The sequence below is a fragment of the Lepidochelys olivacea genome (genome assembly GCF_965140295.1).
Source record: "Lepidochelys olivacea isolate rLepOli2 genome assembly, chromosome: 3".
Classification (NCBI taxonomy): domain Eukaryota; kingdom Metazoa; phylum Chordata; order Testudines; family Cheloniidae; genus Lepidochelys; species Lepidochelys olivacea.
Window position 1 is genome coordinate 3,128,515 of NC_140413.1, and position 132,394 is coordinate 3,260,908.

Genomic DNA, 132,394 nt, shown 5'->3' on the forward strand with positions numbered 1-132,394 from the left:
GTTAAGGCTCCTACTCCTTCTTGGGATTTCAACCTGGAATTTAGTTACCTCATGGGACCTCTGTTTGAACCTATTGCAACTTGCTCCTTTCTTCACTTATCTATGAAGATGGTCTTTCTAGTAGCTATCACGTCAGCCCACAGGGTTGGGGAGACTGGGGCCTGGGTGGCCGACCAGCCCCACATTTGAGGTATTTTTCAAGGATAAAGTCTTGTTCTGGCTGCACCCTAAATTCTTACCTCAAGAAATTCTTACCTGTCGGATTTTTCTCTTAACCATCTATTCATCGACCAGTGTTTTCCTCTACACCAGATACGTCTCAGTGTGAGACCTCCTTCCCTACATTAGCTGTGAGATGGGCAGTGGCTTTTCATTGAGCTAAAACAGCCAAGCAAGTTTGGAGATCACCTAGACCACCTCCCTCGCAGAGAGATCTGAGGGGGCCACACCCAGACTTTCGAGGTGTGGCCCCCTCAGATCTCTCTGAGCTGGTGCTGTACCTTGCCCAGGAGAATCGTGCACTCTGCCAGATCACAGGCAACGGCCACAGCTTTCCTCGGGTACGTTGCAGTGTCCAAGACGTGCGGAGCCGCTCCGTGGGCCGCATGCTCGTTCTAAACGCTGCGCCTCGCTCTGGGCCGTCTCAGCTGGTGCGGAGCCGGGTGCTGCTGTAGTCTCTTCAGTCTTGGACTCCTTTCCAAAGCTACCTCTTCCCTGGAGGGGGGAGACTGTCTGGGGGCAGAGCACCCCCAGGGGCGCTACTCGGAGAAAAAGCGTTACTCGCCTTGTGCAGAACCGGGGTTCATCGAGACGTGGCCGCCTCTGGTTGCTCCATGACCCGGCTTCGCACTGTTCTTTGCTGGCCGTTTGGATGGAGAAGCAACCGAGGGTGGTTCGCCCGAGTGGGCCTGTCTCCCCTCGGTGCGCGGGCCCAACGGACACTGAAGCCCTCCGATCGAGGGCTCGAGAGGCACCTGCTCCCCGGCAGTGGAGCGCCCTCAGGGACGCGCATCTCGAAGCACGGCCGTCGCTACACGTGGTGAGGTCAGGCTCCTAGCTCTGCGTTTAGGCACCTCGGTCACACGGGCTGGCCTTTCGGGCAGGCTGAGAGCCTGCTGCTCCCGCTGACTTCAGGGGCAGCCATCATTGCTCAGGGCCTCCGAAAACCAGGCCCTGCCTTTAAAGGTCTAAATCTGGAATGTGGCAGCGTTCGGCCCCCGGGTTTCACAATGCTGCCTTCACTGTTCTCCTCCCTCCGCAGTCGGCATGCGGTTGTGCCCAGAGCCCGGACCTGAACCCTCCCCACCTTCACTTGCGGAGCTGCAGAACCTGGATTTAATGCTATTTCTTGAATTCCATGAGAGCACCTTTGGAAGTCGGCCAGTGGTGACCTCTGGTGCTGCACTGCTACGCCGTCTGCTAGGATGGCCGCAGCCATATCGAGTACCTTCTGCTCATGAGTCAAAACACGAGGGGTCTAACTGCCACCCACAGCACTGCAAACTGCACCATGTGTCTGGGCTCTGCGCTTGGATGGCTTCACCCGCAAGAGAGATCAGAGCAGCCGCATTTCACAGGCAAGCCTGCTGGAAACATGCAAAGCAGGACAGAAAGTAGCTTGTCCATGCACAGGTGTATGGGCCTGCCGTTGTCCCACCTTGGGCCGTGATCTTCTCCGTGCTCCCAGAGTTGGGTCTGGGCAATGTTTTGAGACCTTCCAGGAAAACCTGGGTGCTGCAGGACGTGATGATGGATCTTTTCCTTCCCAGTCAGTAGTGAACCAACACCCCTAGGAGGCGCTGTGCCTCTTTTGCATGAGATGTCAAACCAAGATTCTTCCATTCGTCCACCTCTGGTCATTGCATCCTGCATTACAGTTGCATCCTGCCTTTCTGATTCTTCTCACTTCCTGCCTAGCCATGGCACCTGGAGCTGCTGGGTACCACTGCACAGCCTGGCCAGTGTTCTGGGGACCTGCTGGCTGGAAGACACCGAGCAGGGCCAAGCTTTTGTCCGTCTTTATTTGTTCTCAGGAGCTTGGACATGGGGCAAAACCAGGAGTAACGGTAGCGTCCCAGAGCCCATTACCAACGGCTGCCAGGGCCTGGCTCAGCATGTCCCTAGCTTGGAAGGGTGAGTCACAGACCGGTGCCAAGATGCCATCCTCCCCTGAGCTTATGGGCAGCACCAGGCCTCCGTCTGTCACACAGAATGTGTCGTTCTCTGGGGAAAAGCTAATCTCTTCCTCGGCCTTAGAAGCCGTGAGGGAAGTGTCCATTATGGTCCGGAAATCCAATCTGGCTCTAATGGAGGGGGAGGGGTATGCCACAGACGGCTGAGCTCCTCTGGGCTGCCAGCCAAGGGGAAATACACCCGGGGAACCAGGGTTTCGGGGATGGCGGAGAGCTACTCAGCCAGCTGCCTTGCAGGATTGCAGTGAGAGCCAAGTCCCTGTCTTTATCCTTATCTCTGTGCTTGCTCCTGGGCAGGATCATAGAATCATAGGGCTGGAAGGGACCTCGAGAGGTCAGCTATTCCAGTCTCCTGCCTCCTTGGAGAGGGGTGAGCGACTCATTGATCAATTACTTTTTATTTCTTAAAATCAGTCCAATAAAACCATTCACAAATCTCCCCATGGACTCCAACACCCTGTAGCGTTCAGGGCCTGTGGGGTGGGATTTCCACATAGCATCAGGACTCAGACATCTGTCCGTCTGCAAACTCCCCTACGCTTGGCCATCCCACAGAGTGGCTGAAACAGCCCAGTCTGTGTCTTAGAACAGGCATTCAAGGAAAGCTGGGGATTGAACCAGGGACCTCCAGAGCTGGAAGCATGAGCTGCCATAGCTTGGGCTCCAGATGAGAGGCTCCTCACCTGCTCGCTGTAGCAATTCCAAACCTCTGTGGATGGGCCCAGAAAGAGACCTGTAACATACACTCACCGGCGGGGGGAGGGTGACAGGTGCAGCGTCAGAGCCCCTGCATGCAGCTGGTTCTCTGCAGCTGATGTTGCCAATAATTCTCCTCTATGTGCCGCGGTACAGAGGACATCAAGTTCTGCCCTGCTTACATCAGAAAAATCCACTGATGTTTGTGCCACATTAGCCAGAGCAAAGTTTGTCCCAGTCATACAGCTATGAAGCCTCCCAAGAACCCTGGGAGGCATTCTCCCCATCTGACCCTGCAGACAAGCACTGTAACTTGATCAGGGCCCCAGCACGAGCCAGACTGGGGTGGAATTGGCGTTCTGGAGTTCTTGCCTCACTCGGGCCACTTGTAATCCTGCTGCCAGGTGGTGTGAGCAGCCCAAGGGGCTGGGTTCGATGTCTAGGGGTTCCTTTAACATTACAATACAGAACTGGCTCGAGCCCCATCCTATAACCCCGGGCCCCTCTGAGGGGCAATACTCTCCCCTAGCCAGCTCTGCATCTGGGACTACCAATAGAAAATAGTTAACAACAGGGAAAGAGGACCCAGCCTTGATTTGGGTGAAAACCGCAGCAATGATTGCAAAGCACGTAACCATAAATCAACTCCCGCTCCACAGAAGGGTGGGCAGTGTCCCTTGACTCAGTTTCCCACCTTGTGGTGTGAAATTCTGACAGAGGAATGTCCTTTTAACACACCATTCCCCTTTTCTTCTGCTGCATCCCTCTCACAGCTGGCTGTGTGAAATCAGCAAAGGCCCAGAAGCCACGGGTGCCTTCATGTGGGTTCACCTCCCACCGAGGGGCAGGGGTAGAGCAAGGCTTCTGCTGCTACCCACTGTCTTTGTGGCCATTGCTGCCACGGATGCAATGCAATGCCCTGAGCGTCTGCCACTTAGCCCAGTTCTTTGTGCGTTCAGCACTTGGTAATGTCACCGAGAAGCAAGGAACCTCACTGCTACTGGGCGTTGTCTTCCACTGCAATGCTGTCCCCACAGATAAATGTTGATCAATGCAAAGTGATGCACATTGGAAACACAATCCCAACTAGACACCGAAAATGATGGGGTCTGAATTAACTGTTACCACTCAAGAAAGAGATTTTGGAGTCATTGTGGACAGTTCTCTGAAAACATCCACTCAAGGTGCAGTGGCAGTCAAAAAAGCAAACACAGTGTTGGGAATCATTAGGAAAGGGATAGTTAATAAGACAGAAAATACCATGTTGCCTCTATATAAATCCCTGGTATGCCCACATCTTGAATACAGAGTGCAGATGTGGTCGCACCATGTCAAAAAAGAGATATTGGAATTGGAAAAGGTTCAGATAAGGACAACAAAAATGATTAGGGGTATGGAACGGATTCCATATGAGGAGAGATTAGTAAGACTGGGACTTTACAGCTTGGAAAAGAGACGACTAAGGGGGGTTATGATAGAGGTCTATAAAATCATGACTGTTGTGGAGAAAGTAACTAAGGAAGTGTTATTTACTCCTTCTCATAACACAAGAACTAGGGTCACCCAATAAAATTAATAGGCAGTAGGTTTAAAACAAACAAAAGGAAGTATTTCTTCACTCAATCTGTGGAACTCCTTGCCAGAGGATGTTGTGAAGACCAAAACTATAACAGGGTTGAAAAAAGAACTAGATAAATTTATTGAGGACAGGTCCATCTATGGCTATTAGCCAGGATGGGCAGGGATGGTGTCCCTAGCCTCTGTTTGCCAGAAGCTGGGAATGGGCGACAGGGGATGGATCACTTGATGATTCCCTGTTCTGTTCATTCCTTCTGGGGCACCTGGCACTGGCCACTGTCGGAAGATGGGATACTGGGTTAGATGGACCCTTGGTCTGTCCTAGTATGGCCGTTCTTACACCACCATTAATGACGGCTTCTTGGAGCAGCTGGTCCTGGAACCCACAAGAGGAGAGGCAATTCTTGATTTGGTCCTAAGTGGAGCACAGGATCTAGTCCAAGAAGTGAATATGGCTGAACTGCTCAGTAACAGAAACCATAATATAATTACATTTAACATCCCTGCAGGGGGGGGGAATACTAAAGAGACCCATCACAGTAGCATTTAACTTCAAAAAGGGGAACTACACGAAAAGGAGGCGGCTAGTTAAATGGAAATGAAAAGGAACAGTCACAGAATGAAACGCCTGCAAGCTGCATGGACACTTTTTAAAAACAGTAGGATGTTTTTAAACCAGGCATAGTGACAGAGGATGTGGAAAAAGCTGAAGTACTCAATGCTTTTTTTGCTTCGGTCTTCACAGACTAGGCCAGCTCCGAGACTGCTGCACTGGGCAGCACAGTGTGGGGAGGAGGTGACCAGCCCTCAGTGGTGAAAGAACATGTTAAGGACTATTTAGAAAAGCTGGACATGCACAAGTCCATGGGCCCAGATCTAATGTGTCCAAGGGTGCTGAGGGAATTGGCGGATGTGACTGCAGAGTCATTGGCTATTATCTTTGAAAATTTGTGGCGATCGGGGGAAGTCCCGGGTGATTTGAAAAAGGCAAATATTGCACTCATATTTTAAAAAGGGAAGAAAGAACCCAGGGAACTACAGATCAGTCAGCCTCACTCCAGTCCCTGGCAAAATCATGGAGCAGGTCCTCAAGGAATCGATTTTGGAGGAGAGGAAGGTGATCAGGAACAGTCAGCATGGATTCACCCAGGGCAAGTCATGCCTGACCAACCTGATTGCCTTCTAGGATGAGATAACTGGCTCTGTGGATATGGGGAAAGCAGTGGATGTGATATAACTTGACTTTAGCAAAGCTTTTGATACGGTCTCCGGCAGTATTCTTGCCAGCAAGTTAAGGAAGTATGGGCTGGATGAATGCACTATAAGGTGGATAGAAAGCTGGCCAGATTGTCAGGCTCAACGGGTAGTGATCAACATCTCGATGTCTAGCTGGCAGCTGGTATCAAGCGGAGTGCCCCAGGGGTCGTGCCCCAGGGGTCGGTCCTGGGGCTGGTTTTGTTCAACATCTTTATTAAAGATCCGGATGATGGGATAGATTGCACCCTCAGCAAGTTCACAGATGACACTAAGCTGCAGGGAGAGGTAGATATGCTGGAGGGTAGGGGTAGGGTCCAGAGTGACCTAGACAAATTGGAGGATTGGGATAAAAGAAATCTGATGAGGTTCAACAAGGACAAGTGCAGAGTCCTGCACTTAGGACGGAAGAATCCCATGCATGGCTACAGACTAGGGACCGAATGGCTTGGCAGCAGTTCTGCAGAAAAGGACCTGGGGGTTACAGTGGACGAGAAGCTGGATATGAGTCAGCAGTGTGCCCTTGTTGCCAAGAAGGCCAATGCCCTATTGGCCTGTATAAGTAGGAGCATTGCCAGCAGATTGAGGGACGTGATCGTCCCCCTCTATTGAGCACTGGTGAGGCCTCATCTGGAGTATTGAGTCCAGTTTTGGGTCCCCCACTACAGAAAGGATGTGGACAAATTGGAAAGAGTCCAGCGAAGGGCAACGAAAATTATCAGGGTCTGGGGCACATGATTTATGAGGAGAGGCTGAGGGAACTGGGGATGTTTAGTCTTCAGAAGAGAAGAATGAGGGGGGATTTGATAGCTGCTTTCAACTACCTGAAAGGGAGTTCCAAAGAGGATGGATCTAGACTGTTCTCAGTGGTAGCTGATGACAGAACAAAAGGAGTAATGGTCTCAAGTTGCAGTGGGGGAGGTCTAGGTTGGATATTAGGAAACACTATTTCACTAGGAGGGTGGTGAAGCACTGGAATGGGTTACCTAGGGAGGGGGTGGAATCTCCCTCCTTCGAAGTTTTTAAGGCCCGGCTTCACAAAGCCCTGGCTGGGATGATTTAGTTGGCGATCTGTCCTGCTTTGAGCAGGGGGTGGGACTAGGTGACCTCCTGAGGTCTCTTCCAACCCTGATCTTCTATGCTTCTTTGATGACCAAAAAAATGCCATCGCAGCTAAAGAGAATAAAAGAGGCAGTTCGAGATAAAAAGGCATCTTTTAAAAATTGAAACTCAAATCCTGCCAGGGACACAGAAAGGATAAACTCCGGCAAGCCTCGTGTAAAAGTATAACTAAGGAGGCCAAAAAAGAATTTGAAGCGCACGTAGCAAAAGACAGAAAAACTAACAGCGATTTTTTACAGTACATCAGAAGCAGGAAGCGGCCAGACAACCCGGGGGGCCACTGGATGATGGAGGCGCTAAAGGGGCACCCAGGGAGCCATTGTGGAGAACGCGCTGTGCCTCCGTCCCTGGTTGCCAGGCCAGTGGCAGAGGCTGCTCTGGCTCCTGCACCAAGCCAGGGAGTGTGCCCTGGGCTGGCGGGAGCCCCCGACCCCCTCTCTTCCCCCGGCTAGGGCTCAGTCCCGCGGGCCCGCGCGTCCCCGGTTTGTGACCCCTCAGCCAGCAGGGGCTGGGGTGGGTGTCCCGGTCCGGGTACCAGGCTGGGCTGGCCCAGAGGGCAGAGCTGAGCCTGCAGCAGAGCAAGGAGAGGATTGGAGAGTGCCCAGGCGTGGGGGGGGGGACAGGGGCTGGGTTGGGGGGGAGAATCCCCAGACGGGGTGGACCGGGGTGGGTTGGGAAGAGGAGATGGGCAGGGCTGGGGGCTGTGGGGGGGGCGGGTGAGTCCTTGGGCGGGGGCTGGAGGGGCGCGGGGGGGGAATACTCTCGGGGGGGGGGACAGGGGCTGTGTTGGGGGGAGAATCCCCAGACGGGGTGGACAGGGTTGGGTTGGGAAGAGGAGATGAGCAGGGCTGGGGGCTGTAGGGGGGGGCGGGTGAGTCCTTGGGCGGGGGCTGGAGGGGTCCGAGGGGGATACCCTCGGGGGGGGACAGGGGCTGTGTTGGGGGGGAGAATCCCCAGACGGGGTGGACAGGGTTGGGTTGGGAAGAGGAGATGGGCAGGGCTGGGGGCTGTACGGGGGGCGGGGGAGTCCTTGGGCGGGGACTGGAGGCTGGAGGGGTGCGGGGGGGCAATACTCTCGGGGGGGGACAGGGGCTGTGTTGGGGGGAGAATCCCCAGATGGGGTGGACAGGGGTGGGTTGGGAAGAGGAGATGGGCAGGGCTGGGGGCTGTGGGAGGGGCGGGGGAGTCCTTGGGCGGAGGCTGGAGGGGTGCGGGGGGGGGAATACTCTCGGGGGGGGACAGGGGCTGTGTTGGGGGGAGAATCCCCAGACGGGGTGGACAGGGGTGGGTTGGGAACAGGAGATGGGCAGGGCTGGGGGCTGTGGGGGGGGCGGGGGAGTCCTTGGGTGGGGACTGGAGGCTGGAGGGGTGCGGGGGGGCAATACTCTCAGGGGGGGACAGGGGCTGTGTTGGGGGGAGAATCCCCAGATGGGGTGGACAGGGGTGGGTTGGGAAGAGGAGATGGGCAGGGCTGGGGGCTGTAGGGGGGGGCGGGGGAGTCCTTGGGCGGGGGCTGGAGGGGTGCGGGGGGGGGAATACTCTCGGGGGGGGGACAGGGGCTGTGTTGTGGGGAGAATCCCCAGACGGGGTGGACAGGGGTGGGTTGGGAAGAGGAGATGGGCAGGGCTGGGGGCCGTAGGGGGGGGCGGGGAGTCCTTGGGCGGGGACTGGAGGGGTCCGAGGGGGATACCCTCGGGGGGGACAGGGGCTGTGTTGGGGGGAGAATCCCCAGATGTGGTGGACAGGGGTGGCTTGGGAAGAGGAGATGGGCAGGGCTGGGGGCTGTAGGGGGGGCGGGGGAGTCCTTGGGCGGGGACTGGAGGCTGGAGGGGTGCGGGGGGGAATACTCTCGGGGGGGGACAGGGGCTGTGTTGGGGGGAGAATCCCCAGACGGGGTGGACAGGGGTGGGTTGGGAAGAGGAGATGGGCAGGGCTGGGGGCTGTAGGGGGGGGCGGGGGAGTCCTTGGGCGGGGACTGGAGGCTGGAGGGGTGCGGGGGGGAATACTCTCGGGGGGGGACAGGGGCTGTGTTGGGGGGAGAATCCCCAGACGGGGTGGACAGGGGTGGGTTGGGAAGAGGAGATGGGCAGGGCTGGGGGCTGTAGGGGGGGCGGGGGAGTCCTTGGGCGGGGACTGGAGGCTGGAGGGGTGCGGGGGGGGAATACTCTCGGGGGGGGGCCAGGGGCTGTGTTGGGGGGAGAATCCCCAGACGGGGTGGACAGGGGTGGGTTGGGAAGAGGAGATGGGCAGGGCTGGGGGCTGTAGGGGGGGGCGGGGGAGTCCTTGGGCGGGGACTGGAGGCTGGAGGGGTGCGGGGGGGGAATACTCTCGGGGGGGGGCCAGGGGCTGTGTTGGGGGGAGAATCCCCAGACGGGGTGGACAGGGGTGGGTTGGGAAGAGGAGATGGGCAGGGCTGGGGGCTGTGGGGGGGCGGGGGCAGGGGAGTCCTTGGGCGGGGGCTGGAGAGGCGCGGGGGGGGCAGGGGAGTCCTCGGGCTGGGGGCGGAGCCCGGGGGGGATGGGGGGCGGGCCGGGGGGCGGGCCGCTCCCGCTGGGGTTGCAGCCGGAGCCCGGACCCCGCGCGGTGAGGGCGGGAGCCGCGGCCCCGGAGCCCCCCCCCCCCGCCGCCCTGGTGCTGATGCTGCGCCCGGCCGGGCTGCTGCCGCCGGCGCCCAGCCCGGCCGCCCCCCGGGGCCCCCGCGCCTGAGCCCGGCCAGGGGCGATGCGGCTGCCGGAGAGCGATGGAGAAACTGGCCGCCGGGCTCGCCCAGGTCAGCTGGAGCTCGGGGGCGCTGCCCCTGGATGTGATCGTCAGCAAGTGCCGCCTGCCCACGCTGGTGCGCCTGGGGCCAGGTGAGGGGCGGGCCGGGGCCCGGGGGCCGGATCGGGGCCAGGCGAGGGGCGGGCCGGGGCCCGGGGGCCGGATCGGGGCCAGGCGAGGGGCGGGCCGGGGCTCGGGGGCCGGATCGGGGCCAGGCGAGGGGCGGGCCGGGGCTCGGGGGCCGGATCGGGGCCAGGTGAGGGGCGGGCCGGGGCTCGGGGGCCGGATCGGGGCCAGGCGAGGGGCGGGCCGGGGCCCGGGGGCCGGATCGGGGCCAGCGTCGCGGCAAAGTTTCTAGGAGATTTCACTGGGGAAATTTACAAAGAAGAAGAACTCCCCCCGCCCCCTGCCATCTTCTCCCACCCCCCAGCCCTCTCTCCTGACCCCGACCCCCCTGACCGTCCCCGCCCCGCTCCATGGGAAGCGCTGGGGGTCGTTGCTGCGCCCCCCGCCCGGCTCCTGGGGGCCGGGGTGGGGGGCAGCCCGGGCGGGGGCCGTGGCTGGCTGCCCGGCGGGGGTGCTGCGGGCGGGCCGGGAGAAGCGGGCTGTGCCAGCAGCAGGCGCTGCCCTGAATGCTAATGGCAGCGGCCGGTCCTGCCCGTGTGAATGGGGCCGGGGCTCTGCCCGGGGAAGCGAAAGACTCTGGCCCCGGAGCGCAGACACCTCGCCCCCCAGCTTCCCGGGGCCCCGGAGCAGCCGGGCATGGCCGGCCCCAGTCCTGCCTGCAGGGCTCCCCCAGAGCAGCTCGGAGCTCAGAGCACCAGAGGGTGCTCTCCTGGGGGGAGGGGACATCTGGAAACGGGGGGCTCTGGGAACTCCCCTTGTCTGGGCGGAGGGGAGTCCCCATCCCGCCCCCAGCAATGCAGGACCTACAGGGTTATTATTTACTTGCATTGCCCCAGCCACTAGGAGCCCTAGCCCTGGACAGGGCTGGCTGGGTCCCTCGGCTGGCTTGTCCCATGTTCCTCCGCCAAAGAGCCCAAACCCATCCTGTGGCCGCAGCTTTGTAGGCTGTGTGAGTTGCCAGGGTGGCTGCGGGGCTCTGGCGTGGGTGTGTGCCCCCGGCCACGCGTGTGTCCCCGTGTGTTCTGCATGTGTGTCCGTGTACAGAACTAGCCCCAGGACGGTGCAGCTCGGAGGAGCTCGGCTCAGACTGGCTCGTGTAGAGACCTTCGAGAAATGTACGGAGCAGATAAAGTTTCATACAAGGCAGCATCGCTGACAATAATGGGCAGGAGTTTTCCAAGCCCCTTTCTTTGCCAGCCCGGGGAGGGGCTGCTGAGGGGCAGAGCGGGCGGTGGGGCTGTTGGGTTTCTCCTCTGTAGAGCACTTGGCTGCCAGGTTTTCTTTTTCCTTGTGACTGACTTGCCTCTAAAGCCAGCTCCGGATAATGGCTTATGTCCCTTTTGTCTGAGAACCTCGGGAGAGCCTAGGGGGCGGGCACAGATGCCAGTCAGTAATAAACAATCCCCACCAGTCTATGGGGCAGAGGAGGGACGGCCAGCCGGCTCTGAGGGATTGGAGCTAGGAGAATGGAGAAGGAAATAAGCCAAGGGGATTTCAGGCTGGAGCACAGGAATGATCTCCTATGGAACGGAGTGTCCAGCGACATGGTGCAAGCCCCCTCGCTCCATCACTTAAAGCTTAATTGAGCTGAGCCCTGGAGAAGAGACTCATAGGAGCAATGTGACCTGCTTGAGCGGGAGCGGGATGGGCTGGATGGTCCAGTGGGGCTTTTCCAGCTCCTAAATTCTCAGTGTTAGCCCCCGACTCCCACTCCCAGGGGACGTCACTTGGCTGGAGCAATGGAAGTTGGAGACAGGTGAATCCAGCATGTCCCTGCTGAGCTTTGAGGCTTGTCTAGGGTTTTCTTCCCTGTGCTCTGGCCCAGGCCCCACCCCCACTGGTCCTAGTTTCACGGCTATACATGTTTTCATCCCAGAGCTCAAGTCTGCATGAGATTTAGTTACAGTGAAAGTCCCTGGGCTGGGATGTTCCTCACTAGGCCCAGTGGCTGTCTGGGATCACAGCTGTGCCGCTGAGCTCTGGGGAATTGTCCTGTCTGGCATAGCATGCTTGAGTGGGAGTTGAGGCAGCTTGCCCTCTTCTCTAGTCCACATAAGGGGAATCCAGTCCCCCGAGGCTTACCAGAACCATGGCTGAACTTAGGCAAACTTTCAGCTGAGCCTCCCCCTCAAAGAGCCGGGATTATAGTGCCCATGTCTCTCGCTGATGAGTTAGACGCCGGGTACCAGAACTCTGTTGTTTGGCTGGAATTTTATTAACTGCCAAATTCAAACTCAGCTGGACAAAAGCCTGGAGTTCTTACATGTGACATGTGCTCCTCTGAAAGTGACCCGGCAACGGTGCTGTGGGGCTGCACGCTTCGTGTCAGACGCGCTCGGGTTACAAGTAAGAAGCTGTGGGTGTTTCTTCCTGGCGCCAGGCCTACAAACCCCACCTGGAATCTGAGACAAGAGCAGGGCTTGTTCCTTCCCGTTTGTAAGTGCCTGTAATAAAGGTTCTGCAAGCAGAGCTGTAGAATCCTAGAAGTGTGGGACTGGAAGGGACCTCGAGAGGTCGTCTAGTCCAGCCCCCGTGCTGAGGCAGGGCCAAGTAAACCTAGACCAGCCCAGACAGGCGTCTGTCCAACCTGTTCTTAAACACCTCCAGTGACGGGGATCCCACAACCTCCCTGGGAAGAGGATGCCAGGGCTTAGCTAACTTTATACTTAGAAAGTTTTTTCTGCTATCTAACGAAAATCTCCCTTGCTTCAGATTAAGCTCATTTCTTCTTGTCCTTCCTTCAGTGGACATGGAGAACAATTGATTGTCATCCTTTTTATATCAGGGGGTAGCCGTGTTAGTCTGTATCCACAAAAACAACGTGGAGTCCAGTGGCACCTTAAAGACTAACAGATTTATTTGGGCATAAGCTTTCATGGATAAAAAAACACTTCGTCAGATGCTTTTTATGACAGCCCTTAACATATCTGAAGACTTATCAGGATCCCCCTTAGACTTCCTTTCTCAGCACTACACATGCCCCATTTTTTAAACCTTTCCTCAGGGGGCAGGTTTTCTAGAGCTTTTGTTAGTTTTGTTTCTCTTCTCCGGACTCGCTCCAATTTGTCCACATCTTTCCTAATGTGCAGGGCCCAGAACTGGACATAGGGCTCCAGCTGAGGCCTCCCCAGTGCTGAGTAGAGCAGGACAAATTATCTCCCGTGTCTTACATACGCCACTCCTGATAATACACCCCAGAATGCTATTAGGCTTTATTGCAACTGCATCACATTGCTGGCTCATATTCAATTTGTGATCCACTGTAATCCCCAGATCCTGTTCAGCGGTGTTACTGCCTAGCCAGTTGTTCCCCATTTTGTTTTGATTTTTCCTTCCTAAGTGTAGTACTTTGCATTTGTCTTTATTGAATTTCATCAGGTTGATTTCAGACCAATGGTCCAGTTTGTCGAGGTCATTTCGAATTCTAACCCTGTCCTCCAGAGTGCTTGCATCCCCTCCCAACTTGGCGTCATCTGCAAATTTGATGTGTGTGCTCTGCACTCCATTGTCCAGTCATTAATGAAAATATTGACCAGTGCTGAGCCCAGGACTGACCCCTGTGGAACCCCACTAGATACGATCTCCCAGGTGGACAGGGAACCAAGTGCCCAGGGGCCCGGGCAATTTAAAAGGGCCCGGGGGTCCCCAGCTGCTGCTGCCAGCAGTGCAGTGGGGTTACGGCAGGCTTCTTGTCCGCCCGCGCTCCGCGCCACTCCTGGAAGCGGCTGGCACGTCCTGCGGCCAATGGGAGCTGCAGGGGCAGTGTCTGCAGCCAGCGGCGTGTGGAGACCCTTTGGGCCCCCCGCCTGGGAGCCGCTGCCGGAGGGGTGAGCCAGTCGCTTTCAGGAGCCGCACGAGGTAAGCACCTACCCCCGATCCCCTCCTGCACCCCAAACCCCTGCCCCAGATCTAGAGCCTGCTCCCAAACTCCCTCCCAGAGCCCGACCCCTTACCCCCCGCCCCAGCCTGGGGAAAGTGAGTGAGAGTGAGCAACGGAGGGAAGGGGGATGGCATGAGCAGGGGGCGGGGCCTCAGAGAAGGGGCAGGGGCGTGGTTTCAGGGAAGGGGCAGGGCAATAAGCGAGGCAAGGGTCTTTGGATTTGTGCGATTAGACAGTTGGCACCCTACCGAGCGGGCATGTGGAAGCCCTGGCTGTGCCGGAAGAGCGCGCCCAGCACCGCCCAAATGTCAGCATCTGTGCACGGGGGCCCATTGACTGTTCTGCCCTGGGGCCCAGAATTTCTGTCAACGGGCCTGGAACCAGTGATAACTACTCTTTGAGTCCGGTCAACCAGTTGTGCACCCACCTTACAGTAATATCATCTAGCCCACGTTTCCCTAGTTTGCTCATGAGAATGTCATGTGGGACAGTGTGAAAAGCCTCACTAAAATCAAGATCTATCACATCTACTGCTTCCCCCAGCCACTAGGCCAGTAACCCTGTCAAAGAAGGAAATTAGGTTGATTTGGCATGATTTGTACTTGGCAAATCCATGATGGATGTTCCTTATCACCCAGTTATCGTCCAGGTGCTTACAAACGGATTGTTTAAAATTTGTTCCAGTATCTTTCCAGGTATAGGAGTTAGGCTGCCTGGTCTGTAATTCCCCAGATCCTCTTTGTTCCTGTTTTTAAAGACAGGTCCTGTGTTTGCCCTTCTCCAGTTCTCTGGGACCTCACCCGTCCTTCAGCAGTTCTCAAAGATAATTGCAAATGGTTCCGGGATTGCTTCAGCTACTTTCTTTAGTACCCTGGGATGAATTTCATCAGGCCCTGCTGACTTGAATCCATTGACTGTATCTACATCTCCTTTAACCTGATCTTTCCCTAGTTTAGCTTCCTTCCTTCCCCTCTCACAAATCTTGGGAGACAGGCCAGTCCTTGCCTACAGACAGCCCCCAACCTGAAGCAAATACTCACCAACAACCACATACCACACAACAGAACCACTAACCCAGGAACCTATCCTTGCAACAAAGCCCGTTGCCAACTGTGCCCACAGATCTATTCAGGGGACACCATCAAAGGGCCTAATAACATCAGCCACACTATCAGAGGCTCGTTCACCTGCACATCCACCAATGTGATATATGCCATCATGTGCCAGCAATGCCCCTCTGCTATGTACATTGGTCAAACTGGACAGTCTCTACGTAAAAGAATAAATGGACACAAATCAGATGTCAAGAATTATAACATTCATAAACCAGTCGGAGAACATTTCAATCTCTCTGGTCACGCAATCACAGACATGAAAGTCACTATCTTAAAACAAAAAAACTTCAAATCCAGACTCCAGCGAGAAACTGCTGAATTGGAATTCATTTGCAAATTGGATACTATTAATTTAGGCTTAAATAGAGACTGGGAGTGGCTAAGTCATTATGCAAGGTAGCCTATTTCCCCTTGTTTTTTCCTACCCCCCCCCCCCCCCCCGGGACGTTCTGGTTAAACTTGGATTTATGCTGGAAATGGCCCACCTTGATTATCATACACATTGTAAGGAGAGTGGTCACTTTGGATGAGCTATTACCAGCAGGAGAGTGAGTTTGTGTGTGTGGTTTTTGGGGAAAAAAAAAAAGTGTGGGGGGGTGAGAAAACCTGGATTTGTGCTGGAAATGGCCCACCTTGATTATCATACACATTGTAAAGAGAGTGGTCACTTTGGATGGGCTATTAGCAGGAGAGTGAGTTTGTGTGTGGGGGGGTGGAGGGTGAGAAAACCTGGATTTGTGCTGGAAATGGCCCAACTTGATGATCACTTTAGATAAGCTATTACCAGCAGGAGAGTGGGGTGGGAGGAGGTATTGTTTCATGGTCTCTGTGTATATAATGTCTTCTGCAGTTTCCACGATATGCATCTGATGAAGTGAGCTGTAGCTCATGAAAGCTTATGCTCAAATAAATTGGTTAGTCTCTAAGGTGCCACAAGTCCTCCTCTTCCTTCCCCTTGTCATTAATATTAATTGTGTTGAATATTTGGTCACCATCAACCTTTGAGTGAAGACTAAAGGCATGAAACACCTCGGCCTTCTTGATGTTAGGACCCAGCCTACACTTAACATTTACACTGACATCGCTCCATTGCTGAGGGGTATGTCCTCAGGGACCTGCTTTGCCCCCATTGGCCTCCTGCTCCTTCACACGCTGTGGAACGGGCTAGCCTGCCTCTTTAAGGGCCAGGAGCTCTGGGGCTTGCCAGCTCTGTTTGCTCAGCCCCACCTGGGCCATAATTAGCTTTCTCTCAGCGGGAGAGGCGGAAGCCCCCGAAAAGTGTGCGGGGAGTGCCACGGGTGCCCATGCCCGCACCATGCTGTGCTGCACTGTCCCTCGAGACCCCGCCCCTGCACCGCCCTTTTCCCCAAGACCCCGCCCCACCTCTTCCCACCAAGCCCCTCCCCACTCGTTCCCCTCCTCCCCTCCCTCCATCACTCGCCCTTACGGCCGGCCGGTAAAAAGTGGGAGGGTAAAGCCCCCCCGTTCCAGCGCCCCTGTCTCCCAGCCTAAGGGGGCTGGACTAACTGGGGTCCGGTGGCAGCCTGAAAACTGGGGCCTCCCAAACCGGCTGTGAAGACTCAGGCCATGCGTATGCTACGGGTGTGCCGAGGCTCCGCTGCTCTGGCACCGTTGTGTGGAAGTTTCCGACCGCGCCGGCAGGCTGTTTCCATCCCTGTAAGTAACCCAGCAGCTAAGAGGCAGTAGCTTGATCGGCAGAAGTGTTCGTCCACTGACCGAGCCCTGTCTACCCTGGGGGTGAGGGCGGCATCGCGGGGTGCGGGTTTCATACCCCTGAGCCCTGCAGCCACATCGATCTCCACTGGCAGAGTGGCCCAGGCCTCGGTGTGGGAGGGGCCCGGCGCAGAGCAAGCGGGGCTGGCAGAAGGCGGGCACGCCCAGGAAGTCAGCTGGGAGTCAGCGCTCTGCCCCCAAGTGGGGAGAGTTAAAGGGTGCCCGGGAGGCGGGCTAAAGAGGAGCCCAAGGGGGCAAACAAACTCTTGGTTTGTTTGGACTTCTGTTATCCTGGAAAGGGTTAAATGTTAGTTATTGACTTGGCTGGGGGGGGCTAAGTGCTGGCACAGACTCCACCCTGTGTGGGGAAGCCTGGGGGGGGGAGGGGTCTCCCACCTCAGAGGAGGAAGTTGAGGCAGGGAGGGCCTGCAGCACCATGACAGGGCAGCCCTGTCCCCTTCCCTCTCGACTCCCTGGGCAGCCTGGCTGTCTCTGGAGGGTTTCCACAGGCGCGGCTGACTGGAACTCACTCCAAATGCTGGCCCGCAATCGGGCACGGAGGGGCAAGGCCAGAGTTCCCTTTTTTGGGATCCTTTGGGGGCACTCGGCACTGGGACGGGCTGGGCCCAAAGGGCCTGCTCCGTAGTTCACTGGAAAGCCCCCCATTGAGGCCAGTCAGCTTTTGATCAGGCCCCACGAGGGGGAAGGTAGGTGGGTTTTACAGGGTTCTTGTCCCCAGCACCATTAACCTTTAGATGTAAACCCCGCTGGGGTCATACCCAAGTAACTCGTACGCGGGTGACGGTATTGCCCTCTAGTGGCTGCAGCCCGCAGGCAGGACAAAGGCTGTACCACGGTAGAGCGAGGGGCGTGCGCTCTTTGCAGTAGACCGGGGTGGCCAACCTGCGGCTCCGGAGCCCCATGCGGCTCTTCAGACGTTAACAGGCGGCTCCTTGTCCAGGCACCGACTCCGGGGCTGGAGCGACAGGTGCCAACTTCCCAGTGTGCCGGGGGGTGCTCACGGCTGAACCCCCGGCTCTGCCCCAGGCCCTGCCCCCACTCCACCCCTTCCCGGCCCTCCCCTGAGCCGGCCGTGCCCTCGCTCCTCCCCCCTCCCCCCCAGAGCCTCCTGCACGCTGCAAAACAGCTGATTAGTTGGTGCAGGGAGGGAGGGGGAGGCGTTGATCAGCGGGGCTGCCGGTGGGCGGGAGGCGCTGGGGGCTGGGGGGGAGGAGCGGATGTGGGGGGGCTGCTGATGTATTACTGGGGCTCTTTGGCAAAGTACATTGGTAAATTCTGGCTCCTTCTCAGGCCCAGGTTGGCCACCCCTGCATAGAAGGATGGGGTTGTATCCCTCCCCTTTCCAGGCTGGCTGTCGGCCACTCACAGGAATTCCTGCGGGCCCCAGGTGCTCAGGGATGAGCTAATTATGGAGGCTCTGCCTGTGTTACAAACTGTCATGTTACCAGTTTATTGCTGGATCGATTTCCACTTCCTCTTGGAAGGCGGGGGCTGGGGCTGCTGCGGTCCAGCTTCTCGGAGCAGCACCAGGGAGGGGAGGTGGCCTGAAGTGTCCCGGCTCCGGAGCTGGGAGCCTGCCTACGGAAAGGCTTCGCACCCAGGAACAGATCAATATCCTTAGATGTACTGAGGAGGCAGCTTTGGGGGATTTGCTTTAAAATCTAGGACTATCTGTAAGGCAGTCCTGGACTAGGAGCAGTGCTGCTTGGGGTCCTGGGTGAACCAGTCTGGACCGAGTAACTCAGCTTCATCCCACTACACCTGCCCCTTTCCCACCTGTGTAGCACCCGAAGTATCCCCCTCGCTCCGGGGTGCTGCACCCTCCAAATACGTGCAGGCTCCTAGCAGGCCACTAAGGTCTCTTCCCCCAATTAGCCATTCTCCCTCCCCAGGACGCAGCCCCTCCAGCCCTGGCTCTTTCCTGTAGCTCTTCCTGGTCTCCCTCAACTTCTCAGGAGCTGTCTGCTTGCAAGGCACCTAGAACGTGAGCCTCGACGTCCCCGTCGCCCCCGGGCTGCGTGTCCTTGAGCGGGCCGGGCCGTGTGAGCCCCGGCACCCACCGCGCACAGCCAGCCAGAGCACACAGTTGCGATGGCTTTCCGTGTGCGATCTCTCTCCCGGCAGCAGCAGCAGCCACACAAAGGGGCTGTCTTTGCGGCCCAGGCCCGCTTGCCAGCAGCTGCCAGAAGGGGCCGGTTGGATTTCAAGTCCTTGGACCTTTGCAGCTTTTCCCTAGTAACTGTTGCTGAGGTTCGCAGAACAACATTCGGGGAGGGCTCCCTGCCGGCCGGCCGCCCCTGGCACAGGCTGCTTGGAGAGCCGCGGCCCTGGCATCCCAGACGCTGGTCCCGACGGGCGCTTTGGGAGGCCATGGACCAGACAGCCAAGGGCTCAGAGCAGAGCAGCGGATGGGAAGGTGGGGAGAAAAGGGGGGTGGGTGGAGCCCTGGGTGAACGACGCTGAGTTCTGCCCCTTTGTTCCCAAATGAGTTGCCTGCTGAGGTTTTAAACCAGACCAGCGTCAGTGCGGGAAAAGGTGACGTGGGGACGAGTCTCCCAGCGTCGATCGCCTCCGGTGTGTCACTCGTGACCGGGGGAAAGACGGATTCCTGACCCCGAGTGTGTCCCAGCCACTCCCCAGAGAGCACAACTCGGGTGTTGGTGCAGTTGGTATATTGAGAGCAGGAAGACAGCAGGCTGGACGGACACACAGACGCTTGAGATGCCTTAGTCCTTCGGGAGAGGAAGACTTGTTAGGTCCCATCTAGTCCATCTGCCCCAGGGTCGGGGCAGGGGGATTTTTTGCTTACTGTTAAGGTGCCCCCTCATTCCAGCAGTGGCAGGATGGTCCCAACATCCCTGGTGGGGGGAGGCATGGGCTGTGTTTTCCCAGACGGGGGGCAGCGGGAGGGCAGGCTCATTCCCAGATGTCTTTGTTAGTAACTGGGTCTCTTCCAGTCAGGGTTACCTGAGCTGCTCCAGAAGTGCAGTGATTAGGGTCTGCACTGAGGACACCAGAGACCTGCTTCAAGTCCCTTCTCTGGCACAGGCTTCCTGTAGGACCTTGGTCACGTCACTTACTCTCCCTGGGCTTCCATTCAGTATCTGCACCACCCTGCTTCACAGGGTGGGAGATAAATATGGTAACGATTGGGAGGTCCTGAGGGGACGGGGCCCAGCTAAGGACCTTGGAGAGGATGGAGAGAAAACTTAGCTCAGCTTTGGGCCCAGTGAATGGGGGTGGCCCTGACAACATTGTATCATGATAGCGGCATTATCTGCACCAACTGCGAGCTGCACAGCGGAGCCTGCATGCTTTTCAAGAGGTGCCGCTGACGTCCCCGGCTTCACCTCGCACTTGCTGTGTGTGTTTGTTTGTGCATACATACAAAGCCGCAGGGACACATTTTCTCAGGCCTGCTTGATTTCTCACCCCTTTTCCGAGCCCCTGCTTCAGGCTGTGGGCTCTTCCACCCAACTGGGCTTGAGATCTGGGTCGCGTCAGCCCTGGGGCTGGACAAACCTGACTCCGCAGAAAATGCCGGCAGTGCGAGTGAGAGTGCAGTCTCCTCTCGGCGTAGATACAGAACCAATGCCCCAGTGTGGGGCGAGGGGGCGCTGTGCTGCAATGGGGGGGATGGCTCAGTAGGGGGCGCTCTCCCCCCGGTGTCGGTGCTGAGCCCCATGCCCCAGTGCGGAGTGAGGGGGCGCTGTGCTGCAATGGGGGGGATGGCTCAGTAGGGGGCGCTCTCCCCCCGGTGTCGGTGCTGAGCCCCATGCCCCAGTGCGGGGCGAGGGGGCGCTGTGCTGCAATGGGGGGGATGGCTCAGTAGGGGGCGCTCTCCCCCCGGTGTCGGTGCTGAGCCGCATGCCCCAGTGCGGGGCGAGGGGGCGCTGTGCTGCAATGGGGGGGATGGCTCAGTAGGGGGCGCTCTCCCCCCGGTGTCGGTGCTGAGCCCCATGCCCCAGTGCGGAGCGAGGGGGCGCTGTGCTGCAATGGGGGGGATGGCTCAGTAGGGGGCGCTCTCCCCCCGGTGTCGGTGCTGAGCCCCATGCCCCAGTGCGGAGCGAGGGGGCGCTGTGCTGCAATGGGGGGGATGGCTCAGTAGGGGGCGCTGTCCCCCCGGTGTCGGTGCTGAGCCCCATGCCCCAGTGCGGGGCGAGGGGGCGCTGTGCTGCAATGGGCGGGGGTGGCTCAGTAGGGGGCGCTGTCCCCCCGGTGTCGGTGCTGAGCCCCATGCCCCAGTGCGGAGCGAGGGGGCGCTGTGCTGCAATGGGGGGGATGGCTCAGTAGGGGGCGCTCTCCCCCCGGTGTCGGTGCTGAGCCCCATGCCCCAGTGCGGCGCGAGGGGGCTCCGCAGGGGGGCGCTCTCCCCAGTACCCAAGCACGGCACACGGGGGCGCTGTGCGGCTGCAGCTGCTCTAACCGAACCAAGCCCGTGACTCCGAGTCGCGCCGTGGGCCGCGCCGTGGGAGTCGGCGGCTCTGCCCCCCTGGCCCCAGCTCTGCTTTCCCGGCGGAGCTGTGGAAGCGCTCGGCGGCGGGGTTTGGTATCAATAAAGTTGTCGCTCCAGCTGGGCTATTTAATCTGAACAAAGAGGCGTTGCCAGGGCAACTTGCCACTCTTGGCAGCGGAGACCTGCTCATCCGCCGAGATTGGCGGGGGGAATATTCCCCGAAACGGCCTCGCCGAAGGGGCAGCTCCAGGCAGGTCTGCGGGAAGGGAGGACTCGCTCTCCCTGCTCCGGCATCCCCTAATAGCCCCAGTTCACCTGCGATCGATGGACGGAGAGAGAGGCCCGCGAGCCACGCGCCCGCACCGGTCCCCGGGTGCAACACACGGCCCACGCCGCAGCCGCAATCAGGAGTTACAGGGGTCTGAGCTGAGTGGGAAATTCGTCTGGGCAAAAATGGCTTTTGGGCTGGGTGTTTGAGATCCCGTCTGCCTCCCCTGTTCAGTGTCGGGGAATCATATTTCTCCCTCCCCGGGGAGTGAGTATTTGGGACCAGCCCTGGGGTTTTCACCATCCCGCCTGCCCCCCTTTTAAAGGTGGCGTTGGGCTTCTCCTGGCAGCTGACGGAACGATTGCGTTGAAATCACCAGTTCACGCACAACGTTCTGGTTTGAAGAGCAGTGTAAAGGGGACCCCCCATCCCCATCCCCAGGCCCAGCAGCTGGTGACCCAGGGGGCTGCTCGCTTTGCAGTCACCAGGCTGCTCATGCTGTCGTCCATGTGGAAGAGTTTGCAGCCTCCGGCCAGGCTGGTGAAAGTGACAAACTGTAAATGAAAGTGACAATTTTCATAAAAGAGCCGGTGACCAAACAACAATTTAGCTCAAATGAGAAGCAGTAATGCGGCAGAGATCCTGGAAGGCCCAGGCCAGAGAACAGTGCTCAGGCGCAGAGAGGTGTAGGGGAGGGGATCAGGCTGGCCGGGGTGCTCGGGGCTGGCTGCGTAGGAGGCGCAGGGTGCTGGGGGCAGATGATGGGGGGGGGATCAGGCTGGCCGGGGTGCTCGGGGCTGGCTGCGTAGGAGGGTGCAGGGTGCGGGGGCAGGTGATGGGGGGGGATCAGGCTGGCCGGGGTGCTCGGGGCTGGCTGCGTAGGAGGCGCAGGGTGCTGGGGGCAGATGATGGGGGGGAGGGATCAGGCTGGCCGGGGTGCTCGGGGCTGGCTGCGTAGGAGGCGCAGGGTGCGGGGGGAGGTGCTGGGGGGGAGGGATCAGGCTGGCCGGGGTGCTCGGGGCTGGCTGCGTAGGAGGTGCAGGGTGCGGGGGGAGGTGGGGGGGGGATCAGGCTGGCCGGGGTGCTCAGGGCTGGCTGCGTAGGAGGTGCAGGGTGCTGGGGCAGGTGATGGGGGGGATCAGGCTGGCCGGGGTGCTCAGGGCTGGCTGCGTAGGAGGGTGCAGGGTGCGGGGGGAGGTGATGGGGGGGGATCAGGCTGGCCGGGGTGCTCGGGGCTGGCTGCGTAGGAGGTGCAGGGTGCGGGGGCAGGTGATGGGGGGGGATCAGGCTGGCCGGGGTGCTCAGGGCTGGCTGCGTAGGAGATGCAGGGTGCGGGGGCAGGTGATGGGGGGGGATCAGGCTGGCCGGGGTGCTCAGGGCTGGCTGCGTAGGAGGCGCAGGGTGCTGGGGGAGGTGTAGGGGAGGGGATCAGGCTGGCCGGGGTGCTCGGGGCTGGCTGCGTAGGAGGTGCAGGGTGTCTGGGGGAGGTGAGGGGGGGGGATCAGGCTGGCCGGGGTGCTCGGGGCTGGCTGCGTAGGAGGTGCAGGGTGCGGGGGCAGGTGATGGGGGGGGATCAGGCTGGCCGGGGTGCTCAGGGCTGGCTGCGTAGGAGGTGCAGGGTGCGGGGGGAGGTGGGGGGGGGGATCAGGCTGGCCGGGGTGCTCAGGGCTGGCTGCGTAGGAGGTGCAGGGTGCGGGGGGAGGTGCTGGGGGGGATCAGGCTGGCCGGGGTGCTCAGGGCTGGCTGCGTAGGAGGGTGCAGGGTGCGGGGGGAGGTGATGGGGGGAGGGATCAGGCTGGCCGGGGTGCTCAGGGCTGGCTGCGTAGGAGGGTGCAGGGTGCTGGGGGAGGTGCTGGGGGGGATCAGGCTGGCCGGGGTGCTCAGGGCTGGCTGCGTAGGAGGTGCAGGGTGCTGGGGCAGGTGATGGGGGGGGGGGATCAGGCTGGCCGGGGTGCTCAGGGCTGGCTGCGTAGGAGGTGCAGGGTGCGGGGGCAGGTGATGGGGGGGGGGGATCAGGCTGGCCGGGGTGCTCGGGGCTGGCTGCGTAGGAGATGCAGGGTGCTGGGGCAGGTGATGGGGGGGATCAGGCTGGCCGGGGTGCTCGGGGCTGGCTGCGTAGGAGATGCAGGGTGTGGGGCAGGTGATGGGGGGAGGGATCAGGCTGGCCGGGGTGCTCAGGGCTGGCTGCGTAGGAGGTGCAGGGTGCGGGGGCAGGTGAGGGGGGGGATCAGGCTGGCCGGGGTGCTCGGGGCTGGCTGCGTAGGAGATGCAGGGTGCGGGGGGAGGTGGGGGGGGGGATCAGGCTGGCCGGGGTGCTCGGGGCTGGCTGCGTAGGAGGTGCAGGGTGCTGGGGGAAGTGAGGGGGGGGATCAGGCTGGCCGGGGTGCTCAGGGCTGGCTGCGTAGGAGATGCAGGGTGCGGGGGGAGGTGAGGGGGGGGATCAGGCTGGCCGGGGTGCTCAGGGCTGGCTGCGTAGGAGGTGCAGGGTGCTGGGGGGAGGTGGGGGGGGATCAGGCTGGCCGGGGTGCTCAGGGCTGGCTGCGTAGGAGGTGCAGGGTGCGGGGGCAGGTGATGGGGGGGGATCAGGCTGGCCGGGGTGCTCAGGGCTGGCTGCGTAGGAGATGCAGGGTGCGGGGGCAGGTGATGGGGGGGATCAGGCTGGCCGGGGTGCTCAGGGCTGGCTGCGTAGGAGATGCAGGGTGCGGGGGGAGGTGGGGGGGGATCAGGCTGGCCGGGGTGCTCAGGGCTGGCTGCGTAGGAGGTGCAGGGTGCTGGGGGAGGTGATGGGGGGGGGGATCAGGCTGGCCGGGGTGCTCGGGGCTGGCTGCGTAGGAGGTGCAGGGTGCTGGGGCAGGTGATGGGGGGGATCAGGCTGGCCGGGGTGCTCGGGGCTGGCTGCGTAGGAGATGCAGGGTGCTGGGGGAGGTGCTGGGGGGGAGGGATCAGGCTGGCCGGGGTGCTCAGGGCTGGCTGCGTAGGAGGCGCAGGGTGCGGGGGGAGGTGAGGGGGGGGGATCAGGCTGGCCGGGGTGCTCAGGGCTGGCTGCGTAGGAGGCGCAGGGCGCGGGGCGAGGTGAGGGGGGGGGATCAGGCTGGCCGGGGTGCTCGGGGCTGGCTGCGTAGGAGATGCAGGGTGCGGGGGGAGGTGATGGGGGGAGGGATCAGGCTGGCCGGGGTGCTCAGGGCTGGCTGCGTAGGAGGTGCAGGGTGCGGGGGGAGGTGAGGGGGGGGATCAGGCTGGCCGGGGTGCTCAGGGCTGGCTGCGTAGGAGATGCAGGGTGCTGGGGGGAGGTGGGGGGGGGATCAGGCTGGCCGGGGTGCTCAGGGCTGGCTGCGTAGGAGGTGCAGGGTGCGGGGGGAGGTGAGGGGGGGGATCAGGCTGGCCGGGGTGCTCAGGGCTGGCTGCGTAGGAGGTGCAGGGTGCGGGGGGAGGTGGGGGGGGGGGATCAGGCTGGCCGGGGTGCTCGGGGCTGGCTGCGTAGGAGGGTGCAGGGTGCGGGGGGAGGTGGGGGGGGATCAGGCTGGCCGGGGTGCTCAGGGCTGGCTGCGTAGGAGATGCAGGGTGCGGGGCGAGGTGGGGGGGGGATCAGGCTGGCCGGGGTGCTCGGGGCTGGCTGCGTAGGAGGGTGCAGGGTGCGGGGGGAGGTGAGGGGGGGATCAGGCTGGCCGGGGTGCTCGGGGCTGGCTGCGTAGGAGGGTGCAGGGTGCGGGGGGAGGTGGGGGGGGGATCAGGCTGGCCGGGGTGCTCGGGGCTGGCTGCGTAGGAGATGCAGGGTGCGGGGGGAGGTGATGGGGGGGGATCAGGCTGGCCGGGGTGCTCAGGGCTGGCTGCGTAGGAGGTGCAGGGTGCGGGGGCAGGTGATGCGGGGGGGATCAGGCTGGCCGGGGTGCTCAGGGCTGGCTGCGTAGGAGATGCAGGGTGCTGGGGGAGGTGAGGGGGGGATCAGGCTGGCCGGGGTGCTCGGGGCTGGCTGCGTAGGAGGTGCAGGGTGCTGGGGGAGGTGGGGGGGGGGAATCAGGCTGGCCGGGGTGCTCAGGGCTGGCTGCGTAGGAGGGTGCAGGGTGCGGGGGGAGGTGCTGGGGGGGATCAGGCTGGCCGGGGTGCTCAGGGCTGGCTGCGTAGGAGGGTGCAGGGTGCGGGGGGAGGTGATGGGGGGGGATCAGGCTGGCCGGGGTGCTCGGGGCTGGCTGCGTAGGAGGCGCAGGGCGCGGGGCGAGGTGAGGGGGGGGATCAGGCTGGCCGGGGTGCTCGGGGCTGGCTGCGTAGGAGATGCAGGGTGCGGGGGGAGGTGATGGGGGGAGGGATCAGGCTGGCCGGGGTGCTCAGGGCTGGCTGCGTAGGAGGTGCAGGGTGCGGGGGGAGGTGAGGGGGGGGATCAGGCTGGCCGGGGTGCTCAGGGCTGGCTGCGTAGGAGATGCAGGGTGCTGGGGGGAGGTGGGGGGGGGATCAGGCTGGCCGGGGTGCTCAGGGCTGGCTGCGTAGGAGGTGCAGGGTGCGGGGGGAGGTGAGGGGGGGGATCAGGCTGGCCGGGGTGCTCAGGGCTGGCTGCGTAGGAGGTGCAGGGTGCTGGGGGAGGTGATGGGGGGGGGGATCAGGCTGGCCGGGGTGCTCAGGGCTGGCTGCGTAGGAGGTGCAGGGTGCTGGGGGAGGTGATGGGGGGGATCAGGCTGGCCGGGGTGCTCGGGGCTGGCTGCGTAGGAGGTGCAGGGTGTCTGGGGGAGGTGAGGGGGGGGGGATCAGGCTGGCCGGGGTGCTCGGGGCTGGCTGCGTAGGAGGCGCAGGGTGCTGGGGGAGGTGATGGGGGGGAGGGATCAGGCTGGCCCGGTGCTCGGGGCTGGCTGCGTAGGAGGTGCAGGGTGCTGGGGGAGGTGATGGGGGGAGGGATCAGGCTGGCCGGGGTGCTCGGGGCTGGCTGCGTAGGAGGGTGCAGGGTGCTGGGGGAGGTGAGGGGGGGGGGATCAGGCTGGCCGGGGTGCTCGGGGCTGGCTGCGTAGGAGGTGCAGGGTGCTGGGGGAGGTGATGGGGGGAGGGATCAGGCTGGCCCGGTGCTCAGGGCTCTCTGTCCCCACTGCAGGAGAGTACGTGGAGGGGGTGAGTGACCAGGACGTGCTCCTCATTCACTCCTGCCGCCAGTGGACCACGGTGACGGCTCACAGCCTGGAGGAGGGGCACTACGTCATCGGGCCCAAGATCGACATCCCGCTGCAGTACCCAGGTACCGGGGCCATCGGGGGGAGGGGCTGGGGCCTCTCTCCCAGGCGGTGTCCGAGCTCCGTGGGGCAGCCCAGAAGACAGTGCTCAGCCAGCCCAGCGCCCCTGCTTCTGTGGGGCAAAGGACCCTGCGGTTTCCCAGAGGCGTGCTGGGGCAGTGCCCAGCCACTGGGGGCGGGGGGAGGTGGCACATGGCATCTGGCTGTTGGGCATGGTGGCGTCTCTGGGGGTCGGGATCGTGGCACCATCTCTAGGAGTTCAGCAGGGGCGCGGCGGCATTGCCGGGAGCTAGGGAGGGACATGGCGGTGACTCCAGGGGCTCAGGTGATGTGTCGGCATCAGGGGCTCAGGGACGTGGCAGTGGCTCCGGGGGCTCAGGGACGTGGCGGTGGCTCCGGGGGCTCAGGGACGTCGCGGTGGCTCCGGGGGCTCAGGGACGTGGCAGTGGCTCTGGGGGCTCAGGGACGTGGTGGTGGCTCTGGGGGCTCAGGGATGTCGCGGTGGCTCCGGGGGCTCCGGGACGTGGTGGTGGCTCCGGGGGCTCACGGACGTGGCGGTGGCTCCAGGGGCTCAGGGACGTGGTGGTGGCTCTGGGGGCTCAGGGACATCGCGGTGGCTCCGGGGGCTCCAGGACGTGGTGGTGGCTCTGGGGGCTCAGGGACGTGGCGGTGGCTCCAGGGGCTCAGGGACGTCACGGTGGCTCCAGGGGCTCCGGGACGTGCTGGTGGCTCTGGGGACTCAGGGACGTCATGGTGGCTCCGGGGGCTCCGGGACATGGCGGTGGCTCTGGGGGCTCAGGGGTGTCGCGGTGGCTCCAGGGGCTCCGGGACGTGGTGGTGGCGGCTCCGGGGGCTCCAGGACATGGCGGTGGCTCTGGGGGCTCAGGGACATGGCAGTGGCTCCGGGGGCTCCGGGACAGGATCTGATGGCATCTCGTTCTCACCACTGCTGGAGGATGACCACAGCTATGTTTGCTCTGGGATCCCTTTAACATCCCACGGCCACATTTCTCTGCCCTCATCTCTCTCTCCTGGCTTCCTCCCTTATGGGGCGCAGCTGGGAACGCTCAGGTTTGACCCCAGCTTGGGGCTCCCGGGCGAGGGTCCCAGCTCAACTGGCCCCTCCATGTCCCTGGGAGTTGCGCTCGAGCAGGTGGGCTTTGGTGTAATGCCCTGGGCACAACCTGGCACATCCCTGGCTGCTGGGATGCTCCCGCACCCCCAGAACAACAGACGTTCTGGTACTCTGGGAACAGCGAGACCCTGCCCCCGCTGGCGTGACCTTGCATGCACCGTACGGGCAGGGTGGGCGCTCTTCAAAGTGGGGTCCCCTGCCCCATACTGGACAGAACCGTGTCCACTTTTGTCTTGGTACCGGCCAAGCGGAACGGTCGGGCGCACGTGGACAATTGGCCAGCCCAAGGTGCGGCATGACAGAGATGGGGCGGGACCAAGCTAGAGGGGAGCAAGGACTGCTGGGTTCCTGGAGTGATCTTACCCTGTCTTTGCCTCAGTTTGCCCAGGTGTGAGCTGCAGCTGTGAGCTCGCCTGTGAAACCAGGGCAGGGGATTGGCGTCTCGTGCTGCCCACTCACCCGAGCACAGCCGGAGGCGTTAGAGGAAAACACCCAAGGGTGCAACGTCACCCGCGTTATTCCTTCGAATTCAGCGTGCTCGGGAGAGACCCGGATCGTATGTTTCTCCGCCGAGGCCCTGGTCACCGAGCAGGCCCAGGAAAGCCCATGCATGTAAAGTGAGAGTTTGTGATGCTAACGGTTTCTGCGCCCCACTGCCGCTCCATGCCAGGGCTGGTCGCCCTGCACAGGGGCACGTCCGTGTGGAGCAGCCCAATTCCCTGGGGCAGTGGACTTGCCAGCCGGGGGATCAAGCTGGGAACAAGTCTCTCTGTCTGCATTTGGGGCTCGTGTGAACCATGCGACACCCGGAGCTGGACGCAGGAGCCCAGGTTGGGGGAGGCCGACTGGGGGACCCCCACCCCGCTTGGTTCTTCAGTCTCTTTCTCCCCTTCCATTGTTTCCCTCCTGTGCTGTCCTAGTATTAACCCTGAACGTCCCTTCATCTCCGGGGCAGGCTCCAGGACTAGCTGGACTTGGCTCTCCCGCCTGAGTCCTTCGAGCCGGCTCCCAATTCCAAGCGAGGGGCTGCAGCTCCCTTTCTCCTGCGTGCAGCCTTCCCTGCTTCCGCCGGGGCTGAGTGTGGCCCCTCGGGGAGTGGCAGCACCCCAGGGGCTGAGCCCATCACAAGCCGAGCGGTGGCTGCAGCCCTGGGGGCTTCGCATGGGTCGGTGGAGCCCCGGGACTTCCCGGAGGGGACCTGTGGAGCTCAGAGAGGAACCAGCGGCACCGTGATGGGTGAAGGGGAACCTGGGGGGGAGCCCAGGTGAGTCAGAGGTCAGGGGTCGTACAGGAAAGTCGGCGCCATGCCGGTGCACGGCTCCGCTCCTTGGCCAGATGGTGTGGGGGGGGGGCATGCTTCGGTGCTGAGATCACTGCAGCCGCCGTGGCGAGTGCCCTAATGCCCGCACTAAGTGCATCCCCCTTGGTAATGAGTCCTGCTGATAAATAAATAATGGGACATGGAGGCGGGGGGCGGGGGTGGGGGAGGGGTAATCACCGGTTCCAGCAGGAGACGCGGGGAGGGGAAGCCCGAGAAACGTGTTAACCGGCTTTACTGGGCTCATTCGTGGGACAGCGTCAGCGGCTCCAAACCGGGCCCAGCCGCAGCCCAGGGGCCCGCGGCACCTCCTGGGGGAGCCCCACGGGGCTGGGCTCCTGCACCCTGCAAAGGCTGATGGGATTGTTTGTCTGGTCAGGTTACGTGTTTGTGACGGTCACTAGCTTGGGCCAGGCCGAGTGGGAGTGGGTGACCCCCCCACCCCGACAGAACTAACGCCCCTCAGTCCCGACCTGCAGCCCCCCAGCTAGCTCAACCCTGGGGTCCCCCCAGCTCTGCTGGTGCCCCTCAGTCCCGACCTGCAGCCCCCCAGCTAGCCCAACCCTGGGGTCCACAACAGTTCTGCTGGTGCCCCTCAGTCCCGACCTGCAGCCCCCTGGCTATCCCAGCCCTGGGCTCCCCCCAGCTCTGCCGGTGCCCCTCAGTCCCAACCCAACCTCTCTCCCCACTACCCCAGCCCTGGGCTCCCCCACAGCTCTTCCGGTGCCCCTCAGTCCTAACCCGCAGCCCCTGCTAGCCCAGCCTGGGGTTCCCCGCATCAACTCCCAGCTCAGCTTATGCCCCTCACTGCTGCCTCCTGCTATCCCAATCATGGGCTCCCCCAGGTCTATTTATGCCCCTGATGCACATCCCCCTGCTACTTCCCCAGCCCTCCAGATGTCAGCCGATGCCCCTCCTGACCCACAGCTTCCCCCCTGCTAGTCCAGTCTTGGGCTGTCCCAATAGCCCTCCCCATAACTGGCTGCATCTCTGCCGTTCCAGTCCTGGACATCCCCTCAACTCTGCTGGCACCCCTTATTTCAAATCTGCAGCCTCCCTCATCACTTCAGTACTAGCCAACCGCCTGCACTGGTCCAGTGCTCCCCAGTCTCCTTCGCCACTCCCCGGGCAGCTAAAATCCCGAGACACGTCACTCTCTGCCTTCCCTCAGTGAACGTAATTACTGCGTGCCAGGCTATGGCCCCGCCCGTGTCACCGTACCTGGTGAGCTAACAGCGCTGGCGACGGCCACACCCACTGCAGAACTCGGGGAAGTGGGGCAGCGTCACCGACATTAGAGGACACTGCTCTGAGTCTGGGCCCCTGAGGGAGCCTTGGGGACACATGCTGCCCCCCGGGTGCCCCGACCAGGCACGTGGTCCCTGAGCCGATCTCTCCAGGGCTGAGTAAAAGTCGACAGCAAGCGATGCTCCTGGGGCATGGCTGGGGGCGGGAGAGAGCAGCCATGGGCGGGGCTAGACCCAGATGTGGGAGGAGCCCCCTCACTGTCCCCCTTCACACCTCACCTGAGGCCACTCCTTTGCCAATGAGGTCTACAGAGCATGGCATGATGGGCGGGGCAGGCGGTGAGCCGAGACCACGACGCCGCCGTCCGGCCCGCGTTGTCCCGCCTTGGTCTGTAACAACTTGTCACTTGTCTTCGCTTGCCAGCGCTTTGCGGGTGGCAACCAGCGTTTTGTCCCATGTCTGTGCAGCGCCCAGTCCTCAGCGGGGGCCACTCAGCACAACTCTGCACCCTGGAGGGTGACACTGATTGACCCCAGCTGCCCAGCTGGTCCTAGGGGGCCAAGCTCCAGGGATGGAGCGGGAGGCTCTGGGGCACCACATGTGCTGGGGTGTTGGCGGGGCCTTGGCCCGTAGGTCTGCAATGCTTCTGCCTGCAGGGCAGCGGGCCCGTTACTCTGCGCCTGTGGGTGGGAGTGGGAAAAAGGAAAAAGGCCGCCCCTTGCTCTCTCCCATTCCCTTGCATGGAGCGTGGCTCGGACCTCGGCAGGCGTCCCCCGGTCCAGGCACTTGGAGCCGCTCTCCTTTGGAAGAGATCTGAGTCTCACACACCCCGGGGCGGGGGTGACACCCAGAGGGCAGGCCATGGTGCCGTTACAGAGCCGACCGCTGATCTCCGCCACTCTGGGGTGAAACTGGAGAGTCCAGGGAGCTCCTGGGTTTATGCCAAACGCAGCAATAGCAGGATCCAGGCTCCAGGGATGCCAGCTCAGCCCCATCAGATGCTGCACGTCTCCGGGAAGCTACGTTACCGAGCCGCACGTGCCGCACAAGAGCAGGGCTGAGGGTTTCAGTCCAGACGCTCTCTCTGCACTGCAATCTTCCCCGAGGCAGCACGCACCGTGGGTGGGACTCTAGGGTGGGTTCCGTTCCACGCCTTGCCGGGAACTCACCGGCTGATGCTGGGCAGGGGTCTGCTCCCCTGTGTGCGAGGTGGGGCCCGGCGAGTCGTGTGCTCTGTAACTGCTGAGAACTCGGGACCCCCAGACTCTTGGATGAACCGTTGCCCTGTGTCACAGGGTCTCCAGGCGATGCTCTGGAACTGCTCCCTACGAAGCCAGTCAGGACTCTGGGAGTGGATGGGTCATTACACAAAGTAAAACTATTTCCCCATGTTTATAACTCCCCCCCCCGCCCAATCATGTGCCAGCTTCCGCCTTCCTGGGTCTGACCTCGGAGCATTCAGCCTCCTCTGCCCCTCCGTGCGCTTCCCACAGCGAGTCCGCCCAGGCGGGGCCCTGGGGAAGCCAGAGGGTCCTGCCCCCCAACTCCGCAGTTAGACGGGACTCTCAGCCAGCCAGTAAAACAGAGGTTTATTAGACGACAGGAACATGGTCTAAACCTGAGCTTGTAAATGCAGAGAACAGGACCCCTCAGAAGGGTCCATTTTGGGGGCAGTGAGCCAGACAACCACGTCTGCACTTCACTCCTCATCCCCAGCCAGCCCCAAACAAACTCCCTCCAGCCCCTCCTCCTCTGGGCTTTGTCCCTTTCCTGGGCCAGGAGGTCACCAGATTCCTTTGTTCTCCAACCCTTTAGCTCTCACCTTGCAGGGGGGAAGGGCCCAGGCCATCAGTTGCCAGGAAACGGGGTGTTGGCCATTCTCTGTGTCCAGACCCCTGCACACACCTGCCCTCTAGGGCTCTGCAATGATCATACACCCTCACCCCACCCCCTAGATACTTAAGAACTGCCTAGGGGAAACTGAGGCACCCCACACACTATTCAGAGAGAACATTAAGAACAGTCCCACTTCGTCACACCCTGCCGTGATGGTTTCTGAGAACTATCCCCAATGACTCCAAGATCTCTTTCATGAGTGGTAACAACTAATTTAGACCCCATCATTTTATATGTATAGTTGAGATTATGTTTTCCAATGTGCGTTACTTTGCATTTATCAACATTGAATTTCGTCTGCCATTTTGTTGCCCAGTCAGTTTTGTGAGATTTTTTTGTGGCTCTTCACAGTCTGCCTGGGACTTAACTATCTTGGGTAGTTTTGTATCATCTGCAAATTTTGCCACCTCACTGTTTACCCCTTTTTCCAGATCATTTGTGAATATGTGGAATAGGACTGGTCCCAGAACAGACCCCTGGGGGACACCACTATTTACCTCTCTCCATTCTGAAAACTGACCATTTATTCCTACCCTTTGTTTCCTATCTTTGGTTAGTCTCTAAGGTGCCACAAGTACTCCTTTTCTTTTTGCGAATACAGACTAACACGGCTGTTACTCTGAAACCTATCTTTTAACCAGTTACCAATCCATGAGAAGACCTTCTCTCTTACCCCATGACAGCTTACTTAGAATCATAGAATATCAGGGTTGGAAGGGACCTCAGGAGGTCATCTAGTCCCACCCCCTGCTCAAAGCAGGACCAAGCCCCAATTTTTGCCCTGATCCCAAAGGGCCCCCTCAAGGGTTGAACTCACAACCCTGGGTTTAACAGGCCAATGCTCAAACCACTGAGCTATCCCACTTTGCTTTAGAGCCTTTGGTGAGGGACCTTGTCAGAGGTTTTCTGAAAGTCCAAGTACCCTGTATTCACTGGTGACACATGCACGCACCGTCCAGCTGCCACTTCTGTGCACAGCTCAAGGGGCCAAAGCACAAGGGAACAGGATTCTTTGCAGGTGTGAAAAGGACACCCCTTGGTGCACCTGGGACCACTCCCATCCCATTGTGCACATGGGACATGCTCGCCTTCCATCTGCACGCACGAGAGCAGGGGTGGGGGCGTTTGTGCTTCCAGCTACGGCCCGGCCTCCAGCCCCTTCTCACTAACGTCCGTCTTTATTGATCTGATTGATTTGCTCAGTGCCTGGGAAGCACTTCTCACAGCCTCGCAGCGTGGGTCTCATCATTCAAACCCATTGACCGGTGCTCGCTGCTGTCAGCCAACGGGAGCGCAGAAAGAGCCAGCGGTCACAGTGCCCGGCCGAGCTGACAGGCTGCACTTGGGGCCTGGCAGATCAAGGCAAGGGGATTCCAGAGAGACGAGTCCCGGCCTACCCACCCCACAGCAGCCCCAGATGTACCCCCAGGTCAGCCCCAGCAATGCTGCTGAGCCCCGCTGTCAGGATGGAACTTGGGCAGAAAAAAGTATTCCCATTGTCACGGAGTGTGGGGGAGTCTAGGCCCTGCACCCCTCTTCCTGGGATTCACTGAGACTCTCAGCCAGCCAGTAAAACAGAAGGTTTATTGGACAACAGGAACACAGTCCACAACAGAGCTTGTGGGTACACCCAGGACCCCTCAATCACGTCCTTCTGGGGGAGCAGGGAGCTTAGACCCCAGCCCTGGGGTTCCCTGCGTTCCTCTCCCCAGCCCCAAACTGAAACTAAACCTACCCAGCAGGTTCCCTGCTGCAGCCTCCGTCCACATTCCTGGGCAGAGGTGTTACCTCCCCCTCCCCCTCCTGGCTCAGGTGACAGGCTCTCAGGTCTCCCATCCCCAGGGCACATTCCCAGGTCAACACTCCCCCCTCCCTGCTGAGTCACACCCTCACATCCTTCCCCTGCATTTAAACCACGTGGCTTGCAACCAGGAGGAGGCTGATTAGCCAGTGCGAGGAGACCGAACTGTTACCCCTTTTCAGGGTGCGTCGTAGCACAGAGGGGTTTGCCCTCTCCAGCCCCTTCACTGACATGTGGTTCTGGCTCTGTCCCTCGGGAGGCCGGCCAGTCAGTATCATTCCCCCGATTTACAGAAGGAGAAACTGAGGCTGAATTGGAGCCTTGTCCAAGGTCACCCAGCGAGTTGGTGTCAGAGCAGGGATTAGACCTGAGGTGCTTCTGACTGCCCATCCTTTGCCCTTACGAGGGCTCCTCACGTGGGTCAGCAGAAGGGTTTGAACCTGGGACCTTCAGTGCTAAAGGCAGGCCTGTCAACTGCTTGAACTCCAGGGCTGGCTTGGTAGCAGAAGCTTGTCTTCCTGCGTGGTCCAGGTGCTAGAGGAGTAGGTGACGAGGTGCATCAGACCTCGCCGGGCCTTGGAACGTGAACCTCGCCTCTGGAGGGTTCTTCTCTTCAGTCCCTCAGATTCCTTTGGGCTCGTGGTGTTCTCCTCTGTCAGATGTGTAATCTCGACTGCACGTGCTCCTCCAAGTCTGAACGCTCACCCTTTGCTAGTGAACTCAGTCTAGCCAGGTAAAAACCTCACCTGTCCCTCTTCTTCCTTTCAGGACAGAGGAGAAAATCCTGGGGGATCACTGGTCATTTTATAGGCAGATTTGACAGCTCTTTTCTATTGACTTGGGGTTGTGGGCGATACATGAAAGGGGTCTCTTCTCAGAGAAGTTATTGGGGCTTGTAAGGGGGTTGGTGTAACATGGTGTTTGTAGGATTGGGGCAACTTTATAACATTTAGGACAGCTCAGTTTGACCTTTTCTCTTCTCTTCCCCACCCTGTTGTGGGGATTCTTTTCACGGTGGAGCTCCTGGCGTGACACTCTGCTGCAAAGCATGCTGGGAAAGCAACAACAATGAAAACGTTCGCTAATCAAATGCATCCCAGAGGGGCTTGGTTTGTAGGCAAAGGAGAGTAAAGCAGCCGGAGGAGCTCGTCAATAATTCATCATTCCTCAAACGTGCAAATCCAGCGCCTGAGTTTCTGAGCGCTTTCCACCCTTGGCTATGAGGAAAATGCCGGTGTTCCTTCCCATAGGTGGCCGCTCCCACTCCCCAAAAGGCCCCACCCACTTATTTTGACTCCTCCCACCTAGGCGCATCTTGCTGTCGCAGTGAAAGTTCATGGCAGCGCAGAGTGCAACATAGCAAAATAATTTGCAGACGATAAAAAACTTGTCAAGATAGTTAAATCCCAGGCAGACTGCGAAGAGCTACAAAGGGATCTCACTGAACCGGGTCACTGGGCAAAAAAGTGGCAGATGAAATTCAGTGTTGATCAATGCAAAGTAATGCACATTGGAAAACGTAATCCCAACTCTACATATAAAATGATGGGGTCGAAACTAGCTGTTACCACTCAAGAGAGAGATCTTGGAGTCACTGTGCAGAGTTCTCTGAAACTAGGGTGACCATATTTCCCTATGCTGAATACAGGACACCTGGTAAAATTACTCATATGCAAGTGAGTTCAACAGCAACCAATCAGACTAGGCAGGACAAATGTTCAAATTAACATCAAGTTGACTGAGCCCCTGTTAAAAAGAAACCCTGTGTAGTTGGATTCTTTTTATTTACCTTCTTATCTTTAAGGCTTTAGGGTTCACACAGGGAGGGGTGATACCCCTCCTCCCCCCCACACACAGGGAGAGGTGACATACACACACACTCCCATACACCTCTCTTACACTGGGGGTAATCGACTGATCCAACACTCCCTGCCTGGCGCTCTTCACCCTCCATGCCTGACTGGGAACATTGGGAATCATTAAGAAAGCAATAGATAAGACAGCAGAAAATATCATATTGCCTCTAAATAAATCCATAGTACGCCCACAGCTTGAATACTGCGTGCAGATGTGGTCGCCCCTTCTCAAAAAAGAGATATTGGAATTGGAAAAGGTTCAGAAAAGGGCAACAAAAATGATTAGGGCCCTGGAACGGCTTCCGTATAAGGAGAGATTAATAAGACTGGGACATTTCAGCTTGGAAAAGAGACAATTTAGGGAAGATATGATAGAGGTCTATAAAATCATGACTGGTGTGGAGAAAGTGAATAAGAAAGTGTTATTTACCCCTTCTCATAACACAAGAACTAGGGGTCACCCAATTGAATTACTAGGCAGCAGGTTGAAAACAAACAAAAGGAAGTATTTCTTCACACAACACACAGTCAACCTGTGGAACTCCTTGCCAGAGGATGTTGTGAAGGCCAAGACTATAACAGGGGTCAAAAAAGAACTAGATAAATTCATGGAGGGTTGGTCCATCAATGACTATTAGCCAGGCTGGGCAGGGATGGTGTCCCTAGCCTCTGTTTGCCAGAAGCTGGGAATGGGTGACAGGGGGTGGATCACTGGATGATTCCCTGTTCTGTTCATTCCCTCTGGGGCACCTGGCACTGGCCCCTGTCGGAAGACAGGACACTGGGCTACATGGATCTGTGGTCTGACCCAGTCTGGCCGTTCTGATGTTCTTGTGTGTTATGTTCCTGATCGCGCCATGCCCAGAGCAGCCCCTCCTGCGGAGATCTCATTGCTCCCATGGCAGAGCCAGCCCTTGCTTTCCCATTAGTGACGGGGCAGGTGCATGTGACTCCTGGCAATCCGGCGGGGGGCATCCTCGCAAACAGGGCCTGTGGCCTGCGGGTTTTGTTTCGCGGCTTCTGTGTGGGACTGACCCTGGGGGCAGGCTGTGACACATGAACTAGGAGCGGATGGCGCAGCTGTTACCTTGGCCTGGGGCGAGCCGGGTTTGCTCCGGGTTATGGGGTTTCCGATCTGCCCAATGGCGCATCACAGAGCCAGGTGCTCGCCCTAGCTGTGGTGCTGGGGCCAGGCAGGGTCACTCAGCCTTAGCTTAACTGGTCACTGTGAACTATGGGCCTTTTACTCTTGACTTCAGTGGGAGCAGGGCTAGGCCGATGCAGAGTGCCTTTGACCCCCGCTCCTCCCAAGTGATGTCTGCAACCACATTAGCCCCATGCAGCATCTCCCTGGAGATACGGCAGCTCCACGCCCGCAGCATTCACTAGGGCAAGGCGTTGCCCAGGCCCCTGAGTGGGGAGGGGTCAGCGGGTAACGCAAGCTGGGAGGGTCTGTGACTCCCCAGCTCCCCGGCCAGCCGCTCACTCCCGCAGGCCACCTGCCTCACCTGCCTGGGCCCTGTCCCTCTGGGTTGGTGGTGCATGCAGCAGCTGTTGCAGTCCTGGGCAGGGCGGGAGGTGAGGGGCCGCAGCCAGCCCAGAATCTTTGCCGGATCCCCACGGACGCCAGTTGTTTACATTTTGCATTTCACTTCTCCTGGGGCAGTGACGCTGGGCTGGTCAGTTTCACGCCGGGTTTATCCTCCCTGTGACTTGCTGGTACCATGGCCTGATGCTGCTCTTGTGTTTTGGGTCTCCAGGGGGACGGGTTAAGCTCAGATCCCTGCAAACCTTTCTGCCTCTCTGGCTCAGTCGTGTCTCTTAGAGACCAAAGCTGAATCCACATATAGAAAAGTTTTTAATTGCAAGGCAATTTAGCCCTCAACACCCTCCCCCTCTTCCTCCCTTTAATCCTGAGGGAAACCCCCCTTCCTCCGCTGCGCATGGAGGTTGTTTTCTGTGCCCACGAGGGAGGACCCATTTTAAAACAAGGCCTTGCTCTTTGCCAGCTGGCTGGTAATTGGTTCCAGCCAATGGACGGACATTGGCTGTGATTGCATGAGAATCATTAATAACCGGTCTCCCCCCGGCTCTGGTGCTAATGGAGGTGACGGGGCTGGGCCGGGGCCTGCAGCACTTCGGGGGAGGCAGTAGTTTACCCCAAAAAATAGATCCCTGAGGAGTTTGATTACTTTATTTCAGAAAACAGTTTGATGCCTCTAGCAGGCGTGCCTGGTGCTGGGGAGCTGATGCCGTGGGCCGGTGGCCCAGACCCACATGTGCGAGTCAGGACTCCTCTGTGTACCCACATTCACTGAGACCAGCAAACTCATTCCACGTGTGACTAAACCGGGATTTGAACCCAGCCCCCTGGCAGAGAAAGGCTGGGACCGTCAGCCAGACATTAACCTTCCCAGCCCTGGGGATGTTCCAGCTTAGCTGGGCCAGGCTGGGACCTCTGAATCTGTGCAAGGTGGGTGGGCTGCAACTCAGCCAGGGCTTGGAGCTCGTCAGTAACCAGCAGAGCCTGGCAGGAGAGGGTCAGAACCCGGGGGTGGGGATCAGTCTCTCCCCTCGGCCAGTATGGTCCGCACATCCCAGCAGGAGCTCAGCCCCAGCTGTCACCCTCCACCCCGTCCCCACCGTCCATCCCCGGCATGCGAGCCCTGCTCCCCCAGCACAGTTCGTTCCTGACCCTCTACGGGAAACCCAGCACCCGTGTGTTTATGTGCGTTCCCCCTACGGGTGGGGAAGGCCGATCTGTGGATCTCTGGGATCCTGGCCTGGACACCAGAGGGGACCAGACCCAGGTGGTGATGCTGGCTGCTTCCCCTGGGAGATGGATCATGGACTCAGGAGTGGGTGTGAAGATGGGGGCGGGGCGGGCAGGGAGGGAGGCCCCCTTCTGGTGGCTCCAGCCCCCCAGCCGCGATCCCCCCATACGCACGCCGGACGAGGGGCGGTTGCTCTCGCGCGTGGCTGGCAGCGGTGCTGGGTGGCCGGTGGCTGTCGGGCTCAGGGGCAATGCGGTGCCAGAGGGGGCTCTGCCCGTCAGCCACCCCCGGGGCCGGGGCTCTGGGCTCTGTTAGAGGGGGCAGCGTGGGGAGGGAGCGGAGCAGGCCGAGGCAGGGCACAGGGACCCCCCCACGCAGCCCGTCGGGGTGCTGCGCCGGGGGTGGCGGGCTTGGGAACGGAGCCGCATGCAAGCGGTTTCCATGGCAATGGGATGTTGGAAACTGCCAGGGAGGGAAGCCGAGGGTGTCTGGGAGCGGGAGCTAACGCTGCTGCCTTGGCGGGGGAAGGACCCCCCCCGTGTGCCCCCCCCACAGTGTGCCCATTCCTGTCTCTGCCGGGAGCAGACAGCCCCAGGCCTCGCCAAGGTTGCAAACCAAAGAGACCCCTGGGAAGCCCTTCAGGTGCTGGGGGGAGGTGAGGTCTGTCTGTCCGTCCTCCCACTGAACCAGCGTGTTAGGGGCTGGGGCGCAGATCTCGGCTGTCCAGGGTCAGGAAAAAACGGTCTCGACTCGGGGCTGGTTGCCGGGCAGCGAAGGTTCCCAGATGGCACGGCTCGGCCTGCTGCCCGCCTGGGAGCCTCCCCCCTCTGGGCAGTGCATTTCCTGCCAGTCACCCGCTGCTGAGCCATGCAGAGCGAGTGGGTGAGGGAGCCCTGTCGTGGGAGACCGGGAACCAGTTGGCATTTGGCATTTCATCCTGGGAGCGGCAGAAGTTGCGGGGCTTGGGCTGGGCTACGTGACCACACTCTGGAGGGGGCTGGAGGGCGAGGGTGATGGCAGAGGAGATGCTGAAGTGGAGGGAGGGAGTCAGAGAAACCCCAAGCTTTCTGGGCCCAATCCTGAAGGGCACGGATCCCCTTTGTAGCACTTCTGCACTGACCCATAGGGTCAGCCCTCCCTCGTCTTGATCTCCCTCCGGCCTGCACAGACCCCGTCTCTGCCTCCATGGGACCCACCCTACCCCCAGCTGCTTCCCCTCCATCCGTGTCATCACAGTGGGCAGTAGAGAGCCAGGAGCTGCCGTGTGGCCGGGTTGCCTGTTCCCCTGTTGGCTCTCCTCTAGGCTGGGGGGCTGTGGGCATGGGCTCTCCTTGGGTTCACATGAACTCCAGGAGGTCCCAGCCCAGGACACAGAGGTGGGGCAGCCCTAGCAGAGGCCTGGTGCTGGTGTGTGATGCCCAACATTGCCCAAGAATATTCCTCCCTGGGTTAGAGCCCTGCTTCCTCTTTGCTCCCCAGGCGCGACTGAGCTTAACTGGCCCAAGAAGCCACGCGAAGCGAACACTAAGGCTGCAGGGTCTTGGGGAACCCAGATTATCCACCTGTATGTGTTGTCGGCAGCGTTGCTGCAGCCGTGTCAGTCCCAGGATGTGAGCGAGACACGGTGGGTGAGGTGATATCTTTTACTGGACCAACTTCTCCTGGTAGAAGGGACATGCTTTTGACCTCCACAGGGTCTTCTTCAGAGTGTCTGAGCTAAACACAAGGTGGGACAGACTGTTAAGCACAAGTGGTGCACTCGTGCCGCAGGAGACCACTTAAAATGAAGTGGGCAAATGTGGGTTAGCAGGCAGCAGGGTGTGTAAGCAGCCTCGAAACCAGTGTTTCTGCTAAGTCTGTGGTGTTTAGTGTCCAGCAGCTATGAGTTTAAGCTCCCAGGCTCATCTTTGGAAGGTGTTGTGCAGGTGTCCTTTGAGGATGAGCACTGAGAGGTCAGATATGGAGCGATCGCTTTGTGGAAAGTTCGCCCACAGGTGGTGGGGTGTTGTTGTCTTTTGTCATTTTTCTGCATGAGTTCACTTGAAAACGTAATGTTTCTCTGGTTTCACTCAGAGAGTTGTTGTTGGGACATTTGATGCACTGGTTGTGATACACCACGTATTGTGATGGGCATGTGTACGGCCCATGGATCTTGAAAGGTGTGTTACAGGGGATGTTGATCATTGTATCCATGATGATATGTCTGCAGGATTTGCATTTGTTGTTCTGGCAGGGTCTGGTGCTGCTTTGAGTTGGTGGGTCCTGGTCTGTGGGGAGCTTGCTTGGAAGGATGAGTTTGGCGAGGTTGAGGGGTTGTTTGAAGGCCAAAGAAGGGGCTCAGGAAAGATTTCTTTCAGGCTGTAGTCCCCATTGAGTATGGGTTGTAACTGTATGATGATATCCCGTTTGGGTTCTAGTGTGCAGTGGTAGGTGACGACTAGAGGTGTGTAGTTACAGGGGGGTTTATTTCAAAACTGAAGCAAATTCCCTCAACGTATTTGGATGGCCCATTCCATGATCCGATCTACTTCTCTGGTGGAGTGTCCTTGTTTGGAGAAGGCTGTTTTGGTTGCCTTAAGATGTGTAGCCTGGACTTTCTCCTCGGAGCATGTTCTTTGGTATCTGAGTGCCTGGCTGTAGATAGCAGATTCCTTGGTGTGTTTGGGGTGGCTACTGGATCTGTGGAGGTAAGTGTGGTGATCCAGGGGTTTCTTGTATACAGTCATTTGTAGGGGTCCATTGCTGAAGCTGATTGTGGTGCCCAAGCACTTGATGCTGGTGCGGGAGTGTTCTAGGAAGAGTCTGATGGAGGGGTGGTGGTTGCTGAAGTTGTGGTGGAAGCCTGTGAGGGAGTGTGGGTCGTCTGTCCAGAGGATGAAAAGACCATTGATGTATCTCAGGTACATTGTTGGTTTTGTTGTGCATTTTTACAGAACTTCTTCCTCAAGGTGGCCCATGAAGAGGATGGAATATTGAGGAGCCATCCCTGTACCCATGGTTTGGAGAAAGTGTTTGTTGTTAAATGTGACACTTTTGTGGGTGAGGATGAAATGAGTGAGTTTGGCGATGGGTGTGGGATGGATTTCCGAGCTTTGTCCATTGTCTTGCAGATATTTGAGGCAGGCAGCAATGAAGGATGTCGGTGTATAGGGAGGTGATATCCATGGTGGCGAGGAGGTGTTCTGAGGGAGTTTGTTAATGTTTTAGAGTTTCTGGAGGAAGTTGGTTGTGTTCTGGAGGAAGTTGGCTCTCTGTGTGGTGAGTAGTTTGAGGATGGTTTCTCAGAGTCCTGTTCAGTAAGAATGCCATGGCCAGATATGATGGGTCTGCTGGGGTTCCCTTGCGTATGTATCTTGGAGGGTCCCTGGGGTGGCTTCATGGAGGATGAGGTTGTAGTTTTTCTTGGAGTTGTCTGGAGAAGGATTTGACGGTAATTCTAAATTCCTGTGTGAATTGTGATGTGGGGTCTTCTGTGAGTTCTTTATAGCAGGGGGTGTCACAGAGTTCTCTGCTAGCTTCGTTGATGTAGTCATCATGAGTAAGGGCTACGATGGATCCCCCATGTCTCTAACTTGTATGTGTAACACACTGGTAAAGTGAGTGCTGTATCTGCCCTCTAGTGGCTGCTCCACAACAAGGGTAACAGCCCACTACTGCTGCCAGCTGAGGGAGTTACTCTGCTGAGCTTCAATGCTGAGGATAACAGCCTACTACTGCTGCCAGTTAATGGCATTACTGCATCATGTACAGCTGCCAGCTAAGGAAGTTAGTGCCTCGGTACTGAGAGTAACAGCCTACTACTGCTGCCAGAGAAGCAAGCTACTCAGCTGTGCTTTGGTGTGGTATGTGTGTATGTTGCACACACACACACACAAGTATATATGCTGGAAGTTCTTGCACACTTGTCCAATCAGGAAAGGGAAACCATCCTCTGTGGTTTATTTGACCAGTCATGAAGAAGTAACAGGGCTTAATTTTTTGCCATCAGTGCACAAAGAGCTCTGGGCCAAATGAACCCCACAAGAAACCAGCTTATGGAGCCAGTAGGTGCCCAGGGATATTCGCAGAGGGTGAGAGGGGCAAAGGGGCCTATACCAGGCCGAGGTGAAGTCCCACGTCCGCCCAGAGGCCTGGCAAACTCTGGGCCCAGATGAATTCCGATTGGCTCGGAGGGGTTGAGAGCCAGCTGCCGGGCTGGCAGCAGAGGTCATGCTGGAGAGCAGCGGATCCGCTGGGACTGTCAGCTTCCCTCGGCGCTGCTCCGGGTTGTGGTCAGCACGGAGGCATGTGCTGGGCCTGGGGGGCTGCGTCACACGGATCGGTTCTGTCTAGCCAGCCAGGCGGATTGGAAGTGTGCGTGTGGGGAACACGCCATCGTCCCTTACTTAGTGCCGTCACCAGAGCTGCAAGTGCCCCTCTGCTCCGGCACAGGCCCCGGGCTGCCCCTAACTCCTGGATCTCAGCGGCTCTCCTGGAGGACGGGTGTTAACTCATTAGAAAGTGTCTCAGCTAATCAGAGGAACAACTTTAGCACCCCCCCCCGCACCCCCTGATCATGTGGCACTGGGGGGCACGGGGGGGGGCCTGGGAAGCACATGGGCACTGAGGGGTTAAGGGGGCTGGAGCGGTGTCCCATTGCCCCCTGTTGGCAATGGCTGTGTATTACCGTGCCTGCCTGCGGGAGGGGGCTGACCTCAGGTCTGCGCTCAGCGAGCCCCCGGGACGTTGCCCGCTCTGCAGCCTTTGCTGAGCAGGAAGTGCTTGGCCGTGGCCCATTGATCCAGCCAGCCCTCCCTCTGCTCGGGGATTTCCTGCTCTCTCCCCACGCCATGCCGGGGGCGGGGAGGTGGCTTTCCCGTAAGCCAGCTGGCCTCTTCTCTGTCTGCCCCCTTCCCTATGGCCAGGAGGGTCCCTGGGAGGAGAGGGAAAGGGCTGGGCAGGAGTCAATGGGCTTCGCTGGGGTAGGGATATAAATCATGGGCCAAATTTGGGTCAGTGGAGCTACCCGAGGGATGGGTTTGGCCCCATGGCCCTGCCCTGCCCCATAGGCCCTGTTAGCCTGGGACCTTCTGTCACGGAGTGTGGGGGAGTCCAGGCCCTGCACCCCTCTTCCAGGGATTCACTGAGACTCTGAGCCAGCCAGTAAAACAGGAGGTTTATTGGACAACAGGAACACAGTCCACAACAGAGTTTGTGGGTGCACCCAGGACCCCTCAGTCAAGTCCTTCGGGGGAGCAGGGAGCTTAGACCCCAGCCCTGGGGTTCCCTGCGTTCCTCCACCCAGCCCCAAACTGAAAACTAAACCCCCCCAGCAGGCTCCCACCTGCAGCCTCCGTCCACATTCCCGGGTAGAGGTGTCACCTCCCCCTCCCCCTCCTGGCTCAGGTGACAGGCTCTCAGGTCTCCCATCCCCAGGGCACATTCCCAGGTCAACACTCCCCCCTCCCTGCTGTGTCACATCCTCACACCTTCACCCACCTCCCAGCTGTGGGTGTTCACCTGGTGCCTGCTGACGGGGGGCTGGACCGTTCCTCTTCTCCCGTCATCTCTCTGCAGCTCTGGACAAGCTGTGTCGTGTCCTCCCAGCCCAGGGCTGTACCAGCAGGGGGGATCGTGCGAGGGCCGGCCCGGGCCGGCCCGGGAGCGTGCTCCCAAAGGGCACTTCCCCATCAGTGAATGCACCCGCCTTGCATCTTCCCGGCCACCCTCTGCGCCGCTCTTGCAGTGAGCGTGGGTCCTGCAGATCCCGAGGGCACCAGCCGTTGAGCCCTGGTGGGGTGTTGGGCCCCCTCCGAATGACGACACCCTGCTTTACTGGCCTCTGTACCCCTGCAGCCTGAGGAGGGAGGGAGACCTGGGGCGACCCCGTGAATAAAGCCTGGGGCAGGAACCCCCAATATTTGCACTGAGGGAACCCCTCCTGGGAAGGTGGTGGGTGCAGGGGTGCTCAGTGCTGCCTGCTGGTGTTTCTCATGGACGGGGCCCCTTGGCCACCCCCGGGACCCCTCTGGGGCTGGCTTCGCATGGACGCCCTGGGCTTGCATTGTCCGTGTGCAGACATGAGCTCCCCAGGCGGCGATCCGAGCGGCAGGTGATGCTCCCGCGCTGCCTGGTGGCCACTGGGTCAGACCCACGCAGTGGTGGAGCTGGGACCCAGGGAGGGGGCTAGGGCTTGCCGGGCTGCATGGGGCTGGGTCTCTTTCCATTAACTGGGGCTTTGGGCTGGGCTGTTGCAGGGAAGTTTAAGCTGCTGGACCAAGACCGGGACGTGCGCGAACCCGTTCAGTATTTCAACAGCGTGGAGGAGGTGGCCAGCAGCTTCCCGGACCGCGTCTTCGTCATGGAGGCCATCACCTTCAGCGTGAAGGTCAGCGCCATGCCAGTGCTGGGCTCACTGCCCGCCAGCAGGCCCCCGGCGCTGGGCTGGCTGGGAGCAGGTCCCTGGGATCCGCCCAGGGACCAGGCAGCCAGCGGGCTCTGGTCGGGGCCAGGTGCGCAGGAGGCCTGCAGGGAGCAGCGCTGGGATCCTGGCACCGGGGAGCCGCGGCCTTGGCCCGCTCTGCTCAAGGCAGGCGCCTGGTCCGGCGCAGATGACTGGAGAGTCCTGGGCATTTGGTGTCCTGTCCCATGGGACCCAAAACGCTCGTCTGAGCCACAGACATGGCTGGTCCCTTCTTGGGCCCCTGCAGCCCCATTCACCCTCTGGGGCCCGTGTGTTTCCCAGCCCTGTGGCCCCCCTCACGGCCCGCAGTACCAGCCACTTCTCTGGCCCCATTCACCCCCCAGGGCCCAAGTGCTTCCCAGCCTCCATGTCCCCCGGTGCCAGCCACTTCTCTGGCCCCATTCACCCCCCAGGGCCCAAGTGCTTCCCAGCCTCCATGTCCCCCAGTGCCAGCCACCTCGCTGGCCCCACTAACCCTTTGGTGCCCCTGTGCTTCCCAGTTCTCATGCCCCCACTTCCGGCCCTGTTAACCCCGGTGCCCATGTGCCCCCCCGCCAGGTGGTGTCCGGGGAGTTCAGCGAGGACAGCGAGGTCCACAACTTCACGCTGCAGGCGGGCGACGAGCTGACGCTGATGGGCCAGGCCGAGGTCCTGTGTGCCAAGGCGGCGAAGGAGAAGTGGCACCTCCCCACCCTCCTGCGCAAGCTGGGCAAGGGGAGCCCGCTGGGCAGCAAGCCGGCGAAGGGCAAGGTGCCCTGCCTGATCTGCGTGAACCACCGCACCAACGAGAGCCTCAGCCTGCCCTTCCAGTGCAAGGGGTGCTTCAGCACCCGCAGCCCGCTGGAGCTGCAGATGCGGGAGGGCGAGCACACCATCCGCAGCATCATCGAGAAGGTGCGGCTGCCCGTCAACGTGGCGGTGCCCGGCCGGCCCTCGCGCAACCCCTACGACCTGCACGCCATCCGCGAGGGCCACTGCTACAAGCTGCTCAGCATCATCTCCAAGACGGTGGTGCTCTGCTGCATCCTGCGCCAGGAGGCCATGGTGCCCTTCCACTTCCTGCTGCTGAGCGACATGCCCCGCTTCGCCCTGCCCCAGGGGCTGCTCTGGGGCGACCCCCAGCTGGAGAAGCTGCTGCGGGACAGCGCCGCCCTCTGCCAGGAGCGCTTCGACCCCGACGAGTACTCCAAAGCCGTGCGGGAGGCCAAGCCCGACCTGCCGGAGGAGTGCGCCAGCCCCCGGCGCATCCGCCTCTGCCTGCAGGGCTGTGCCCACGAGGAGCTGGCTCCGGCCTTCCAGCGCCTCTCGCTCTGCATCTACAGCGGGGGCTCGGCCCACGCCCCCGAGGACCCCCTGGCGGTGCCGGGCGGGCAGGCCCCGCAGCTGCTCCTGCCCCGCCATGAGCGCTCGGCCCCGTCTGAGCTCCCCGACTCGGAGCGGGAGTACGTGACGCCCGACTGGGCCGAGCCCGAGTTCAGGACTCAGGAGCTGGTGGAGATCCCCTATGAGGAGCTCTGGGCCAACCAGAACCCGGATGACTTCTCGGAGCCCAGCGGCAACCCGCCGGGGCTGGGCAGCGCCAACAAAGGGCAGCGCGACCTCATGTCCTTCGCCGCCTCCTCTCCACTGGGCTCCCCCCACCGCCCCGCCCTGCGCGGGGAGGAGCCCGTGGGCGAGACGCCGCCTCCCGTCCCACCCAAATCCGAAGCGGTAAGCGATCCCTTTGGCTGTCGGAGTTCTGCCACCTCCATGAGCAGATAACGGCCTTCGGCCCCAGTACCTGGGTCTCTGGGCGCCCCCAACACCCCATGGGAAGGGCCCCCTCAGCACCCACACCCACGATCCCTGCACTAGACACAGAACCGGGTTGTGCAGCTCAGCCAGGCTCCCCCAGCAAGGCAGCGGCAGAGCCAGGGAGGGACCCAGGAGCCCTGCCCGGCCTCAGGTGCCCTAGGTTGGGTGAAATTGTCCGTCAGTCTGTGCATCTTCCCTGCACCCAGTCGCTGACTCCAGACACGAGCCTCGGCCTAATGAGCTGTCAGCCAAGCGGACCCGGGGCCAGGCAGCCGCACGTGACTTCTGCCAGCAGGGCGCGCACCCATGGTGATATCCTGCTAGGTCAGAACAGCCCCCGCGCTGGGGAGAAGTGGGGTGGGAGCAATGAGATCCTGTGGATAGGTACAAGGGGGGAGCAGGGGCTCAAAGGCTGTCACAGCAGACGTGTGTTTTAAGGACGGGGGAGAGGGTGAAGGCCTGGCTGGCCTCGTGCCTTGCGTAGGCCAATGTGCCCTCACTTCTGCCAGCCGCGGGTTTGCTCCCTTGGCCTCCAGGCTCAGGGCAGAGCAGCCCAGGGGTGGTGGCTGTGACTCATGGCTGGGAACGCCCTGGCACCGCTAGCTGGTGGCAGGGGCCCGTGCCTGACTCTGGGTTCGTGCTCTCCGCCGAGCCCCGGGGACCTCTGCTCCCGTCCCTGCGAGCTGGGGAGAAGCCAGCTGGGCTGGGCGTGGGGGGGCCCGTGGGGCTGGGCTCCGCACTCAGAGCCCGGGGCTCTAAAGGACTCAATGCCCGGCGGACTGAGCTCTTCTGGGCATCCCGGACACTCAAGCCGGCACAGCTGGGCTGGGAAGTGCTTGGCTCTGGCTCTCTCTCCATCACTGCCTCGGCTGAGCCTGCTCCCGCTCCCAGGCCCTTGGCTGGTGGCTCTTTGGTAGGGGGGGATTCATTGCAGTGATGGTAGCACCCCCAGCCCAGGCCGCTGCTGGCACACACTGCGAATGAACTGAGGCTCTGGGGGGGCTGCGGTGAGATCGGCTTGGCTGCCGGTCCCCAGGGGAGCAGACAGGCTGGGGGAGAGCAGCCACATTTCCCAGGGCCAGCAAGCAGAGGATCGTCTTAGATTGTAATCTCTTTGGGGCAGGGCCTGGGTCTGTACAGCTCCGAGTGCGCTGGGGTCCTGGGCCCGGATTGGGGTAATAAGCCGGTGGGGTTCTAAGGCTATTGCCCAGGTGCTAAGAGATGCTGGAGGAATGACCCCCTCCTGGATTGTCAGCAGGGTTTGAATCCAGGACCTCCATCACCTCCGCCAGTTGGGGGAAAAGAATAAATCCGACAGCTGGTAGCAGTAGTAGGCTGCTATCCTGCAGTGGACCAGCCCCTGGGGGACGCCAGGATACCGCCCCTATTGCCAGTAGGTTACTCTGACATCCCCTGTTTCTATGATTACTGGCCGTGTGCAGGGGCCGAGTGTCACGGAGTCCCTGGGCGATGCTCTGGAACTGCTCCCCATGAAGCCAGGCAGGACTCTGGGGCAGTCGCCTTTCTATGAGCAGCCTGTCTGCAGGACACACAGCTCCCACCTTCCTGGGTCTGACCTCGGAGCATTCAGCATCCTCTGCCCCTCCGTGTGCTTCCCACAGCGAGTCTGCCCAGGCGGGGTCCTGGGGAAGCCAGAGGGTCCTGCCCCCCAACTCCGCAGTCAGACGTGGCTCTCCGCCAGCCAGTAAAACAGGGGTTTATTAGACGACAGGAACATGGTCTAAAACAGAGTTTGCAGGTGCAGAGAACAGGACCCCTCAGCTGGGTCCATTTTGGGGGGCAGTGAGCCAGACAACCACGTCTGCCCTTCACTCCATGTCCCGGCCAGCCCCAAACTGAAACTCCCTCCAGCCCCTCCTCCTCTGGGCTTTGTCCCTTTCCCCGGGCCAGGAGGTCACCTGATTCCTTTGTTCTCCAACCCTTTAGCTCTCACCTTGCAGGGGGGAAGGGCCCAGGCCATCAGTTGCCAGGAAACAGGGTGTCGGCCATTCTCTGTGTCCAGATTCCTGCACACACCTGCCCTCTAGGGCTCTGCAACGACCATACACCCTTACCCCACCCCCTAGAGACTTAAGAACTGCCTAGGGGAAACTGAGGCACCCCCACACTATTCAGAGGAAATATTAAGAACAGTCCTGCTTCGTCACACCGAGGCTGGATGTGTGATTGGCTGGGGCACGGGGGGTGTCTTTGGGGTGAGATGGGAACCCAGAGCCTGGCTCTCTTGTGGCCGTGGGGCCCAGTTTTTCAGTCTTGGGGCAGGATCTGGCCTATCGTGCGTCTCCATCTCCCTGGTCCCAGTGAAGGGAACCCAGGGGCTGCTCCAGCTCAGCCGCACTCCCGGGGGGGCTCCTCGCGCTGGGAAGAACCCGCTCCGCGGACAGGCTCCCGAAGGGAGAGGCAGGGCCCTGCTGTTATGCCGGGGTGTCAGGCGGGCTGAGCCCGTGCCGTCCCCGCACATCCACTGCCCCCGCCCCGCCTGTGGGCGCTTTGCCACAGCTGGGGACGCCGCAGGAAAAGGGCCGTGCCCAGACCTGAGCCGAGAAGCCCAGAGAAAGTTCCTGCCCTCTCCCTCCCTGCGGCCCGTGGGCTGGAAGGATGCAGGAGCAGGACCAGTCCGGAAGGCACCATCACTTCCCAAAGCCCGGCTATCCCCCGGGGGGGTTCCTTCCTGGTGCCGGTATCTTAGCGGTAACAAACCTGGCAGCCTGGCACCAAGAAGCCAAGCAAGGCAGGGCCCTGGGGGACGTTCTACTGTTGCATGGCGGGGGGGCATTCAGGGCAGGGGTCCGAGCACTAACGGGCGCCCAGGGCTCGGGCGGAAGAGTCCATGCTGCTCTCTGCTCTCTCTAGCCCCAGCTCCTCGTGTTTTCCAGGTGAAGGAGGAATGCCGCCTGCTGAACGCCCCCCCCGTCCCGCCCCGGGGCAGCCGGCCCCACGCCACCTCCAGCCCACCCGTCCCCCTGCGCTTCCCAAAGCACCAGCCGGCGCACTCGCCCAGTCCCAGCGTCTCGTACTACTCAGCCGGGCTCCACGACGCGTGAGTGGGGGCTGCGCCGGGGGAGGTAGTCCCCGGGGCGGGGCGGGAGGCGGCGAGGCAGCGCCCAGGGCGGTGACTGTGGCTGGAAGTGGCGGCTTTCTCGAGGCCTGGTCAGCGACGCCCTTGGCCCTTTTCACAGGGGCATCAGAGCCCGTGTCCTGGCCGCATTCCAGCCTGGGTCGCCCCCGCCTACATCTCCCCTCTACTGCCCCAGCTCTGAGCCTCCTGCTGCCGCCTTCCAGCCCAGCGGTGGCTGCGTGTCCGTGACGGGGACGGGAGCACCGCCTGGAATTGGGGAAGGGCTTTGGGAAAGGCGGGTGGGAGGGGGAGGCAGGCCCAAGTAACATACAAGCATGAGATGCTCTTGATCGAGGGGGAGGGGTTACCTTCTCCTATAGCCCCACCCTCACCCCAGGAGGCCCCGCCCATGCGTGGGGAAGCCAATCACATGAAAGCAGGACCATAGACTCCGATAAATGAGGCATCGACTGGACCTCCCAGGTGCCATCCTGTTTCCACCCCGGCGCTCCATCCAGTCCAGCTGTGACCCTCTCTGGGCCTGGGGGGCTCTTATCCCTACCCGGGGAGATGCCCCCACAGCCCCCTAGATCTTGCTGGGCCTGGCCCTTCTCTCAATCCCTGCAGCCTCAGCAACCTGCAACGTCTAGGGGACGTGGGGCTGGCCTTAGCCCTTTCCTGGATCTGTAGCCGAGCTGGAGAGATTCGGCTTACCCAGCCCCCACGGTCAGTCCGTCCATCCAGGCCCCGGGGCAGTTTGCCGGCAACGCTCTGCTGTCTCCCTCGCGCCCTGCCAAGGGGATGGTGGCGGATGCCCCAGCCGTGAGGTAGCCCAGTCGATTTCCACCCAGCCAGGTGGCTAGGACGGGTCGGGACCCGATCCAGGCTGTGGACCCAACGCTCTGGGGGTGCAGATCCGGGCGCTGTGTTAGGCCCGTTGTAGCTGGAGCAGCCCCCGGCTGTGCCCTGCCTGACGCTCTCTCTCTTCCCGGCAGCTCAGGGACGCGGAGCGGGAGCTGCTCGCCCTCCCCGGACTCCTACTCCCTCTATTGCTACCCCTGCACCTGGGGCGACTGCAAGGCCGGGGACTCTGCCGGCCGCCAGCTGCCGGGGACCGTGCCGCCCAGCACCCAGCCCAGCCAGACGTCCTGGTCGGACCCCTGGGCCTACGCCGACACGGGCCCCAGCGTGGCCAGCGGGCGCTCCACGCCCCTCCTGGGGGGCGATGCCCCCATCAAGACCTACCACGGCTGCCCCCGCCTCAAGGCCCCCCACCCCCAGAAACGCTTCGCCCCTTTCGGGGCCCTGAACCCCTTCGCCAACCCCGCCTACTCGCCCAGCCCCTCCTCCTCCCCCGAGTGGCTGGAGGCCCTGGACTGGCAGAAGCCCCCCTCTGCGCCCACACCAGAGACCTTCGACCCCTTCGAGAGCGCCCCCCCCGAGTCGGAGCGCTGCTACAGCCAGCCAGGTGCCTGCCCCGCCCCCCCGCCCCGGCCCCCCAAGAGCCTGGAGGCGGAGGGCCTTGTGATCCGCAGCACGGCACCGCTCCCGCCCACCATCGTGCGCGGGGCCGAGGGGGGCGTCACCCGCGTCTACCTCACGCAGGGCGTCATCGAGGTGCCGCCGGCGTCGGCCCCGCGCAGCGGCCCGGGCGAGAACGCCAGCCACGTGCCCGGCGCGCCCCGGCTGAACGGCGGCGGCTCGGCCTGGCAGCCCCCCGCCGACCTGGCGGCGCTCTCCGTGGAGGAGGTGTCCCGATGCCTGCGCTTCATCGGCCTCTCCGAGGACGCGGTGAGCTTCTTCGCCCGCGAGCGCATCGACGGCAGCATCTTCGTCCAGCTCCCCGAGGAGATCCTCGCCGACGACTTCCGCCTCACCAAGCTGCAGGTCAAGAAGATCATGCAGTTCATCAAGGGCTGGCGACCCAAGATCTAGCGCGAGGCCTGGCTCGTGGCACGTGGACATGGGGCCCGGCTCGTGGCACGTGGACGTGGCACCCGGCTGGTGGGCTCGGCCCGTGGACGTGGGACCCGGCTGGTGGGCTCGGCCCGTGGACTTGGGGCCCTGCTCGTGGGCCTGGGCCGTGGACATGGGGCCCAGCTCGTGAGCCTGGCCCGTGGTCGTGGGGCCTGGCTGGTGGATGCAGTCTGTGGGGTTGGGGTGGGCCCCCACACAATGACCCATTGCCTAGGATGGGCTCTGTGGCTAGACCTAGCTCGTCGGGGTGGGGCCCTGCACAATGACCCAGTCCATGGGGGCCAGGCCCACGTGTACAGATGTGGGGCCTCCAGTGTGCACAGCCCTGCCGAGGGGCCTGGGAGCAGCCCACTGGCACTGGGGCCCCGAGCACCCAGACCTGTCATGGGACAGGGCCCCCAGCTCTGGACCACGAGGAGCTTTGCTTTCAGCTGCAGCTGGCCTGGTTCCCCTGGGGCCTCGTTCCCTTCCACCCCATTGCTTGATCCACACACCCCATTACCCCTATGCTCGGGGGGGGGGTGGATCCCAGGGCCTCCTCCCTCCACCCCACCCTGATATCATGCTGCCATCTTCCCTCTCTGCCCTGAGCCTCCCTCTAGTCAGCATGTGCCATGACAGCCTCCTGGGGGCGCTGCATCCCCTAAATCCCCCCCACCCCCAGATTCAGTGTCACCCCCTGGGTGCCCAGTAGGGCCTTGAGGCAGTGGGTGCTGGGCCTTAGTGGGTGGCTACCCCCCCCCCCGGAGGAGCGGAGTGCGAGTGGGCAGCAGGGCTGGGCAAGGCGTCAGCCTGGAGGGGGGCCCGGGAGCAATGACGGGTCTGGCTGTGGGCACAGAAGGCTGGGTGCAGTGCTGGGAGCTGGCTGGCTGGGGGACTGGGGCACACTGCACCCCAGAAGGGCTAACACAGCCCTAGCCAGGACCTGCCCTGTCTGCGTGCAGGGCTGGGGTTTGGAGTGCTAGGCTGTATATGCCGGCTCACCCCCTCCCGGCCCCGAGCACGGGGCCCAGCCCAGACGCAGCGGCGGGGCCAAGCCTTGCCCTGGACAGCTGAACAGAGACGCATGCCCGAGCCCCAGGCCTGCCTGCATTTAACAGCGGGGCCTCCCTGCTGCCTTAGCAGAGTTCGCTGCAATTCATTTCCTTGTGTGTTTGGTGGGCTGCCTGTCCCCCTTGTCCCCCCCAGGGGCAGGGGCCTGCCTGTGCTCCTGCTTGGCTGCAGGAAGCTCCCTGAGTGGCTGGGTTACTGCCCGTTCATTGCCCCCAAGGACCGGTATGCAGCCCAGCCCCCCCGGGCTCCATGGCAAGGGGCAGGCCGTGCCCGCGGGCAGCACTGCAGGCTGGGCTGGGGCGTTTCAGTCCGAGTTTTTCACTCTGCCCCCTGCCGGCTGGCACCGCAGCCCCGGCCCTTGCTCAGGCAGGAGGAGGGGTGCTTGGCCCTGCAGAGCGCGGCAGCCAAGAGCCATGCCCCAGCTACTGCCCAGGGACCTCAGAGCACGAGGGGCAGGAGAGATTCCCATCTCGGGGGGACGTACAGGACACATGGCAGGGCCCCCGCCCCAGCAGCCGCCTGGCAGCTATCGGGGTGCCCGGAGATACCGCTAGCGCCTTCTGCTCGGGGCAAGCCCTCAGCACGTGGCTGCAAACCAGCGTGGCCTTTTGGACAGCGTCCGAGCCCAGCGCCCGCATCCGAGCCGCGTCTCTAGCCTGCCACCCACCCCAGCATTGAACTAAGAGGACACGGCCCGCCCCGCCCTCAGCCCCGGTGCAGGGCCTGCCGCTTGCTCGTCAGCAGCTGCTGCTGGGCGCTGCCGTTACCTGCCGGGGGGGTTAACTCGCCTGCCACAGGGGCTGGGGTAATTAGCGGCCTGCGGCTGCTCGCCCCCCCGGCCCGCTCAAGGAGCTTGGCTCCGGCTGGCTCAGTTCAGGGGCTCGGACGCTCGCCCCTCGTTGGGGTTAACACCGGCTAGCGCCGCGCTCTCAGCCCCACCGGGCGGGGCCGGGCTTGGGTTTGGTTCTGCTGGTTTAACTTAATCCTTGTGGATTAGTGAAATAAAGATTTTAAAAGGCAGCCCTGGCCCACGGGAACGGCTGTTTGCAGGGGCGGGAGGGCCTGGGAGCTGGGATGGATGAAAGAAGCTGGTTGGGGGGCAGCTGCATGCCCGCTGCCCCCTCCAGAGGAGGGAGGATGGCGCTGCTGCTTCCAGCCTTCACCCAGGGCCAGTAGGGCCTGATCCCTGCCCCACTGCACAGGAGGGGCTGGGGCCGGATCCCCGCGCCCCTCCGCGCGGGCCCTACGCTCGCAGCTGGGGATGCGCCCTTCCAGCAACCCAGCCCTGCTCTTCCTTTTCAGCTCTCGTGAGCTGTGCCCTGTGGAGGCCGAGGCGGGTTCTGCTAGCACAGGTGGGTCAAGGCAGCCACTGGCTGGATGCTACTGGAGTGACTGGTCCCACGCCTCTGGGGTGAGATCTGCACAGCGCGGAGGGGAGCCTATAGCCCCATGGCCTATGGATCTAGGCCAGGGGTTGGCCCCCTTTCTGAAGCGGTGTGCCGAGTCTTCATTTATTCACTCTAATTTAGGGTTTCGCATGCCAGTAATGAGAATCCATGTGACCCATACTGAGCTGCACCCCTCACTGCCCCAGGCTGCAGGCAGAGGGCCATAGCTGGGGGCAGCTGCAGAGGCCCAGACCGGTGGCCGGGACTGGGAACCGGGCTGGTGGCCAGTACCCCAGGCCAGCAGCAGGGCCTCCCGGACCAGTGGCCACGAGCCAGGGCTGGCAGCGGGCTGAGCAGGGCCAGCGGCCAGGACCCCGGCTAGCAGATGGCAAGCAGCCGGTACCCCAAGCCAGCAGCAGAGTCCCCTGGACCAGTGGCCGGGACTGGTAGTGGGTGAGCAGATAGAAGCCCAGACTGGCACCGGAGCCCCCCAGACCGGTGGCCGGGACCTGGCCCAGCAACAGGCTGAACAGGGTCGGTGGCCGGGACCCCAGCTGGCCGGGGGCCAGTATGCCAGGCCAGTAGTGGAGCCCCGTGACCGGTGGCCGCGAGCCGGACAGTGTGAGTGCCTCCGAAAATGAGCTCATGGGCCATAGGTTGCCTAGGCTCCCACATGAGCTGGCTCCAGGCTGGCAGCTGTGAGCAACACAGGCCGCACCCGAGACCTGTTTAACAGGCTGCCTAGGCAGAGCCAAGCCCCTGGCCATGGTGCTGGAACAGCTTGGAGCTGCTGGAACAAGGCAGGCAGCTGGAGAGGAGAGCCCCTGGCCCCTGCATGGGCAGAGCTAGGACATACAGCGGAGTCCCATGGAAATCCAAGAGGGCCGCCCCTGCCTGGGCAAGGGAAACACTGTCTGGAGCTGGGCAGCACCTGCCAGGCCTGGAGCAGGGGCTCGAACTAGGGCAGGTGCCCAGACCTGAACTGAGGAAACTTTTAGAGCAAGAGGAAACATTTTCTTAAAGGGCAGGTAGGAGGCTCCAGGGGACACAAGGAGCAGCAGGGTGAGGGCTGGGTAGCTCCAGGGGGGCTCCCAGCTTCCTGTTTTCACCCCCATAACTGATCAGAGCCAGAGGCACAAGAGTCACCTGCTGGGGGGTGGGGGCGGCCATCCAAACCGCCACCACTGAGGACGGAGGTAGCTGCAGCAGGCAAAGGAAGTCCAAGCACCACATGCTGCTGGGGCTAATCTATTGGGGGGGGGGGGGGTGACTATCAGTGACAGGTGCACAGAGATTTAAAGCCTTTTAGTTTAAATTAGTTCTGCCCATGGCAGCCTTCCTGGCCTTCAGGGGATGGATTTGCAATTACAGGAGCCTCCAGCTGCCACTCTAACCCTAGTGGGTCAGGGCAGCTGGGAGCTGGAGGCTCTGAACTATTGACTGACACCCCCCCATACCCCCCCCCCCATCTCCATTAACACCAGTTTCGCACAGCTCAGCAGAGCGCTGGAGAAAGCAGGTTGCCCCAGACAGGCGGACAAGCTGGAGCAGTCACCGAGTGCTTTATTTCCCTCAACCCCGTGAGGCTCCACCCCTCTGCATGTGAGGGCCTGAGACAGGATTAAGCAGGCAGAGGCCAGAAACAAGAGACCGGTGGTTTATTGTTAAACATTTGCCATGAACCGTGGTGGGGAGCAGCTGTCCTGGGCACGGCCATGGGGCTAATGCCTGCTGGACGGAGGCTCTGGAGGGCATTGGGTTGACTGAACACAAAAACCCTTCTTCCATCTTCAAACAGGAGGTGCAACATCCAACCAGCCAGGGATGGGTGGGAGAGTGCCTGAGAAGCTGCTAAGGCACTTAAAGGGCTACAAACCTCCAGAGTTCACTGCCCCCCAGCCCCGGTGCTTAGAGAGGAACGGACAGAATAGAGCTTTGGCTGGAGCAGGCTCTCCCCAGGCTCTAGCTGCGAGTGCGTCTATGGCTGGAGGCCCGTGGACACGTTCAGTGGTGGAATTTCTTGCTCGGGTCGTTGGCGTGATCCAGAAGCAGCTGGCATGGTGTGAACTGGTTTCCGTAGACGGCCTCATACTTCCGCAGCTTGTCCACCAGCTGCTTGGCTCCAACGGAGTCTGCGTATCTGAAAGGGCCTGCACAGAACACGGGGCTAAGTCAGTAGTGGGGATTGTGCGAGAGGGCACCACTCGAGAGCCTGCAGGAGAGCTGTGCCCAACCCGGGAGACAGGCAAACACACTGGACTCAAGCCTCCTGTCTGTGTGCAGAGGAAACACCCCTGGATTTCAGGCTGAGCTCTGCTGTGTATAGGGGAGCAGGCTCCCCAGGTACAGGCCAGGAGAGAATTCAGGCCTTGCTCTGGCTCAGCACAGCAATCCTGCCCACACAGAGCACAGTGAGGTTGGCTGAGTGGCTGGCAAGGGGCTAGGCAGCAACAGGGGAAGGCAAGCCCCTGCATCCTGCGCTGCCTGGCTGACTAGGCAGTTCCAGGGGTGGTGGTGTGGGCCCCCCCTCAGACGATTATGTGCAATGGTGCCAGCAGAAATGGATGTAAAAGCTGCTGCCACTGTTACTTTTAGGACAATCCCAGCTGTGCTCAGGGGCCTTTTAATGTTTGCAATCAAGGCCAGGGACACTTTGAAGGAGCAAACTGCTGCACACTGGAGCCAACTGTCCAGCTGTGCTCAGCCGTGACACCCAGCTGGAAGGGAAGCAAAGACACCTGCTGCCAGCACTTGACCCCACTGACAGGGAGGGTCTTCGCTGTGTGCAGAGCAGACCTGGACTCTCACGCCCAGCTACATCAGCCACCTCACTGCTGAGCTGCGGGGGCCCCCAAGGCCAGGGGACGTACCCTAGGATTTAACGGGTGGGGTAGTGTTTGAACCGCATGAGCCAGGGGGAATAGCTAGACTGGGCCATAGGCTGTGGGCCAAGCCCAGCTGTGTCTGGAATTCCATATTAACAGCAGCTGCAGGCTCTCCCCCAGACACGCCCTGTGTTTACAGGCGACAGCATGGGACTGCAGAGCTTGGCCCTCGGGGCAGTTTAAGCGATATGACTGAAGTCCCTTGTATCTGCAGCCGTGACCGAGAACCTGAGCTCTGGTTTCGGGAGCCCCCTGCCCAGCCCCAGCCCCAGCCCCAGCATGCTTCGGGAGGTGCAGCGTGATGGTATTCTAGCCAACTATGCTGAGCCGGCGAGCCACGCTGCCCCACGCCCCACTGGACACTCGCCACGCACACGCCGCGTCCATGGCGACTTCTCGGAAGACTAGTTCAGTGCTCAAGCGAGGGGCTTGTAGACCACACGCTCCATGCACAGCTTCGCTCTCAAGAGTGCCGGACTCCGCTCCCCGGAGGGTGAATGCAGACGGGTACCACGTTCAACTCACTCGTGACTCGGGTCCTGGCTACACTCCAGAGTCTTGGCCGGCGTAGCTATGCTGGCAGAGCCCCCTAGTGGAGACCGTGGAGGAGTTCTCTGGCCAGTATAGCTACGCCACCTCCCTGAAGGGCGCTAAGCGGCCAAACACTCTTCCGTGGGCAGCTGCCTCCAGATCAAGCTTTACTGCCAGCCCAGCTTAGTCCCGTTCCCTGCTCCGTCAGGCAGCCTCTTCCGTACGGCCGGGGGAAGCCACTCACCTCCCAGACAGGGCGGGAAGCCCAGGCCAAACACAGCTCCTATGTCTCCTTCCACTGGGTCGCTCAGGATCCCTTCCTGCAGGCACATGGCCGCCTCGTTCACAAACCGCGTCACCAAGCGCAGCTGGATGTCCTCGTCGGAGCAGCTGGAACAGAGCGATGTTGCTCAGACCACAGAGCAGCCACTGGGCAAAGCGGGAGGGGCAGCCTGGGGCCCAGGCCGCGAGAACCAGCCAGGAGCGCCCAGGGGGTGGGGACAGGGCCAGAGGCAGCCACGGCTTGTTGAGTGGCATTAGGACCTGCCCTCTGACTGGAGGAGGCAGCAGGACCAGTCTGATGCTCAGCCTGGGTCCCCAACGATAAGGCAGTGATCTGTCAGGCCCCACACTGGGGCAGCGAAAGGAGACAGGTCAGGCCATACGACGGATCCGATTTCAGAGTGTAGCTGATCCTAGCTGGAGGGCCAGGGGACCATACGGATCCCCCCCTTGACTCGCACCAACAAGCCCTAGGGGGGCTCTCCCCCAAGGTGCAGTACCAGTGTCGACTGTCGCACAAACCCCCCCCCCCCGAGGCAGTTGGCATTCCAAAGGAAGACCCCCAGTGTTCTGTGCTACCAGCAGCCGCCAGTGACCCCCCAGCACCCCAGAGGTGAGGGATGGCCAATTAAACTGGAGATCAGCCAGTCTCAGAGGGACCAGTGCCAGATCCCGGGGCTGCTCTGCTTGGAGGCCCAGCACAGCCCTTGTGACAGTGCCCCCAGAGGGGCTGTCCGCAGCAGGTGACGGAAGACTTGGCAGTGCTGGGAGAGGCTGGGGTGCCCAGAGCCACCCCCCGCTGCCCTCCCCACCCAACCCTTTTGGGTTCAGACACCATCTACTTACACCTCGAGCCTGGAGGGCACCTTGAACTGTGCCAAGATCTCATCCATGCCGGAGTTCACGCTCCTGTTCTTCACGCCTTGTTGGTACACGTAGAAACCCTTTCCTGCCTTGCGGCCTGCCGGGGAGGGGGAATGTCAGTCACTGGCTGAGCTGCCCCTCAACTGCCACTGATCCCCTGGGTTGCATACGGACTGCTAACCTGGTACATGCTTCTCTGCCGGCACAAGCAGCAGGTACCTGTGGGATGAGAGGCTACCCCCAAGCTCAAATGGCACCTGGGAACAGCTTCCCGGTACTGCAGTGAAGGGAGGCGGCCATCTGGCTCTCAGCCCCCTGGAGTCAGGGGAACAGTTCATGTACAGAGGGAAGGGGAAGGCGATAGAGGAGGGGTGGTCAGACAGATCTGCTTGGCCTTGCCAAGAAGCAGCCAGGGCTGCCAGTCTCCACTGGTCTGAGTCTTGGAGATGTTTTGGGGCAGAGGAGAGGTGGGGCGACTGGCTTCCACGGCTCTCCCAACAGCAGATCCTGCCCAGAGTTTGCATCTCATCAATGCTTAAGAGCATGGGCCTGCTGGGGTCAGGAGACGTCCCAAAATTAAGACCAGAGTGACCCAATCGCAGCCCATATCTACAATGCAGCTGTCTTCATCCTTAATACAAAGATGTAGCCCACATGGACTACAGGTCCCAGCATGCAACACTCCTTCGTGGGCTGAGCAGCCTGCAGGGAACAGGCACCCCTGGGGCACGTCTCTGAGGAACAGTGGCCTCTAGTGGCCAGCAATGGCTTTGTCACAGTTGCATCTCGTGCGGCTCTAGGTCGCTCTACCATGTGAGTGGGGTGGCTGGAGCTGCAGCCCCATCTGCCCCTGCCCAGGAGCAGCCGATCAATAACTGGTCTCATCAGGCCAGGGCTTGGAAGGGCTCAAGCGCCATTCAGCAGGGAACGCTGCATCCCAGGGAACAGCTTCTGTGGGCTCGAGCACAAGCGCGAGGCGGTTGCCGGGAGCCCAGCCCAGGGACCAAGAGGGGAGGGGCTGGCACCAGACAGCCCAGCTCAAGCATTCTGGGGCCACTCACCTAAGAAGCCTTTCTCTACCATGCACTTGAACAGCTCGACATTCCCGCCCCCAAAGCGCGGGCCAAAGGCCTTGCCGAGATCCTCTGCCACGTGTGCAGCCACGTCCACGCCCACTTCGTCGATCAGGGTGGCGGCACCCACAGGAAAGCCGAACCCTGTGGAAAGGGCATCCACTTTCTTGGGGTCAGCACCTTCCTGCAGGGACGGAGGGGGGAAGCCCTATGAGCACCCCGGCCTGTGGATATGCAGAGCCCTGCCACACACGGGCCGCAGTGACAGTGCAGGCCTAGACCCTGCTGGTACATCACAGCTGCTGGCCATTGGCTTAAACACCCTGCAAGGGAGCTGGGCAAATGGTGTAAGGAACCAGGAACAGCACAAGCCAAGGAGGTTTGTCAATAGCTGGGGACGGCCAGCCGCAAGGCTGCTCTCAATGGCAGCCAGGCAGAAGATTCCTTTGAGGGGGGCCTCCAGGTGTCACCCAATAGCCCGGGTGGCACAGACTTTACTTTCCTGGATCAATGGAGCACCGAGGAGCCTGTGTCCTGAACTCTGCCCCCATTGTGCTAAGATGTCTGTCCCAGCCCCAAAGAACTTATGGCCCAAGTGTAGGCTCCTAAACCTTCATAAAGACCTTTGCACTTTTGTTCCATCCAGTGATCTCCAGGCTTCACACAGATCGGCAAGCATCCCCCTATTACACCAATGGGGAAACCGAGGCAAAAGATAAACAGCTTGCCAAGGCCATCTATCAAGGCAGTGATAGAGATGAGATTAGAACCTGTTACTCTCCCAACTCAAACCCTTGCTCCATTCAGAAGCCATTTCTGCCACTCCATTCCTCCTGCCTGTGCTAAGGACAATTCTGCCCCCTTGCTGTATAACACTATCCTTCACTAAGCTCTTCCAGCCAATGAGTTCAAAGTGCTTTGCGAGGTCTGCATTAACTCTCAACCCCACCCTGAGCGGCAGCTGTCCCTATCTGATAGGTGGGGAAGCAGCTAAGTGACTTGCTCTTTCACGTGTGAAGTTTAACAGCAGACGACACCACCGGGTCAAGGCTCAGAGGGGCTGCGGGTGGGGAAGTTCCACCACTTCTTTTCCAGGCAAATCCCTGGTTAACGTACTGGGGGGACAGCAGCTTGGGAGTTACCAAACATTCTACACAAGTTCAACTACCGTGTGGCACCACCTGAGCTGCCTGTGGGCTCTAGGACATGGCTGAGCTCTGGGCCAGCCTGACTTTGTAGGGAGAAGCAGGAGAATCTCATCTACTTTAACATTTGGCAGCTTCTCTGCACCCTGGGGCTTTCCGGCAGCACACTCGATTCCAATACACACCTGGAGAACTCTGACCACTTCGGCCAGCATTGGCCCCAGACATCTGGTGGTGTAGAAACCTGGTCCATCCTGGGAGAGGCAAACGGGACAGCAAGGTAGGTTAGCGTCAGAAGCCCTGCAAGACCAAGGACTCCCTGCCTACTTAAACTGCAAGAACTGCTTCCCGAGCTAGATTTCAGAGCCCTAGAATGCAGACACTGCATTGTCCAGGATTTTCAGTGCTCTATAATCAACTCCTAGAATGGTTTGTTTTGGCCTGAGTGGAAGACACAGGAATGTGGGAAGCTCCTCACACATCTGCTTCCTGCTAAGTTCCAGAGACCCCCTGGACCTGGCTGAGTCACGGGCCCAGCTCCACAGCGCTCAACAGGGGTGGAATTCACAGGCCTGGGCCGGGGGCAGGGGTGTGACCTAGCACATTAGCTGCCCCAGCCCCAGCAGGCAGGGGAAGAAGATTAACACTCACTCAGCGAAAAGGTGGAGTGTTCTGCAGAGACTAATGGTCAAGGCAGAGCATTACTTCTAAATGCAGAGAGGTCCCAGCACTGCAGGGAGTCTGAGTAGAGGGCTGGGACTCTGAGCCAAATGGACGTGGGAGTGACAAGGCCCAGGGTTTGACAAATGTATCCAACTCTTGCTAGTCCCAGACTAAGCCTACTACCCAGGTCACACCCTAGGAAAGCCACCCCTGTAATTCAAAGGAACAAGAGCGGTATTTGGATTCGAGGGCACGGTCAGTCATTTAGGAATCCCTCACCAGGTTGCCCGGGTTGGTGCTGGCACACTCCGTCTCTGGCTTCACTGCCCTCTCCCAACAGGTCATGGCACGGTTTCCTCTTCCGTGCAACTCATCCCCATCTCTCTGGCACTGCGCCGGGCTCTACCTCACCCCCTTTAGTCCAGATCTACTCCCACTTTCCTCAGCCTTGCGGCCAGGGACGTTTTTGTCCTAAGAAGCTAGAGCAGGGCCTTGCTGCCCACGGTAACCTCCTGACAGAAGTGAGCCCATCCTGCCTGCAGCTCTTGGGGGGAGGAGCGGCAGCGAGATTTTGACCCAGGCACCGGTCCCTGCTCAGGGTCCCACTTTTGGTAGCAGCCTCCAGAGAGGCATTTGATACATCTGAAGGCCCTAGCCCTCCAAGAGCAGGAAAAATGGAACACTCTTCCCCAACCTACCCAGACTGTCATGGCTGCCGCAAAGGGGGTGGCTGGGAGGGTGTGCGCCCCTCCTGTACTCTAGTTCACCCCACCCTCCACACTTGGGTTCTCCACACTAGTGAACAGCTCCAGTGCATCTCAGACCTGCTGCTTTAATACCAGCCTAGTCCAGTTCCTGAGAGCCTTGACCTTTAGAAGTGGAGAAACTCAAACCTCTCCCGCACCTAGAAGCCCAAAAGACTTTCAACGCTCCTGTTTAACCTCTTGGTTCATCCACCTGCCATCTCGGGCAGTGTCAGTGGTTTCAGGACCTGCCAGGATCTCGAGCAAGAGTACTTTACCTTGACTACAATGATGATCTTCCCTTGCTTGAGGCCGACAGCTACAGCAGAGGCAACTGTGTCCTGGGAGGTCTTGTCCGTGGTGATAATTTCTAGCAGCTGCATCTTGTCCACTGGGGAGAAGTAGTGCATGCCGATCACCTGCCAGGAAGGGCATAAGGGCTTAGCATACAGAAAGCAAGGTACAGACTGGGCTTTTCAGCTCTTTGGACACAGCTCGATGGCTGACAGACACTTTTGGCATCAGGCAGACGCTCAGAGGGGTCTCCTACCTGACAGCAAGCCTGTTAACAGCTCTGAAGGGGGAATCACAAGCAGGTCTGTACTAGGGAACTGAACCAGAAGCCATTGATGGACCTAACCTCTGTACTCTAATCACAGCTCAGCCATTGGGCAAGTTACATGACCTCTCTGCTACCTTCCCCTCTGCAAAGCAAGGCTATGTACATACCTACCTTCTCACTGGGGGAGACAGGTGAGGGGACTAATGTCTGTTCAGTGCTTTGGAAAAAGCACGACAGCAGTGGTTATAAAGAACCACCAGATGTTGAGTGAATTCCCTGTGCTGTAGACACTGTTTTCTGTAGTTGCTACAGTGATGATCTGAATTTAAAATACAAAATCGGTTCCTTTCCAGACGCCAATTAGAGGTAAGTACAACCCTCCCACAGGAACATCGTTTAAGTTTAGATAATTCTGTTCTGAGGCCTATTTGACTAATGCAGTCATGTAATCAAGATGTCACCTTCATGCCCACTGGAAGCTACACTTAGCACCAACATCTGCCTAAGACAGAGGCATCTTATACGAAAGCTGCAGACTGCAACACTAATTACAGTGTGTTAATTAGTGAACTGATTTCCTACTGGTTCTCCATAAAGCATCATTACATGGGCAATTTATCCAGCAAGAGGAAGGGGGCGGAAGCTCATTTGCAAGTTTGAAGGAACAATCTGCATTTCAGATGAGCTGTTACTGTGGTAAGTATAAAGAAAAGGAGTACTTGTGGCACCTTAGAGACTAACCAATTTATTTGAGCATGAGCTTTCGTGAGCTACAGCTCACTTCATCGGATGCATACCGTGGAAACTGCAGAAGACATTATATACGCACAGAGACCATGAAACAATACCTCCTCCCACCCCACTGTCCTGCTGGTAATAGCTTATCTAAAGTGATCATCAAGTTGGGCCATTTCCAGCACAAATCCAGGTTCTCACCCTCCGCCCCCCCCCCCCCACACACACACACAAACTCACTCTCCTGCTGGTAATAGCCCATCCAAAGTGACCACTCTCTTCACAATGTGTATGATAATCAAGGTGGGCCATTTCCTGCACAAATCCAGGTTCTCTCCCCCTCACCCCCCTCCAAAAACCACACACACAAACTCACTCTCCTGCTGGTAATGGCTTATCCAAAGTGACCAGTGGTCACTTTGGATGGGCTATTACCAGCAGGAGAGTGAGTTTGTGTGTGTGGGGGGGGAAGAGGGTGAGAAAACCTGGATTTGTGCTGGAAATGGCCCAACTTGATGATCACTTTAGATAAGCTATTACCAGCAGGACAGTGGGGTGGGAGGAGGTATTGTTTCATGATCTCTGTGTGTATATAAAGTCTGCTGCAGTTTCCACGGTATGCATCCGATGAAGTGAGCTGTAGCTCACGAAAGCTCATGCTCAAATAAATTGGTTAGTCTCTAAGGTGCCACAAGTACTCCTTTTCTTTTTGCAAAAGGAAGTGCTTCTTCATGCAACCCACAGTAAACCTGTGGAACTCATTGCCCAGGATGTTGTGAATGTCAAAAGTGTAACTGAATTCAAAAAAGAACTCGATAAGTTCCTGGAGGATAGGTCCATCAATTAGCCAAGATGGTCAGGGATGCAACCCCATGCTCCAGGTGTCCCTAAGCCTCTGATTGCCAGAAGCTGGGACTGACAACAGGGGATGGATCACTCAATTACCCTGTTCTGTTCATTCCCCCTGAAGCACCTGGCATTGGTCACTGTCAGAAGACAGGATACTGGGCTAGGTGCACCTTTGGTCTGGCTCAGTGTGGCTCTTTTTATATTATGTTCTTAAATGGCCCTTTAGTATCTGGTATTTTCTCTCTGTGAGGGTACTTACACACTAAGCAAGTCACCACAGTCTTACAGTCAATCCATTTAGCTTATCAAAGTCACATTAAGGCATTTTTCCCCACCCTCAAATCAGTTTTGTGGCTCTTTTTAAACCCCTCTCTGACTTTCCAACATAGTTTTTCAAGTGTTGACACCAGAACTGGATGCAGCATTCCAGTACCTGCCTAACCAACGCACAAAAAGTCAGCTCCCCACTCCTCCCTCGCCAGTATCCCACAGGCTGGCAAAAAAAGGTAACGCAAAGCACTGCCCTTGGGAGCTCATGGTGCGTTGTTCCATATTCCAAACGTGGAATGAGCCGTCCCGCCTGCTTTCCATGACTGCCTGTCTCCAGCAGCAAACCCAGACCGGAAGACACATCCCACGGGCAGTCACAGCTCTGTCCCAAGCCGCTACCTTTGAACTGCTGGAGGGACTCTGGTACTCACCTTTTCTGGCCTTTTGCTAGCAGCAGCAATTTGACCGATTGGGAGAGCAGATGTGTTACTGGCAAAGATACAGTGAGGAGGGACCACCTAGGGAAACAAGAATAGGCCCCATAAACAACGTGTACAAGCATCACAAGCAACACTCTGTGGCAGGTAGTTTGGACTCGAGGTTTCAGCCGTCTTTTCAGGACTCCTAGTACCACTGTGCATTTCTAGCACCCTTCCCCAAAGGATCTGAAAGCTCTTTAAGACGACAGTGAATGGAGCCTCACAACACCCCATTTGATAGGATAGTTTTACAGATATGGAAACTGAAGCCAGAGATGGTCAGCAACTCCAAGTCATTGGCAAAGCCAGATCTCACTTCCAGCCCTGAGCCAGGACTGCCAACACCAGACTTCCTTCTCCAAATGCATTGCGCCTGCAATTCAATGAAACTATTCCAGTCCTGGGCCAGCAAGGCTCTGCCAACACACCCCAATCAGGTGATCAGATGCCACTGCAATGGCATCATGCAGGAACAGAGACCAGTTCCTTTAACACAAATAGAGTAATTCGCTGAAGCCCACTAGTCTGGTGCCAATGAACAACAAGTGGGGAAGCAGCAAGTTTGTATGAGGTGGTAAACAAGGGATGAAGGAGCAATGGGGTAGTTGAGATGCCCCATTTGCACTTCAAACCCCCAAGAAAGAGTTAAGAGACTTTTCAGCAACTCCCAGAAGGAGGTGGGAAGCCAGACAACAGCAGGCACAATCCTGCCAAGAGAACTGGTGAGACAGGACAGGGAGACTGTTCCCTGCAGCACTCCCCTGCACAGAGGTTAGATAGTTAAGAGTAACCTCCTCCAGGCAGCATGAATGGCGTCGTACAGAGCAGCCTTGGTAGGAATATGAAGAGGGTGGAGCAGGCTCTGCCGTACACGTACCACAGGCTGGTTGGAAGCTGTTTGGAGATGGGAAAACTCACCGCTTCCACCTCCTTCAGCACTTTGTGCTTGATGCTGAGGTCCTCAAACACAGCTTCAATCACCATGTCGGCCTTGTTGAAGCCCTTGTAATCCAGCTGCCCTGTCATATTACTGAGAATCATGTCCCTTTCAAAAGGGGTCAGGCTCTTTTTCTTCACTTTGTCATTCAGCCTGGAGGAGGAGGAGCTTGGTCAGAGCAGGGCCAGCGGCCCGAACACAAGCACAGCATACCCTGGTCATCAATCCCTCCCTCCCAGCCAGCGGGGGGCCCTTTCACACCTGCATCAAATCCAGCCCAGGACCATTGGCCTGTCTATTGGCTGTTAGAGGGATGCTGAGGGGCTGGCAAGTGCCCCCCTGATGCAAACAGCGGTGCTTGGGGGGCAAACCTAATGCTTGCGTCCTCATCCTAATGCTTGGGAGGGTGAGCATTATGTATGTAGCCTCCAGGGGCACGTGGGAAGAGGAGGAGGAACCAGAAACAAGGCTTTATAGCCCCTCACTCCTTAACAAGCTGGGCAGCCCAGATTTGCTCCAGGGAATAGCTGAGCTCTCCCTAGCTGCACAAAGCGAAACCTCCCCTGGCAGCAGTGGGAGGGGGCTTTGGGGGCAGTGACTCAGAACAAGTACCTGCTAACTAACTCCCTCCAGAAGGCAACAGGCCTGTGGGTCACAGGGAAAGCTGATGGGGACAAGGGGACTAAGGGGGACAAGTCCATACTCCTCCCCTGCCAGTGGAGGCACATGGCGCAGCCCATATTCGGCAAAGCGCCCTGTTGGGGTAGGTCAGTCTCACCCACGGTTCTCTCTGCCCCCACCTGAGAAGCCCCACCAGGGTCCTGCTACTGGCCTCTACATAGTTGTTTACATTCAGTGCTACAGCCTAGAGCCCGGGCCAGGCACAAGGAACATGTCCGGGGAAGCACGAATGCCAAGGCATGATCAGGACAGCATGTATGATGCTCGAGCAAAGCAGCCTTAACACTCCTTTGTCCAGTCACACCCCCAGAAATAGCAGTGTTCTTGCACCACGTGGGGTAGTTTACAGAAGCAAACACCCCACTCTGCCAGAGTGACAGAAGATTCCCCTTCACACATGGCAGGCTCCCAGGGAGTGGATGTGCCAATCATCCCTACTCAGTTTGCAAAGACAGAAGTACTTGGCACACAGGACAGGTTTCAGGGGAAGCCGTGTTAGTCTGTATCAGCAAAAAAAAATGAGGAATCCTTGTGGCCGCTTAGAGACTAACACATTTATTTAGGCACAAGCTTTCGTGGGCTTGAACCCATTTCATCAGATGCATGGAGTAAAAGATACAGGAGCCATTCTTCAACCCAAAAAAACTTCAAAAACAGACTCCAGCGTGAAGCTGCAGAACTGGAATTAATTTGCAAACTAGATACCATCAGATTAGGCCTGAATAAAGACTGGGAGTGGTTGGGTCATTACAAAACCTAAACTTAATTTCCCCCATACTAATTTCCCCCTACTGTTACTCACACCTTCTTGTCAAGTGTCTGTAATGGGCCACTCTCTTACCACTTCAAAAGTTATTTCTCCTCCCTTGGTATCCTACTGTTAATTGATTTATCTCATTAGACTGATCTAACCCTTGGTTAAGTAACCCGCATCCTTTCATGTATTTATACCTGCTCCTGTATCTTTTACTTCATACATCTGATGAAGTGGCTTCTAGCCCATGAAAGCTTATGCCCAAATAAATTTGTTAGTCTCTAAGGTACCACAAGGTCTCCTTGGTTTTTTTTTGGCACAAAGGAGGCACCATCCAATCCAGCCCCGCTTCTTTGTAGCTAACATACCCTTTGAAGACCTGCTGCTGTCCCCTGCCTAGTCCTTGCAGCGTTGTGTCCTTCAGAATGGTCATCAGCCCCTTATCCACAGACACCTGGGCAATCCCAGCTCCCATCAGCCCTGCTCCCAGCACAGCAAGGTTCCTGCAGCGAAAGGGGAAAACACATTAGCAATCTGCGCTTATTTGTTAGACGCATGACAAAAAATTAACCCCCAGAGGTAAATCCTACGCTTGAGTATTGCCTGACTGGGGAGCACGCATATCGCAAGGATCTGCCTAATGCTGATGGGGTTTCTTGTCAGAAGCCATTCCAGGTGCAGGGAACAAGCACTGCTCTGCTATTCTACACAAGAGAGAATTACCTGCAGTCTTGATTTTCTCTCCCTAAGCAAAGACACCCCCAAAAACCTCCCTGCAGAGTAATAGGAGGAAGCGTTGCAGTGATTGCTCTGAGGGCTGCTGTCCATTCAGCATCCTCCTAGTGACTGGAAGGCCCTTTGGCATTCAGCTCTCCTAAGCTGTGTATGCCAGACCGCTGCACATTTGTCCCTGCAAATTCTTTAGATGATGCCACAGTCAGTCATGTCCTCACTGTAACTACTGCCCGATACATGCCATAAGCTAAAGACACCTAGGAATCCTCACAACAATCCAGAATGAGAGAGAGAGAGTGGCTCTTAAAAGAGACAAATGCCTCAGGGCTGCAGCTCCTGCAGTTATGTTACCAGCTGATTTGAGGGCTGCTCAGCAAGAGATCACTCATTCCTCCCAGCTGGGTCACGCCTTAGTGTGCAAGAATCAAACTCTTGTTTTTAAGGTCACATGGTGTATTTAATTGGTCCAACCTCCCCAGGCAACATGTCTATGCAAGATGCAGCCAGCACCCCTGGTATATTCATCCTGCGTATGACCCTTGTGGACCACGGTCCCCCACACTATTACACAATACTCAGTCACGATGCCCAACATGCCTGTGCAAAACAGAGTCTTCTCTAGCCACCATTAACGATGGCTTCTTGGAGCAGCTGGTCCTGGAACCCCAAGGGGAGAGGCAATTCTTGATTTAATAGAAGTGGAGCACAGGATCTGACCCAAGGGGTGAATATTGCTGGACCGCTTGGTAACAGCTACCATAATGTAATTAAATTTAACACCCATGGCGGGGGGTGGGAGAAAAATACCAAAGAAACTCTCCACAATAGCAATTAACTTCAAGAAGGGGAACCATACAAAGATGAGGGTTATTACATGGAAACAAGAAGGAACAATCACAAGAATGAAATGCCTGCAAGCTGCATGGAAACGACTTAAACACGCCGTAACAGGCTCAAACTAAATGTATACCCCAAATTGGAAAAAAACCCAACACCAGAGGACCAAAAAAATGCCACCATGGCTAAACAGAGCAGTTAGAGGCAAAAACACTCCCTTTAACAATTGGACGTCAAATCCTACTGAGGAAAATAAAAGGGAACAAACTCCGGCAAGTCAAGTGGAAAAGTATAATTAGGCAGGCCAAAAAACCAAAAAACCCCCAACCAACCAACAAAAATACTGAAGTACATCAGAAGCAGGAAGCCTGCCAAACATCAATGGGGCCACTGGCTAATGAAAGTGCTAAAGGAGCACTCAGGGAAACGACCTGCAAACTGCATGGGAGTGTGAGGCTGGCAGCCAAGGTACCAGCTCATGCCAAGGCCCCCAGGCCTCACTGAACACTGACAAGTGCATCGGTGGGAACCAGTTTGGCAGAGTCTGTGCAGGACTTTTAAAATCCTTCTCCCGCTATTATGGCAGCAGGTCCTATGCGATCCCAGTGCGGCTGCTGGACTCTACGCTAGTCCCAGGCGGGGCTCTACAGTCTGGCTCACCTGCGCTAGTATTGTTAAAAATACAGAGTTATAAGAATGTGTTTAGACTTCATGGAATGGTAATACATGCATTCTACCAATCCCATTTCCATCTGTATCCCATGTGATAAGATAACGTCTAAATTTTGCTCCGTACTATAAAAATGGTTGGGGGGGAATTGACAGTCTTAACAGGGGAGAAGCATTACCAAGCAGTTTACTACAAGAGGCGTTATCCTCTCCCCCTCCAAAAAAAGGTCTACAGACACTAGACAAGCCATTGTGGACAGAGAACTTTGTTGATTGCTTCTCCCACACCACTGAGGAGGTAACCAGCACGAGCCCACATCCCATCTCAAACACTGGGGGAAGGGAATAAAAATGTCTATTAAGGAGAAATTGGTCTCTTTATGCTGTCTGGACTCTGAAGGGCAATGATTCCTCCATACGAGCAAGAGATCCCCAATCCGCTTGGCTTGGGTTAGCCCTAAAGGACATTATAGCTTGCGTATTATAGAAGCTTCTTCTACCTTTTGAACTTAAGATTGGACCTCATTCATGTGTGTATGTTTACCTGCTTTAACCTTGTAAATAACTTTCTTTTTCCTAGTTAATAAACCTTTAGTTTGTTACAGGACTGGCTGCAAGCATTGTCTTGGTTTGAGATCAGAGTACAAGTGACCTGGGGTAAGTGACTGGTCCTTTGGGCCTGGGAGTAACCTGTGAATATTGCTGTGATTTCTGTTCTAAGGGACCATCTATCACCAAGTCAAGCTTGCCTGGGTGGCAAGACAGACCGGAATATTCAAGGGGACTGTCTGTGGCTTGCTATTAAGGCCGTTCTAGCGTCTGAGATGTTCACATTTGTTACTCAGTTGGTGAAATCTAAGTACACAACACAACCAGTTTGGGGTCCATGCCCTGTTTCTTGAGACTGCCTTGAGACTGGCACTCACCGTTGTAAGCCACTCCAGACAACGTGACAGACAGCATCACCCCAAGGATCCTCCTCAATCCCAGAGTCTAGGGCAGGGGGTCAGCCTAAAGTTGACCCAATAGGCAGCCGGAGGCACACATTAAACAAAAGCAAGTTACAAGAATCTGTGTGCGAATTTCGTTATCTTTGTCAGAGTCAACGCAATTCAAGCAGCAGACAATCCCTGGGAAGACAAAGTTCCTAGTAGGAATGCTGGTTAACCTCGAGGCAGATCACCAGTCTGAACACATTTCTATCTGACAGCAGTAACCCAGCCAAGGCTCACCTAGAAAAAGGTATCATCAAGTGGGGAGACTATGTGCTGGTGCGAAGTCAGACCTTCCAGAGGACACTGGAATTGCTTTTTTGCCACACAGCTGAACAGAACCGGCTTGCATGTCAGACCCTAATGGCTAGATGCATATGAATAGGTCTAAGATTCTCTTTACAGCTCTGACTACTATCTTTTAACCAGTCTGTGTTTAACTTACTTGACCTCTTGTTTTGGTGCCCCAAACTTGTTCTTCTTGCACTGCACCTGCCCATGGTAGAGGCCCGTCAATGCCTTGGATTCTGCAGTCATTGCAAGTTCACCGAATTTCTGAATGAAGTGGGAAAGGAAGTCAGATGTTTTGGCCTCTGGATTTAACCATTCCAGCATTTTTAGCATGTACAACAGGGCAAAAAAATATGCTTACATTCCAGAACAGTGCAGACATTCTAGAGCTGTGCAAGCAGGCAGAGTATTGCCACCCACAGGGAGAGTACAGAATAGCCAAACCTCCAGAGGGAGAAAGGAGCAAGGGATTTCTGTGACCTCCTGAGAGCCACAGAACACTAGAGCCTCTGTGGTGACCCATCAAGTTCCAGTGGCCTCCCCCTACTTGGGGCTGCCAAAAGAACAAGCAGAAGACTGCTCTTTCAATGATATGATTTCCTGTAGTTAGCATTATCTATGGCTTCTGAAGAACCCGTCCTCCACCCCTTGGCACAATGTTCAGAAATTATACAGCCAAAAGGAGCCACTGATAGTTTAATCTGGCCTTTTGCAGACCACAGAACTTCTCTCATTCTCATCTTTTGGCTGACAGTGCCTCCTTTGTGATGAATGAGGGTGCCTGCTGGGGACTTGATTTCAGTCTGTTTCCTCTCCTGCTTTACTCCTCCCATGTCTTCAGTTGTTGCTTTCTGCTCACTTTGTAATTCTTCCTCCATTCCCTGCACACTGCTCACAGAGGGGCATCTGCTTGTGGCTCACATACACTCGGGCTGTGTAGCCAAGTGCCAGGAGAGCAGTCCACAGGTTGCTGCCTGAGCTACTCCTGTGGCCAGCTGCATTAGGAGCTGCTCTGCCACTGGGGGATGGTATATGCTCATGGAAGGGCAGGCTCCGAATCATACTCCCTGTGGATCAGGCTCCTTCCTGCTCCCTGTGGTTCCTGGAGTAACTGGAGGATCATCCTGGGAAACACCACAATAAGGATCCTACTCTCAAAGGCTTTATGCACTTGAAGCAACAATTTACATCCCTTTGTAAACCAGTTTCTACTCTTATCTAGCAGCCTGTGTCTGCTCTGAAGTCAGTGGTTTGGAGAAGCTGGTTAGCCAGCTCCCCAGGCTTTGGTCGGAATAACCTCTCAGGAGTTGTTATTTAATGAAACAAGGAAGCAGGAGGACAAGAAATGTCAGTCTGGTTAAACAGCAAAGCTCCTGGTGTTACTCAAGCGGAAATCCAACTCCAGGGAAATCAACACAGTGCACAATGTGGCAATGTGTAAAATTCACTGTGAAGGGCAAAAAGCCAGAGAGAAAAAAAGAAACTTTAAGCATATTAGAAACAGGAAGCCAGTAAGAGAATCTGCAAGTCTACCTACTCCTAGGGGGCAAAGAGGAGTAATCAAATATAAAGCTATTGCTGATAAGCGGAGTGATTTCCTCACACCACTCTTCAGAGGATGTTGGGACAATCTACCCTGGACTGCTTTTTCAGTTAAGGAACTGTCAGATCAAAGCACAAGAAGAGTTTGTTCCAGCACCATCTCACATTTAGGAGGGCTGTGTCACCAGGAACAGAAAGGTACACCCAGGAGTCCTGCGGGAAGAGAAACCTTCCAGAACAGCTACTGTGTCAGAGGACTGGAGGGTCAAAAAAGGCATAGGGGCTCCTGGGATTTAGGATATGAGCCATACTTCAGTACCAGGTACCCAGGTTGAAGTGATTACAAAAAAACACCCCCAGGTAAACAGAATATGGGACTATCCAGCACGACTTCTACAAAGGAAACCTGGGTCTCACTAATCTATTAGCAAAAAGAACAGGAGTACTTGTGGTACCTTAGAGACTAAAATTTATTTGAGCACAAGCTTTCGTGGGCTAAAACCCACTTCATCGGATGCATGGAGTGGATTATATAGCTCATCTTAACTGATCACTCTCGTTATAGTGGGTATGGCAACACCCATTTCTTCATGTTGGGTGCGTTATATATCTATATCTATATCTTCCTACTGTATTTTCCACTGCATGCATCCGATGAAGTGGGTTTCAGCCCACGAAAGCTTATGCTCAAACAAATGTGTTAGTCTCTAAGATGCCACAAGTCCTCCTCGTTCTTTTTGCTGATACAGACTAACACGGCTACCACTCTGAAACTAATCTATTAAGATTTGTTGAGCATGTCCACAAAACAGAGAACTGAATAATTTGGACTTTCAAAGAGACTTTGATAGAGCCCCTCCTGAAGCTATTAAGAAAACCAAGTAGCCATGGGAAAGTGCAGGGTAAAGTTCTGACCCAGAGCGAAAACTGGCTGAGACAAAGAGCAGAAGTGGCCAGTTTTCATTATGGCAAATGGGATACCCCAAGGGTCTGTACTAGGGCACATGTTAAATATTCATGACCTGGAAAATGGGATTAACAGCGAGATGGAAAAACATGCAGATGACAAATTAAGTGGGTTAGTCAAGAATAAAGAATGATGGATGTACCCAACCTAGGTGAATGGACAACATGGCAGAGGAAATTCAGCACTGACAAGGTACAAGGGAACATTTGTTGGAAGGAATAATTTGAATTGCTCATTCATGTTATTGAGTTCTGGAACTATTCAGGGAAAAGATCTGGGTATCACTGTGGACAGCTCTATAAAACCGCCTGCCCAATGCAAAGCAGCAATCAAAAAAGGAAACAGTGTTAGGATGTAGAAGGAACGGAACAGAAAATAACGAAATTATAAAGCCATTATACAAGTGAATACTATCCCATTGCCCAGAACACTGTGCTTCGTTCAGGTTAGCCTGTTACAAAACACAGTAACAGAAATAGAGGGTTTCAGAGTAACAGCCGTGTTAGTCTGTATTTGCAAAAAGAAAAGGAGTACTTGTGGCACCTTAGAGACTAACCAATTTATTTGAGCATAAGCTTTCGTGAGCTACAGCTCACTACAGCTACAGCATCTGATGAAGTGAGCTGTAGCTCACGAAAGCTTATGCTCAAATAAATTGGTTAGTCTCTAAGGTGCCACAAGTACTCCTTTTCTTTTTGAGAAATAGAGGGATCAGAGACAGGTGGGGAAAGACTTCCACATGAGACTAAGATTCAAATCGTTTAGAAAAGGACCAAGGAGACATGCTAGAGGAATACAAAACAAACGGTGCTGAGTAGATACGTGCTGTGCTTATTTATAGTTTCTCATACTCCAAGAATTAGGGGACAGTCAGTGAAAGTGAAATGACAATGTTAAAATGTCAAAGAAAATACTTCACATGATACACAAACAACCAGTGGAACCCACTGCCACGTGGCAGAGGCCAAAAGCATCACAGAGTACTAAATAGGATTAGACATTTGTATTAGCTAAGACAGCCTAAGGGAGGTAAGCCCTTCTGCCACAAGGCAGGAGCCAACCCCTGACAGGGACTAGGAAGAAGCTTATTTATGGGAAGTTATTCTATAAATGCCCACTGGGGGTTTCTTGCGATCTCCTTTGAAGCATCTGGTACTGGCCACTGTCAGACAGATACTGGACAAGACAGACCACTGCCCTGATCTGGTATGGCAGTTCCTGTGTTTCATGCCCCCACTTCTGGCTCTGATCTCATTATGAAGCACTTGCCTACTTTACTATCAGACCAGAGCCTTTATGACCCAGGAATAGGGGACACTTTGTCCAGACTTATGAATATTTGACTACATTATCTCACGGTTTAAAACATGCACATATGTGAGGAGATGAAGATACAGACCCAATTCCACACAGAACAGCAGCACAGGGTCACAGGATGGGTGCCCAACACTACCCCCTCCTGGGCTGTCCCTTTAAGAGCATTCCCTTGTGCAAGGCTGAAAGCAAGTTTGAGGCAAATATGCAGCTTAAGAATAAAACAAGAGTTCCACAGTATGCTTACCTGGGATTCAGCGAGGTAGCCGGCTTCATTCCCCTGCTCCAGGCCAGTCTTTACAACCTACATGCAGAAGAGACACAGTGAAAATGGGCCATTTCATACATAATGTTCTCTTTTCACGAACAATATATTTAGCAACAGGAAGAGCCCTTCCCGGCCAGTTCCAGTCATGAGATTCTCTTAGAATAATATGGAACAGATGCGCAAGAGTTCAAAACAAGCTCACAGCAACATAGTCATAGGGTAGATATCAACGGTGGGGACACTCAAGTTGCCATCAGTTTAATTCGCGCACTGAGAGCCTAGAATCTGGAATTACTTCTGTAGGGTTGTGCACAACATGGGATAGGCAAACTGACGCTCATGAGTAAACAGGAGCAGCTTAAAGCGGCTTCCCGAAAGAGGTCTCAGCTACAGAAAGCTTTAAAATAAGAGGACATTGTAGGCAAAGTTTTCAGTTGCATCTAAGTGATTTAGGAGCCTAAACGCAATTGGTTCGATGGGATTTAGGTGCCTAAATCACTTAGGCACTTGAGATTTTTACTGTGCGCTTGGTCTTGTACAAACATACTATCAATGCTCCAAAGGATCTATAATCAAGTTATCTAGCTAGAGATGGGGTGAGAATGGTAAAAGGGCTGCAGTTGAAGGTTTCATGGAGGAAGCGTATTCTCTTTTATCTATCCTCCTTCCCTTTACTGTGGTTCTGGCATCCGTCCCCCCCACCAGAATATTGGCAAGCTTGTATTTGAACAGGGATGTGTTTCCTTTTGGAAACACTTGTGAATTCCACTGAATCTGATGCACAAGCTGCTCATGCCACTAAATGGACAGACACTTGAGTGTCACGTAGCCAAATCCTCACAGCGATTTATGGCTTGATTAAGAGCAAGGGGAAGAAAAATCTCTCTCTGCGTAAGGCATTTGTATTATTCTAGCCCCCAGGAGCACCAGTCGTGAACCAGGACCCTGTTGTGCAAGGTGCTGTACAAACAATCCTTGCCCCAGTGAGCTCACTGATCTCACCCAGATGCAACATTCGTGTCATGTGACTCAGGGTGGGGGTTACCTCAATGATTTTCAGGGGAGAAGGGTAGAGTCCTTTTGTCTGCTGCTGCACCCTTTTCTCCACTGTTTTGTAGATCTGCTGCCTCACAAAGGGAACAGACAGGGCATAGTCTGTCAGTTCTGCAAGAGGACACAAGGCAACACTTCAGTGATCTGGCATATGCCCAAGTCCAGCCCTTACATGGACACTAGCTAGTCAGCTACAGTGACCAGTGTGGATGCTGCAGCTCTGACTCGCTAACTTTCTATGGAAGGAGGAGAAGAGAGGTGCTCACCTTAAATCCTGTTACTAAATATGGCTAGCACAGATCTGATTAGAGGGCAGACCATTTAGACAGTGGAACTTTCTTACCATCCATTCCAAGGTGATAAATTCCACGGAGAGCCGAAGGCTGCTCCTATGGAAATCAAAGGCAAGAACTCCAATTGACTTCAGTGGAGCAGGACTTTATAGCGAGATGTAGTGGCTTCCTCAAACTCCATTAAATAAGGATTATAACCATTACCCACTTGTGAAAGTGCTTTTCTAAAGGGGATCAAAGCCGCATTCAGTGCACAAGTTGGGATGCAAAACGTGGCACTTACCCCAGTCTAGCCAGTGGACACTGTGGGCAACTACAGCAGAAGTTCCATCAATGTACCTTGGTCCCAACTCCCCACTTCCTACTACTCCCGTCAGGGGCCCTTCCACACAGCTCTGCCAATGCACCTTCGTTCTGATGTGCAGCCCGCTTTGCTCCTAATCGGAGACCAGCAATCCTGCCAGTTCAGGGGTTGCCACAGTATGGCTACTGCTGTCTAAAACTAGGCCAATTTAATTCATGAGGGATTTCTTGAGGATTTCAAAATCATGTCTCTAGAGGCAGAATTGAATTAACCCACTAAGAAGCCTTTAAGTTAAGCTTTGTTGCCTGTATCACATGCACTTACTCTGGACCAGTCCTTTTTCCCTTTTGGGGGACACTGTCTTATCGGCTAGTCCTCTGGCAAAGCCAATCGCTACCTCCTCCAGGTACTCAATTGTTCGTTCTTCTGGACTTTTGGTGCCTGGTCCTAGGAACACAGAAAGGATGGGTCAGAGAGGGGGAATGCAGCCTGCAGGATTACATGATGGGGAGGTATTTTGTTAGAAACAGCTCTCTCTGTAAAGATCAGGCCAAAGTGGACGCACCTCTGCTGATCTCTATAGCTCCACCCCAGACCACAGAACTGTTTTATCTGATAGAGAAATCAAGTACCAAAGAGTTAAGCAAACAGCTTTTAAGGAAGGCACAAAGCTGTAATTTAGCTTCAACATTATGGCATTTTCTGAGTAACGCCAGTGCGGGTGGGCTAACAACCTCACAGGACTAGGCAGTGAGTATATTAGCCATTGCTGGATGCAGCTTTGTAGCCGGACTGGTCCCAGGATATTGGAGACCCAAGGTGGGTGAGGTAATATATTTCGTTGGATCTTCAAGCTCCACAGAGCTCTTCTTCAGGTCTGGGAAAGGTAACCAGAGTGTCACAGCTAAATACGAGATAGAACAAACTGTTCAGCATAAGTAGTTAACACATTGTACCATGGAGGTCATCTCCCTAGACACCAACATCCCTCACAGTGACAGCATCGTCGTCTGCCTCGAATAGCTACAAGACAATGGGCAACACTCAGATCTCCACCCCAAACCTTTTCAACTAATACATGTCAGCCTCACCTATCATAATTTTACATTCAACAACAAAACACTTTGTCCAAACCCTGGGAACAACCTTGAGTACCAGGATGGCTTCCCAATATGTACACCTCTACATAGAATTGAATAGAATAATAGAATATCAGGGTTTGAAGGGACCTCAGGAGGTCATCTAGTCCAACCCCCAGCATGGGGGTGCATGGGTCACCTTGAGGAAGAATTTCTGGAAAAAAAATACATCACAAAACCAATGATGTACCTGAGATACATTGATGATATTTTCATCCTCTGGACAGATTACCTAACCTCCCTCGTAGATTTCTATCACAACTTCAACAACCACCACCCATCCATCCATCAAATTCTCTGGAACACTCCCAAACCAGCATCAACTTCCTAGACACCATGATCAGCTTCAGCAATGGAACCCTACAGACAACTACATTCAAGAAACCCAGTGATTACCAGACTTACCTTCACTGATCCAGTAGCACCCCAGACACCCCAAGAAATCGGTTATTTACAGCCAGGCACTGAGATACCACAGAATAAGCTCCAAGGAGAAAGTCTGGAATATGCACCTTAACAAGCTCAAAACCACCTTCAAACAAGGACACTCCACCTGAGAAGTAGACTACACCATGGAACAGGCCACCCAGATACCCCAAGAGAACCTTCTGACCACCTCTCCCCCTCCAACTCTGGAACCCATAGGAGGTATCATTAAGTTATTACAAACCAGACTCTATGGGGACCACATCCTGAAAGAAATCTATCCCAAACCCTCTCTTAAAAAAACCCTAACCTCACCATCAGAAGCAAGCTCTCCACAGACCAGGGCACCCCAGCTCAAAGCAGCACAAGACCCTACCATAAGAATTGCCAAACCTGTAGGCATTATAATGATCAATACTCAAGCTCAACAACTTTCAGGATCCATGGGTCTTACTTACACAGGCCTATCACAACATGCGATGTACCTCATCCAGTGCACTAGATGCCCAACAGCAGCTACATGGGTGAAACCAGACAATCACTATGCTCCTGAATGAACTCACACAAAACACAAGGACAAGCACTCCTCATCACCCAAGGGTGAACACTTTTTACAAAGTGATCACTCCATATCTGACCTCTCCGTCTTCATCCTCAAAGGAAACCTGCACAACACCTTCAAAAGATGAGCCTGGAAGTTTACATTCAAAACTTTGTGAGACACTGAAAATCGTGGATTTAGGTCTGTCGTGTAGACCTGGCCTATGTCGGTATAACCACGTCGCTTGAGGTGCGAAAAATCCACACGCCTGAGCGACAGCCATGTCGACGTTAACCTCCCATGTCGACAGCACTATGTCAACGCGACAGCTTCTCTCGTTGACCTAGCGATCATCTCTCGTGGAGGTGGAGCGACTACGCTGGCAGGAGAAGCTCTCGCCTGTTAGCGTCGGAGCATCTTCACTCAAGCGCTACAGTGGCGCAGCTATGCCAATGCAGCACGTTCAGTGTAGACCTGCCCTTAAAGGCACTGGATTGATGGCTTATTACATCCATCTGTAACCCACTATTTACCCTACGACTGCAGAGGCATTAACTGCCCACTTCACCCCGAATAGTCCCTTTCAATGGGGGTTAACTACTTATGCTAAACAATCCATCCTATCCTCTCCTACCTTGCATTTAGCGGGGACATTCGGAGGGCTTGTCCACACTTGAAATGCTACAATGGCACCACGGTCGTGCTTCCGCATAGACACTACTGACACCAAGAGGAGAGAGTCTCCTGTTGACGTAGGTAATCCACCTCCCCCAGAGGCAGCAGCTAGGTCTATGGAAGAATTCTTCCGCTGCTCTTGTGCTGTCAACACTGGGGATCAGGTTGGCTTAACTATGTTGCTCAAAATTCATGGCACCTTCATAATAAGCCAAGATGATTTGAAGGTACAGCAAGGAATATTTGCCCCTTTTTGAAGTGCAGCGCGATGCTGGGTAAGTGACCATAAAGGGTTTACATCAAACTCACCGACATGCTGGGGCACTTCTAAATGTCAATTTACCGAATTAGAAGAAAGCTGACCGTGTTAATCCAGACAAGATGGAGAGATGCAAGATACAGAAGCAAGGGACCTTATCCATTGCACTTGTGGAGGACAGGAAGACAGCATTTTCAGTTGAGAGTTTAAAAGGCCTACACACTTCCTTCACCAGGTGTTGGCCCAAGGAAACAAGCACAATAATTGACTATTATGGCAGGATCAGCTGCCAGAATTTAATAGTGCACAATAATTTCCATTCTAAGCCCCATTTTCAGATGCTTAAAGCTTTCTTGAGTTTTCACTTTTTGGGCTAAAGCTTCCCCACTCCAATAAGCCACCGGCCAATAAAGGTCCCTCAGTGCAGGAATAGCAGGGATCAACAGATTTAGCACTTCAGATCATGACTGCAATTGGCAAGGCATTTTCCCCTTCTAACTGAAAGTGAATTAGCAATTTTGAGTGCCCAAAGCTCTGGGGTTCTCCCGTCACTGGAGAAACAGCAGATCACCTATCATTATGCAGAGCACAGATACTGCCCTGAAATCCAGGTCTTGGGATATCCATTACCTTTAATAAGAACAGCCATACTGGGTCAAACCAAAGGTCCATCTAGCCCAGTGTCCTGTCTTCTGACAGTGGCCAGTGCCAGGTGCCCCAGAGGGAATGAACAGAACAGGGAATCATCAAGTGATCCATCCCCTATCGCCCATTCCCAGCTTCTGGCAAACAGAGGCTCAGAACATCATCCCTGCCCATCCTGGCTAATAGCCATTGATGGACCGGTCCTCCATGAACTTATCTAGTGCTTTTTTGAACCCTGTTATAGTTGGGGCCTTCACAACATCCTCTGGCAGAGTGTTCCACAGGTTGACTCTGCATTGTGTGAAGAAATACAGCCTTATGTTTGTTTTAAATCTGCTGCCTATTAATTTCATTTGGTGACCCCTAGGTTCTTGTGTTATGAGAAGGAGTAAACACCATGTTCTTAGTTACTTTCTCCACACTAGTCATGATTTTATAGACTTCTACCATATCCCCACCCCTTAGTAGTCTCTTTTTCAAGCTGCAAAGTCCCAATTTTATTAATATCTCCTCATACAGAAGCTGTTCCAGACCCTTAATCATTTTTGTTGCCCTTTTCTGAACATTTCCAATATATCTTTTTTGAGATCAGGCGACCACATCTGCATGTAATATTCAAGATGTGGGTGTACCATGGATTTATCACTTGATGTGCTCAATTAGTAAGACATGATCAATGAAGAATGCAGGTCCTATCCAAATTTATCTGCTCACAAAAAGGGAAACAGATCCACTCTGAATTCTAACCTTGACAAATTCGTTTAGCTTATGTAAAACATATGCTCTGCACCCTGAATACCCTGCACTGTGATTCCTGTTCCCTCCCCAAAAGCTGAGATTCTGGAAACGAGCACCCAGCCCAGATGATAAACTCTGTATCCCATTAGATGAATGACCGCATCAAAGACTTCTCTACCCATTTAATCAAATTGGAGGAATTAATCCAAAGGGCAACAGATTAGTCCCTTAAGTAGTTTTAAGACAATTCTTGAGTCTTAGCCACTGACCTAGTGGATCAACCAATTGGTCAACCAGCCCCATCCTCTTTGCTCTGTCAGCACGGATGTTCTTCCCTGTCAGCATCATGTCAAAGGCAGCAGGAAGTCCCACCTGGAAGACAGACAGAGGGCGTCAGACCTGGAGATAGCGATGTGAAGGAAAGGAACTGCGCATCCTCTTAACTTACCATCTTTGGCAGCCTCTGAGTACCCCCTGCACCTGGCAGTAGACCCAGTAACACCTCGGGTGTGCCCAATACTGTCTTCTTGTCCTTGGTAGCTATTCTGTATTGGCAGGAGACAGCAACCTTGGAGGAGACAAAAATATATCCAATAGAATAGTTTGCACTTCCAGAACATCTCACTGCGGAAAATGCCAGGGCCCATCAATACACCCCATGGCCACCCTCTACGTGAGCAGAACTGCCTGGGACTCCCTCTTTGTCTCCGCCAGCTCTGGAGATGGACATTGGGTCCTATGTGGTCACAGATCCCAGCTGCACCCCAATCAGGGTCCTTTAAAAAGCATCTGGTTCTAACTGGCTAATCTCATTAAGTGCAATCAGAGCATAATCTTATTTACAGATTAACCCTGTGGCTCTGAAGATGGCATTTACCCCCATGCTGACACCAAGCCCAGACTCTTCACGAGATCGGTGAGGTCTAGATAGCACAGAGACAGGCCGAGGGACGCAACACACGAGCCTTGAGATTTCATTCCTAGCAATAACAATCTTGCATTTGAACAATGCCTTTCATCCAGAGACACCAGAAGAGTCTTGCAGTTTACAACTTTCAGGCTAACCACTTATTGCCTACCACGCTCTGAGACAAGATCCTCTCACCTTCCTATCCTCACTAGGGGCATGCAGTAGCTATTTGATAGCGCATAACACTAAACAGTTCAGACTAGGAAGTAACACTGTACCCATCTGAAATTACAAGGGGACTGTAGATAGGATGGGTACAATTACTCAAGGTGGGATCTGGCCAAGACACCCATTTTACACCCCCACTCTAACAAGGGCCTATAAAGGAACACAAGTGGTCAGGACCTGAACTGTCTCTCTCAACTGCAGTAACACACCCCCTAGCACAGCGCTAAGGTAGCGGATCAACACGGGGACAGAGGGACATCTGTCAAGACACCAATGTCTCTTGCGGCAGCTCTAGTATTCTCCCTGCAGGCCTCCCATCCAAATACTGGCCTGGTCCATCCCTGCACTTAGATCACAATGTCTCACAAGCTAAGCAGAAGGATGACTATGCCAGAGACCTCAAATGCAACAAAACAGGTCATTTACCATAAACAGAATTCAGCAGGTTTGCCGGCTGCCATGAGGCCTGAAATCCCATTTCTGTACTCTTAGGAATGGAGCTGAATTCTCCCAAGTAGCCCAGAGACCTCTGCAGCATCTGCCCTGCAGCCCTGAAACTCCCTACAGTACCTCTAGTCCTCCTCCCAGGCAGGAGCCGCTGATGGCAGCAACTATGGGCTTTGGAGATTTTTCAAGTTTCTCAAACATCTTCTGTCCTTCCTGAGAAAGCTGCGTCACTTCCTGAATGGTCTTGCAGGATTCGATCATACTGCAGCAGGGTAGAAAGACGGATCAGATGTGCATAGCAGTGCGGAGACAGCATCAGTGAAGTGGGGAGTGCTTCAGGCACGGCTTCCTACCCCCCACAGCTTTATTAAGAGAGATGCAGGATCAGTATAACCCCCTAGCCCTAGGGTGCCAAGCAATGCAGGAAGTCTGCTAAGACTGGTGGGCTGAACCACTGCATTAGAGTGCGTCTGCAGATCAAATGCAGGGGGGAAAGAGCTCACACAAAAGGCTTTGCAAACACTTGCCTCTTCGGGAGGGTGGAGGAGAGTAGGATAATTTGTAAAGCAGCACTCTGATCTCACACACTCAGCCAATTTGAAACGGCTAGCCGGTTAGTGTCCTTTGGAACCAGCCAGCAAGGGCCAGGAGAGCAGGATCTTCATGCTGAGGCCAAAGGAAGCCTTTGAATTCAACCTGTCTTTTTTCAAAAAATAAAAATAAAATACTCGCTCTGGCTGGTCTCCTCCTCCTCCAAGGCACATTTTATAGAGAATCTCTTCCCTTCCCGGGGTGGGCAAGGAAAACAGTGAGCTGTTGAAGGGCACAGAGATTACAGCTGCCCCCTGGCCAAGTAGCTGCTTGTGACGTTATTGACATGAACTGGGACTGTATAGATCATTGTTGCAACCAAGGTCCTGTAGTGGCACCAAATCTTGTACAAAGGGGGTCAAATAAGGTGTCTCAGACAAGGTGATGGTTGGCTGGTTAGGATTATGCTGTCTCTGGGCATGTACCATTTTTGTATTTAAAGTTATAAGTATTGGCTCTAGACTGTCTGTAGTTCAAACTTGTGCTCTGCTTCTGGGTGACCCAGACAAGTTGGTGTCAGCTCTGCCTAGCCTGCTGGATGGCCCGTTAAGGACCATCAGCTGTACAGCTGAGCCACTGAGAAAAGGCAGATACGCCTTGTGACTCAGCAAGGTCTGCAGGGACCTGCCTATGGACAGAACTCGGAGGGCATGGCTACACTTGCAGATGTAGAGCGCTTTGAGTTAAACCAGCCTTCATAGAGCACAGTAGGGAAAGCGTTGCAGCCTGTCCACACTGACAGCTACAAGCGCACGGGTGTGGCCACATTAGCAGCTCTTGCAACAGCCACGGAGAGCAGTGCATCGTGGTCGCTATCCCAGCATGCAAGTGGCTACAACGTGCTTTTCAAATGGGGGGTGTGGTGGAGTGGAGTGTGACAGGGAGTGTGTTGTGTGTATGTGTGGGGAGAGAGAGTAGCTTTTTGGGGGGCCTGAGAGCATGTCAGCATACTGTCTTGTAAGTTCAGACAGTCCCCCCCCTCCCTCAAGGGCATTCCACAGTAATGGTTCCTTTGTCTCGGAGCAGATAAGCAGCCCGCTGTCAGAACTGGAGCTTTCAAAAGGCATATCCGCATTCCTACAGCGAGTTCAAAACAAGGAGAAGAGCGGCTACTTGACTTAAGGGGATTATGGGATGTTTCCGGAGGCTGATCAGAGTGCAGTAATGCAACACCTCATTCACACTGATGCCCGGTCATTTCAGTCAAGGCGCAACATGCATTAAGTTATCCAGCACACGGCATGAAAAAAACCTTCTCACCGAGGTGGAGTACCAGGAGTGCTCTAGCCATGGAGTCAGAGTGTGCTACGTGCCTTGCCAGTGTGGACGGGGAGTGAGCTAGGGTGCCCGGGGCTGCTTTAATGCACTCTAACTCGCAAGTGTAGCCAAGCCCTAAGGTTTTTTTCATGCCATGTGCTGGATAACTTGTCTTTGGAACAAAGAAAGAGAGGCCACATAGCAAGAGACTATAAAAGGTTGCTGCAGCACCTTCACCTTGCCTTCAATCCTGCTTCTTACCTCTGGAGGGACTTTGCTACAAACTGAAGCTCTGAACAAAAGACTGAATGACCCATCCCAGCTGTGGATGTACTCCAGAGACTTGATCTGAACCTGCAGTTTATTCCATCACTGCTGCAAGCCTGAACCAAGAACTTTGCCATTACTGTATGTAATTGATTCCATTTAACCAATTCTAGCTCTCATCTTTTCCTTTTATGAATAAACTTTTAGATTCTAAAGGATTGGCAACAGCATGATTTGTGGGTAAGATCTGACTTGTATATTGACCTGGGTCTGGGGATTGGTCCTTTGGGATTGAGAGAACCTTTTCTCTTTTACTGGGGTATTGGTTTTCATAACCATTCGTCCCCATAATGAGTGGCGCTGGTGGGGATACTGGGAAACTGGAGTGTCTGAGGGAATTGCTTGTGTGACTTATGGTTAGCCAGTGGGGTGAGACCAAAGTCCTCTCTGTCTGGCTGGTTCCGTTTGCCTTAATAGAAAAAAAAAACAAAAAAACCCAGCTGTAACTGCCCTGCTCTAAGTAATTTGTCCTGAATTGATACTCTGAGAAGTGTCCCACCACAGGCAGCATTGTTACACTGCTATTTCCAGAGAACCCACAATATGAAACCTTGGGTATGGAAAGAAGTCTCCCACGTCACCCTGAAGTCTAGATGTGCTAACAACTGAGCAGACGGAGTTTAGCAGAGAGCAAACCAGAGTTCACTGTTAACCCTCAGACCAGCAAGACAGTGTGCAGTTTGTGTTTAAACATCCCAACAGCAGGGAAGTCCAAAACGCTGCGTATCCAAAAGGCAGCAACTTGCCAATGCAAGGAACCTGAGGCCTACAGCACATACCTTCCTTTGATGCGTGGCTCATATCCCAGCATACAATGCTCAAGCTAGCTAGGCTGTTTAGCTCATGGTAATCAGTTGGGAAACTGTTTTTCCACCACCATGAACGCACCTCTGCATTCATGGAAGTGCTGGCAATGTGTTAGAGTTTAGTGGGCCGCACTGACCAGCCATGATCCATAAATTCCAAGGCCAGAAGGGACCATCGTGATCACCTAGTCTGACCTCCTGCATAGCACAGGCCGGAGAACTTCCCCTAAATAATTCCTAGAACAGATCTTCTAGAAAGACATCCAAAAAATTGTCAGTGATGGGGAATCCACCATTCCAAGCTATCTCAGCTCCAGGTCCTGGTAAGCAAACCTCTGTCAAGATACACAGGGATAGATCTGGTGATCAGACTGCTGTCTCACTATTGAGGAAGCACAGATAGCAAGCTCATGTCACACAGGATCCCAGATCATAAGAGAATAGTCCTGTCCGCTAACAAAGACAATGTGGACAAAGCACCAGTCAGCAGGTGGCTTTTACTCCCCAATACTTACTTGATATCAGCCCCAGCAATGAAGCAGCCTGGCTTTGCAGAGATTAGGACAGCACTTTTGACCGCCTCATTGGCCCAGATTTCGTTCATTACCTCTGTGAACTCTGATTGCAGTTGTTTGGACAAAGTGTTGACCTGCAGACAAATGAACACTGTAAATACAGAATAAAGACAGAGGCAGAGTTCAGCCCCTCATGGAGCGCATGCCTTTGTTTCCCCACTTTCAAAAAAAAGACTTCAAGGGAAAAGAAAGAACCGCTATAAAAAGCCAAAGCTTAGTGGCAGGCAGGAATGGAAAAGTCCACTTCCCCTCCTTCAAATTCCCCAGAGCAAGTAACTCCCTCTTGTTCGACACCTTCGTATACTTGTTTCATGCAGGGCAGAGGATACATAGCTTGGGAATTTCCCGGGACAGCAGGGAAAGCCTATCGCCTGGTACAATTATAATGCTGTATTCAGCCAAATTACTCAGGGCAGAGTTCTGCTATAAAGTCTGATACCTTGAGTCTGTGCCACAGGAACACAGGAATTGCACAGCAGACTGCAGTGATTCATCTAGTTCAGGGGCCTGTCCTTGACCCTTGCCAGTACCAGGTGCCTCGAAGATGAAACCTCACAACGTGCTATTATGAAATAACCTGCCCATAGGGGAAGTTCCCTCCTAAAACTCGTCAGACAGTGATTGGTTTGTGATCTAGAGCATCAGGATTTATGACCCCTTTAAACGGTTAAGTTCTATATACTATAGCTATGAATGTTCTTCATTATACATAAAAATGGATCATCTGTTTTGAAACCTAGTAAGCTCTTGGACTCAATGAGATCTTGTGGCAATGAATTCCACTAGTTAGTTTACTGTGTACAGAAATTTCCCTTGGTTAGCTTTAAATGCATTTCCCTTCAATTTCAGCAGATACCCCCTTACTCTTGTAGAAAAGAGTAAAAGGAGCACCTGACATACCTTCTCATTTGTTACAGCTTGTTATAGATTGTGTCCCCTCCAATCTAAACCATGTATCCTCTAATAATTTTCAATGCCTTCTCTGAACTATTACTTCTGTTCTCACTTTATCCTTTTTGAAAAAGGAATGTCTAGTAATCATAGGGGATTAAAGCAATACCTTTGAATCTGGCGAGTTGAAACGTACAACTGCAACATCTCCTTTGACATCATAGTTAACATGAGTTCTAGCTGTAAACAAGAGGCAAAATATCTCTCAGAATTATGTTCTTACTGGATTTTCACAGAAAAGGTCACAAACCATAGTCAGTCTCTTTACACTTACCTTGACGAGAAGAGGAGCTGGCAACATTCCGGCAGGCGTAACCTAAGGAAGAGAAGTTCACAGGAGTTACAGGCTTTCCCAAAAAACTAGTGCAGCCACATTTAAGTTATATTGTCCTCAAGGCAGCCACTGAGTGAGATTTTTAGTTCCTCCCCCACCCACATATCAAATAGTCAATAGCTTCTACAAAGATTCTTCAGTAAGAGCATAGAAGTCATGCAGGCCACTGTTTGTGTGACCTTCGTGCCACAGACCTCGTACTGGTGACTTTCCAGCATCATGAATACCAACACAAGAGGCCTATAGAGCTCGGTATTAACCATGGATGCTGCAAGTGGAACGGAGTGTTGAACTATGCATGATGACCGCAAAGGCAAACACCTGTTTGTTCATGTGTAGCAAGCTGAAGAGCCATCTCAGACTACAGAGATTCCAGGACATGGTGCATTCTGGAGAGTTCCAAGCCCAGAAATCAGACATTAGAAATTTCTCCTCAGCTATGGCAGACCTGCCCTAGCAGAATGAATTCTCCAGCACAGTCCTAAATATCATATGGACGAAGGCTTCCCCTACTTCCCTGGGGGGATTGGTCTAATCTACAAGGAATGCGTGACAAGCTACATAGGACGCTCCCACAAATACATGTTTCTTCTCTCCCCCTGCTCTCAATGCTAACAAAATAGCTCAGTCACTACCCCTGACCATTGCATGTGCCAGTCTTTAGATAAACTTGCCCTCTTCGAGTGCAGTCAGAGGGCCCCACAAGTCAGAATAAGTGAAAAGGGACATTTAAGCTTTGACCTTCAGAACCTCAGCAAGAGAACCCCCTTTCCTGCCCCCTGAAGCTAGCATCTTACATTTTTGCCTCCAGTTATCTCTATTGTTACTCTAAAATCCCTCGCACTTCTGTTCAAGTGACCTTCACCTTGGACAAAAGCTTCTTCCAATGCAACACTGGGCTGCCCCTAGCTATGGCAGGGAACAACTGTTTTTCCCATGTCTGTGGGAGCCACTATTGAGAGTCAAACCACCAAAAATGCTGCTCTTCAAACCGGTACGTTGGCAGCAACCAGCCATTAGATTACAGAATACCACACTGGTTTATTTCCAGGGTGCCAACCCAGGAGGCAGACTATCCCTATCCCAAAGGCAAAACAACCTGGGAAATCCAGGAAAGGGAATAAGTATGGTGTGATGAATCTCCAACCAGCCAGTGGGGTCAGACAATGATTAATCAGCCATCCAGCACTTTGCTTCGCAAACAAGTACTTATCCCCTCCCCCACAGCCATGTCATCTTGGCTCGGAGCTGCTCCATGCACTTTCCCCCACATTTCTAAATGGTCTCCTCCTCTGAAGGGAGGGAGTGACCTTTATCCTAAATTTCATCATGCCCAGGCTCAAGGTAAACTGCTGTGGGAGAATGGAAAAAGTGCATCACATTTCTATTCCTTTCTGAAATGGTGGGAGTGATGTATTCTCGGCAACATCTTATTAAGAAATTAGTCTCCTGGTTTTGATTTCAAGACTATTTTTAAGAGGATTTTTGACCAAGTCTGAGGCCCAGATTACAAACCCTGTGTGAAATCTTTGATAGCCTTAAGATTCTAGCCTCGGGAGTGCCTAGGCTTCGGTAATTGAAAGGCCAGCCAGCCAAATGTAGCGCTCACATTGCCCGCGTCTTTGTAACGGATGCAGCAACTTGAGACTAGAGGCCCCAGCACAAAATGATCCATCTTGTCATTTGGAGTAAAACGTAGCATTTCATAGTGTGGCTTTTGCAGGCCACAGTCCGGTGATAAAGGGCAGTAGTGTGCTGCTTTGTAGAACTTGCTCAATTTAGCCCCTGGGTTGCACCACACTATCCAGGGCAGCAAAAGGGAGAAATGAGATGAACAATGGAGACTAAATTACAAGAACAGGACTGGTAGCTTCCCCAACCCCTTCCTCCCACCCCCAAGAGTCTGCACTAGAGTCATAGCCAGATCGAAAAGTCTGGGGAGCGTGACATGGGTCACTAACAGATGTATTTTTATATATAGAGTAAGGGTTTGCAATTGGATATGTTGACAGTGTCCTAGACTTCACCTAATAGGTCTACCTTTTTAAAGATAGAGAATCTCTTATTTCATGAAGTTATGCAAGTAACTGATTGGCTGAATTAGCCCCCTCCCATTTCCATGGTCTAACATGCCTTTGCTTCTTCTCTTAAGTTCCCCTTAAACACTTTCCGGGAAGCTCTCTACAACCATTTTTAAGGAGTTTCAGCAAAACATACTAAACGTACACAAAGCTAAAAAGATACCAAGAATCTGGAACAAAACATGCTAAACTTTACTATATCCACTCCCCCTTCCTCCGCCACATTGTCTATTTAGACTGCACGCTCTCTGTGGCAGGGACCTTGTCACTATCATTATCGCAAGACAGCTAAAAATTTTGGTGACCTAGTAATAGCTATGCAAAAGCAGTGAAATACTTTTGATATCTGTTATCCTGGAAAATGTGTCTTTATAAAGTTGCAGAGGCCAGAACGCTCGTGGAAAGCAATAACCAGGCTTAAAACTCAACCACAGTAAAATGTGGCTTAGAGGCAGTTTACAGTAACAGCATTGTTACTTTAAACTGCAAATCATTTACAGCTAGCAGCATGAATAGATAAAATCCTCTTGCACTTTCTAAAGGAACACCAGCAGGCCTCTAGCTTTTTTTAAATTCCTTATATAATTGTCAAAATTATACTGGAACTGAAAGACTTAAGTCTAGATGTTGTATTCTTCACCCTGCTTGGACAATGAAAAGAGATTAGTCAGTTTCATTTCTGTTGACCATTTCTAGTCAATTCCATCTTTTACTAGATTTCCAACACTGCAGGAAAAGAAAGGTTTGTTAAGAACTGCTTCAATGCCAAAAAGAATTTAGTAAAAAAAACTTCCAACACTGTTTGGTTTTGCAATAGCTTTTTTTTTTAAACCACAAAAAACAAACTGTGGAGGGGAATTGATTTCTACCTCCGTAAAACTCTGCACTCTCCTTTATAGGATATCAAAAGTTTTACAGAGATTAATGAATTTCAGCTTCACAAAGGGGATGCACACGAGTCACTGAAGGCAGAATTTGACCAAGACTCACTCCTGGTGAGAATGAATAAGGAGGAAAATATCCAGCTGGACTTAGGCACTTTGATACCAGAAGAAACACCAATTTACTTGCAAAATGATCGATGCACAACTATGTAGTGCTATTATTTTGCAGAACATAACTGGATTTTTATAGATGGGGATACTGAGGCAGAGAAATTACCCACCTTGTAAACCACTAGACAGAGAGGACTATAAGGGCAAAGTAGTGTTAGGACAGTGCTGAGCTCACCAGAACTTTTATTTAGGGGAGTGTCTCCCACTGTTTGGTGGAGTATCCCTTTCCCTTGCGATGAATTGGAATATGGATGATACCCCCTCACACCATTTGCTGCCTCATTTTCTCCTAACCATTTTATTTACTTTGATCTCTTTTCCTGTACTCCCCTCCCTACTCCCCGACTCACCAGGAGATTGCATGCTGCTTGAGGTGGGGACAACAGCGTCCACAGGTGGCTCCATAGGGCCAGGCCTCTTGTGATCTGGAACTAGGCTGAGCATCAAGGGAGCAGAAAGAGAGACGCTTGGGATGGCGGGCTGTTGCCCACATTTCCACCCTACACCTGTGAGCTGAACTAGGTGCCACACGAGATGCAAGATAGAAGACTTTCAATGAGCTGCCTGTTTTACTAGCAGCTGTGGGAATCTGTCTGCAATAGCGGCGGCTCCAAGATCATGTAACTTTCCTCATGTGCTGCTCTTGTGCTCAGTCTTTGCCCTGTCAGTGGAAGTCCTGCCCTCCCCCTCCCGCCGCAGTTTGGCGAACACCGATTTAGGGTATGTGAAGAACACAAGGCTATTCCAGGCAGATTGCTTTCAACTATGATGAATAGGGGAGTCCAAACACCACCTATTTTTAAGGGAGGAGATTATCAGCCACAGCGAGAATCCTGAAAACAAGAAACTAAAAGGACAGAGAGAGGCCTCTAGCAATTAAAAGTGCCATGTCCTTTTTTAGCTCTCCCCCTCCATGGCTTGTATGATCATGTATCATTTTGACAAAGTTACAATCCTAAACTCATATGGGAACCCAGCTCCCTTCAGACTATCTGTGTATTTACAGAAGGAAACCCTGCCTCCAATGACCCTCCACCCTAACATGGAGAAAGCCCCTCCAGGAATAGGTGTAGATCAGTGTCTTGGGCACCTCTGCTGAGAGTAACAGGAAGAGAACAAACGAATAACAACTGGGGTGATGGATTCTAATGTAAAGACTGGCTCACCGGATTAAGAACCCACTGAATTTCACAAACCAGCAAACTATGATCAGAATAATTAGTTCCTGTGACTTGATTTAGGCAAGTTATGCATCAGAGACTAAGCTAGCGTAAATCAGTAGCCACCCCAATTAACTGAGATCCAATTGTAGTTTGCTTGTTTGTGCGAAATTCAGTGGGCTCTTAATCCAGGGGACAGGTTTTATATTGGAATCCCAGTTCCCTGAGACAGCCACACTCCTGAATAGAGCCCATTAACTTTAATTTATCTTAAACCAAATTAATCTATTCATTAAAACCTATCACCACCCAAATCGCCAGTGTGAAGAAGACCATTGGGAAAAAGAACAGTGGAGGTGTATTATAACTTCAGAGTCCCCCAAGCTGCAGATTTAAAACTCAGTAAGGTCCAGATATTGAGGAGTGCGACACTTCTAGAGTGGCTGGAAGGTGCCGGAGAGGATCCCAAGACCTGTCAGTTGGGAACGCTCAGGCCTACCCCCCTGCTCCCCCTTTTCTGGGCAGGACTGGTCAGTGCCAGGCCCCAGGCAGCCCCAGGGGGTCAACAGATGCTGCCTGGCCCCTACAGCAGCAGGATTCGAACAAGCAATGCGGACCAAGCCCCACACTCCACATTAAACAGCGCCCTGCCCTGCCCTTCCCTCCCGCAGGGCAGCACTGACTCCTCGCCCAGACACTGCAGCCAGCGGCCTCCCCGTGGGCACAGGGAACCTGGGGGTAGGCAGCGGGGGCCCCACCACGTGCCGGGGACGCGCCAGGGGAGGCAGAGCCCCCACCACAGAGAGCAGGCCTTGCCCCACCATAACCCCACCCAGACAGAGGTGTGGGCCCAACCCTGCCCCCCCAGAGACCAAGCCTTGCCCCCCCGGCAAAGGCACAGCCCCAGCTCCCCCCCGGCAGAGGCGCAGCCCCAGCTCCCCCCCTCCGCCCCCGAGAGCGGGACTTGCCGCCCCCCCCCGGCAGAGGTGCAGCCCCAGCCCCCACCCCCGAGAGCGGGACTTGCCTCCCCCCCCCGGCAGAGGTGCAGCCCCAGCCCCCCCCCTCCGCCCCCGAGAGCGGGACTTGCCTCCCCCCCCCCGGCAGAGGTGCAGCCCCAGCCCCCCCCCTCCGCCCCCGAGAGCGGGACTTGCCTCCCCCCCCCCGGCAGAGGTGCAGCCCCAGCCCCCACCCCCGAGAGCGGGACTTGCCTCCCCCCCCCCCGGCAGAGGTGCAGCCCCAGCCCCCCCCCTCCGCCCCCGAGAGCGGGACTTGCCTCCCCCCCGCCGGCAGAGGTGCAGCCCCAGCCCCCCCCCCTCCCCCGAGAGCGGGACTTGCCTCCCCCCCCCCCCGGCAGAGGTGCAGCCCCAGCCCCCCCCCTCCGCCCCCGAGAGCGGGACTTGCCTCCCCCCCCCCAGCAGAGGTGCAGCCCCCGCCCCCCCCCTCCGCCCCCGAGAGCGGGACTTGCCTCCCCCCCCCCGGCAGAGGTGCAGCCCCAGCCCCCCCCCTCCCCCGCCCCCGAGAGCGGGACTTGCCTCCCCCCCACCGGCAGAGGTGCAGCCCCAGCCCCCCCCCTCCCCCGCGAGCGGGACTTGCCTCCCCCCCCCGGCAGAGGTGCAGCCCCAGCCCCCCCCCTCCGCCCCCGAGAGCGGGACTTGCCTCCCCCCTCCCCGGCAAAGGCACAGCCCCAGCTCCCCCCCTCCGCCCCCGAGAGCGGGACTTGCCGCCCCCCCCCCCGGCAGAGGTGCAGCCCCAGCTCCCCTCCCCCGCCCCCGAGAGCGGGACTTGCCGCCCCCCCCCCCCCGGCAGAGGTGCAGCCCCAGCTCCCCTCCCCCGCCCCCGAGAGCGGGACTTGCCGCCCCCCCCCCGGCAGAGGTGCAGCCCCAGCCCCCCCCCTCCGCCCCCGAGAGCGGGACTTGCCGCCCCCCCCCGGCAGAGGTGCAGCCCCAGCTCCCCCCCTCCGCCCCCGAGAGCGGGACTTGCCGCCCCCCCCCCGGCAGAGGTGCAGCCCCAGCCCCCCCCCTCCGCCCCCGAGAGCGGGACTTGCCGCCCCCCCCCCGGCAGAGGTGCAGCCCCAGCCCCCCCCCTCCGCCCCCGAGAGCGGGACTTGCCGCCCCCCCCCGGCAGAGGTGCAGCCCCAGCCCCCCCCCTCCGCCCCCGAGAGCGGGACTTGCCGCCCCCCCCCCGGCAGAGGTGCAGCCCCAGCCCCCCCCCTCCGCCCCCGAGAGCGAGACTTGCCTCCCCCCCCCCCGGCAGAGGTGCAGCCCCAGCCCCCACCCCCGAGAGCGGGACTAGCCCCCTCCCCAGAAACGCGGCTGCCCCCGGGCGGCCCCTCACCTGGGAGGCCGGCGCGGCGGGGCGGACAGTACTTGGCAGCAGCCGTGAAGCGCGTCAGGCTCCCGATCGCCCGCACCGCGGCCGCCATCTTGCTCAGGGAGGTCGAATGAGAGAAGCGGCGCCAGGACCCGCCCGCGGGTGGAGCGGGGGCTTTTCATACGCCGGTCCTTCGGGGCTGCCCTTGGCGTCGCCTGATTCACTCACCCCCAAGCCGAGCCCGAACCCTGGCCCGCCCCCCTCACTAGGCACCCAAACCTTCCCTCTGCCCGTTACATCGGAGGCGAGGGGTGGGGTGGGGCGAGGGGGTCAGACAGACGGGGGGAGGAGCGGGCTCCCATCAGGCAGTGCCGCGGGTAGCTATGGGGGGGCAGGAGGGGTCTTTCCTGAGCCGGGGCGCGGCCGGGAGAGACGGGGCGGCCCTCGGGCGTCGTTCGGGAGAAGGGAGTTGCCGGCGCGGCGCGGCGGGAGCGGTGGTGCCCCAGCCCTGAGGTGGGACCCGGCGCGAGGCCCGGGGACCTGCTGGGCGGGGGGGAGCTCCGGGAGCCCCGGTGACAGCAGCTTGGGAGGCCTGTGGCGGGGGCTCGGGGGCGGGAAGGGGGGGGCAATGACAGGAGCTTGGGAGGCCTGTGGCGGGGGGTTGGGGGCGGGGGGCGGGAAGGGGGGGCGGTGAGAGCAGCTTGGGAGGCCTGTGGCGGGGGGTTGGGCTCGGGGGTGGGGGCGGGAAGGGGGGGCAATGACAGGAGCTTGGGAGGCCTGTGGCGGGGGGCGGGAAGGGGGGGCGGTGAGAGCAGCTTGGGAGGCCTGTGGCGGGGGGGTGGGCTCGGGGGCGGGAAGGGGGGGCGGTGAGAGGAGCTTGGGAGGCCTGTGGCGGGGGGGTGGGAAGGGGGGGCAATGACAGGAGCTTGGGAGGCCTGTGGCGGGGGGTTGGGGGCGGGGGGCGGGAAGGGGGGGCGGTGAGAGCAGCTTGGGAGGCCTGTGGCGGGGGGGTGGGCTCGGGGGTGGGAAGGGGAGGCAATGACAGCAGCTTGGGAGGCCTGTGGCGGGGGGGTGGGCTCGGGGGTGGGAAGGGGAGGCAATGACAGCAGCTTGGGAGGCCTGTGGCGGGGGGGTTGGGCTGGGCTCAGCTCGGGGAGGGGGTGGCTGTGGGGGGGCGGGGCTCGCTGAAGGAGGCGGTGGGCCTGGCTGGAAGAGGCTGCAGGGAGGGAGGGCGGCGGGCTGCGAGGGGTGGGGGCCGGCGGCAGAGCTGGGTTCTCTGGCCGGGGGAAGCTGCGGGCAGGGGTTGGGCAGCGCGGGTGACCTGTGCTCCTGCCCTGGAGCTGATCCCCAGGACGGGTGCAGGGAGCTGAGCTCAGGGGGCAGCGGCCCCAGCTCGTCCTGCCTGGCCCGCGCATCTGCACCGATCGGATTCCGGGAGGAGGCGCCGCACGGGCGGGGGTTGTTTGTTACTAATCCGGGAAGGGATGAAGTGCCTGGATGAGCAAACCAACAGCAAGAGGGGGTGGGGGGGCATTTTAAAGTGGGTCTGCCCAGAACACCGTGCAACATACTGAACCGCCCTGATCTTAGAAGAGGCATGTTTATGATTAACTTGTATTGCAATCGCACCTAAAGCTCCAGTGTTAGGCACAGTACAAACCCACCACAACAAGACAGTCCCTCCCCCACTGGACACTAGGTTGACCTTGATGGATCTTCTGTATCTCCATTTTCTTTGGCTGTGTGTGAAGGGGGTAGCTTGCCCGTCCTGAAACTTCTGAACAAACTAACTGTTTGTTTCCCCTCCTCTGCTGCTTTAGATTTCAAAATGACTTCCATATTGAGCCATGCTATCAGAAGCGTCCCTGCTAGCTCCACATGGGCTGTCAGATTCTGTAAGTGTTCTTCCCGTTATTAAAAAATTAAGTTGATGCCATGTAAAAGGACACTGCCAATTTAGCTGTTTTTAAAAAGTGGTTAAAAGTAGATTCAGGTGTGCCAACTGCACCCAAGTCTCCTTGACACTGTGATTTTTTTACAGCCACTTTTCCTATTTTTAAAGTGTTTTTCTCTCCTGTTGCTGTGAAAAACCCACAAACTGGTTGTACACAATGTACACAAAATTTTTCTCTAAATGTGCAGTTACCATAGATTACTTGTCTAAATTTTTCCTACTATTATAGCACATTTTAAAGTATTATAGGTAATTTTTTTTGTTAGTAATTGTTTTGCTTCTGTCTTTTGTGTTTCAGCTGCAAGATCCTTCAGCTGCTCCCCTCTGTCACATGCCGCAGGTAAAGAGCTAAAAATCTCACTGCTGAAAGATTAAATTTGCAAGGTGCCTCCCCATCCCTGCACCTATCGCAGACAGATACAGAAACAGTGTAATCTTTTTTTTTCAGAGTACATTTCTAAAACTATGAACATAGGAATATGTTGCCAAAATATTTTTCCAGTACATCAAAGCTGGTCTGTGAAAAGAACAAATCTACTAAATATCTGATTTTTCTCTTCTACGTAAGCATATTTCAGAAAGCAAGGGTGCTCATCTTATATTGCCTTATTAAAGAGAATCTAATCTTTTTGCAATGAGGTTCCCTGACTTTCCTTTTTTTAATAACAAAACTCCAATCCTTCAGACTGTAGGACTTCCTTATTTTTAGACTGGATAAAAATTCCTTTTCTGTCAGTCCCTTTCTTATGAGGACAAACAAAACTAATGTCTCTGATTTGTGTACTTATTCCTTTAATTCTATGGCTATTCGATATGGCTTCCGATTCCCAACATATAGCAAATGTCAGTGTTTAAAATAGTCTTAAAAACTAACACCTTGCATCTCACATGTTTCTAATGTGTCAGAGATGAGTCCCAATTTTTGTTGAGAAGATATGGAGTGCAAATCCTACCATTGGCTGCAGACTATCAGAGTTGGTAGCAGGCAGCTATAAAATGGCATGACACACCTTGATATCTGATACATCCTAATGTTTGGTAGAGTTTATATATCCTGCTATGTCAAGATAGTCCATATCCTATTGATATGGAATGTGGAAAATGTGAAAAAAAGTGAGGGGAGAAGAACTCAATGTGCATAATTCAAGAGAGGAGGTCAGTTAATATTTGGTTCATTTTATAAAATCTAAGACCAATGGAAATATATTGGGACTTTAAAACAAAGCTTTCTCTGGAGTTTTTGCAACTCCATTGCAGCATTGGGAACCTGACAGCGAAACTGACTTTTAATGGGTTTTCCTCATCTAACCAGAGGGAAATTCAGAAAGTGAGAGACATCCTTCCTTAGGGTCGGGAACTGATGGAGCTTGTCTGGCTCTGGTACTGGGAGGTAGGATGGTCTTTGTGTAGGCAGCCCTATGGACCCTAAGAATCCCACTAGGTTGTTAGTGACAGCTGCAGAAAAGCAATAGAAAAGACTCACCATAGCCCAGAAGAAGACCTGAACCAAAGCTCAGACCATAATAGATGAGATGGTGTCCTAGCTTGGAGGACCCATACAAAAAGGGGATAAACTGTAATGGCCTAGGCTTGGTAGGCCCTCCTGCCTACCAAGAGATGTCCCTGGCCAGAAAAGGCTTGTGGTATTGGGTATAAGGTCCAGTTGGTGGCACAGAGTAAGGGGCTTAGGCTTTAATGTGAGTATATGCAGTTAGATACTAAAAATGGCTGCTGGGGTTCTCAAGTGCTGCTTCATTTAGCTGTTGATTGTTTTAATCCTCAGTGTCTCTGGTTCCCTGAACCATTTTGGGCCTAGTGACTCTGATTTGGGAAATAGCCCATGCTTGCCCTTGGCTTTACTCAAATAATCCACTTATAATAACACAAGTACTAGGCAGAATCTTCATACTTGCACTTTCACTTGCTTAAGCTCTCATGCTTAGCTGGATTTAAGCAGCTTTTACATCCCATGGCCCTTCTCGGTCTTCTAAATGCAGCCACTTCATATTGTTGTTTTAACAAATCATGAGACTCTTAAGCCCTGATTGCACTAGAAATGTGACCCATTGCGTCTTTTTATTAGTTGTATATTTCTAGAACCAAGTCCAGAATGCCCCCTGGCAGTGATCAGTCAGATGTTACTGTATTGCAGTATATTACTTTATCTTACTCTAAGGGATGGGAGGTAAAGGGTGAATTTGGTGTTCAAATAGGTCTCTTTTGTTTCTAATTACTGTGATCCAGCATTTCAAAGGCACCCTGTTGCCACAGTATCCTAGTGCTAACTGGGAATGGGAGTCAGGAATTGGATGTCTTGTTCCCAACTCTGCTGTTGGCTCACTGCATGCTCTTCAATGAATCACTTTACAGATGAGGGAACTGGGATACAGCAAAGTAAAGTGACTTGCCCAGGATCAGGCTGCATGCCATGGGGAGACAAGAATTCAATCCAGGATTCCTAATTACTTGATGTAGGACTTAACCACCGAAGAACATTACCCGATCTTTCTAGTAGTATTTATTTTTTAAATAAAATCTTGCTGCAGACTTGTTCAGATTCTAGCCAACAGCTGTTTAAATATTTTCTTCAAACAGTCCAGCCCAAGAGTAAGAAAACCTTAGCCAAAAATGGTGTGAAGAATATTGTTGTGGTCGATGGGGTCCGCATTCCATTTTTACAGTCTGGCACCTCGTAAGTATGAAAAGAAAATACCTCTTTGCTTTGGTTAATCGTATAGAAAGATTCAGGGAGAATCAGAAAGGAAAACTTGGTATACTTGTACTGCTCTAACTGCTTTCACTTCATTCAGTGCCTGATGTTGGCTTGCTCAGTGTTCAGACATTTGTAGCTACTCTTACTCCTAATAGGAAAGAGTAATGAATGTAATACCTGCAAGGAGTTTAACAACTTGTTTTTCTGATCTTTACTGGTTTGATCATCTTGGTGGTTTGTTTTGGTCCCTTCCTTCTTGTATTGTGTTTTTAATCTTGACAAGGTCACTGGTTGCTGTTATACAGGTGAAACTATATGTGAGCCCTGCTACATATTACAAACTTGAAGGGGTTGGGCATTCCAAAGTTATCTGATTTTCCCCAAGAGTTAGAATACAGATCTTGAAACTCCACTGTTCCTTGACAGGGATTAGCACCAGCTAAAAGATTGCAATCAACTAAGGCTGTAGCTGCAACCATGTGGTCCTTATGTTAGGCAGAGGTGATCTAGTGGTTCCTCTCTTCTTTATAATAACTGTAAGGAAACTGGCATAGTCAGTGTGACAGTCTGGCTCGGGAAAGGAGAGAGTACATTCTGATGAGAACTGAGGATGAATTACTAAATAATACAAAGAAAACCCTGTGTATATTGGGATGTGTAAGGGCTGGGTTGGGATGTTTGGTTCTCTAGGCTTGACATATGACCACTGTTCACAGTCAGTAACATTCAGCCCAACGGATCTGTCTTCACATGCCATTCACGTGACTGCACCTATGATTGAAAACTGTTTCCAGGACCCAGGCATAGTCCAGTAGCAGCAGCAGGAGTGAAAAACTACATCAGATGATTGTTAGAAACCTGTTACTTAATGCCATTAACTTCGTAGCTGAATCAGGGCCATTACTAACGCTTCCCTACGGTAAACAGGGGATGGAGTTTCGACTTTTGCTGTTGCTATATCTTGTTTCAGGATTTTCCTTAATACAGCAGTTGTACGTTGATTTTTCACATATAGACACCTTTGTCTCCACAAACCAAGGCTGTGAAATGGCCATTTTTAAGTGAAGAGGCTCCGTGATTGCTCATCTGTTGCCATACTGTGTCTGGTCTATTAATATATACTCTGAATGGTATGATAAAATAACTTCAGGGATTATTTTGTAAATCTATCTGTCTTAACTTCCAGATATGCAGATCTGATGCCGCATGACTTGGCCAGAGCCTCGCTGCAGTGAGTAAACAAGAATTGAGTGGAAGAGGAGCTCAGAAAGCTAGCTGGCCCTGGGGTTTTGTGCTGGGAGGTTAATTTAGTGCTGATAATAATGCTGGGAACCAGGGTTCCTAGGTTGTATTCCCTGCTTTGTCACTCAACTATGTGACCAAGGACAAGTCATTTCACCGCTGTACCTCAGGTTACTTATGTGCAAAATGGTGATACTACTGAGAAGGAAGGCACTGTCTAAGTGCATGGTAGGGGGACGTTGTGTCATCCTCCTGGCCAGCTCTGCTTCAAATGATCTACTATTGAATGTGCTTGACGCTGTATAATACGAAAAATGAACGGTGAGCAAATTGGGACAGTGACTGAGACCCAGGGAAAGCTACCTTAGTAGTGTGTGTGTGTTTCTCCTCTCTCATTTCATCCCTCTTCTCTCTGATGCCTTCTCCAGTCTACAGTTTGACAGTGTTTGCGTGTCCTGTGGGAAAGGAGGGTCACTGGGAGGGATTTGAATGAGGGAAGATGGGGTTCTGGCACCTTGGGAGGTCATTCCTTACTTACCTCTGGGGGCAGTGTGGAAGAAGGTGTGAAGGCAGGAATTTGGGGCATGGGGGGAGGAGTTTGTCAAGGCTGGCATTGTTGATGGGCAGTGGGAACATGCTGCCGAAAGAGTTGAGGTCCGAGATGAAGGCTAGGTTGGAGTCATGCCAAGCCTTGGCTGTGAGGTTGATGCAGTAGCCAAGGGGGAGCCAGAGGAGAGATTCATAGAGTATTAGGGTTGGAAGAGTCCTCCGGAGGTCATCTAGTCCAATCCCCTGCTCAAAGCAGGACCAACACCAACTAAATCATCCCAGCCAGGGCTTTGTCGAGCCAGGCCTTAAAAACCTCTAAGGATGGAGATTCCATCACCTCCCTAGGTAGCCCATTCCAGTGCTTCACCACCCTCCTAGTGAAATAGTGTTTCCTATTATCCAATCAAGACCTCCCGCACTGCAACTTGAGACCATGGCTCCTTGTTCTCAGTGGTGGCAGATGACCGAACAGCCTAGCTCCATCCTCTTTGGAACCCCCATTCAGATAGTCAGTCTGATTGACTGGCGGCGTGCAAACAGTGCACTTTATATTCACGGACTGCAGGCTGATGTTAAGTGGTGTGCGCTGGGCACTTGGATTTGGTAGTAGCATTAGTAAGTTGCCATAGGGACCCCTACCTGCATCATGTTTACTCTTACCTTTTACATGATGGTTTGAGGAAGTCAGAATTCAAATTTGTGTTTATTTTAGTTTTATATATATATCCCTGCAATGGGGTACAGAGGTGTATAGGCTTGTTTGTACGGATATCCTGGAGCATTTGTACACAGTATTTTCTATGGAAATATGAAAAAATTGCTGCTTGTCTTCTGTGTATCCCTGTAGAAGCAGTAGGTGTTCAGACACTGAGGGGTAGGCTGGCTTGACATCTGACTCCCTCTTCTCTCCCCAAGTTTTGACTTGAGGCTGCCCCAAGCTGAGAAAGAGAGGTAGTAACCACTTGAGCATTGGGGGAGGGAGGGTGGGGACGACTGTTATTGAAGAAGAAGTGGAGTTTCCCTGTTTTATTTTGAGTCCCTTTCCACTTGATGATCACAGCTCTTTCTGTGGGCAGCTATATATTCAACCTCGTCTCTGAATTAGGGAAGCATGCTCGCTGTTGTCCCTATTTTGCAGGCTAGCTTTTGAAATTGAGTGCCTGGGGACCTTGGCAAAGTTACCACTTTATTCGTTGGTGCAGATTTTCTTGTCTGACTTCTTCTCTCAGAGGGTTGCTGAACCGGACCAACGTCCCGAAGGAAGTTGTTGATTACATTGTTTATGGCACAGTTATCCAGGAGGTGAAAACAAGCAATGTTGCTAGAGAGGTGGGTTAAATGAAGCAGGTATTCTGTAAAGCTGGTTTAAACAGCTAACCTGAGTGAACTAACTCCTATGAAAGAATCAGTTCATCGCTGCTCCTTGTGGATTGGGAAAATAAGCCCGTTGTGCTTCAAGTAATTAAATGGCACTCCCATCCTTAGTTAGTTAAAACCCTTAGTTAAAATCATAAATCTACCCTGTCATTTCTAATAGTGTGCACTGTGAAATCCCTCCTTGGGGATTACCAGAAAAGCAGGACCCTGGTAAGGGATGATTAATCATTCTGCTTGAACTGTCCACTTGGGATCAAGCTCTGGTTTGCCAGAAATACTTGATAACACTACAATATTGTTTGAAAAATAAAGCTGGTCGAACCAAGATGCAGCATTTGAGTGCTCTGGAGAGTGCCAGCTTAGCTGCTTTTCCTGGTGGCAGATGTAAAGAGAGAAGTGACTATATATAATACAGGGAAAAGAGTGTAGAGATCTGGTACTGTAAAGCCATCTCCATAACATTAGACATGATTCTGCTCTAATCAGCCTAGCTTCTGAAACCTCAGCTGGTGTTCTGCGCAGCAGTCAGTGCCATTCCACCAGAAAGGATCCCACCTAAAACTTGTTACATAATTTCTCCTAACTGCGCTTGTTATTACCAGTGCTGCTCAGATTCAATCAGCAGTTTATTTTTGTATGTGCAAGTGATTTCTTTGACCTCCTGTCAGTCAGCTGAGACTGGTTTAATTTTAACTTCCAGAGAAGGTTTGAACTTTAAACTAGTTGGCCATGTGTCAATTAAGGTGTGTCGTCTTATGGCAACACATATTCCAGAATAGTTATTCTTTTGTGACACAGGCCTCCACTCCCTGCTCTGTTAAAGCTTGTTGTCATTCCCATTATACATCCTTACTTTCAGGAAAGCTTGGTCTGCTGCAAACATTTAATGTTCAGTTGTATGTAAATTACAGCTTGTATTCTATTGCAGTGTATTCAAGTTCTCAAACAAAATTACATTTATTTTCTTGCATCTATAAATAATAGATGACAGGGTGAAGCAAAAGTTTTCAGAAATACAGTGCTGCGTTGTATAAGAGGAATTTGTCTGTTCATTTAGGGTCTGCCGATGGTTGTCCGTGTAGTTTGATAAAGAGCTTTGAGAGGCAGGCAGCAGACCAGCTCTCTGCTTGCAATAGAAGGAAGATTCCTCATAGTGAACGCATGCAGAATGCCTTACCTCAGCTGTGTAGGTGGAAACTTGACACGTTTGCAGCTTAAATTCTGCAAAGATGTCTGGCATTTAATGCTTCAAGAAGCAAGCACTGCGAGGTCGAGCTGGTGGGGTTTTTTAATCATTATTTTGTGTTGCCCATAGGCTGCTTTGGGAGCTGGCTTCTCGGATAAAACTCCAGCCCACACAGTCACTATGGCTTGCATCTCTTCAAACCAAGCTATGACCACAGGTATGTTGGCTGAAAGAACAGGTAGTAGATTAGAAGATGGCATTAGCAGCCTCTCTTCTCTTCCCCTGTCCTACCTGCACATCTTAATGAACACAGTTAAGTGTCAAGTGTCTGGAGGAGGCTTAGATGGAGGGCCTCTATTGAACCACTGGTTCAGTAAAATTTAGCAGAGATTTTTGAAGTACGTGTTCCAGGCCTTCAGGAGCTCTTGATCATCAGTTTCATTCCGGAGCAGTCTCCACTCAGATTCAAAATTGTCCATTAAAACTGAAAGGTAAAGACTTGAACTTGACAAAGTTGTAGCCTTTTATGCTAACATCACCTTCAGCGTAGCCCAAATTGAGCAAAAATTGAAGATCCAGGTTTCTACCCCAAATTGTTTGAGGGATATTGTTGCCTCAATTTCTTGCATGAAAATAGTGGGAAGTAGAAGCAAAATTATAGAACACAGGAGAATATTTGGAATATTGTTAATTTTGTCAAAATCAGAAAAAAAAAGTTTTGAATTTATAGAAATGAAACATTTCAATAGACCTGAAACAAAGGTTTTTTGGAGTTTCATTTTGTGAAAAACTTTGATTAGAGATGTTGGTTGCATCTACTCCTGAGAAATCCTTGATTAGTTGTTGCTTCTCTTCAGTAAGTGAAAGTATTTCAGCTTCTTTTAAAGAAGTCCGCCCATGCTTCTGATGATCTTCTCCATCGCTTCCTGTAGGTGTCGGTCTGATTGCATCTGGCCAGTGTGATGTGGTGGTAGCTGGTGGTGTGGAGTTAATGTCAGATGTTCCAATTCGTCACAGCAGGAAGATGAGGAAGACTTTGCTCTCCCTTAACAGGGCCAAGACCTTGGGCCAGAGACTGGCACTGGTTGTTAAAATCCGTCCTGATTACTTTGCCCCAGAGGTAAATCTCCTCCTTTCCATCTCTCAGTAGGTGTCTAGGGTTCTCAATTCTGTCCTCCTTTGCAGTTTGCCATTTGATAGCCACTTGTAAAATAACACACACTCTAGGGGAAAGGAATATAATTTTGCCCCTGTGGAGAATTCAACATGGTGACGGTTAATTGGGGGTGTAGACTATGGTTCTTCTGCATCATGCCACCTGCCTAGGTGTAGGCTGAGATTTCAATGAATTAGCATAGCTCCTAAAATTCTTTGAGGAACCACAGGTTTCGGAGTAGCAGCCGTGTTAGTCTGTATTCGCAAAAAGAACAGGAGGACTTGTGGCACCTTAGAGACTAATCAATTTATTTGAGCATAAGCTTATGCTCAAATAAATTGGTTAGTCTCTAAGGTGCCACAAGTCCTCCTTTTCTTTTTGAGGAACTACGTATGGCTTTTGCCTACATGGTTCCCTGACAGTCAGGCTAGCACTTAGTGAGCTTCACCAATTTAAACTTCAAAATACCTCTTTTCCCAACTCGTTGAACTCGTAGCATAGAAGGTTTACTGAAGACATTAAAATGTGTAATGGTGACACTTACCTTACCAGCCTAAATACCGTGCCATTCGTCGCGACCTTCTGAAACTCTTAGAGCCTGGAGTTTGAGGGACGAAATGAATTGCTCTTCAAGCAAGTAGTGACACATTGCGTGCATTTTCAACACATTGAATACAGAGGAAAGCATTCCCCTCCCACTATTAATGGGATTGTGCATCTGACTGACACCTCTTAAATACAAAATCCATTTATTCTCCAGGGTCCAATCCTGCAGGATACTGAATGCTTTCATAATAATAGGTGAGAAAGGACAGCCTGCCCATTTAGATAGTGTTCTCTCCACTTTGTGATGTAAAGGGAGCCCCCCCACCTGCTCTCATGGTCGGAGAAAAGGTGACTTGTAAAGTGGTGGAAAAGGGTTTTATTCACAGTGAATGATCTGAAGGCTCCTGGAGTTCTGTCCTCACCAGAGAGGCTATTTTTGTGCACATACTATTAATAGAGAATCCTTTATCTTCATTTAGTGCAGAGACTCAAAGTGCAGTTGAGAGATAAGAGACCCAGATTTGAATTCTGCAGACTCCCAGAACGGGAAAATAGCTAAGCCCTTTCGTTTGCAGTTTAAACCAATTTTTACTGAAAAATTCTCTGATTTTACAAAAAACATTATTCAATTTTTTTCTGATTTTTTTTCACCCTACTTTTGTATCATTCAAATAGATAAAAATAACTTTTTATTAGGAAAATACAATACATGGCATGAGATATATGTATTATGATAATACATTAGTCTGTGTATATATGCAAAGCTGCCTGTTGAAGTAAGGCTCTGTATTAGTCTAGAAGATACACAATAAACAAACAGGCACGCACGCAAGCTCTGAAGTGCATGTGTGTCTGAACGTACTGATGAATCTCACACCACCATGTATGCATTTCAAGCTGTTAGCAGATAACGGTTTAAAGATTTGACCCACTAAAATGAGAAGAAAACGAAAATCGGTCTCAAAATACATTTCCGAACACAGGGAAGTATTTGAAAGTTTTTAAAAAAACAAAAACAGGAGAAAAGGATGAAGTTGAGTAAATGCACTGCAAATGGTGTGACTCAATTATTAAATGTAAATATTTACAGGCTAATAACTCTAAGTCTACAACAGTAAACTGTTTATTCAGATGAAAAGTTTTATTTGGGGATTAGAGATGTATTGTTTTCTTAACTCTGAGGTGGCGTGTTTTGAGTGCTGTTTTAGTTCTGCAGCAAACCACGTTGAACGAAATTCAAAGCATTAATCCACTGAATACTTTCTTCCCCTTCTTTCCGTCCACCAAAACAAACCCCGATATTTACCCAAAAAAATTATGAATTGTTTTTTGCACTGATTTTTCCCCTGTTTGTGGTGTTGTGGTAATAAACTTTGATAAATTCCTGGGAAAAATTAAAATAAAAACTGAAAATGAAGGGCCCTAAAAATAGCACATCCAGCAGCGTGGGAGTCTTGGCTCACGTGTGTGGATGAAGCTGTCATCCATTCTCTCAGGATGGAGGAGGACTAAATCCTAAATAAGGGATGACTTGAATTTGGCCCACTTGTGTAGCATACTACTTCCTATGGAGGTGTGGGCCATGGAGGCTGCAGGCCCCAGCATGCATTGCTCCGAGCAGCCTGGCCTCGCTTCGTTTTGGGGCCTGTAGTCTCTCTGGTCTGCAGCTCCATATTAAATACAAGGCCAGCTGCTACCTTCCTCATTGTATGCAACTTGGGACCAGACCTCGAGCCCCTGGCAAGTGGCCAGCATGGCCTTTACTCGGTCAAAGTTTGGGCATTCCTGTGGTTCAGAAGTGGGGATTCCTCTAGTTTAGTTGATCTTAGTAGGATAATGTGCATTATTTGTGTAAAGTTAATCGCTCTGTTTTATGAATGGAGGACTTCAGGGATTTACATGTGTGAAACGTAACCAAGTATTAAATTCCAGTGGTATAGTATAGTTTGGTGCCCACAACCACCATTGGAACAGATGGTATTTACATATGCTTACCTTGTGCTTCCTTTTCTTCTAGCTCCCAGCGGTAGCAGAGTTTTCCACCAGTGAGACCATGGGACACTCAGCAGACCGGTTGGCTGCTGCCTTTGCCATCTCCCGTGTAGAACAAGATGAGTACGCCCTCCGTTCCCACACTTTGGCCAGGAAAGCCCAGGATGAGGGGCTGCTCACTGATGTGATACCCTTCAAAGTGCCAGGTAAAAGCCGTGTGTTCTAATGCTGACCCAAAATTGTGCCACTCCCTTTATAAGGGAAAGTGGCCAGGGCCCAAGTCATGGAGTTCTGTATCTCTTGGCACACTTTCACTCCTCAGCAGTGTCAAGTCTATTTAAAACCTTTAATTTACAACCTGTCCCTGCACAACAAAGTAGTGATCCAGGAGCATGTGTCCTTGCTGAGTCTGTGATCTAAATCTTGAAGCACCCTACTCCATATCCCTGCTTATTTGGTGATTATTGCCTTAGTACGGGGCAGATCACAGGTGAGGAATCCTCCTGCTCTTTGTATCAAAGACTTAACAAGCAACAAGGTACACCACAGGGAAGCATGTTTTTGCATGGAATCACAAGTCCAGTTTAAAAACAAGCCTAGTAAAAGTGCCAGTGTGATGAAGCACATGCCAGCTGTGCTCCTTAGAAAGCTTATTTCAGAAAATCATCAATTTGAAAGAAGCAGAATTTTTTCAATACTCAAGACTGTTCCCTTTTACACTAAACTGTTTTGGCAAGAAATCAAATAAAATGAATGACACCTCCCTTCTTTCCTTGCATTCCTTTTTCCATGGAAAATAGAACTTTCTCTCGCTCTTACTCGCTCTCTCTCGAGTTCTTTTCTGCAAAGTGGGGTATGATACGCACTTCCTTCTAGAAAGAAAAGGAGGACTTGTGGCTTCCTTCTGAAGTTAATGCTGTGTTTTAACAGGCAAAGATACAGTCATCAGAGATAATGGAGTCCGTCCTTCTTCAATGGAGCAGATGGGTAAACTGAAAGCTGCTTTTGTCAAACCTTATGGGACTGTCACAGCTGCCAACTCCTCCTTCCTGGTAATGTACACCGCCATCCATTTGGGTAGCAATATGTGAGACTGGTCTATTTTTCTACCTACTGCAGCTACCTAGACTATATTTCTGTGACGTTAATGCTACTATGACTTCGTTGGCTTTTCCATAATGTCATCCACTTTAAGTTGCAAAGTGACACTTGCATTTTCTCTTAAACAACTTTTAATTTAGCAAACCCCCGAAATAAAAACAAAAGGTTCGTTGTAAACACTTGAGGCTGTTTTACCTGTTGGCTTCATTATAATTGCCCTCAGAAGAGGACAAGGGAAGATTTCCCAAGGCACAAATGGGAGTTACACACCCAATTCCCAGTGACTTAGGCACCCGACTTCATTCAAACAGCCCTTTATGCCTTTGAAAGTCTCCCCCAGAATGCACGAGGTATGTGTCCTGTCCCCAAGTGCAGCACAGAGGAGGTGCTTTCATGTTTAGATCCTGTTCACGTTTTGCAATAACGGCTCCTTTCTTTGTGCTACAAGTAACGCTGGGGCTTCACAAGTAACAACAGCGTTTTCTGCCTGGAGTTCCCGGGAACTTGCTGGGGTCTGATAGTACTTTAGGACTGACCCTGCTTGAAATATTGGCATGTAAGGGACACTGCATACAGCAGAGCTGAGGGTTAACTTGGGAACACATTCTCCTGTTGAGACCGCATACAATCGATGCATCAAGGACACTGTGCTGTAAAATATTAGTATTTAGTTTTGCAAACATGAACCAATTACAGTGCTGTGAAACTCAGACTATGCAAGCACTGTAGTTGCCAAAATGGCACCCACGCGTAAAATTCACCGGCCATCATTCTGCCAAAAACGAATTTACTAAAGAGCCGCATCTGTGTATGCTATGGCTATCACAGCAGCCGTACTGGTTTGGCCAGCCCACTCATGGGTCGTCTTATCCATCTGCCTCAACCAGTGCTCCCTACGGTGTATTTTACCTAGTTCTTTATCCTAAGTGTTGGGGCTTTTGCCAGTTTTCTTGGGAGCTTGTCCGTTCCACAGCCTAATGGATTAGAAGCAGACACGTGTGACCTGTAATGTAACTTTCTGGTGGATAGTTACAGATAAGTTTATAGAGCAGCGTGTGTATTTTGTTTGTTTGTACTCCGATAGTGTCTGCTACAGCAACCGGGGCCCTGTACAAAAACTTAGAGACTTGCCACCTTTGCATGGTGTGGGTGCTCTGTGAGTAATTGCCTAACTGAGTTTGTCTGGCTGTTTCAGACGGATGGTGCTTCGGCAGTTCTGATAATGTCTGAGGAGAAGGCTCTGGCGATGGGATATAAACCAAAGGCCTACCTAAGGTAGAAGGAACTGTTCCATCTGGCTTCTGAAAGCTGGTCTTGCTTTTGTTTTCTCTTCTGGGACTAATGGTGCTTTTCTTGTGCAGGGATTTTGTGTACGTCTCCCAGGATCCAAAGGACCAGCTCCTGCTGGGGTAGGTCATGGCTTATGGACAGCACAGTCAAACACTTAGCATTGCTGGACATTATCAGTTACTATCACTAAATGCTTCACTTCCTGTAGAATGTGTGAGCGTAATACAGTTATGGGTACTCAGGCATGTGCATGGCACGGTGTTGCCGCAGGTTATTGATACGTGTGGCAGTATTAAGCTGCCATAGCCATCCAAGAAACAAGTCACAAGACTTTGCACTGGAATAAATTGTCCAGGGAGGTTGTGGAATCTCCATCACAGATTTTTAAAGCAGGTTTGACAAACACCTGTCAGGGATGATCTAATACTTAGTGTTGATGTTAGCATACATCTCAAGACGTGGAAAATTTGATGTGATTAAAATCCAGCTAATTGGATTTGATGTCTGGACTTGCCAGACTTGCACACGAAACCAGAAGAGGTCAATTAACTTTAGAAATGGGGTGAAATGCTCATCTTCACCTGCCTAACGCATCTCTGTATGGGGTGGTAGTGACTTTTGGGTTGTACATCAGTTTAAGTGGGAGAGGCTGAAAGCTTCGTGAGCGCTTACTTGTTTGGCATCTTAAACGCTGCAGCTCCATTTTGAGAGCGAGGAGGATGTAATAGGGATCGTAGTGAAGGAATGGGGGAGGAGTCCATGGAACACATGCATTAATGTCACTTGCTTTTCTGACTCTTTAGGCCAACGTATGGTACTCCCAAGGTGTTGGAGAGGGCTGGTCTAACAATGGCCGATATTGATGTGTTTGAATTTCACGAAGCTTTCGCTGTAAGTATCTGCACAGGAACATGCATGGATGAGGTAACACACCAATGTGTCTTGGGTTGCAGATCTGGGTTCTCCTGCGTAAGATCTATAGCAAGGATATTTCCTCTGGTTTTATGTCAAGAGTGGAAAGAGCTCTGTTACTCAGTTCCCTTCATCGGGTGGAGGGTTTTCTATGTGCACGCTATGAGCTTGCACATGAACAGTTAGTCTGTGCTGAGGTGCTCTGTGCAGACGGTTTATTCAGCTAATCAGAGGCAACATTTTTCTCTAAGGTGTCATCTGGCTGGGACAAGGCTCATGCAAATGATGCTCCTTTGAGCCCTTTGTGTACAGCCAGCTGTGTTGATCCTTCTTGACACTGACTAGTTTTAGGAAACTAAGATACTCCTAACTTGTTCGTACTCCACCATACACAGTAAAAGCTTTTCTATCTGGCATGTTGGAATAGTTGGGAATGGGGGGTGCCGGTAAGTGAAAAATGCTACTTTAACTAAGAGGGAAGGAGTTTGGGTGCAGGAGGGGGCTCAAGGCAGGGGGTTGGGGTTTCAGGGTGCCGGATCCAGGGGCGGGGAGGGCACTCACCTTGGGCAGCTCCCCACAATCAGCGACCTGTCCCTGCCACTCCTAGTCGGAGGTGCGGCAGGCGGCGCTGCCCCTGCCCCGAACGCTGGCTCTGCAGCTCCCATTGGCTGGGAACCACGGCCAATAGGAGTTGCGGGGGTGGCACCTGTGGGCGGAGGCAGTGCGCAGAGCCGCCTGCTGAGCCTCTATCTAGGAGCAGCAGGGACATGTTGCCGCTTCTGGGGAGCCATGTGGAGCCAGGCAGGCGCCAGCTAAACTATAAACTGGACTTTCTATGAAGATTAGAAATGCCGGTTTATAGAACTTTCCAGTTGGTACCAGGCTGGATAACACAGCTTTTACTGTACTTCATTCTGTGTCTGCTGTAGTCCTTGAGTCTTTCCCCTCTCCCTTCTAGGGGCAGATTTTGGCTAACTTCAAAGCTATGGATTCGGATTGGTTTGCACAAAACTACATGGGCAGAAAGTCTAAGGTAAGGACATAATGAGGATGCAGGTTTTAAGGTCAGTGTTGCTTTTGTAATTCTAATTCCTTGCTGTTAAAACATATCAGAACGGCATAGCAGTTCTAAGGCCTGTATTGTGTTTATACAAGGGAGAAATACTCAGTTTCCTAAAAATCAATAATTTGGTTCAGTTCTTCCTAGTTTGAGGAGCTGTCGCTACTCTGACGTGACCTCTGGCACTTCAGCACAAAGAGAAGGCAAAGACCCTAGAGCTGTGCGGCTAACGTTTCTCAGTAGAAATGATAGGTGAGATGAAACCACTGTCCTCACAGCTAACTGGCTGTAGATGGCGTCCTATCACCATAAAGCCTCGCATTTGCTTACACTGCAGTGAAACACAAATGTAAACTCTAGGGAGTGCGCCAGCAGCAGAGACTAGCTGGCCTAGTAGAACTCTTCAGATGACCCAACATGGAGATCAGGGACTGATCATCTGCGGCAGGAAGGACTCGGAGGGAGCGGGACAGGCTCCTTGGAGGCAGAGGTTGGCAAACCTGTTCCTTTGGTTTGTTCTTGCAGGTTGGAGCCCCGCCTCTGGAGAAGTTCAATAAGTGGGGTGGCTCCCTGTCTCTGGGGCACCCTTTTGGTGCCACTGGCTGCCGGTTAGTAATGACTGTGGCTCACAGGCTGAAGAAGGAAGGAGGGCAGTACGGTGTGGTAGCTGCCTGCGCTGCGGGAGGACAGGTAACGCTGCATAGGCTTGCTAGCATTGTGACCTCTGCTGGGAAGGCAGGAATTCCTCTCTTCCTCTTGGTACCAAGAAGTCCTGTCCTGTGTACGTCGGACATCAGTGCAGCTTTGAAGTTTGTTACCATCAGGTGGCCTTAATACTGTCCAGGCAGCTGGGCTAAGGAGCCAGCCAGGCTTGCTTTTGCAGCATTTCAGTGCTGTCTGAGAGTGACCCTGATTTGGTGGCCAGTGCTCCATGTCCCTGTTGATATAGTATGAAAGGGAGGAATGATTCAAAGACCCTTCTTTACTCTGCTGTGGTTTTGGCGGTGGTGGTTTTCACTATCTCATGAACCCTGAGGATCTTACTGAAGTCTGGCTTGTTAGGTTCCATCTCCCCATGTAAGGAACAAGAACCCCTGTGTGAAAAAGCCAGATACCACCTGCTTTCCAGTGGTACTTGGAAAGCTCTAGAGAAGTATTACACCTATTGTTGTTAGGCAGTTGTGGTTAGCAGCAGTAGATTGGGTTACTCAGTAACTTGAGAGGTCACAGCCAGACCAGTCCTATCCTCAGTAAACCAATCTAAAGAGGGCTAGCTGAGCCTCTCTGTGGAAGCTGCGTAATCATTCTAATTTGGGCGAGGAGGACACTCCTGAGTAGCCTGCGGCATACTTTCTAATCCCATCCCCTGAAAGGAAAGTATTGCTTCGTTCAGTGCTTCAGGAACGGCACCAGATAATCCAACCGATGTCTGTGGCGTGCTGCCACTGAGTAAAAGCCTGCTATTAATCTCTTCCAGTTCCTACAATATGACTAACATCCTTTGGAAATGAAGCTCTTCTGGTGGCTTGTATGTTTACTCCAGACAGTGCCTTTCAGACTAAAGTAACCATGCTTTGCTTCTCCATTTCAGGGCCATGCAATGATTGTGGAACTTTACCCGCAGTAAGAGGACAAGGAACTGCTGAATGGAATTGGACCTGTCCTGTGCCAGGCAATGCCATTTCAATGCACTAACAATATATCTGTGATCCTTCTCGAAAAGGATTTCTGGTGGCCTTTGTAAATATCTTCTCGTTACCCCGTCAGTGATCTGGAACAAATTAACGCTCTGTCGAATACACCACCAAACAGTTAGTGTGGCTCTTAGGCCTGTCAGGGGTCCTGTAGTTAACCAAAACTTCACGGTAACTCTTTATAAACAGGGTTTGTCTTATGGAAGAAATGAGTAATGCAGTCTGGGAATGTGAAGAGCTGTTTTAAAACAGAATTGCCAAGTATTTAGTGTGTCCATCTACAGCCTCTTAGGCTCAACTGCCCAGTTAGGGATGTGGCTTATTAAAGAGGAGATGCAATCTGAGTTGGATGAGGTGGTGTTTCTAAAGAATGGTGCAGAGTCCAAACCGCATTGGGAAGTCACTATAACTGCTTGAGATACTTGTCAGCCTTAATAAACCAGAGAAGAAGTTGAAGACTGGGCAGGTTTTTTTTGTCTTCCCTTGATTTATTTACACTGACACTGATGGTTTCAAGCACTATGTACTCTGAGGCTTGTCTGCTTGGAGCCATCACCAGGCTATTCTGGGCTCTTGAAAATAAGAGTAAAGGGCTCCACGCAATTTGCCCCAGAATCCACACTGTGCTGCGGAATTGTGCTCCAGAATCAAACGCTAAGAAAGAAACTGAATATGTTTATATGAAACTGTCCCTATCCAGCTTCCCCCAGGGCAGCCTAGTTCCATGTTTTAATACAGTCTGCAGTACATTGAACCATGAAGGAAAAAAATAGGAGCAGTGTAAGAATTTGAAATCAGTATCAAATTGTTTCTCGGTTACATTGTCTGCTGTCAGCCATGCAGATGAGCTGCGCTCTCCAAACCAGGATTATGGGAGGATTCATCTCACATCAGTCTATTTCTGTTGGTAAGAGAGACAAGCTTTCAGCCCCACAGAGCTCATCTTCAGACAATAATCTGTTCCACTCTGCATTTTGCTGGGCCGCTGGGAGTACCTTTCCCAGACCTGTGTGGCTCTAAAGCTTGTCACTCTCAGCAGCAACCAATGTCGGTCCAATAAAAGGTCTGGTCTCCCCCACCATGTCTCTCCAATATGCTGGGACTGACATGGCTACAACTACGCTGCATATGTCACATCAACCTGTAACTTTGGGCTTGGTTTTTTCTGTCTTTAAACAGAACAGGGCTTGTTCCGTTTGCAACTGTGAGGGCACAGACTTTTCCAAGACAGTTTTGACTAAACAGTGACATTTTCCCTAGTTTCCTTGTATAAAGGAAAGGGGCGGGGCAGGTCTTACTTTGAATACATAATGCATGGGATTACTGGAGGCGGAAACTGAGGTTCAGGGCAGAGTTTACCAGTGGGTATTAAAATACTAGTCACAAAATGGCCGTAGTTTTGGCTCACCTTTACGCATCAGACATGAATAATGCTGCTGCTTCACAAGCACTGGGAAGGCTGCAGCCGAGGGCGACCAAGACTGTGTACAAAGGAGCAGTGTCCATGTGCTGGGGAGCCGAGGTCTGTTCCCTACGCTGCTTGTCTGAAATTTATCATGAGTGTCCATTACATTTTATGGTTAATTTACTTATGGAAGTGGTGGGCAGGTAACCTGCTGTGTTAAGCTAATTGCTGGTAAATTATTAACCAAACTGTCCCCTCCCACTGTGATAGGAGGATGCCAGGTGCAGCGTCAGGCCCTAGCTCGCCTGGCCACGTTAGACATTGCACCATGGATGCTTAGAGGGGATGCCCAACTCCAGTGGGAGCGTAGCGTGGCTGAAACATGGGCTACGTATTCAGCTCCCTGAATCTGGATTTAGACACAGAGGGTTAAACCAGCAGAACTGCCCCAGCCAGAACGTGCAATTTCAGCTCTAGTATAACCCCCCCGTTAGCTGCGTTCTCTAGGGGGAGGGGATGTAGCCCCAGAGCCTCATGAAAACATCACCCAATGTTTGAACTCTTATACTGAATCTTGGGTTAGGGTATAGGAGTATGTACTATAGAATCATAGAATATCAGGGTTGGAAGGGACCCCAGAAGGTCATCTAGTCCAACCCCCTGCTCGAAGCAGGACCAATTCCCAGTTAAATCATCCCAGCCAGGGCTTTGTCAAGCCTGACCTTAAAAACCTCTAAGGAAGGAGATTCTACCACCTCCCTAGGTAACGCATTCCAGTGTTTCCCCACCCTCTTAGTGAAAAAGTTTTTCCTAATATCCAATCTAAACCTCCCCCACTGCAACTTGAGACCATTACTCCTCGTTCTCTCATCTGCTACCATTGAGAACAGTCTAGAGCCATCCTCTTTGGAACCCCCTTCCAGGTAGTTGAAAGCAGCTATCAAATCCCCCCTCATTCTTCTCTTCTGCAGGCTAAACAATCCCAGCTCCCTCAGCCTCTCCTCATAAGTCATGTGTTCTAGACCCCTAATCATTTTTGTTGCCCTTCGCTGGACTCTCTCCAATTTATCCACATCCTTCTTGAAGTGTGGGGCCCAAAACTGGACACAGTACTCCAGATGAGGCCTCACCAATGTCGAATAGAGGGGAACGATCACATCCCTCGATCTGCTCGCTATGCCCCTACTTATACATCCCAAAATGCCATTGGCCTTCTTGGCAACAAGGGCACACTGCTGACTCATATCCAGCTTCTCGTCCACTGTCACCCCTAGGTCCTTTTCCGCAGAACTGCTGCGGAGCCATTCGGTCCCTAGTCTGTAGCTGTGCATTGGGTTCTTCCGTCCTAAGTGCAGGACCCTGCACTTATTCTTATTGAACCTCATCAGATTTCTTTTGGCCCAATCCTCCAATTTGTCTAGGTCCTTCTGTATCCTATCCCTCCCCTCCAGCGTATCTACCACTCCTCCCAGTTTAGTATCATCTGCAAATTTGCTGAGAGTGCAATCCACACCATCCTCCAGATCATTTATGAAGATATTGAACAAAACCGGCCCCAGGACCGACCCCTGGGGCACTCCACTCGATACCGGCTGCCAACTAGACATGGAGCCATTGATCACTACCCGTTGAGCCCGACAATCTAGCCAGCTTTCTACCCACCTTGTAGTGCATTCATCCAGCCCATACTTCTTTAACTTGCTGACAAGAATACTGTGGGAGACCGTGTCAAAAGCTTTGCTAAAGTCAAGAAACAATACATCCACTGCTTTCCCTTCATCCACAGAACCAGTAATCTCATCATAAAAGGCGATTAGATTAGTCAGGCATGACCTTCCCTTGGTGAATCCATGCTGGCTGTTCCTGATCACTTTCCTCTCATGCAAGTGCTTCAGGATTGATTCTTTGAGGACCTGCTCCATGATTTTTCCAGGGACTGAGGTGAGGCTGACTGGCCTGTAGTTCCCAGGATCCTCCTTCCCTTTTTTAAAGATTGGCACTACATTAGCCTTTTTCCAGTCATCCGGGACTTCCCCGGTTCGCCACGAGTTTTCAAAGATAATGGCCAGTGGCTCTGCAATCACAGCTGCCAATTCCTTCAGCACTCTCGGATGCAACTCGTCCGGCCCCATGGACTTGTGCACGTCCAGCTTTTCTAAATAGTCCCTAACCACCTCTATCTCCACAGAGGGCTGGCCATCTCTTCCCCATTTTGTGATGCCCAGCGCAGCAGTCTGGGAGCTGACCTTGTTAGTGAAAACAGAGGCAAAAAAAGCATTGAGTACATTAGCTTTTTCCACATCCTCTGTCACTAGGTTGCCTCCCTCATTCAGTAAGGGGCCCACACTTTCCTTGGCTTTCTTCTTGTTGCCAACATACCTGAAGAAACCCTTCTTGTTGCTCTTGACATCTCTGGCTAGCTACAGCTCCAGGTGCGATTTGGCCCTCCTGATATCATTCCTACATGCCCGAGCAATATTTTTATACTCTTCCCTGGTCATATGTCCAACCTTCCACTTCTTGTAAGCTTCTTTTTTATGCTTAAGATCCGCTAGGATTTCACCGTTAAGCCAAGCTGGTCGCCTGCCATATTTACTATTCTCGCTCCTTGGGGTCCTTCTGGATGAATGAATTTAGGGGGCTCCAAAACCAGTTCAACAGTGACATCGCTAACCAAAAGGGGAGGGTCATTCACAGGAACCAGCTGTGATTAAAATAGGAACCTTTGCAAGCTGTAAATGCTGGGAGGCTACGTATCCATTTGTGTTTTCAGTCAAGGGATTTCTCCTCTCTCTGCTAAAAAGCTGGTATTAAAACCTCCTAGTTGGCGTTAGTCAAGTTAACTCTGGCTGTAAGCTGGCACAGCTTCGTTAAAGACCAGGGAAGAGTCCCCCAGCTTTCTCCATAGAGCTGGCAATTGCTGCGCTGGAGAGGCAGTGTTGTCCAGGACACAGGGCTTGGGCGATCGGGTGGTTTTCCCAGCTCTGCCGCTGAATTGCTGGGTGACCTTTGGCAAGTCGCTCTCCTCTTACTCCTACACTTTCTCTGTTCATCAGAGCAGGTGCATGTTACTTGTCCACTGTTCAATGCTGTGGATGAACAGCACTGAGTACTTTTGACGATCTGCTCTCACAGTGGCTACCCTTCCTAAACAGTTCTTGATTAGATTTGTGTTACAGTAATACCTAGAGGCCCAAATACAAGTGGGCCCCCATTCTGCCAGTCTCTGTACAAACACTGTAAGAGCGTGGTTGGTCCTGCTCCCAAAGGGCGTATGAACTAAATAGACAAGACAGAGTGCCTGGAGAGGGGACTTGATCAACGTTGCACAGCCGGTCGGTCACAGAACCAGGATTAGAAACTAGCTCTGGTGCCCTATTATCCACTGGAGCATGCTGCTGCTAACCTCTGCTCCTTGAGCATCTTGAGCTGTTGTACTGGTCTCAGGAATACTTGTATTTGTTCCACCTGTGTCCTCTCAAAACTTAACTTTTAATGTCATTCTTCACCTTGACATTTAACAGGCAGAAGCTGGTATTTATAGCCTCGTATTTAAACTACACGCTCTTTATCAGCTATTCTCCTCTGCCAGCACACACGAGCTGCTACACCACTTCAATATTTTATGAGCATCCTCTTTTTATGATACACATTCAAATATGGACAGGAATTCGCTCCTTTGCTGAAGTTTTAGTTTGGCTTTTTGCTGACGGCTGCCGTTCTTCACGGTGTCCTCGCTGGAGCAGGTTGCATATATTTAAAACGTAAAACATCTTTGCAACTTCAGTTTAGAATTGATTTTTTTTAAGGGACTAAAACATGGTAAAAAAATGAAGCTACAGATCTCGTCTCCCCACCCCTGCCCCACAGCAGCAGAAGCTGTAAATGCTTTTATGATGCAGAAAAGAAGAGAAACATATGGAAGAATCTCATTCAGTTGAAAGCCGCTTTTGTCTTCAAAAACCTGCCAAGTAGAAAAATATTTAGAAAAGCGATAATTAGAAGCTGTTTTTAAAAGATTAAAGCCATTTTATTAATAAGGCAGCTGATGTTTATCAAACTACATAATCAGCAACGTGCTGCAGGCCGCTTACACGCACAAGCTACGCTTTCAACATGGAGGTCGGGTAAGCGGGTTGTGAAACAAGAAAAATGGCTTTAAAAATTACTGCATAACAGGGTCCCCTGTTGTAGTAGAATGTGTCAAAGTTTTTTAATTACCCTAAAAGAGACAACTACACACACAGTGAACTACTCTTCCCAAAAGCATTCGCTTCTGTAAAGTAACAGGAGACGGATGCATGACAACTCCCTATTAATGTTAATTCTCTCAGTAGCTTTGGTATAAGTTTTTCCAATGTATACATCAGCGGAAGCCTCCTCTGGGTGGTACTTTTACCAGGCATGCTACTGGGGACTGACTGGATATCATTGTATAGAGAGATACCCTGGACTGGCTTCTCCAAACCCTTTCTTGTCCCCTTAAAAATCCTTGAACTGCTCATGTCTCCACAAAATCAGCACACAGATCTGTGCAGTGAGCGCTGGTTTGCTCTGCCGGCTCTGCAGGGCTGAACTAACCAGGTCTGACTTGGAGACGCTGAGAGAATGCGGGTTATTTGGTCCCCTGTTCTCTGAGCTGCTACAAGGTCTGCACTTAACAGCTACAATGAGGGACACTGCAAGCATGGAGAACTAAGGGTCCAGTATTTCCTAGTGTAGACAGCACCCAAAAGAAAGGGACAGGAGCACAGCCAGGAATCCCTTTCCTGCCTGTAACCATCCATCAGTACATACTCAAGTACTCAGCGCTGACTGCTGGCAAACAGGAATGACTTTTGTACCATGGCTGAGTAGTTGAGGGTCTCAAACCAGGCATTGCCTTTATATAACAGGAATGAATCATTCCCATAATGCTGGGTTCTTTAATGTGGTGGGGGCATTCACTTGGCAATTTGGGGAGCGGGCCCCAATCCTCCCAGCCAATGATGGTGTTTTGCCGATATAGTTTGCTGCCTTTCAGCCACGGATCTCAGCGCACCTTGCACATATGAATCACTTCTCTCAGTGCCCCCTGCGAGGAAGGTTTTGTGATATCTGGTGTGCAGATGGGGGGTGTACAGACTCTAGGGGGTGTAGCGTGGCCCAGGTCATGCGCCAAGTCAGATGGGGCTTTGCTAATGGGCTAAATGCTGGGGGCTAACAGGGGAGCAGAATGAGCTTTTTGACGGTTCATGCTCTTACCACTTGGTTGCATGATGTGCAGTGCTTGGAGATCCTCAGAGGAAAGGGGCTGCATGAAAGCCCTTGGCACTCTATGCGTCATGCACCTGAGGGATTTCACATCCCTGCCTCGCTATTGCGGGGGATGCCATCTCCCGGGAAGCTGGAGTTGTGATTCCCAGTCTGGTGGAAGCCCAGGCGCTGGCTGTGAGTGGGCTAGAGTGCTAACGGAAGCGGTGTGGCCAGGGCGGCTTGAGCGAGCCGTCCAAGCACAAGCCTAGGCTCTCGGGTGGGGTTGTACCAGGGTGGCTAAGCCGAGCCCCCACCTAGGCGGCCACACTGCTATTTTTAGTGCGCTAGCTTGATCAGAGTGACCACTGTCTGAGCTGGGCCTAGCCGCAGGACGCACAGACCCACAGTCAGCCGGATGCAGGGCAGCTCTGGGTGCAACCGGGTGCAGGCCAGGGCACTTCAGCAGTGGTATTCCCTCCAGGCTGCATGGCCTATTAGATCAGCTGCCTGTGCACTAGGTTCTCTCCTTCCTGCACCTGCTGCCCTGGTTGTTTCCCCCCTCCCTCGGCATGGCCGGGAACCGATGAGTTGGGTGGTGGCGGCCGGCATTGTGTGTCAGGCGCTGGTTGGAATCCTAGACTAGAATCCAGACCTAGAAGGGACCGCAAAGGCCATCTAGTCCAACCCCCTGCCAAGCTGCAGCCTTTGTTGTGTCTACACCACCCCAGACAGCTGGCTTGTGTTTGTTCTGGTCACTGCACACACGCCCTGCGAGCGGTTTGAGCAAATGAACCCTGGCATCCCCCACCTCCCTTTCCAAACCCTGCTCTGCTTTATAGGACGGACTGGGGGGGCCCCCAGCCCAGGCAGACGAAGGCAGGCACGTGGCTGCTCTTGCAACACTTGTTCCAGGCTGCCTGCCGACTCCCAGTGCGGGAGGGAAACGCACAGTGCTGCATCGGGTTACAGGGGGGAAGGTTTTCCTCCTCCAACAGGCCAGAAATACTATGGGGCTGTAAGGAAGTGCTGGGTACGACCCTGCAGCATGGGACAGCTCAGTCCAAGCCCAGGGAGCTCCCAAGCAGACACATACTCACATGCACAGGCCTCAGGCTGCTTTATTCGCTTGGCTTTGGCTCCAAACTTTCCCTTGTTCTCTGTGAGCAAAGAGAGGAAGATCCGTCAGGCTCACATCACGTCTGCGCAGCTGAAAGCACGGTCTGGCCAAGAGCCAGCTGCTCACAGGAGCCTGGCGCTTCCATGCAAGCAGGCAGGGCTCTTGTGTGGAGCCTGGGAACTCGGTCGCTAAACTTTAAGCTCACTGGCACCTGTTGATGGCCAAAACGCAGCTGTCTCATGCCCCTTCCTCCTGCCCTGCGGGGGGTCAGTCCCATTTGATACATCAGCCTGGTGCCTCACTCGCTGGGTCACCAAAGGCAGGAGGCCAGGCCCCAGAGGAGGGAAGAAGAAAATCTGAACCCCCACCCCAGCCAGAGCTCAGAGCAGCCGTGATGGCATCTGGAGGGCACAGCAGTAAGCCCCGGCTCAGTGGGAGAGAGGCCATGATGCAGGGCTTGTGGGCATGGGGGGAAGGTGGGGGAGGCTTTCAAAGGGGAGTAATGGGAAATACAGGGGGACCCCAACCCAGATAAAAATCCAGCTGTCAGAAGGCGTCAGCCCTTCCTAAAGCACAACGAATAAGGGCAGGAAGGACAGGTCTGTGCCAGCAGCAAGCTGGACTGCTGGGGACTCCCATGCAGAGCGAGCGCTAGTCTGACAGAGACCGGACGGTGGAACCATGGAGCTACAAAGCCCTGTCCAACCCCAGAGAGGAGCGACGGCAACCAGGGGAGAGCCTGAGAGAGACACTTCCCATGCTGATGTCCACAATGCGGAGTGACAGATTTCCTCCAGAGGCCAGGTCTGATCAACTACTCCCTATCGGCCTTGGAGGGGGAAAACCTGCACAGCCCCGGGACACAGGACAGAGGTGACCTTACGTTACTGAGCAGCCTTCACTGCAGCAGCAACAGACCCTGCTGCCATGGACCCAGGAGGAAACCCAGCCGAGCTGGATGCCCCAGCCAGGGGACTGAGTTCCCCTCCCATGGCTCCTGGCCCTGGGACAGGGCTCGGGCCGGGGACCCGGGGCAGCTTGCCTGTGGTGCTGGGGAGCGGTGGCTGGCAGTGTCCGGTGGTCCAGCGGAGACAGCTGCCGGGGGAGAGGAGGAGGGCCCCGCAGGCAGCATCCTGGCCGCAGAGGACGCTGTTCCACTCGTAGCCTGGCAGAGAGGAGACCGCAAGGATGGGCTGGGAGCCTGCTCGGCTCTGTGCCCGCTCTGAGGTCTCCCCGGGGGCCGCCGAGCCAGCCAGAGGCTTTCGGGAGCACTCCAGAGACCCCTCTGCTGCTGCTGCCAACCATGGGGCGTCCTGCGGGGCTGCCAGCCGGGCCCATGTACACTCGGGAGACCCCCCTCCTCCAGGAGACTTGGCTCTGGCTGAGGGCTTGGAGCAGGCAGTCGAGCGTCAGCAGGGGATGGGTGCAGGTCAGGCCGTGGGGAGTTGGGGGGGCAGATGGAAACGGGTCCGGTGGCCTGGGGGGATGGCCGGGGGTCAGATGTTCCGGGGGGAGGGGAGGATGCCAGTCAGGTGCTGGTGGGGCGGGATGGACATGCCTCCCCCAGTCTGTGGGGGATGGACACACGCGGGCCAGGTGGTCTGGGGGGATTGATGCGGGTCAGGCAGTTTGGGGGGCAGGGGTTAGAGAGAGGTGCTGGGTGTGTGGGTTGAGAGGGGCCTTGCCCATCACTGGGGACCCGTGTGCCACTCACCAGTGCTGACGCCTAGGGCCGTGATGTTGCCCGCAGAGGCCGCGAGTGGCCTGGGCAGCGTCCATCGTCCCTGGGGTGAGTGGCACCAGCGTTATGTAGGCAGCGCTGCTGAGCAGGCCTGAAACACCAGAGCGAACCTGTCTGGGCAGGGGCCTGGGGCTGCCCCGAGGCCTCTGTTCCCCCCCACGGCGCGCGGGATGCCCGGCGGCGCCCGGTTTTCCCCACCCCAGCCCTGGTGCGCTGTCACACGGCACCGGCCCTGTGGAGCAAGGATACCCTGGCCTGGGCATGGGACCTCAGCCCCCCGTGGGGCTTGCAGCGTGTAGCAGACGGCCTGGGGCACAGGATCGGGTGGCCCAGCTGTTAGCACATTAACCAGGGACATAGCAAAGCCAGGGCACTTCCTGTCTCTGCCAGATGCCCTGAGCGAGTCCCCCAGCACCTGCCTCCCTGGAGAAATACACGAAAGACCAGACACCAGGCCATGCAGGGGCCATAGACACACTCTAGACAGACCTCCCCCCTTCTTGGATCTTGAGTAGGGCGCAACCTAAGCAGATGCACCCTGTATCCTCCCTGATGCTGCTCCGCCGGGCGTGGTCTGGGAAGGCTCTGTGCCGACGGGCCATTGGCCCAGGTGCCCGCCCAGCATGCCACTGCTGCAGCTGTGTGTCGGAGGACGGAGGGTGCACGTGTGGGCACGGTGATTCGGCACCGTGTGTGTGTCACGTGGACGTTGCAAACCAGGTGCACGCGGCTCGTGATCCTACTGCGTGGGTGCGGCACGTGGCTATACGGGGTCTGAGTGTGCAGCGTGTAGGCAGAGGCATCAACTTCCCAGGGGGTCCTCAGTCCCAGCTCCACCCCTGGCCTCCCCACCATTCCCCTCCTCCCCCCAAGTCCCCACCTCGCCTCTTCCTGCCCCTGCTCCTCCACGGTCCTGTAAGCACCCCCTGAGCAGCTGATCGCGGCAGGCGGGAGGTGCTGGGGGGAGGGGGAGGAGCCGATCCGCAGGGCTGCTGGTGGGTGCTGAGCACCCACTCATTTTTCCCGTGGGTGCTCCAGCTGTAAGTACAGTGCATGCGGCTGTCAGGGAGTGTGGGGGAGTCCGGGCCCTGCACCCCCCTTCCTGGGATTCACTGAGACTCTCAGCCAGCCAGTAAAACAGAAGGTTTATTAGCCAACAGGAACACAGCCCAAAACAGAACTTGTGGGGTACACCCAGGACCCCTCAGTCAAGTCCTTCTGGGGGAGCAGGGAGCTTAGACCCCAGCCCTGGGGTTCCCTGCGTTCCTCCACCCAGCCCCAAACTGAAACTAACCCCCCCCCCCAGTAGGTTCCTTGCTGCAGCCTCTGTCCACATTCCTGGGCAGAGGTGTTACCTCCCCCTCCCCCTCCTGGCTCAGGTGACAGGCTCTCAGGTCTCCCATCCCCAGGGCACATTCCCAGGTCAACACTCCCCCCTCCCTGCTGCTTCACAGCGGCACAGGGCCAGGGGAGGCAAGATCAGGTGATCCTGATGCAGCTTCTGTGCATGGCCCATGCTGCTGGCTGGCAGAAGAATGGAGGGACCTGGCTGGCAGGAGATTGGAGCGGATCTGGGCCCAGCAACCCCCACGTGAGGCCAATGGCCCGTCAGCACAGATCCTTCCCAGACCACGCCCGGCGCCAGGCTGGCTCTGTCTCCTGAGGACACAGCGTCCAAGCTGTGCAAACCCTAGGGAGCAAACAACCTTTCCTTGATCGTTTCCATGTGTCAGTTCCAGCTGCCGGGAGGGTGAGGACCTCATCTGCTTGGGAAACTCGGTCCCTGGCGAAACCCAGGGCACCTGGGTTTAAAGGGACAGGCCTGGGCTAGCCCCAAGGTGCCAGGCATTTCCAAGCCGGTCCTGATGGAAGCAGCTTCTGCTCCATCCGGTACCTGAGGCCTCTCTCACATCATCCAGCCTGTCCCAACATAGAGGAAACCAAAAATGCGCCAGGGGAAGTAACCAGGATTCCTCTGTGAAAAGCACCCCAGGTATGGGACTGGGAGCCAGGAGTTCCTATGCTCTGACCCCGATGTGGCACCTGCCTCAGTTTCCCTTCTGTGAAACGAGGCTTTTCCAGTGGGGACAGAAGTGAGCGCCCTGACCTCCCCGGGCACAGGCCTCCGCATGCCCAGCCGACGGGACCGAGTTGTAGCCCCTCGACTAGATGTGAACTGGTGACCCGGAGGCAACAGGCTCCCTCGCTCCTGAGCCCTGTTGGGGCAAAGACCAAGACTGGCAAAGGCACCCTCAGGGCTGTTGGGGGCCATCCCAGCCTTCCCATCACCCCCTGCCCTCTGAGGGTGCCTTTGCCAGTCTCAGCCCAGGGCTCAGTGCGCGGTGGCGTGCTGCATCTTCCCCACTTCTCCAAAGGGCAGAGCACACGGCACTTTTCTAGATGTCTAAATACTGATTGCTAGTCAGGCGCGCCCCCTGCCCCCCAGCCAGCTTCTCTGTCTGCTGTGGTCTATGGATGGGCCTGATTCCTGGGGAGGGAGAGGATCCTGGAGCTCAGAAGAAAGGCGGAACTCACCGCGGCTGGAGCGTCTCCGAGGTTTTCCTGCGTGTGGAGCTGGAGGCTGGGGCCCAGGACCAGAAGGCAGGGCAGCGGGATGCCAGAGCAGCCCATCGTGAGTCTGTGGTGGGGCTCCCCTGGCAGAATGGCCTCTGGGGAGCTGGGGCTGAGGCGTCTGGCTCAGAAGTGCAAATTTCCTTGGGGCGAGTTCCAAGATAAAAACAGGATATGCCGCAGGGGCCGGTTTACACAGAGATCGGGTGAGCTGCTGTTGGGAATCAGGGGTTAATCATCTCTTCCTCTGTGGGACTGGGGGGCCAGGTCTGGCCTGGGGCCAGCCAGGCCTGGTCATTAACCAGGTACAGCTGATGCGGGCAGGTGTTCCCTTCCCTGTACATCAGGTGTGCAGAGCTCAGAGGAGAGCAGGGAGGGGTCCCGGGAGACGCCTGTGAACCCAGAAAGACCTGGGAGCCTGTCAACCCCTAGGAAAGGGCCAGCGAAGCCTGGAAAGAACAGCCCACAGGGATCTGTATGTCCTGTGGGTTGGGTGCATAAGGGCCATTTACATTGTGTGGGACACCAAACCAGTCCCGGGGAGGGGTGAGATTGGCCATTAATGAATGTGAGCTGGAGTCTTTTAAAGCACCGGAGAGGGGAAACTGAGGCAAGCGGCCCAGCCGTGCTGTGGTGCTGCCATCAGGGGGTGCCCCATCCAAGGTTGCCCCAGCTCAGATTCCAAGCCCCACTGAGACTGTAACATGAAAGCAGCTGCCCACGTTAGCAGCACAAAGAACTTCCCAGGGGAATCAGGATTCGTGGGAGTCTGTTCATTACTGGTAACTGGTTGAGGGGGTGGGGGAACGAGGGGCTGAGAGGGGTGCGGGGAGAGGAGCTGTGGGGCTGTCAGGGGGAGAGGGACACGGAGCAAGGGGCTGTGTGGGAAGTGAGCGAGGGGCGGTGGGGCTGTCGGGGGTGGGGAGAGGGTTGGTGGAGTGGGAGGCAGTGGGGCTGCCTGGGGGTGGGGGAATGAGGGGCTGTTGGGGGTTGGGGGAGAAGGATGTGGGAGCGAGGGACTTGGGGCTGTCGGGCAGGGGTGAGGGGAGAGGGACACGGAGCGGGTGAACAAGGGGCGGTGGGGCTGTGGGGCTGTCAGGGAGCGAGGGGGAGTGAGCGAGGGACGTGGGGCTGTCGCGGGGTGGGGAGAGAGGTTTGGAGAGTGAGGGGCTGTGAAGGGGGGTGAGCAAGGGGTGGTGGGGCTGTCGGGGGCCATTGGAGGCGGGGGGCTGGATGGATTTGAGGGCTCAGGGTTGCACCGTACCCACGCGGGGCAGAGCAGGCTGGGAGGAGCAGCGCCAAGAGGGCTGATTTCCCCTCCAGGATCCGCGTTGCATGCTCTGCCTGAGGAGCTCTGCCCCCTGCCCCGGTCTCTGGGCACCCCCCAGGTACGACCAGGCTGAGGAAGGCGCCTGGGGCCCCCCCGTGCCACTCCCTGCGGGTGGGTGGGGCTCTGCTGGGGCCCTGCTGGCTGTAACAGGGAAGCAGCAGTGGGGGGTGGGCTCCAAGGGGGCAGAGCCCTGGGGCTGGGCTGCTGCAGAGTGCACGTGGGGGAGGGGGGGGACTGGAGGGCTGTACAGCTGTGGGGGGGGCCCACTGGGCACCCAGCATGGCCCTGCTGCCTGCCCCCAGAGCAGGAGCCCCTGGCCCAGCTGGGCGTCCTGTCTGGGCCTGCTGGGGTGGGGCAGGGAGGGCCGGGGGAGGTGGTGGCGAGCCAGGGAGCTGATGTCATTTCCCAGGTGTGTTCAGACACTGCACAGGGCCCAGGAGAGCTGGGGCATGGGGGCCTCTCCTGGGGCAGAGCCTTGGCAGGGCAGAGCCCGGGTAATGCCCAGCCCCTGAGCAAAGTGCGGCCAGCCGGCCGGGACAGCCCACCCCGGGGCGTGCACCTTGGCGGCTCCCTCACTCCCCGCTGGCCTGCAAACCGGACAGGTGAGCAGCTCCTTCCAGCGGTGTCCTCCCCACTCCTGGCAGCATGCCCGCCCGGTGCCACGCAGCGGGTGAGGGCTGCTTTGATTGCTGATTGCTGGCCCAGCAAGGGCGACACACGGCCCAGCCTGCTGTGGGATCGGCCGGCCTGCTCCGTGCCCCAGCCGGACAGGGCTCTGCCAGCAAGGTCCTTACCCAGCCCCTGCCTGCCAGCCAGCTCTCTGTCTGTCTGGGCACCTGTGCCAGGCTCATGGGGTGGGGGGCGATCCCAGCTCCCTGACATGAAGGAAATGTGGAGGGCCTTGATCCCTCACTCCCGGGCTCAGCTCTTACATCCAGGTGGGCAGGGGGGCCAGAGCGAGGGGAAATCTTGCCCCCCTGCTACCCAGGGACGCCAGTCTGGCACCTCCTACTGGCATGGCACAGCCATGCTCTCCCATCCCAGCGACAGGCAGGACAGAGGGTGATGGGCTGCTCGGTCATGCCCCAGCGTCCCCACATCTGGTCCCCACGCGGTTGTGCCAGGGTGATGCGGTGCCAAGGCATGCCCTGCCTGGGGGCTCGTGCCAATGGGGGGCTCTGGCAATGTGGTGCCAGGTTGCTGAGCTGCAGTGCTGTTATGCCAGGGCGCATCAGCACCAGGGCGGGAGCCCCACAGGCGTGGCCTGTCATTTCCCTGAGGGCTGGTGCTGCATCTGGAAGTGGCCCTGAAAAGTGGGCTGAATATCAGACCAGCCGGTTCCTCTGATGGGGGGTCGCTGGCAGCTCCGAGGGAGGGACCTGCTGGCAGCTCTTGGCCAGGAGTCCTGCTGCGGGGTGGGGTCCTGCCAGTGGCTCGGGGTGGGGGGTCTGGCTGGCAGCCCTTATGGGGGTCTGGCTGGCGACCCAGAGCCTCCCCAGTTAACTGGCTGGCATGTTTCAGGTCTGGCCAGAAGTGGCCCCGTCTCCGCTGCCCCACATGGAGAGCTGGGCCCACAATGGCACAGAGGTGAAGCCCGTGGGTTCCCCCTTCACTGAGATTGTGAGTCGGGGGGGGGGGAGTTTAGAGGCCCTTGATGGGCTCCCCCCATGTGGAGGGCAGCAGGGCAGAGCCAGGGCAGTTGACTTCTCCCAGGGCATCACGGGCAGAGGCCTGGTGAGCAGGGGTCCCTGGCCAGAGACCCATGGACAGGCTGGCACAAGGGAGCCCCCTCCAGCCCTTGGGGGAATGGGAACAGGGCCCAGCCGCTGGAGGGCAAGGGAGATTCTGGGGAGGAGGGGTTGGGAGATTCCAGAGGGGGCCAGCTGGGGGGTAGGATTGTGGGGCTGCACGCTGGGGCTGGGTCGGGTGGGTAGCCTGGGGACACCGGGGTTGGCTGTGGGGGAGGGAAGAGTCACAGGAGGGCCAGATCGGGGGTGGGGTGAGAGATCTGGGGCCGGCTCAGGCCATGGAGGGTAAAGGGACGGGGCTGGGGCTGAAGGGACAGGGCTGGGGGGTGTCCTCGGGGAGCGGAGCCTGTGGGGTGTGGTGCCCAATCCCCCTCCGCATGTGGAGGTCACGGCCCGCAGGCCCCGTCCCTGCCCACGGCACTCACCCCCTCCCTGGTGCTTTGCAGGACGCAGAGGGGGCCCGAGCGGCTGGGCCACGGGCTGGCCGGGGGCAGGAAGCCGGGGGCCCAGTGGACGGTGCCTGAGGTGTGCGCCTGGCTGAGCAGCGGGGCGTTGGGGGCGCAGGGCCCACTGGTGCAGGTGGCCCGCAGCCACGCCATCTCGGGGAGGGTGCTGCTGAGTGGACGGAGGGGGCGCTGCCCAGGGTGGGAGTTGCGCCCGGGCGCCTGCGCCGGCGGCTCCTGCAGGAGGCGCTGCAGCTGAGCATACAGCAGGAGGGTGCAGGAGCTCCTGGACATCGCTGATGGTGAGGGGCTCCCCTCGCGGGGGGTCCGCCCTGCAGGGAGTGGGGGTCTCAGCCCCAGCACTGACGGGAGGGGCTCCCCCTGCAGGAGACGGGGGGCTCTGAGCCCCAGCACTGCTGAGAGGGGCTCCCCTGCGGGGGGATTCTGAGCCCCAGCACTGCTGAGAGGGGCTCCCCTGCGGGGGGCTCTGAGCCCCAGCACTGTTGGGAGGGGCTCCCCTGTGGGGTAGGAGGGCTGAGCCCCAGCACTGATGGGAGGGGCTCCCCCTGCAGGAGACGGGGGGCTCTGAGCCCCAGCACTGCTGAGAGGGGATCCCCTGCGGGGGGCTCTGAGCCCCAGCACTGATGGGAGGGGCTCCCCTGTGGGGTAGGAGGGCAGAGCCCCAGCACTGATGGGAGGGGCTCCCCTGCAGGAGGTGGAGGGCTGAGCCCCAGCACTGATGGGAGGGGCTCCCCTGCGGGGGGCTCTGAGCCCCAGCACTGATGGGAGGGGCTCCCCTGTGGGGTAGGAGGGCTGAGCCCCAGCACTGATGGGAGGGGCTCCCCTGCAGGAGGTGGAGGGCTGAGCCCCAGCACTGATGGGAGGGGCTCCCCTGCGGGGGGCTCTGAGCCCCAGCACTGATGGGAGGGGCTCCCCTGTGGGGTAGGAGGGCTGAGCCCCAGCACTGATGGGAGGGGCTCCCCTGCGGGGGGCTCTGAGCCCCAGCACTGCTGAGAGGGGCTCCCCTGCGGGGGGGCTCTGAGCCCCAGCACTATGGAGGGGTCCCCCTGTGGAGGAGGGGGGGCTGAGCCCGGCCCTCGGGGTCAGGGGCCGTGGGTGAGGGGAAGCAGGCCCCCCAGAGCCTGGAAAGGCCCCAGCGAGATGAGACCTCTCACACAGTCCCCATCCCTGCCCCCGCCATGGAGGCCTAGCTCCGTAGCGGTGCGCAGGGGACGCTGGCAGAGCCGGCTGTGCCCAGCTCCTGGCAGGCCCGTCTCAGGATAAACCCTGATAGCCCTGAGCTGGGGAGGTGCCAGGGCTGGCTGGCCTGCGCCCGGGGTGCCCTGCTCTCAGCCCCACTGCAGGTTCTCCCCGAGGCCCCTCCTCAGCCCCAGTGGTTACAGCCCGGGTGGCGTTGCAGCAGGATTTGTTCTCCCCAGAGTGACGAGCCGAGTCTGCGGCCCCGTGGGCACAGGAGCCGGGCCGCGGCGGAGCAGGATAGGAGCAGCGGCTCGGTGCGTGGCCTGGCACTGGGGTGGTGTCATGTCCCCAGGACGGGGGGCTCAGCTGGGCTGAGAAAGGACCATGAGGCAGCTGGGATCAGAGCCCGGGCTGTTGTCCGTTAGCAATGGCAGGAGCGCTGGAGGGGACTCAGACTCTGCCTGCATTAGGTGCCCTTTGCTCTCCGGCCGTACACGCTCCAGGGCTGCAGAGGATGACACAGCATCAATGCATGCAAGGAGCTGCAGCCTCTCCAGGGGGACGTGGGATCCCACCGCTGGCAGCAACGCTGCTCGGGGCCCGCAGGTTTGGCCTCAGCGTGCTTGGGGGAGGAGACCCGGCTGGATGCTGAATAGCGGCTTCCCATGCTCGTTAACTGTGGGGTGTGTCGGGCTGTGCCCAGGGCCCCAAGAGACGTGGCCCTGAGCAGTGGGTGGGGTTCAGAGAGGCTGTGTTCATGCAGGGCTCCCCCTCCACACCCTCGCATTAGAACTGGGCAGGCTCAAGGGGCTCATACAACCTCACTCGATTTATTCCACCTGAAACCCCCTGGCACCCCCGTCCCTGAGATGTGAGTCCAAAGACCAGGCGTGCTTGCCACACTGGCCAGCCCTCCTGGGTGACCCTACTGTGACGGTATGAGTATAATATAATCTCTCATTGCAAGGTGACACAGGGCCAGAAAGAGTTAATGAACTCCCAGAAAGAAAAGGAGTTCTTGTGGCACCTTAGAGACTAACCAATTTATTTGAGCATAAGCTTTCGTGAGCTACAGCTCACTTCATCAGATGCTTATGCTCATGAAAGCTTATGCTCAAATAAATTGGTTAGTCTCTAAGGTGCCACAAGCCCTCCTTTTCTTTTTGCAAATACAGACTAACACGGCTGTTACTCTGAAACCTGAACTCCCAGACTGACCTGACCCAGGGCCGAACTTTAAAGACTTGTCAGGAGGATCTGTAAATGAACAGAGCTGTGAAAAGCAGCCGGCATTGTTAGAGAGAGAGGGGGAGCTGTGCGCTCAGGTCTTGTGATGTCAGCAAACAAGTCTTGTCTATTGCTATGGCTTTGATTCAAAGATAAAAAACAAGAAGTATTAATATTTAGGAAGACACTTGAGTGAAACAGTATTATTGGCTATATGGCTCTTTGAAGGTTGTGGTCACCGGTATCTGAACTGTTTAATGGATAAATTACCCTATGCTAAGTGCCATGTTTGGGAGACAGAAAGTTAAGCCTATTGTTTTCTCAGGTCAAAAGGCTGCTGGAAATGTATAAAAACCCAGGGACAGGATCCTTCTTCATCTCAGATTTGCTTTGGGTTTCAAGAAGGGGAAACCCTAGGCCATAAGAATTGAGATCCCCAGTCACTGACTGGCGTCACCCTGAATATGGACATTGGACAATAACCTATGGACTATTTCTAAAAGGACTTTGGGCAACTACAAACTCCCCATCTCTGCTAGGTTTCAGAGTAGCAGCCGTGTTAGTCTGTATTCGCAAAAAGAAAAGGAGGACTTGTGGCACCTTAGAGACTAACCAATTTATTAGAGCATAAGCTTTCGTGAGCTACAGCTCACTTCCTCAGATGCATATCGTGGAAACTGCATATCGTGGATACTCTGCTAGGTATCTGGACCTCAAGAAATTGAACTCAAGTCTGTATGTAAATTGATCTTTCAACCAACTTTCCCTCTTTTCTTTTTTAATAAATTTTAGTTAACAAGGATTGGCTATAAGCGTGTATTTTGAGTAAGATCTAAGTTATAATTGTACCTGAGTGTCTGGCTGATCCTTTGGGGTTGGGAGAACCTTTTCTTTTATATGATGAGAGAAGATTTTCAGTAACCATCATCACATCTGATGTGTGTGTCTGGAGGGAGGCCTGAGGCTGGGCCCTTGAAGGGCACTGTGTTGTTTGGACTTCTGAGCAATGCTTCTATATAAGCACTGCTGGGAATTTTTCACCAGATTTGGGAAATTTTTAGGTTGGGAAAAGTTGGCATCACGCTATAGAAGTACTGCTTCTGAGTAACCAGGGAGGTACTATAGAAGCTGTTTTGGGCTGGCTGGGTAAATCTAAGTATTGGAATATCCACCAGCTTTTGGAGTGTGTCTGCCTCGTTTTGTTTGCAGTTCACCCTAATTGAGTGACCTCAGCTGGCTCCCACAGGCAGCATTGTTAC

The 132,394-nt window shown here is 55.1% G+C and overlaps 3 protein-coding genes across 5 annotated transcripts; 2 read left to right on the forward strand and 1 right to left on the reverse strand.

Moving 5' to 3' along the window:
• Positions 1-9,561: 9,561 nt before the first annotated feature.
• Positions 9,562-53,798, forward strand: GAREM2 (GRB2 associated regulator of MAPK1 subtype 2). Its single transcript, XM_084622971.1, has 6 exons — positions 9,562-9,694; positions 26,277-26,417; positions 44,677-44,807; positions 45,441-46,592; positions 49,574-49,737; positions 50,751-53,798. Exons 1-6 carry the CDS (start codon positions 9,583-9,585, stop codon positions 51,688-51,690), a joined length of 2,640 nt encoding a protein of 879 aa, XP_084479097.1. The 5' UTR covers positions 9,562-9,582; the 3' UTR covers positions 51,691-53,798.
• Positions 53,799-55,814: 2,016 nt separating this feature from the next.
• HADHA (hydroxyacyl-CoA dehydrogenase trifunctional multienzyme complex subunit alpha) lies at positions 55,815-94,550 on the reverse strand. 3 transcript variants are annotated; one of them, XM_084623157.1, is made up of 21 exons: positions 94,371-94,550; positions 91,227-91,312; positions 87,681-87,722; positions 87,516-87,586; positions 86,396-86,529; positions 83,023-83,161; positions 81,763-81,882; positions 81,584-81,686; positions 77,216-77,338; positions 76,287-76,405; positions 75,221-75,277; positions 71,305-71,414; positions 67,995-68,129; positions 66,173-66,344; positions 65,207-65,293; positions 62,638-62,778; positions 61,139-61,207; positions 59,797-59,992; positions 58,718-58,832; positions 57,834-57,979; positions 55,815-56,323 (listed from the first exon to the last, which is right to left on the reverse strand). In XM_084623157.1, exons 1-21 carry the CDS (start codon positions 94,526-94,528, stop codon positions 56,178-56,180), a joined length of 2,469 nt encoding a protein of 822 aa, XP_084479283.1. In that variant the 5' UTR covers positions 94,529-94,550; the 3' UTR covers positions 55,815-56,177. The 3 variants fall into 3 exon arrangements, with proteins under 3 accessions (XP_084479283.1, XP_084479282.1, XP_084479281.1); XM_084623156.1 differs by lacking the exon at positions 91,227-91,312 and having other exon boundaries at positions 94,371-94,528; XM_084623155.1 differs by lacking the exon at positions 94,371-94,550 and having other exon boundaries at positions 91,227-91,296.
• Positions 94,551-94,736: 186 nt separating this feature from the next.
• HADHB (hydroxyacyl-CoA dehydrogenase trifunctional multienzyme complex subunit beta) lies at positions 94,737-113,574 on the forward strand. The gene is made up of 16 exons (XM_084623158.1): positions 94,737-94,859; positions 96,167-96,241; positions 96,599-96,640; positions 98,896-98,992; positions 100,200-100,244; positions 102,034-102,133; positions 103,497-103,584; positions 104,300-104,487; positions 107,087-107,267; positions 107,992-108,113; positions 109,358-109,437; positions 109,524-109,571; positions 110,256-110,343; positions 111,323-111,397; positions 111,950-112,114; positions 113,016-113,574. Exons 2-16 carry the CDS (start codon positions 96,175-96,177, stop codon positions 113,049-113,051), a joined length of 1,422 nt encoding a protein of 473 aa, XP_084479284.1. The 5' UTR covers positions 94,737-94,859; positions 96,167-96,174; the 3' UTR covers positions 113,052-113,574.
• Positions 113,575-132,394: the final 18,820 nt, after the last annotated feature.

Excerpts from the sequence above, each read along its gene's own strand:
- HADHB (XM_084623158.1), top strand. The coding sequence starts at position 96,175 with ATGACTTCCATATTGAGCCATGCTATCAGAAGCGTCCCTGCTAGCTCC. Across the intron at positions 96,242-96,598 it reads CACATGGGCTGTCAGATTCT|CTGCAAGATCCTTCAGCTGC; the intron begins GTAAGTGTTCTT and ends TTTGTGTTTCAG. Across the intron at positions 109,572-110,255 it reads AAGGACCAGCTCCTGCTGGG|GCCAACGTATGGTACTCCCA; the intron begins GTAGGTCATGGC and ends CTGACTCTTTAG.
- GAREM2 (XM_084622971.1), top strand. The coding sequence starts at position 9,583 with ATGGAGAAACTGGCCGCCGGGCTCGCCCAGGTCAGCTGGAGCTCGGGG. Across the intron at positions 26,418-44,676 it reads CATCCCGCTGCAGTACCCAG|GGAAGTTTAAGCTGCTGGAC; the intron begins GTACCGGGGCCA and ends GGGCTGTTGCAG. Across the intron at positions 44,808-45,440 it reads CCATCACCTTCAGCGTGAAG|GTGGTGTCCGGGGAGTTCAG; the intron begins GTCAGCGCCATG and ends CCCCCCCGCCAG.
- HADHA (XM_084623157.1), bottom strand. The coding sequence starts at position 94,528 with ATGAAAAGCCCCCGCTCCACCCGCGGGCGGGTCCTGGCGCCGCTTCTC. Across the intron at positions 71,415-75,220 it reads GCTACCTCGCTGAATCCCAG|AAATTCGGTGAACTTGCAAT; the intron begins GTAAGCATACTG and ends CACTTCATTCAG. Across the intron at positions 58,833-59,796 it reads GGTAGAGAAAGGCTTCTTAG|GCCGCAAGGCAGGAAAGGGT; the intron begins GTGAGTGGCCCC and ends CCTCCCCGGCAG.